This window comes from Theropithecus gelada, chromosome 3 (genome assembly GCF_003255815.1).
Source record: "Theropithecus gelada isolate Dixy chromosome 3, Tgel_1.0, whole genome shotgun sequence".
Taxonomy (NCBI): Eukaryota; Metazoa; Chordata; class Mammalia; order Primates; family Cercopithecidae; genus Theropithecus; species Theropithecus gelada.
Genome location: NC_037670.1, coordinates 163,731,468 through 163,875,646, shown reverse-complemented (window position 1 = coordinate 163,875,646; position 144,179 = coordinate 163,731,468). Strand labels below are relative to the sequence as shown.

General features: G+C 41.1%; 2 protein-coding genes and 2 non-coding genes across 5 annotated transcripts in view; 1 reads left to right on the top strand and 3 right to left on the bottom strand.

Annotated features, from left to right (window-relative positions):
- The window catches only part of LOC112620226 (putative RNA-binding protein Luc7-like 2), an 84,908-nt gene extending 70,743 nt beyond the window's left edge, over positions 1-14,165 (bottom strand). The window contains exons 1-2 of one of the 2 annotated variants that reach the window (XM_025378516.1): positions 13,013-14,067; positions 8,923-9,043 (exon numbers count right to left, since the gene is read on the bottom strand). In XM_025378516.1, the coding sequence (XP_025234301.1) occupies positions 8,923-9,043; positions 13,013-13,150 (259 nt within the window). In that variant the 5' untranslated portion in view covers positions 13,151-14,067. Of the gene's footprint in view, positions 1-8,922; positions 9,044-13,012 lie in introns of both variants that reach the window. The other variant, XM_025378519.1, reaches the window with a different exon arrangement.
- Positions 13,773-13,845, bottom strand: TRNAR-CCU. The gene has a single exon. It is a non-coding gene; the product is annotated as a tRNA-Arg (tRNA).
- A 25,677-nt stretch (positions 14,166-39,842) lies between the features above and the next one.
- On the top strand, positions 39,843-39,946 carry LOC112621864. Its single transcript, XR_003118801.1, has one exon. It is a non-coding gene; the product is annotated as a U6 spliceosomal RNA (small nuclear RNA).
- Positions 39,947-53,766: 13,820 nt separating this feature from the next.
- UBN2 (ubinuclein 2) lies at positions 53,767-125,388 on the bottom strand. Its single transcript, XM_025380791.1, has 18 exons — positions 124,719-125,388; positions 119,319-119,411; positions 102,690-102,791; positions 96,342-96,479; positions 95,581-95,684; positions 93,204-93,693; positions 89,659-89,729; positions 86,554-86,683; positions 84,128-84,246; positions 83,183-83,296; positions 82,510-82,653; positions 80,443-80,493; positions 76,948-76,990; positions 73,931-73,981; positions 71,403-72,953; positions 62,368-62,599; positions 61,852-61,944; positions 53,767-58,084 (listed from the first exon to the last, which is right to left on the bottom strand). The coding sequence occupies exons 1-18, from the start codon at positions 125,184-125,186 to the stop codon at positions 58,035-58,037; spliced, it is 4,044 nt and encodes a 1,347-aa protein (XP_025236576.1). The 5' UTR covers positions 125,187-125,388; the 3' UTR covers positions 53,767-58,034.
- Between the last annotated feature and the right edge of the window lie 18,791 nt (positions 125,389-144,179).

The following is a 144,179-nucleotide window of genomic DNA, read 5'->3' as shown; positions in this document are numbered from 1 at the left end:
CACACCTGTAATCCCCACACTTTGGGAGATCCAGGCAGGAGAATCACTTGAGGCCAGGAGTTTGAGACCAGCCTGGGCAACATGGAGAAACCCTGTCTCTACAAAAAGTAAAAAAATAAAATAAAAATTAGCAGAGCATGTTGTGCGCCAGTAATCCCAGCTACTCAGAAGCCTGAGGCAAGAGGCTCTCTTGAGCACCATGTGGTCAAGACTGCAATGAGTCATGACCTTACCACTGCACTCCAGCCTGGACAACAGAGCAAGACCCTGTCTCAAAATATAAAAAAAAAAAGTCCAGCAAGATTTTTGTTTTGTTTTATTTACTTCCAATTCACATTTGGTATTGAATTTCAGGGTCCGAGCTTAAAGTGGGTGTGATTTATTAGAGTCCCTACCTTTGTGAGCCTAAACTGCTTTTTTTCTCTCAGTCCTACAGCCCACTCAAAGTGTAGCTCGGTTTCAATACTGAAGCTGTTTCTACTAAATTGGCAAATGCTGGCAGGGTATGGTGGCTCATACCTGTAATCCCAGCACTTTGGGAGGCCAAGGCCAGTGGAGAACTTGAGGTCAAGAGTTCGAGACCAGCCTGGCCAACATGGTGAAACCCCATCTCTACTAAAAATAAAAAAAATTAGCCGGTTGTGGTGACGCGTGCCTGTAATCCCATCTACTCCGGAGGCTGAGACAGGGGAATCGCTTGAACCCAGGAGGCAGAGGTTGCAGTGAGCCAAGATCGCACCACTGCACTCCAGCGTGGGTGACAGAGCGAAACTCTGCTTCAAAAATAAATAAATAGACAAATGCCATCCAGCCAACAATGTGTCTTTGTGTGCTACACTACTTGTCTTGGTTGTCTTCTCCTATGTTCTGACCCAGCATTTCACTATTAGTTTTATTAGCTCTTTAATGATTTTAAGAATTTAAAAAAATTTTTGACTTTTTTTTCAGTTGTCTTCAACAGAAGGGTCACTCCAAATTACCTAGACTGCCATTAACAGAATTGGAAGTTTGTTCTCCTGTTTGTACATTTTTTCAATTTTTTATTTTATTTTACTTTTTTGAGACCGAGTCTCTATCGCCCAGGCTGGAGTGCAGTGGCGCGATCTCGGCTCACTGCAACCCCCGCCTCCCAGGTTCAAGTAATTCTCCTGCCTCAGCCTCCCGAGTAGCTGGGATTACAGGTGCCAGCCACCATGCCCAGCTCATTTTTTGTATTTTTAGTAGAGACGGGGTTTTACCATGTTGCCCAGGCTGGTTTCAAACTCCCGAGCTCAGGCAATCTGCCTGCCCGCCTCGACCTCTCAAAGTGCTGGGATTACAGGCGTGAGCCACTGTGCCTGGCCTTCAATTTTTTTTTTTTTTTTTTTTTGAGACAGAGTCTTGCTCTGTCACCAGGCCGGAGTGCAGTGGCGCAATCTAGGCTCACTGCAACCTTTGCCTCCTGGGTTCAAGCAATTCTCCTGCCTCAGCCTCCTGAGTAGCTGGGACTACAGGCGCCTGCCACCATGCCTGGCTAATTTTTGTATTTTTAGTAGAGATGGGGTTTCACCATGTTGGCCGGGATGGTCTCTGACCTCGTGATCCACCCACCTCGGCCTCCCAAAGCAAAATGTTTAAATGTTGTAACTATGTATTCATCTTAGTCTGGAAAAGAAAACAAAAATCTCTGTATGTCTATGTCTACATTTTAGCGATGATAACCATTCCTCTTCCAGGAACAAGGTCTCAGAGGGAAACATCATGTAAAGTAGGGTTGAACTATAGACTTAAAACTAGGTAATTAAAACAGAATAGGTACAAGTAACATGTTTTGCTAGCTGTCCACAACAGACAGCTCTTCAATTTATTGTAATTTATGAACTAAATATGGTAAATAAAGGCTATTTCATACAAAGTAATATTGCAGTTATATTTGGGGCATCAGTACATACAATCAAATTTTATAAACATGGCACCTATTAATTTTTGAGACAGAGTCTTGCTCTTTTGCCCAGACTGAAGTACAGCGGTGTGATCTCGGCTCACTGCAACCTCTGCCTCCCAGGTTCAAGCGATTCTCCTGCCTCAGCCTCCCGAGTAGGTGGGATTACAAGTGCCTGTCACCAAGCCCAGCTAATTTTTGTATTTTTAGTAGAGACAGGGTTTCATCATGTTGGCCAGGCCGATCTCGAACTCCTGACCTCAGGTGATCTGCCCGCCTCAGCCTCCCACAGTGCTGGGATTACAAGCGTGAGCCACCACGCCCGATTGGTGCCTATTAATGTAGATTTTAAAGTTCAAATTTTTTGAAAATTACTATCTTTTAGTCAGATTAAATTAAAACTTACTTTACAGACTGCCTTGGATTAACCTGTCTTTGGTTCAGAGCAACACATTACTTTTCCCACCACATAATCCTAGTATGTGAACATCTTGTTCTTATCACGTTCATATTTGTATCTCTAACACTTAACCAGACAAGGAACTCAATACTTTATAGCCAGAAACATCCTGAGTTCTGGTGAAAATGTATTAATATCTGAAGCTTGTGGAGAGGAGAAATGACAAGAGCCAAACCTAAACCAAAAGAACTAGGTAATTGGTTTATTCAAGACAGGGGAATTAAAATCAGTAAGCATACAAACTATACTGCTTGAAAGAAACTTTTTAAAATAATTTGTATCTTTGAGATGGGGTCTTGCTCTGTCACCCGGGTGAGTACAGTGGCACAATCGTGGCTCACTGCTGCAGTCTCAACCTCCCATCCTCAAGGGATCCTTCCACCTCAGCGTCCTGAGCAGCTAAGATTACAGGCATGCGGCACCATGCCCAGCTAATTTTTTTATTTTTATTTTTGTAGAGAAGGTGTCTACTTATGTTGCCCAGGCTGGTCACAAACTCCTGGCTCCAAGCCATCCTCCTGCCTCAGCCTCCCAAAGTGCTGGGATTAAAGGTGTGGGCGACCATGCCTGGCTTTTTTTCTTTTGTAGAGATGGTCTTTCTCTGTCACCCAGGCTGGAGAGCAGTGGCTATGATCATAGCTCCCTGCAGCCTCTAATTCCTGGGCTCAAGTGATCTTCCTACCTCAGCCTCCTGACTATGGGGGCATGCCACCACACCTGGCTAATTTTTACATTTTTTCTAGAGACAGGGTCTCATTATGTTGCTCAGGCTGGTCTCAAACTTCTGGCCTCAAGCAATCCTCCCATCCAGGCCTCCCACTGTGCTGGGATTACAAACAGGAGCCACCTCCCCACACTTTTGTTTTAAGAGTGAAAAGGTAAGGGTAGCTAAGGTAGTTTCACTCATATAGTAGGCATTCATAAATCTTTGTTGAAGGAAGAAAAGAGAGAAAGTGAGATTTAACCTGAAATCCTGAAGAATGAATAGGAAAGAGCTACTGAAGGGGAGTATGATTGGAAGAACTTTCCCTGTATAAGCAACAGCAAAATGTTGAAATCAAGACGATGGCTCCCAGTAACTGAATTTCTGTATTCAGTTCTGGCTGGACTGTCAAACACAGAGAATAGAGATGAAGCTGAAGAGGTCCGGCAAAGGCTAGGCCCTGGAGGTTCTTGTTAAAGTCTTACTTTGAAGGGTTCTGAGTAGAATGACAAGATCAGATCTGTGTTGCATAGGGGAAAATGGACTTGAAGAGAGCACAATTGGAGGTAAAAGGGACCAATTAGGGAGGGCAGTGGTTAAGGGAAGAGATGTAAGAGGTCTACACTAGGATAGTAGCGACAAAAATTGAAGGCCTTGTTGGGAGATAAAATCTGATTTAGTGAATGTTTAACTGAAGATATGAAGGAGAGAAAGCAGTAAAGAATAACTTAGATTTCTGGCTTCAGGGACTGAGTGAAAGTGTCATTGAACTGATAGGGAATAATACCAGGAGAGACTTGTAGGGGAAGATGAGGAGGTTCCATTTTGGACACACTGAATTTGAGATACCTGAGTTACCTAAGTGGTGTCATCTGCCAGGCCGTTGGACATCCAGGTCTTCACCATGCCAGAGGAGCCTGAATTGGAGTTATCAGCATTTTGAGAATAACTGAAGTCATGGAAGTGAAGGTGATCGCTCAGGGGAAACCATGTAGAGTGTGACATAAGGACCTTGGTCAGGACCCTGAGGAATACCCAACATGTAAGGGATACACAGAACATGACTGAAAAATGACTAGAGTAAGAAAAAAACAGAAGAATATGGGCCGGGCGCAGTGGCTCACACCTGTAATCTCAGCACTTTGGGAGGCCAAGGCGGGCGAATCACAAGGTCACATGGTGAAACCCAATCTCTATTAAAAATACAAAATTTATTAAAATTTATATAAATTTATATTAAAAAATATAAAATTTATTAAAAATACAAAAATTAGCCAGGTGTGGTGGCGGGCACCTGTAATCCCAGCTACTCAGGAGGCTGAGGCAGGAGAATCACTTGAACCCAGAAGGGGGAGGTTGCAGAGAGCCAAGATCGCACCACTGCACTCCAGCCTGGTGACAGGGCGAGACTCCATCTCAAAAAAAAAAATAATGTGGTGGTGTCATCAAAGCCAAGGGAAAAGCAGGGAATTGCCCATAGTGTCAAATGCTCCCTAGACAACAAAGATAAAAAATAAATAGGATCCACGGGGTTTGGTGTCCTGAAGGTCATCTGTACCGCTGGGTGACAGTTTTGATGGTAGTAGAGGGGTGGAAACCAGACTGCAGTGCATTGAGGATAAGTGGTGAAAAATGCAGAAAATGGATACAGAACAACAACATGGATTACTAACAAGATAAGGTGGCCAGGCGCGGTGGCTCACACCTGTAATCTCAGCACTTTAGGAGACCGAGGCAGGCGGATCACAAGGTCAGGAGATCGAGACCATCCTGGCTAACACCGTGAAACCCCATCTCTACTAAAAATACAAAAAATTAGCCAAGTGTCATGGCGGGCGCTTGTAGTCCCAGCTACTCAGAAGGTTGAGGCAGGAGAATGGTGTGAACCCGGGAGGCAGAGCTTGCAGTGAGCCGAGATCGCACCACTGCTCTCCAGCCTGGGCGACAGAGCAAGACTCCGTCTCAAAAAAAAAAAGGTTAAGGCTCAAAATCAGTATGCTCAACAAAAGAAGCTGCCTCAAAAGAGTACATACTGTATGGCTGCATTTGGATAAAATACTAGAACAGCCAAATCTATAGTGACAATAAGCAGGTCAGTGGTTGCTGAGACTAGGTGTGGGGAAGGGGAATTGACTGCAAAGGGGCACAAGATAACTTTTGGGGGTGATGAAAATGTTACATTTCGGCCGGGCGCGGTGGCTCAAGCCTGTAATCCCAGCACTTTGGGAGGCCGAGGCGGGTGGATCACGAGGTCAGGAGATCGTGACCATCCTGGCTAACATGGTGAAACCCCGTCTCTACTAAAAATACAAAAAAACTAGCCGGGCGTGGTGGCGGGCGCCTGTAGTCCCAGCTACTCGGAGGCTGAGGCAGGAGAATGGCGTGAACCCGGGAGGCGGAGCTTGCAGTGAGCCGAGATTGCGCCACTGCACTCCAGCCTGGGTGACACAGCGCGAGACTCCGTCTCAAAAAAAAAAAAAAAAAAGAAAATGTTACATTGCTTTACTGGGCTGTTTATGACACAGGTGTATGCATTTGTCAAAATTCATTGACCTGTACACCTAAAATGGGTATATTTATTATATGTAAATTTACCTTGATACAACTTATTTTAGAAGTTTCAAAAATATAGTAAGTGAATATAATTCATTCAAGTCTTTGAATAAATTCATCCATTTGTGAAGAGGAACAGCCGGTAGTAGCTGAAAAAGCATTTGAGGTAGAGGCAGAGTAGTTTTTAGAAGGAAAAGCATATTTAAGTTATTATTATGTACATTAAGTACTATTGAAGGAAAATCCAGAGAGGGGGAGCAGCTGACATTAAAGGAGGTGAGCAAGAGACAACAAAGTGAAGAAATGCAGTAAAGTACTTTCCACTAGTGCTTTATCACTTATCACTAGACTAGTAACCAAACCTCAGGATTCCCAGGCTGGGACCTTCCAGTATAGAAAGTTTACTGCCAATACAGTTTGTGTTCTAGAATCGATTCTAACACTGAGTTCAGCTGATTATTGATGGTGCAACTATGAATAGGAGATACAGGTTGGTTATAATGTGAACAGAAATGGCCTGAGAAAATTATTTAAACCATAACAACATAATACGTATATACTTCTGAAGACTGGTGGCAGTAGGGCTTAGAAAAGGGTTCATGATAAAAGGAATGAGAATAAAGTAAAAAGATGAAAACAGTAAGATTTTCTTTTTGTTGAATACTCATTATGCACCATGCAAGTGTTGGATTTTTTTGTTTGCTTGGTTTGTTTCCGAGACAGTCTTGCTTTGTCGCCCAGGCTGGAGTGCAGTGGCGCCACCTCAGCTCACTGCAACCTCTGCCTCCCGGGTTCAAACAATTCTTGTGCCTCAGCCTCCAAAGTAGCTGGGATTACTTGCGTATGCTACAACATCTGGCTAGTTTTTTTTTGGTTGTTGTTTTTTTTTTTCTGAGACGGAGTCTCGCTCTGTCGCCCAGGCTGGAGTGCAGTGGCGCGATCTCGGCTCGCTGCAAGCTCTGCCTCCTGGGTTCACGCCATTCTCCTGCCTCAGCCTTCCAAGTAGCTGGGACCACAGGGGCCTAGTACCACACCTGGCTAGTTTTTTTGTATTTTTAGTAGAGACGGGGTTTCACTATGTTGGCCAGGATGGTCTCAATCTCCTGACCTCAAGTGATCCACCTGCCTCAGCCTCCCAAAAGTGCTGGGATTACAAGCGTGAGCCACCAGGCCCAGCCCTAAGTGTTTTATATAAACATTATTCTCATTTATTACAACAACCTTTTTGGCCTTCCCATTTAATATAAGAGGGAAAAAGCACAGGTCAACTAAACTGCCCAAGAGCATACATCTGGTAAATTATAAAAGTAGAATCACAATGTAAATATTTCTTTTTTTCTTTTTTAGAGAGAGAGTCTCACTCTGTCACCAGGCTTGAGTGCAGTGGTGCGATCTTGGCTCACTGCAACTTCCGCCTCCCGGGTTCAAGTGATTCTCCTGCCTCAGCCTCCTGAGTAGCTGGGATTACAGGCATGCACCACCACGCCCAGCTAATTCTGTGTTTTTAGTAGAGATGAGGCTTCTCCATGTTGGTCAGGCTGGTCTCGAACTCCCAACCTCAGGTGATCCGCCCACTTCAGCTTCCCAAAGTCCTGGGATTACAGGCGTGAGCCACCACGCCTGGCTTGAATTGCTTTATGAATAGTTCTGTTGAGATTGTACCTCTCCGAGTGGAGCTAAGTTATATATTCAAAAACATTTAATACATGCAATGTGTAAGTCACTGTGGAAGGTGCTTTGGAAACTGCAAAGATCACGAATGAGACATAGTCCAGGAGAAAAGAGGTTATCTATCTACCGGAAGAAACTGACATATACCATAAAGGAGCCAAAAGTAAATAAGTGTTGGCAATTCACAGAAAGAATGATTTTTGAGGAAATAAGGATATAAGAAGCAAAGGGACCCTTTAGGAGACTATTTTATTGGTTCAGCCAAAAGATTCTCAGTGCTTGAATTAGGACAGAGGCAGTGGAGACAGAGGGGGAGAAGGTTATTAGAGCTATTGCAGAAGCCGAAATTGCTGAATAATTGTGAAAAATAAGGAGAGAGAGGAATAGCAAATAAAGCCCAAGTTTCTGTCTTGGTTAGCAAGTGCATGGTGGAGCTATTTGCCCAGATAGAGAGTTCAAAAGGAGGAACAATTTGACAAGATTAGGAGACAGAAAGAGATGTCAATGTACTCATCCATCCCCCTCTGTGGATTATAGCTGAGCTGTGGCCATGTTCCTCAACCCAAGGGCCTGCACTGGTCAGGCCTGGGGAGGTGAGAACTCCCCACTAGAGTCTCTCTTAACCTATTCTGGTTCGGGCCCTGCCCAATTAAAACTAAAAGATAAAAAGACCTCTACTACTGAGAACCCCTAAGAGCTTCACCATCTTGACCTTAATTCACCCACACCTTTATGTATCCCTTTAACTCTCCTCAATGACCCTATTTGAGTGTGCCACCTATTTCCTGCCAGGACTGTAACACATCATATTTATGTATTTTTAAATGAGGTATGTATGTATAACTGTATATGTATAGGAAATATCTGGAAAGATGCACATCAAACTGTTAGTAATAGTGACCACTTGGTAATGGGGACAAGGGAGGAGGAACAAAGGAAAAGAGGGCTTCTCTTATTTTATAACATTTGAATTCCTTAAACAAAAGGCCTGTACTACTTTGTTGTTGTTGTTGCCCAGGCTGGAGTGCCATGGTGTGATCTCGGCTCACCACAACCTCCGCTTCCCGGTTTCAAGCGATTCTCCTATCCCAGCCTCCCGAGTAGCTGGGATTACAGGCATGTGCCACCATGCCCAGCTAATTTTGTATTTTTAGTAGAGACGGGGTTTTTCCATGTTGGTCAGGCTGATCTCGAACTCCCGACCTCAGGTGATCCACATGCCTCGGCCTCCCAAAGTGCTGGGATTACAGGCTGGGATTACAGCCACCACGCCTGGCCAAGGCTTGTACTATTTTTTAAATTTAAAAAAAAAAAAAATTTTTTTAAGTAGAAAAACAACATCAGTCTAGTGCAAAAAGTTCAGTAAATTCACTGAGAGTAAACATGAAACCTCCACTTAATTCCCCTAAGAACTAGTAAACAAAATTACAGAGAAAAATCTTAAACTTAAAAAAAATTTAATGGTAAATACATATTGATAGAAATTATTCAGTTCTCCTATGAATGTAGCATCCGAGGATACTCTCCATGTTCACGGCTCCCAGCCCTTCCCTCCAGGCTGATGGGGCAACGTGAGACCCACCAAGCCAGCAGACTCCTCCACTGAGCGCTCACCCTTGCCATGAAATTCCTGATGTAGGGCCACATGTTCCCGGATGCTACGCAGGAGGCAGAGATAGGTGGCAGCTTGGAAATGAAGCTCATGTTGGGCTCTGCACAACTTTTCACTGGTGACCTAGAGAAGCAGCAAGTCAGAAACTCTTAACCCAGCTACAGATACAGGTCCACAGAGACAGATTTAATAAATAAGCATTCACTAGAGTGAAAGTAAATTGCACAGAGGAAATACAGACATGTATATATATACATGTATACTTAATACATCTGTAAAGGCACTCTATTAGTAAAGCTGACCTCTACTACATCTATAAAAGTACTCTGTAATTATTAGTAAAGCTGACCCTACTTCGGATTTTTAAAAGGAGTTGCATTGAATGTTCCTGTATTCAGTCAGTACTGCAAGAAGTCACTAGTTTCAATTCCTTCATTTTACAGATGAGGAAACTAAAGCTCAGAGATGCTCAGAGGTTGGTTAATGGTAGATATGGAAATTATAATTAGGTCACTGATCATTAATGTCACCTAAATAATATAATGTAGAACTTTCTCCCTTTCAAGCAAATAAAGGACTGCTTTATTTATATTTCTGTGACTTTGATTAATGTGGCATACACCTTTCATTACAATGAAAATTGAAAACTTGGCTGGGCGTGGTGGCTCACACCTGTAATCCCAGCACTTTGGGAGGCCGAGGCGGGCAGATCACGAGGTCAGGGGATAGAGACCATCCTGGCTAATACGGTGACACCCCGTCTCTAAAAAACAAAACAAAATTAGCTGGGCATGGTGGCAAGTGCCTGTAGTCCCAACTACTTTGGAGGCTGAGGTGGGAGAATGATGTGAACCCAGGAGGCAGAGCTTGCAGTGAGCCAAGATCAGGCCACTGCACTCCAGTCTGGGCGACAAAGTGAGACTCCATCTCAACAACAACAACAAAAAAAAGAAAACTGAAAACTTGCTTTGTCTGAAAAATGATAGCTTTGTGCTAAATAGTAAAAAATGAAGGTTTTATGTATAAAAGTAGTATGCTTATGTTCATATTACTTATTACAATTGGCCCTCCATATCCATGGATTCTGCATCTTTAGATTCAATCAACTTCTGATCAAAAATACTCAGAAAAAAATAAAAGGACGATCATGTCTTACCAAACATATGTTTTATCATTATTCCCTAAACAATGTAGTATAACAACTACTTACATAGCGTTTACATTGCACAAGGTATTATAATCTAGAGATAACAAAGTATACAGGAGGATGTGCATAGGTTATATTGCAAATACTACAGCATTTTATCTCAGGGACTTGAGCATCCGTGGATTTTGGTATCCCTGAGCAGGGCTGGGGGGTGTCCTGGAACCAATCCCCAGAGTTACTGAGAAATAGTTGTTCTTGCTCTCACCATTTGCTCATCCATCTGAAAAATCTGGACTCATGACTTTAAGAAGCTAGAAATTCCATATCCATTCCAAAGTCCCCAAATGACTCTAAACCTTTTTTCTTCATCATACTTTTGAGATTCACTGCACCCTCTTTGACTAGTTCTGTATTCAAGGCTGTGAGAAAGGGGCAGGAAAAGTGAAATGGGGATGTGTACATAACTCTGAGTGACTAAAGGAGCCATGTCCAAGTGTGGATTAATCTGGGTACCACTGCCTACATAATCCCCACCCCCACCTTTTTTTTTCTTGAGACAGGGTCTCACTTTGTTACCCAGGCTAGAGTGCAATGGCGTGAACATGGCTGTTGATCTCCCTAGCTCAAGTGATCCTCCTGCCTCAGCCCCGCAGGTAGCTGGGACTACAGATGCGTGCTACCATATCCGGCTATTTTTTATGAAAACAGGGTTTCACCATGTTGCCAGGCTGGTCTTGAACTCCTGGGCACAAGCGATCCACCCACCGCCTCTTCCCAGAGTGCCGGGATTACAGGCGTGAGCCACTGCTACTGGTCTAATCCCCTTTCTCTATTTGAATATCTAGCGTTAGAATCTGAAAACTAGAATGTGTGTGGCTTCTTGGTTTTTGAGACAGAGTCTCGCTCTGTGGCCTATGCTGGAGAGCAGTGGTATGAACATGGCTCACTGCAGCCTTGATTGACTTTCTGGGCTCAAGTGATCCTCCCACCTCAGCTTCCCAATTAACTGGAACTAGAGGATGGGACACCACACCTGGATAATTTTCAAATTTTTTGGAGAGGAGGTCTCACTACACTATATTGCCCATGCTGTTAGAATGTGGGTTTCAGGATCTGCAGATCATGTTGAAAGCAACATTCATTAGCTGCTTAAAAACATTATTAATCTGCTTTAATACAAATTTAACTTTTTAGTAATCAAAACTTTATGAGAAATCAACACCAATATCAAGCATTAACAAATCATAGCATCCATTTCTATTAATATATAAGCCTAAATGTGTGGAATTTGACATGGGAATTCTAGGTTAACGTAGGATAGAATACTGCCCTTGATTTGGTTGAGCCTGAATCATGAGGACAGAAGGGTCAGCAATAGACAGGAAACAGTAAATAGATCACAAGAACATAAAAGAGATCAAATGAAATAGAACACTGCATTTTCCCTGTGAAGGGAGGTTTCTCCCTAATAGAATCCCTTCTCCAGAGGGAAAGGATAGAGAAAATGGGATGGCTGAGTTAGCTCTGAGCCTGAAGGAAATAGAAACCATTTCCCCTATGCTCAAGTGCATTCCAGAGTGGTATTTCCAGAATGTACCATGAATTTCAGAACCATTACCAAGTCTCTCTCAAGGGTAATGGTATCCCCATAAGGTACAACTATAATCATGTCACCTCCTTAAAAATCTTAGAATGGGGCCGGGTTCGGTAGCTCGCCTGTAATCACACTTTGGGAGGCTGAGGCAGGCGGATCACCTGAGGTCGGGAGTTCAAGACCAGCCTGACCAACATGGAGAAACCCGTCTCCAAGAAAAATAAAATTATCTGGGCATGGTGTCGCAGGCCTGTACTACTTGGGAGGCTGAGGCAGGAGAATGGCTTGAACCTGGGAAGCGGAGGTTGCTGGAGGTTGCGCTGAGCCGAGATCGCAATCTTAGAATGGCTTCCCATTACATTTACAAAAAAGTTTAAATTCTTGTTCCGCCTACCACCTCATCTACCTCCACTTCATCCACCACACCCTAGGGCTAAACCACTCTCAATTGGCAATTTTTCTCCCCTTTGGCTTTCAATTGTTTAGCTGTTAAATCTGGACCCTAACCCCAATTTACTTGCTAACTCCAAATTAGCCCTCAGGTCCCTGATTAATTTCCTCCGGAAAACTTTCCCTAACTACCCCTTCTTTATACCCCAGCCCCTGTTGTCTACACCTTGAGCACTTATTTATCCTAAGTGCTTTACAGTATTGCTCCCTCAGGTGGGGAGCAAGCTTCTTAAAGGACAGGACCCATGTGCATCTGATTCTTTCTATTTAGACCAGGTTCCTAGCACAGCCCCTAAGTTATCACCTTTTAAAAACTAGGTGAATTTGAGTTCTAAGATTTTACATTCTGACGTCCATGGCTCAGAAATTCGACAGCTGATCGTTCTCCCTTTCCCAACATTGCTCAAGGGCAGCAAGTTTCCTTCCCTAAAGCCCAGTTTTTCTTTTCCGTCTCAAAAAGAAATGCTTCTTGGAATAACTTTTCTAGGGGACGGACGAGGAGATTGTTGGCCAAATGCTGTGGCTTTAAATCTAGTGACAGTACACCCTTCAAGTCCATCTTCATTCTTTAATCCCCAGCATTTCCTCTATTCCACTTTCCTGACTTTACCCTCCACAAAGGCAACAGACCAGCCAATGAAATCCTTCGGGACGGGTCCGCCCCTCTGCAGGACAGACTGACGTCCCCAGAGCGACTCTGCGCCCCCGCCGGTCCTTTGGTCCCCGAGTTTATGCCAGAGCATGGAGCCTAGGGCCTGGGTTGGTTTGGTCAGAACCAGGGCTCCGTGGGAGGGTTGGCCTCAGAAATGCCGGAATTAGACACCGTGCTCCCCATCCCAGCCCAGACCCGACTCTTCCTCCCTCCCCAGCACGTGGAGAACCTGGGACAGGGCTCCCGTACCCGATGTGCACGGAAAGCCTTCACAAGGTACCGATAGGCCGCGGTGTCGCGATAGGGTCGGCCGGTGGCCGCGCTCAGGTAGCGCAACTCCCGCAGAAGTCCTCGCAAAGTGCGCGCCGGGGACCCTAAGGCCGCCATTTTCCTGTCCTTCTCCGAGCCTGGTGCCCGACGACGTCCTACGACCCTGCAAAACCCCTCCTCCCGCCCAGGCGCCTAATGGTACCGTCGGACGACTACCGGCTCCTCCTATCGACTGACTTGCAGTGGAACCGCTCACTTGTCCGTTGTACCGAGCCTTATTAATCGAAGGCCGAGGGGCGCCCTAACAAGAAAAGCAAACAAAACCCAAGCCTTAACTGACGCTACCAGGTCCTCTAACCCACAACAAGGATTTGGGTAAATAGGGGCCTTTCTTCACGACGTCATTTAAGATGCCCGTTAGCCGACCAACCGCTGAGTCTCAGGAGGAGCGGGCCCAGCGCGGGGTGTGGGTGTGGATTTGATACGGAACACGCTGAGAAGACATTTTAAAATGATTTATAGAAGGGATATCAAAAGTCAACGTACTGACGTTTCCCCAAATACCAGGGCACCTGCGGCTCAGAGAAAGGACATGGGAGTGTGCAGATTCTCGAAAATTGCAGCTAGTAAAAACACAAACACACGCGCTTCCCATTTAAAAAAAAAAAAAAGTAAAGTCGGCATATTTCGCTTTGTTTAGAAAGGGAAAAAAGTACTTTAAAGGCCAAAAATTTCAGGCCACCCCAGATGGGACTCGAACCCACAATCCCTGGCTTAGGAGGCCAATGCCTTATCCATTAGGCCACTGGGGCTTCTGTGAGCGACGCGCTCAAACAACATATTCAATTATTTTCCTCTTTGGTACGTCATCGTCATTTCATTTTTGCCTTACCCTATCCCACGAAACCACACCTAGCGCCCACGTGAGGGGTGACGTATGCTGGGACTTGTAGTTAGAGAACAAAAGTCCACATTACTGCGCCAAACGCTTTACCCTCGAAACTGCACCGATGCTCCGGACGTTGAACGGGCACGCGCACGCGTTTGCGTACGCACTTGCCTGCGCAGTAGTCCCCGCGCCTGCGCAAAAGCAGGCATACGTCGTCGCGGAGCACGCGCGCTGGGCAAATTGGCCGGATATTCGAGACTCGCCTTCTGAACGTCAGCCCCGTTGGGTTTTTACCGGAAACAGTCTGACCTTTTCCGGTGTTGCGACTTTCCGGTTGGAGATTTGCTTCAGCGGCCGTTAGGTGGTGCCTGCCGCGGTCAGTTTCTGCTTCCGGTTGAAGCGTTGAGGCCATTTCCGCAGGCCGAGCGCGGTTGCTTACGCCTGTAATCCCAGAATTTTGGGCGGCCGAGGCGGGCGAATCAGCCTCAGATCATCTTAGGTCGGGAGTGTGAAACCAACCTGACCAACACGGAGAAACCCTGTCTCTGCCAAAAATACAAAATTAGCCGGGCGTGGTGGCGCATGCTTGTAATCCCAGCTACTCGGGAGGCCGAGGCAGGAGAATTGCTTGAACCCTGGAGGCGGAGGTTGCAGTGAGCCGAGATCGCGCCATTGCACTCCAGCCCGGGCAACAAGAGCGAAACTCCATCTCAAAAAAAAAAAAAACATGTGCTGTGTCCTTTGAATTGGTGGGTCAGCGATAAACATGGGAGAGCGGGGAAGTAATAGTACATTGATTAGGAATTAATTTTTAAAATTAGCAGTTCATTTTTTGGTTCCGTCCCTAATTGTATAACTTGAACAAAACACTTCAGAGTCCCAGTAAACTTACCCTTACTTATAGTATCACAGGGGCTTCCCATTGTCCCTAAGTTCAGACGACATAAATTGATCCTCGCTTATATCTTAATTTTCATCTCTCACTTCGCTTCTTGTTACCCTCTGCTCCAGGTATCTCCACTTTCATTGTCTCTTCCCCACCACACACCTTACCTGTTATTCCCTCTGCCTGAAACTTAACCATTTGTGTTAATATGCCTCTTTACCCTTTGAGCTTCAGCTTATTCCAGAAGTGTAGGTTAGACGCATCTCTAGGCCCTTGAGGTCAATACCGCAAGGTGAAAATTACTCATTTTATAGAATGAGACCACCACTTCTCCTGCTGTTTTTCCCAGCTTTTCCCCCTCTCCCCTTTTCCCTAGTTTATAAGACAGAAGAAGGGGGAGAAAGCAAAAAGTTGGAAAGAAACAGAAGTAAGATAAATAGCTAGACGACCTTGGCACCACCACCTGGCCCTGGTGGTTAAAATAATAATGATAATATTAACCCCTGACCAAAACTACTAGTGTTATCTGTAAATTCCAGACATTGTATGAGAAAGCACTGTAAAACTTTTTGTTCTGTTAGCTGATGCATGTAGCCCCTCGTCATGTTTTCCACGCATGCTTGATTTATCATGACCCTTTTACATGGATCTCTTAAAGTTGTAAGCCTTTAAAAAGGCCACGTATTTCTTCTTCAGGGAGCTCGGTTCTTAAGATGCGAGTCTGCCAACACTCCTGGCCGAATAAAAAAACCCTTCCTTCTTTAATCCGGTGTCAGGAGTTTTGTCTGCGGCTCGTCCTGCTACAATTTCACCTCCTCTGGTCCCCTGTTACTCCCTTTATTTACTCATCATAAATAACTCTTAATGTAGGTACGTGGCCACTACTCCATGCTGTAATTGTCAGGCTCCTCCATCAGACTGGGAAATTGTTCAGCTCCGAAAGCCCTGTTGCCTGACAGAAAAGCCTGTTTCTTCACCAGGCTTTACTCCTTGGTAGGCTAGTCATAACAGCTTAGTCTGAAGCTCCTAAAGGGATTGGCACTGTCTGGCCCCAATGGCTAGGAGACATAAGCTACTGAGCAGGAATGACAAACAAATGGAACATCAATTGTTCATTAATGAGGAAAGCTGACTTGGTTGGAAACCTGGTGAACTGGACAGCACCTAGCCCACCTGTCCAGGGGGCAGCCATTACTCACCTCCACTGATTGTTGCTATTTTAGGAAAGCAAATCCTTTAAACAAATTATTTTTCAGGAAACTCTGGAAATCTGTTTTAATACTATAGCTTTCCTTCTAAATATTGGCTACTAATGAATACTTTAAAAGTACTACATGCCGCTGGGCACGGTAGCTCACGCCTGTAATCCCAGCACTTTGGGAGGCCGAGGTGGGTGGATCACCTGAGGTCAGGAGTTCAAGACCAGCCTGGCCAACATGGAGAAACCCCATCTCTACCAAAAATAAAAAATTAGCTGGGTGTGATGGCGCATGCCTGTAATCCCAGCTGCTTGGGAGGATGAGGTAGGATAATTGCGTGAACCCAGCAGGCGGAGGTTGTGGTGAGCCAAGATCTCGCCACTGCACTCCAGCCTGGGCAACAAGAGCGAAACTCTGTCTCAAAAAAAAAAAAAAAAAAAAGTACTGCATGCCAAACAGAACAGCCCCACAGACTTCTAGTCTGTAAAGAAAGAAGGAAGAAAAAAAAAGGGCGGTAGGATTCAAAGTTAAGAAAAGGTAAAAACATGTGGTGTGCCTACTTCATGGGAAAAAAAAGCTGCTTTGATGATTCTGCCTTTTTTTTTTTTTTTTTTTTTTGGAAAAATTTTTAAAACTTTATTGTCTTGGCCGGGCGCGGTGGCTCAAGCCTGTAATCCCAGCACTTTGGGAGGCCGAGGCGGGTGGATCACGAGGTCAGGAGATCGAGACCATCCTGGCTAACATGGTGAAACCCCGTCTCTACTAAAAATACAAAAAACTAGCCGGGCGTGGTGGCGGGCGCCTGTAGTCCCAGCTACTCGGAGGCTGAGGCAGGAGAATGGCGTGAACCTGGGAGGCGGAGCTTGCAGTGAGCCGAGATCGCGCCACTGCACTCCAGCCTGGGCGACACGGCGAGACTCCGTCTCAAAAAAAAAAAAAAAAAAAAAAACTTTATTGTCTTTTTAAGTTTTTAGATGATTTTCTTCTTTCCTGTTATCTCCTTAGCCTGATACCCTGCCTTATCTTTAGGAAAAAAATGCTCCTGATAATAAATACAAAATGTAGTAAACTCATTTGTATTAACATGTAAGATTCTGTTCAAAACCCAGTCTCATTATAGGTCACTCTTCAGCACCCTCAGCTGATTACCACACTGGCTAAATTAAGGAACTTTAACATCTTAAACAGCTTTCTCAAGATTACCATTTTAAATGTTCCCCACTCTTGGCTGGGTGCTGTGGCTCATGCCTGTAATCCCAGCACTTTAGGAAGCCAAGGTAGGCAGATCACTTGAGGCCAGGAGTTCAAGAGCAGCCTGACCAACATGACAAAAACACATTCTCCACTAAAATTACAAGAATTAGCTGGGCGTGGTGGTGTGTGCTTGTAGTCCCAGCTGCTCTGGAAGCTGAGGCAGGAGAATTGCTTGAACCTGGGAGGCAGAGGTTGCAATCCAGCCTAGGTGACACAGCGAGCGCGAACCTGCCTAAAAAAAAAAAAGTTCCTCGCTCTTACATATTTTCAGACTCAGGGTTTTCGGATAGTACTTTTTGGCTAGACACACCAACTGATTATTTAACTGAGTGTACAGTGATAGCCAGCAGCCTGGGCAACAAAGCAAGACTCCATCTTAACAAAAAATAGATCGCCGTATAGATGGTGGTGCGTGACTGTAGTTCTAGCTACACAGTAGTTTGAGGATCACTTGAGCCCAGAAGTTCCAGGCTGCACTGAGCTATTATCTCTCCACTGCATGGCACACTAGATGACAGCGAAACCTTATCTCTAAAATAATAATAATTGTTATTATTATTATAACAATAATCCCAGCACTTTGGGAGGCTGTAATCCCAGCCTGTAATCCCAGCACTTTGGGAGGCTGTAATCCCAGCCTGTAATCCCAGCATTTTGGGAGGCTGAGGCAGACGGATTGCTTGAGCTCAGAAGTTTGAGACCAGCCTGGGCAACAGCGAAAACCCACTTCTACAAAAAAAAATTTAAACTTAGCCAGGTGTGGTGGTGTGTGCCTGTATTCCCAGCTACTTGGGAGGCTGAGGTGAGAGAATCGCTTGAGCCTGTGGTGAGCCTTGATCACACCACTACACTCCAGCATGGGTATCAGAGTGGGACCCTGTCTCAAAAGAAATTCTTTTTTCTTTTTGTGAAGGTTTTTCTGTTTTGTTTTGTTTTGTTTTGTTTTGTTTTGTTTGAGATACAGTCTCACTCTGTCACCCAAGCTGGAGTGCAGTGGCACGATCTCAGCTCACTGCAACCTCTACCTCCCGGGTTCAAGTGATTCTCCTGCCTTAGCCTCCCGAGTAGCTGGGACTATAGGCACATGCCATCATGCCCAGATAATTTTGTTTTGTTTTGTTTTTTGAGACGGAGTCTCGCTGTGTTGCCCAGGCTGGCGTGCAGTGGTACAATCTCGGCTCACTGCAAGCTCCGCCTCCCAGGTTCATGCTATTCTCCTGCCTCAGCCTCCCGAGTAGCTGGGACTACAGGCGCCCCGCCACCAAGCCCGGCTAATTTTTTGTGTTTTTAGTAGAGACGGGGTTTCACCTTGTTAGCCAGGATGGTAATTTTGTGTTTTTAATAGGGATGGGGTTTCACTATGTTGGTTTCACTCCTGACCTCAAGTGATACACCCGCCTTGGCCTCCCAAAGTGCTAGGATTACAGGCGTGAGCCATCACACCAGACATTTTGTTTTTTCTTTTTGAAGTGGTTTATTTTATTTATTTATTTATTTATTTATTTATTTATTTATTTATTTATTTTTGAGACAGAATCTCTCTCTGTCACCCAGGTTGGAGTGCAGTGGCGCAATCTTAGCTCACTGCAATATCCGTCTCCCAGGTTCAAGTGATTCTCCTGCCTCAGCCTCCGGAGTAGCTGGGATTACAGGCGTGCACCACCACACACGACAAATTTTTGTATTTTTAGTAAAGATGGGGTTTCACCATGTTGGCCAGGCTGGTCTCGAACTCTTGACCTTAAGTAATCTGCTCGCCTTGGCTTCCCAAAGTGCTGGGATCACAGGCATGAGCCACTGTGCCCAGCCAGGTTTTAAAAGAGTAAAAACATTAAAACATAATAAAATAATAATTAAAACGAATGAATTAAATTAAAGCTATCACCCAGAGAGTTTGGTACCTACCTGGGTCATGATGATAATGTAATATAGCTCCCATGTGGAGCTATGTTCTTTGGGGCTGGCCCTGGAATAGCTGATCTCCACGAGAGAACCTGCAAAGTGCTGTTAGCTTTGTTTGGAGATGGTCCACCATTATGGAATATGTCGTACCTGAGTGATGATATTTTGAGACAGCTCTCTCAGTTGCCATCATTTTTCCAGTAATTGTCAGATAGAGATGGCATAGAACCTCCAGGGGGACGGTTTTCCTGAGACTCTTAGAAATGCTGGGCGCAGTGGCTCACGCCTGTAATCCCAGCACTTTGGGAGGCCAAGGCGGGCGGATCACCTGAGGTCAGGAGTTCAGGACTAGCCTGACCGACTGACATGGAGAAACCCTGCCTCTACGAAAAAAATAAAAAATTAGCCGGGCGTGGTGGTGCATGACTGTAATCCAGCTACTCGGGAGGCTGAGGCAGGAGAATCGCTTGAACCCAGGGGCAGAGGTAGTGGTGAGCCGAGATCGCTCCATTGCACTCCGGCCTGGGCAACAAGAGCGAAACTCCGTCTCAAAAAAAAAAAAGAAAAGAAAAGAAAAAGAAACCTAAACAGTTTACTTCTTTGGTTCCTATTTGCTATGCTGTTTGTAATAAGAACACTTGAGGGAAAGTATATGATTTACTGAGGTGAAACCTGACTATCAGGTTGAATGCACCTAGCATGATGAATTTAATGACAATCATTTGGTACAGTCACAATTCTGAATTGATTCAAATGACGTAGAAGTGACCTTGGAATTCATTTAGGTGCTACTGTTATTTTATGTGAGAAATCTTAAGCTCAGTGAATTACACAAATTCATTCTGCTAGTCATTTTTTAGTGCATTTTTGTTGTCATGGCATGTGACTTAAGATATCATTATGGAAGCCAGGTGCAGTGGCTCACGCCTGTAATCCCTGCACTTTAGGAGGCTGAGGTGGGTGGATCACCTGAGGTCAAGAGTTCAAAACCAGTCTGGCCAACATGATGAAACCCCATCTCTGCTAAAAATACAAAAAAATTAGCTGGACGTGGTGGCGGGCACCTGTAATCCCAGCTACTCAGGAGGCTGAGGCAGGAGAATCACTTGAACCCGGGAGGTGGAGGTTGCAGTGAGCTGAGATAGTGCCACTGCACTCCGGTCTGGGCAATAAGAGCGAAACTCCATCTCAAAAAAAAAAAAAAATGTCATTATGGTATAAGATGAGTGTAGGAATGGTCTGCCACGGCATCTTGGCAACCATGCATGTCTCCATGTAGGCCACATATATTGCAGTTAGGCACCCCCAAAATCTACTTCCCCACTTTTCAGTAGAAAGCCCTGTGATTGCTCCTGATGCAAAAAGGGGATAGTTTCTCATCCCTATTTTTTGGGAGACTGCTACAGGGCCATTTCTCATCAACTTCTCTAATGTCAGTTGAGCACAGAACTTTCCACTTTATTCTAGCTTATGGTACAGCTGCAGACTTCTGCATAAGTTTATAAAACGCCTTGGCTGCAGTTGGATTTGGCTCCGTGGCAGAGCAATCCACCACTGAAGCTATCATTTGCTTTCTGTGATTCATCGTCATCCTGCTGGACTGGGGACATGGGAGCAGACACCATCTTGCTTTTGCTGTCTGTGTAAATAATAAACTATCTGAACCCATTGGACTCATTGTCTCCTTCTTGACTGGGTCTGTGGAAGTTTAGCAAGTCAGTCTAGAAACTGCTGCAGTGTTAGGCACTGAGCTGTTGCTTAGCGACTGCTTGACCACTTGAAAATGAGGTTGAATATAAAAGAAATGACATCACATTTGGAGTCATACTCGATATGTGAATAATAGACTCATTAAAATGTCCATCAACAGGGATGAATAAATAAAATGTAGCATATCTGCAGTGGAATACTACTCAGCAATAAAAAGGGACAAATTACTGATGCATAACACGGAGGAATCTAAAGTCATTATCCTGAGCAAAACCAGACACAAAGCCTACATACTATATGATCCATTTATATAAAATGCAAATCAATCTATAGTGACAGAAATCTCATTTGGGGTAGTGGTTTCAGTTATATCAAAAACCATTAAATTGTATACTTTAGCCGGACATGGTGGCTCACGCCTGTAATCCCAGCACTTTGGGAGGCCAAAGCAGGCGGATCACTTGAGGTCAGGAGTTTGAAACCAGCCTGGCCAACGTGACAAAACCCCGTCTCTACTAAAAATACAAAAACTAGCCGGGCTTGCTGGCGCATACCTGTGATCCCAGCTACTTGGGAGTCTGAGGCACAAAAATCGCTTGAACCCAGGAGGCGGAGGTTGCAATGAGCTGAGATTGCACCATTGCACTCCAGCCTGGGTGACAGAGCAAGACTCTGTCTCAAAAGAAAAGAAAAGAAAAAAGGCCAGGAGCGGTGGCTCACACCTATGATCCCAGCACTTTGGGAGGCGGAGGCGGGTGGATCTGGAGTTCGAGACCAGGCTGGCCAACATTGTGAAACCTCGTCTCTACTAAAAATACAAAACTTTGCCGGGCGTGGTGGTAGACACCTGTAATCCCAGCTACTCAGGAGGCTGAGGCAGGAGAATCGCTTGAACTGGGAGCCAGAGGTTGCAGTGAGCCAAGATCGCACCATTGCATTCTAGCCTGGGCGAGAAGAGCAAAACTCCATCTCAAAAATAAATAAATAAATAAAAATTGTCTACTTTAAGCAGATGAAGTCAGGTCAGAAAACTCTGTGTCTATCAGTTGTCTTCTCTTTCTGAACCGATTTCCTATATGTATTAATTAAAGGCTAAACTGCTGTAACAAAGAGACCTCAAACACAGTAGCTTAAATTAAAAATTAAATGAAAAATATTTATGTTGCATAATAGTCTAGAAGTGGTCGTTCCAGGTTAGTAGGGCAGCTCTGCTCTAAAAAGTCATCTAGGGACTGAGCTTCCTTTTGTAGCCGTGGGACAAGCTCAAGCTGTCCCACCGTGACAGGTGACACGGAGCCAAAATTGTCCAGGCATATGCAATAGAAAGGGCTGTAACCTCCTAATTGTTACCACCACTAGCCTGGCAGACCAGCTGCATTGGCATCCCCTCGGACTAGATGGCCAGGCCATAAAGGCTGGACCCACCCGCAGACTGGAGAGACAAGTTTGGCGGCTGCCTCCCTCCTATCTCCTTGCCAGTTGACTTGTGATAATAAAGCTTTTTTTCCCCTCAGAAACCAGTGCCATAATATTGGCTTCTATGCAGCATTCCCCAGCACTTTATGGGCTTCTTCAAACCATTGTAGTTTCACTCTGTGCCGATTCAGTAGTTCCCCCTTATCCGAGGGCTGTACGTTCCAAGACCCTCAGTGGATGCCTGAAACTGCAGATAGTACTGAATCCTATATAGACTGTTTTTTCCTATACACACATACCTATGACAAGATTTAATTTATAAATTAGGTACAGTAAGAGACTAATGACTAATAAAATATAACAATTATAACAGTATACTATAATAAAGTTTATGTGAATGTGGTCTCTCAAAACATCTAACTGTACTGTACTCACCCATTTTCAGACATCGGTTGATAGCAGTAACAAGCTGGAAGGTGAAACCTCAGTGAAGGAAAAACTATTCCATTAGATCCACTTTTCTTTTCTTTTCTTTTTTTTTTTTTTTTTGAGACGGGGTCTTGCTCTGTCACCCAGGCTGGAGTGCAGTGGCCGGATCTCAGTTCACTGCAAGCTCCGCCTCCCGGGTTCACGCCATTCTCCTGCCTCAGCCTCCCGAGTAGCTGGGACGACAGGCGCCCGCCACCTCGCCCGGCTAGTTTTTTGTATTTTTTAGTAGAGACGGGGTTTCACCGTGTTAGCCAGGATGGTCTCGATCTCCTGACCTCGTGATCCGCCCGTCTCGGCCTCCCAAAGTGCTGGGATTACAGGCTTGAGCCACCGCGCCCGGCCTTTTTTTTTTTTTTTTTTTGAGACAGAGTCTCACTCTGCTGCCTAGGCGGGAGTGCTGTGGCACCATCTCGGCTCACTGCAACCTCTGCCTCCCGGGTTCAAGAAGCAATTCTCCTGCCTCAGCCTCCCGAGTAGCTGGGATTACAGGCACATGCCACTGCACCCAGGTAAATTTTGTATTTTTTGGTAGAGACGGGATTTCGCCATGTTGGCCAGTGAGGTCTCGAACTCCTAACCTCAAGTGATCCACCCACCTTGGCCTCCCAAAGTGCTGTGTTTACAGTCACGAGCCACCATGTCCAGCAGATCCACTTTTATTTATTTGTTTATTTATTTGTTTGTTTATTTTTTAGATGGTTGCTCTGTCGCCCAGGCTGGAGTGCAGTGGCGCCATCTCCGCTCACTGCAAGCTCCGCTTCCCAGGTTCACGCCATTCTCCTGCCTCAGCCTCCCGAGTAGCTGGGACTACAGGGGCCCGCCATCATGCCCGGCTAATTTTTTTGTATTTTTAATAGAGACGGGGTTTCACCATGTTAACCAGGATGGGCTCCATCTCCTGACCTTGTGATCCGTCCGCCTAGGCCTCCCAAAGTGCTGGGATTACAGGCGTGAGCTACCACGCCCGGCCCAGATCCACTTTTCAACAGAGTAGCTCACTCACAAAAAACCCTCTCATCCTTTCTCCATAACCCTCCTAATTGCCTGCCCTGGTTTCAGTGGAGGGGAAATACTTTCTCTTCCTGAAAGCCATGCCTCTGTTGGGAGAGGAGAGAGGTTCTAGATTGAGTCCATGAGCAATGGCCAATGGTCTAATCAGTCAGGCCTACATATAACTGTGTATGAAACTGCCACTAAAATTTCTATACAACAGGGTTTTGGGAGCTTCGGGGTTGGTAATGCATTGAGGTGCTAGTAGGGTGGTATACCCAGAGAGGGCATGGAAGCTCCACTTATCCCGTCCCCATACTTTGCTCTATGCGTTTCTTCCATTTGGCTGTTCCTAAGTTGTATCCTTTATAATAACCTGACGATAGTAAGTAATGCACTTTCCTGGGTCCTGTGAGTCATTCTAGCAAATTATCAAATCTGGGAGGATTGTGGGAACCCCTGAGTTTATAGTTATGTCAGACAGAAGTGTGGGTAACTTGGGGACCCAATGCTAGAGACTGGCCCAAGTCGTATAAGTGAAGGCAGTCTTGTGGGACTGAATGCTTCAACCTGTGAGTCTTAGAGTAACTCTTACTGTCAAAATGGAATTGAATGGTAGGATTCTCGGTTGGTGTCTGGAGAGTTGGAGAATAGGTTGGTGTCAGGAAGGGAAAAAAACAACTACCCTCATTTGGTGTTGAAGAGGTGTGAGAAAAACCCAACAGTGGTATTGTAAAGTGGTGCAACCGCTATGGAAAACTGTATGGCAGTTCTTCGAAAAATTAAAAATAGAACTACCGTAAGATTCAACAGCCCCACTTCTGGGTATATATCCAAAAGAATTGAAAGTAGAAACTCACACAGATATTTGTACACCCACATTCATTCATGGCAGCATTATTCGCAATAGCCAAGAGGTGGAAACAGCCCACGTGTCCATCAATGGATGAATGGATAAATAAAATGTGATCTATCCACAGCATGTAATATTCAGCCTTACAGAGGAAGGAAATCCTGTCACATGACAAACAACATGACTAACCTTGAAGACATTACACTAAGTGACATAAGCCAGTCACAGAAGGACAAATACTACATGATTTCACTTATATGAGGTATCTACAGTTGTCAGAGTCATAGATAGAGAGAGTTGAATGGTGGTTACCAGGAGCTGGAGGTAAGAGGCAAAAAGGAGTTGTTTAATGAGTACACAGTTTCAGTTCTACAAGATCTGGAGATCTATTTTACAACAATGAAAATATACTTAACACTTAAAACATAGTTAAGAATGATAAATGTTCTGAATTTCTCATACACTTAAAAATTGAAAAATTTCTCTGTCACTTAAAAAACTGATTTTGTTTGATTTTGGGCCTCTATAGATACCCCAAACTTGCATTAATTGAGGTCATCTAAGGTGATGTACATTTGAAGCAAATAGTATTTTTCCAAGTAAAGTAATTGAGAGGGCACCTTATAATATGAGAGGTGTTGTAAGGGCTTGACTACAAAATAACTCTTTTCTGGGGATTTTTGGTGGTGGGGGAGTTGGGGACTTCAGACTCATATGGTACCTTGCCCAGAGTGCACAACTTGTGGGCCTTGTGGAGCCAGCATGAGAACCCAGGACTATCTGACCCCAAAGCTAGAGTTCTTAATCATTGCACCTTGGTACCTTTCCAGCCATGGCCACAGCTATTTGGTGAATTAATGGAACAGGATTTGGGAGAATGTTTTTCTGCTTTTCCTTTCCAGTTATGTTAGTGGCCCCAATCCTCTGATCACATTCTCAGTTTGTGGGTGCTAAATCCTGGTCTGGGGGCAGCCAACCAGCCTAGAGCAAAGTTGGATTCCAAAGAAGGGTTTGGCCCTCATTTTGAATAGCTGTACAAGTAGAAACATACTGGGACAAGATGTTCTGAGACTTCCTGAAGCTCTTACCTCCATCGCCCATGTAAGAATGCTCTCCTGCCAGTTCCTATGGGTTTGGAGCTATGATAACTAAAAACTCCTATGGCTTAGAATGGAACAACCTTCTCTTCTCTGTAGTGGATTACTTCTGTTTCAGTGGGAATGAAAGTGTCAGGCCAGTGGGGCTCAATGCTGAATATACATTAGAATTACCCAGGGAAACTTTCAAAAACACCAGTGACTGGGACCCACTCCCAGAAATTCTGATTCACAAGTTGGGCTAGGGTCCAGGCAACAGTAATATTCTTTTTTTCAAGCTTAATGTGTAGCTGGGGTCAAGAACTGCTGTCTCAGCAGATGAGCAACTGGAACAGTGGTTGACTGGGGGAATCACAAGAGTATTCCAATTTCTCCTTTACCCTTGTTGTCAGGGTCCAAATTGTTCAGAGACATCTCTAAGGCAAGGCCCCTGTAAGAAAAAAGAAACAAGTCTTATTTTTGAAAAAAAAAAAATATTTTGCCACAGCAACTGGCCATACTGACCTCTAAATCGTTCCCTGGCTTTATTTCACACTAATTTCTGCCTTTGGCCTTGAAGTTTATAATTACCAAAAAAAAAAAAAATAGAGATTGGATCTTGCTATATTTCCCAGGTTGGTCTCAAATGCCTGGGCTCAAGCAATCCTCCCATCTCAGCCTCCCAACATGCTGGGATTACAGTTGTGAGCCACCACGGCCTGCCTGAAGTTCATTATTTTTAAATTGCTGCTAAAAACCTCTGCATTTGAGTTTAATCTTTAGTTTCTACTGACAGGTTTCTAATTTCTTTTCCTTTTTTTTTTTTCTTGAGACAGGGTCTCAGTCTGTTGTGGAATGCAGTGGTATGATCATAGCTCACTGCAGCCTCGACCGCCCCAGCTCAAGCAATCCTCCTGTCTCAGCCTCCTGAATAGCAGGGACTACAGGCATGTGCCACCATACCTGACTATCTGATTTCTGATTTAACATATTTTTGTGAGTTTCATAATGCTGATGCTGGTTCATCTTTGGTGTGAGTCATGATTCATCCTAATTTTCCCTGGACTCTTTCCCAGTACAAGCTAGATGACCTATGTCTCATCTTCCACGTGAGCCAGAATGCAACTGCTCAGTCAGGACTTCTCACTCTAGCAGCTCTTCTGTCCTAGGTCCCTGTCAGGGTCCACTGGCTCTAGCTGTGGCCCCTGATATGGTTTGGCTCTGTGTCCCCACCAAAATCTCATGTCAAATGGTAATCCCCACATGTCAAGGGAAGGGCCTCGTGGAAGGTGATTGGATCATGAGGGTGGATTTCCCCCTTGCTATTCTCATGATAGTGATTTCTTACGAGAGCTGATGGTTTTAAAGTGTGGCACTTCCCCCTTCACTCTCTCCCCTGACACCATGTAAGACGTGCCTTGCTTCCTCTTCACCTTCCCTCATGATTGTAAGTTTCCCAAGGCCTCCCTAGCCATGTGGAACTGTGAATCAATTAAAGCTCTTTTCTTTATACATTACCCAGTCTCAGGTAGTTCTTTATAGCAGGGTGAAAATAGATGAATACAGCTCCTTTTGATATAATCTTTCAAACCCTAGCTGGAATCCTGACACTTCCAGAGTCAACAGAAGAGGAAACTATATAACTTAAGGATAATGAATTAATCTGTCCCACTCACACTCATGTTTATCAACCTCTAGTTCATAAGTATATGGTTTTAAAGGGCAAATATACAGGAGGGATTAGGGAGAATTCTATCAGTTATTCTCCTTGTGATAGAAATTTAAGCAGTTTTCTAAGATGCAGCAGATTTTAGCCAGCCCTGAAGAAGTGGGATAATTTTCTGGAAATAAGTCTTCAATAACTGTTGTGGTAACAAGTGATAAGAATTCTGGATTTACTGAACTGCCGGAAGACTCTTACCTTCCATTCTATGCTATTAGTTCATTCAGGCAGAGTGCTATGGTTTTAATGTATCCCCCAAAGTTCATATGTTGGAAACTAGGTTCCTAGTGCAAATGTTGGGAGGTGAGGCCCAGTAAGTGATTAGGTCATGAGGACAGAGTGCATTACTATTGTTATTGCAGAGTGTTCATTGTCACTAGAGTGGGCTTGTTATAAAAGTGAGTTTGGGCCCCTTTTGCTTTCTTGTCCTTCTGCCTTCTGACATAACACAAAGGCCCTCACCAGATGCCAGCACCTTGATATTGGACTTCCCAGCCCCCAGAATTATGATAAATACATTTTCTTTATAAATTACCTAGTCTGTGGTATTCTCTGATAGTAACACAAAATAGACTAATACACAGAGTAAATAATAAAATGTTGGCTCTGGGCTGGGTACAGTGGCTCACGCCTGTAATCCCAACACTTTGGGAGGCTGAGGTGGGCGGATCACCTGAGGTCGGGAGTTTGAGACCAGCCTGACCAACATGGAGAAACCTCGTCTCTACTAAAAATACAAATTAGCTGAGTGTGGTGGCGCATGCCTGTAATTCTAGCTACTCAGGAGGCTGAGGCAGGATAATCGCTTGAACCCGGGAGGCAGAGGTTGCGGTAAGCTGCGACTGCGCCATTGCACTCCAGCCTGGGCAACAAAAGTGAAACTCCGTCTCAAAAAAGATAAACAAATAAAATAAAATAAAAAGAAAAGAAGAAGAAGAAAATACGTTTATTAAAAGGATGCAGGGTGCCTCTCACAATTTTATGGTAAGGCTAGAGACCAGGCTTGGGAGTGACATAGCCAACAACCTCACCCAAAATCCTGCCACAGATCTGGTCCAGTGAAAACATCCCCAGGCACAGTCACCACAGTTTGCAATGCTGACACAGTGGCCCTGGGCCGGACCTGGACACCTGCACCAAAGCTACTGCTGCAGCACACTGGCAGTGGCTGGCTTCTCTGCTCCCACGTGTGCCAGGATGAGTCTAAGTCATCATCTGGGTCATGTTCTGAAGTGGGTGGTTCTAATTGGCATGGCCTGGGTGATGTGCCCATGTCTTGGCTTCAGGGAAGCCTGGGAAGGCAAATATTTTATCATTCAATGAATTTTACTGCACACCTGCTATGAGTTAGGCACTCTTTTAGGTGCTAAGGAAATCAGAGCAAGCAAAACAGGTAAAAGTTCCTATCCTCACAAAGCTTCTGTTCGAGAGACGGGCAGACAATGATAAATAACAAGTAAAACAAAGTTTGTCAAAGCGTGATGTGTGCTATGGGGAAAAATAAAGCCAGGGCTGGGGACTGGACCTGTTGCTTTGTAATGTGTTCTGGAGGTCCTTCCTGAGAAAGTGATATTTGAGCTGAGAGGCAAATGATAGGAGGGTTCTGCCATTTTCAACATGTGTGTGTACATATGCTGTATGGGGCAATGCCCATTTTTTGTTTGTTTGTTTGTTTTGAGACAGAGTCTTGCTCTGTTGCCCAGGCAGATCCTGGTTCACTGCAAACTCTGCCTCCTGGGTTGAAGCGATTCTCCTGCCTCAGCCTCCCGAGTAGCTGGGACTACAGGTACATGCCACCATGCCCGGCTAATTTTTGTGTTCCTAGTAGAGATGGGGTTTCTCCATGTTGACCAGGCTGGTCTCAAACCCCTGGCCTCAAGTGATCCACCCCACTTAGCCTCCCAAAGTGCTGGGATTACAGGCGTGAGCCACGGTGCCTGGTGCAATGCCCATGTTTTTAACTAGAGAAACCCTACCTTCACTCCCCAGCCATTGTCAGGTCTCCTCCATCCTGTCCTTCAAGCTTTGTGTAAAGGTAAAGGAGTTCTGGGACAACAGTTTACTATGCCCAGTGAAACTGTGGGGACAGACTCCGAGGGCCCCATCTTTACTCTTCAACTACAGCAAGGACTGGCAACCTGGATGTGCTACCATAAATGGGGGGAGATTTTGGTGGGCAAGTGTCAGGACTGATGAAAATGAGTATACATCAGGGTATATGTGTATGCATGCATTTCTGTCGAGTGTGATGCTATAGATGTTGTGTCTGAAAGCAGTGATTTCGGCCAGGCACAGTGGCTCATGCCTCAAATCCCAGCACTTTGGGAGGCCGAGACAGGTGGATCGCTTGAGGTCAAGAGTTCGAGACTAGCCTGGCCAACATGGTGAACCCCCATCTCTATTAAAAATACAAAACATTAGCCGGGCGTGGTGGCGGGCGCCTGTAATCCCAGCTACTCAGGAGGCTGAGGCAAGAGAATCACTTGAACCCAGGAGGCAGAGGTTGTAGTGAGCCAAGATCACGCCATTGCACTCCAGCCTGAGTGACAGAGCAAGACTGTCTCAAAAAAAAAAAAAGAGTGATTTCTAAACTTTTTAATTATGTACTCGTATCAGTAAAAGTCTTGTCACTCCCCTGTAAGCCTTTGTATTTATTTTTAAATTATATACATTTACTACTGAAGCATTATAAAATATGAAAAAATAGAAATATTTTAAAAACATTTTTGAAATGTTTTGAAAATGTTTTGAAAATATTTTTGAAAATATTTTTATCAACACTAAAAAAAGTCCTAATTTCTCTCAGTAAAGAAAGATTATTGTGTATTTTATTGACAACAACGTAATTCAGCATGTTTCATTGTTCTGAAAAATCTTATTTGTTTGTTTATTTTTTTGAGACATAGTCTCACTCTGTCGCCCAGGCTGGAGTGCAATGGTGCAATCTCGGCTCACTACAACTTCTGCCTCCCAGGTTCAAGTGATTCTCCTGCCTGTGCCCGGGTAATTTTTGTATGTTTAGTAGAGACAGGGTTTCGCCATATTGGCCAGGCTGGTTTCGAACTTCTGACCTGAGGAGATCTGCCTGCCTCAGCCTCCCAAAGTGCTGGGATTACAGGCGTGAGCCACCACAGCCAGCCACATTCTGAAAAATCTTTAGCACATTATTTCAGGCAACAAAATTGCACAGTGATAAACATTTCTAAACATTCATTTTTCAAATTTCTCTCTTCATAGTATAAGTTTCTTTTAAAATTGGCAGTTCATGTCTAATTAAACCTTAAAAAAATTTTTAACTTAAAGAGACCCATTAAGGATCTCCATTTTTTCCCAAATATCAGCTAGGCATCCATATTAGTCAGGGTTTAGCAAGAAAAAGAGAACCACTGTAGGCCTTTCAAGCAGACAGGAATTGAGTGCAGGGTATTTAAATGCTTATGACATCATAAGAACGGCAGCGGGAATTAGGGGCTAGGGGGAGCCTGCCACCACACAGTGCTTCAGAGTACGGGAGGTTGGTTGCTTCTATCACCCAGGTCAGGAAAATGCAGGAAACCCCTGTTGATGGCAGAGGTCCCAAAGCACTGAGATGGGGCTAATGGATCACTTGGAGGCTACTGTGGGATTTTAGGTCTACCATGGCCTCCAAAATAATAATACCACTTTTTCCTTGCACCTACGAGAACTTGCATGAGTACAAAAAAATCACATCTATTCGAGACCAGCCTGGCCAACATGGTGAAACTCTATCTCTACTAAAAATACCAAAATTAGCCAGGCGTGGTGGCGGGCGCCTGTAATCCCAGCTACTCAGGAGGCTGAGGCAGGAGAATGACTTGAATCTGGGAGGCGGAGGTTGCAATGAGCCGAGATCACGCCACTGAACTCCAGCCTAGGCGATAAGAGTGAGACTCTGTCTCAAAAAGAAAAAAAAAAAAAAAAAATTCAGTCCAGAAGCTTGCAGGCAAGAGATATTAAGAAATGCAGTTTCCGGCCGGGCGCGGTGGCTCAAGCCTGTAATCCCAGCACTTTGGGAGGCCGAGACGGGTGGATCACGAGGTCAGGAGATCAAGACCATCCTGGCGAACACGGTGAAACCCCGTCTCTACTAAAAAATACAAAAAACTAGCCGGGCGAGATGGCGGGCGCCTGTAGTCCCAGCTACTCGGGAGGCTGAGGCAGGAGAATGGCGTGAACCCGGGAGGCGGAGCTTGCAGTGAGCTGAGATCTGGCCACTGCACTCCAGCCTGGGCCGCAGAGCGAGACTCCGTCTCAAAAAAAAAAAAAAAAAAAGAAAAAGAAATGCAGTTTCCATAATTCTAGTCCTTGTAATACGGAGAGTAGCATATAAAAATTTGGGAATGAAGCCTGATTGCCAAAAATATGCTGTGAACCTCAGGGCAGCACACTCCTGACAGCCTCTTGTCATCAAAGGAGAGGTCAGTATATGAGAAATGTTTGACTCTTTTGTAAAAGAAAACTAGGTGATTAATTTTGAATTTGACACCCAGCTGATTTTTGTATTTTTTGGTAGAGACAAGGTTTCACCATGTTGGCCAGGCTGAGCTTGAACTCCTGACCTCAAGTGATCTGCCCACCTTGGCCTCCTAAAGTGCTGGGATTACAGGTATGAACCACTGCACCCGGCCAACAATTCTTGTATATGAGATTTTCATGGCTTCTTTCCATTACATGGTAGTTTCTGTTATTTGAAGGTCTTGCTTTTAATCAAGTGAACCCACTGATGACATCCTGCGGCATGGAAACTGCAGTACATGATAATACTCAGAATATTATGAAGCTCATAACAGGCAAGCTGGACCTGCTGGATGCAAGGAGAGAGTGAGCGATTCCTTCTCATCACTGCCACTTGTCAGCTTCCTGGGTGACTTCTTTTTGTCCTGTGTGAAACGGGGGGTGGTTTACACAGCCCTTCCAGGAAATAGCAGAACAATCTTCCTCTTTGGTTTTTTAAAAAAATCCAGCCGAGCGCGGTGGCTCACACCTGTAATCCCAGCACTTTGGGAGGCCAAGGTGGGCAGATCGTGAGGTCAGGAGATCAAGATTGAGACCATCCTGGCCAACATGGTGAAACCCTGTCTATACTAAAAATACAAAAATTTGCTGGGTGTGGTGGGACGCCACAGCACTCCAGCCTGGCGACAGAGTGAGACTCCGTCTCAAAAAAAAACAAAAGTCCAGATGGTATAACATGAAAACTCCAAAGTTCCAATGAAACATCTTCCCATTGCTGGCTTAGATTGCCCTGGCCTGGAAGTGGGCCAAGAGGGCCAGGGGACATGGCCCACCTGTTTCCCTGACCTGTCCTTCTACACTCCCATGCAGCCTTTTGCTGAAGGAGCTAAGGTATGAACAAAAAACAACTTTGCTTTCTCAGAAGTGCCCCTACAAATCAGTTGTAATGATATGTTCTTTCCTAGGCCTGGATGACATTTATAGTTTTTCCAGCCTCTTTTGGGTAACAAACAGGTTAAAGAGTTTCTTGTTTTGTTTTGTTTTTGTTTTCTTAAAAAATAGTCTTGGCTGGGCGCGGTGGCTCATGCCTGTAATCCCAGCACTTTGGGAAGCTGAGGTGGGTGGATCACCTGAGGTCAGGAGTTCAAGACCAGCCTGGCTAACATGATGAAACCCCATCTCTACTAAAAATACACAAATTAGCCAGGCGTAGTGGCACGTGTCTATAGTCCCAGCTACTCCAGAGGCTGAGGCAGGAGTATCACTTGAACCTGGGAGGGAGAGGTTGCAGTGAGCCGAGATTGCGCCACGGCACTCCAGCCTGGGTGACACAAGATTCTGTCTCAAAAACAAAAAAAGAAAAAAAAAAGAAAAAAAGAAAAGTCTCTTTTTCTAGGTATTAGTCAGTCTTATCCAGTGTCATCTCAAAACTTCAAATGTCATTGACTTGAAAGCCTCTCTCCTTCTCCAGCCTGGAGCGTGTGGGGTCACGGCCAGTGTCATTCCTCTTTCTCATACTGCCTCCTCCCGCCTCGCTGGCTGCTGTCCCTGGCCTGCTGCTGTCCTGGGGAAGCAGGCGAAGGAAGGTCAGGTTTCACTCCATGAGTTGAGTCGGGGAGTGACAGATTCCAAATGGTGCTTCTTTTCTCCTAGGTGTCTTCTCATGGGTTCTGCAGAGTCTCCACCCCCAGGCCACCTGCTGTCCCCCCGAGGCTACACCTTCTCCAGCTGGACACTAGGATATCTGCCCAGCCCCTTAGGCTCCAGAAGTCCTCCCCTCCTCTGAGGTTACCCCATCCCTCCGGTGTTCCCTTTGGGGGGAACCAGGCCGCCTCCCTTTCTAGAAAACCACGGCAGGCCTGCAGGAACTCTGAGAGTGCGAACCACGCCAAAGGCGGCCATCTCCAGGGGCTAGCCACCGACAGGGAGTCAAATCCCAGTCCGCGTGTCCCTCAAACTCCAGAAGACATGTCACACTTTCCAAAAGGTCCTCTTGAAGTGCTCCATTATTTAGCATGAGCTGAAGATGAGGCACCCACCCCCTCCTGCCTACCTAGGGAGAAGGGCCATGTCCAGCACACAGACAACTGCTCCAAAGCAAGCCTCTCACGTTCCGCCAAGGCCGGGATGTGGATGCCAAGCTAATCCTTCCCAATGTGGAGCGAATGGTTTTACAACCTCAGCATGAGCTGCCAAGGTGATCCAGCTCCTCCTGCCTTTAGAATGTGGAAGTACTTGGCACCTACTATTTTGTTCTCAGCCTTTGGGGTCTCTGGTGAAACTGACACAGAAAGAGTTCCATTTTAGTAAAAGAAATTGTCATTATAAAAAGTAACCCCTTCCTCACGCCAGGATACCTGATGTGCCGCAGGTGCCTCATGACAGCCTGACTTAGGAAGCGGGCTGTGTGAAGGCATAGCTAATACAGAATTATTACATATTTATATATTACATCCTTACATTAATATGGCTTTTTATATAAAATATATAGAGGATGTTTTTCTTTTCTTTTTCTTTTTTTTTTTTTGAGATGGAGTCTCACCCTGTCGCCCAAGCTGGAGTGCAGTGGCATGATCTTGGCTCACTGCAACCTCCGCCTCCCGGCTTCAAGTGATCCTCCTGCCTCAGCCTCCTGAGTAGCTCGGATTACAGGTGCCCACTAACACACCTGGCTAATTTTTGTATTTTTAGTAGAGATGGGGTTTCACCATGTTGGCCAGGCTGGTCTCTAACATCTGACCTCAAGTGATCCGCCCACTTCGGCCTCCCTAGGTGTTGGGATTATAGGCATGAGCCACTGTGACTAAAATCCCAGCACTTTGCCAGAATTTTTGTTTTTGACATTATGGATAATTAGACGTGCAGACAAATCTCTGTCAATATAGGCTACCTTAAAGTGTTGGGTGAAATTTTGTTTTGTTTTTGAGACAGAGTCTCTGTCGCCCAGGCTGGAGTGCAGTATTGTCATCTTGCCTCACTGCAACCTCCGCCTCCCAGGTCAAACGATTCTCCTGCCTCAGCCTCCTGAGTAGCTGGGATTACAGGCACTCGCTACCACGCCCGGCTAATGTTTGTATTTTTAGTAGAGACGGGGTTTCACCATGTTGGCTAGGTTGGTCTCAAACTCCTGACCTCAGGTGATCTGCCCGCCTCGGCCTCCCAAACTGCTGGGATTATAGGCATGAGCCATCGCGCCTGGTCAGAATTTTTGTTTTTGAAATTATGGATAATTAGATGTGCAGAGAAATCTCTGTCAATAGAGACTACTTTGAGTGTTGGGTGAAATTTTAATAAATACATAAAAAAATACTTTAAAGCATGACTGAGCTACCAGGGAAGTAAAGAAGGCCAGAATAACTGGAGGTCAGAGGAGGAGGGCCTGGAAGGAGAAAGGAACAGCGGCGTTTGCCTTGAGGGCCTATGGTAATCCCTGGTGGCCTAGAGGCTGGAATTTCTTATCATTTTTTATTTTTTAGAGATGGAGTGTCTGCTATGTTGCCCAGGCTGGACTTGAACTCCTGGACTCAAGCAATCCTCTTGCCTCAGCCTCCAAGGTAGCTGGGACTACAGGTGGGCATCTGCGCAACTGGCTTTAGAATCTGGATTTTTAATTTGCCTCAGGCAACCAAAAGGAAAGAAGGCCCCAGACAGGCATGGTGGGACAGCAGATCAAGGCTCATGCCTGTAATCCCAGCTGATGTCTGTAATCCCAGCACTTCGGGAAGCCAAGGATGGCAGATTGCTGGAGGTCAGGAGTTCGAGATCAGCCTGGCCAACATGGCGAAACCCCGTCTCTACTAAAAATACAAAAATAGCCAGGCATGGTGGTGCCCACCTGTCATCCCAGCTACTCGGGAGACTGAGGCAGGAGAATTGCTTGAGCCCGGGAGGCAAGAGGTTTCAGTGAGCTGAGATTGCACCTCTGAACTCCAGCCTGGGCAACAGAGCAACATTCCATCTCAAAAAAAAAAAAAAAGATTCTTGCACTCTTGCCTAATGCTGGGGCCTCAAAGACAGGAAATTGCTGAGAATGAAAAAAGCATCCCTGACCTTGCTGAGAAGAAGCTTTTCTGTCTTGACTGCAGTGTTGGGTGGGTGGCAGGGTGGAAAACCCCCACAGGAGTCCTTAACCACCAGCCGGAGAACCGCCCACAGGAGTCCTTAACCACCAGCTCTTACCACTTGCATGAGTTTGTGGCTGAAATCCATCCTAACTTCGCAGCCCAGAGATCCTAAGCTGAAAATTAATTTGGAAGGGTCAGTCTTGGGTCAGTAATGTCCCTAGGAACCTGGAAGAAGCAAAGCAAGAGAGGGCTCTAAAGCAAGTCCTTTCTAAAGAAGAAATCCTTCTTCTTTAAATCCAGGCCTCAAATTTTTAAAAAATTAGTTGGGTGTGGTGGCACGCACCTGCAGGCCCAACTATTTGGGAGGCTGAGGTGGGAGGATCACTTGAGCCAAGGAGGTCAGGGCTGCAGTAAGAAATGATCATGTCACTGCATTCTGGCCTGGGCATACAGTGAAACACTGTCTTAAAAACACAAACAAACAAAATATCCAGGCCTCAAGGAATGTCCATAAAGTTCTGAAGTGCAGGGATATATCATACAAAAATCACTAAACACACAGAGAAATAAGCCACCATGAGCAAGTTGGTAGAAAACAGTAAACTGCACAATCAGACCCACAGTCTAAGTTCAGGTCTGACTCAGGTGCCTGGAAGTTTGCTCTAGGAAAGGCTGCTGGTGCTCCCAGCCCACTTGCTAAAGCACAGGCTGGGGGCTGGACTTTGCCCATGCCCCTGACTGTATGTCACCAGCTAAGGAAGCTGATAAGCTCAGGGAAAAACAAGCTTGGAGGTTAAAATCACCAGATATTTTAAGAGTACAATCACATCAAAGAAGACAAACTGTCCTACACTAATCAGGACTCTAAAATAAGCACAACAAAGATCCTCAGAGAGATAAGAGGATGGTAACGAGGAACAAGCAGTGGCACAGAATCCAGTGGAAACACTGATATGAAGTTGGTAACAAACTCAGTAGAGTGGATAAAAACAATAATAGTTGGGCTGCCTGCAGTGGCTCATGCCTGTAATCCCAGCACTTTGGGAGGCCGAGGTGGGTGGCTCATCCGAGGTCAGGAGTTTGAGACTAGCCTGGCCAACATGGTGAGACCCCATCTCTACTAAAAATGCAAAAATTAACTGGGTATGGTGGCAGGCACTTGTGATCCTGGCTACTTGGGAGGCTGAGGCAGGAGAATCACTTGAACGCAGGAGGTGGAGATTGCAGTGAGCCAAGATTGTGCCACTGCACTCCAGCCTGGACAACAGAGCGAGACTGTGTCTCAAAAAAAAAAAAAAAAAAAACAAGAATAGCTGAAAAATGAATAATAAATCAGCTGAAGAAATTTTTCTAGAAAGTACCGAAAAGTAATAAGGAGATGGAAAATACCAAAGAACGTTTAAGAGATACGGAAAATATTAGTGTCAATATCTGCCTAATACAAGTTCCAGAAAAAGAGAAAATGGATGTAAGAAAGAGAATGTATTAAAAAATTTTAAGTGTGTGTATTTCCTGTTGGGAGTCAAAAAAAAAAAAGAAGAAGAAGAAGAAAAAAATGCTTAAGTGTGAAGTTTTAAAGATTAATTTGGAGACCAGACTGGGCAATGTAGTGAGACCCTGTCTCTAAAAAAAATTAAAAATTAGCTGGGTGTGATGGTGTGCACCATATAGTTCCAACTACTTGGGAGGCTGAGGTGGGAGGATCAGTTGAGCCTGGGAGGTGGAGGCTGCAGTGAGCTGTGCACTCCAGCTTGGATGGCAGAGCAAGACCCTATCTCAAATAATAATAATAAAGATTAATGATAAAAAGATCGCAATGCAAAGGTCTTATGGAACATCAAACAGAATAGAGAAGGAAAAATCTAAACTTTGACATACTGTAATGAAATTTAGGAACACTGGCTTGTAGTCCTAGCTACTCAGGAGGTTGAGGTGGGAGAATTGCTTGAACCCAGGAGGCAGAGGTTGCAGTGAGCCAAGACCACACCATTGCACTCCAGCCTGGGTGACAGAGTAAGACTCCATCTCAAAAAAAAAAGAAATTTAGGAACATCGAAGACCAAAAAAAAAAAAAAAGAAAGCAAAATTGAAAGAAGGAATATAGTTCACAAAAGAATAAAAATTGGATTGGCATTAGTCTTCCTAACAGAAAAATTAGAGACAAAAAAGCAATGAAACTATGTATATATACACACACATTTTTTTAATTTATATTTTCATATATATATATAATTTTATTTTTTTGAGACAGAGTTTCACTCTTGCCATTCAGGCTGGAGTGCAGTGGCGTGATCTCTGCTCATTGCAGCCTTTGCTTCCTGGGTTCAAGTGATTCTCTAGACTCCGCCTCCCGAGCAACTGGGATTACAGGCCCCTGCCACCATGCCCAGCTAAGTTTTGTATTTGTAGTAGAGATGGGTTTTCACCATGTTGGCCAGGCTGATCTGCTTGCCTCGGCCTCCCAAAGTGCTGGGATTATAGGCATGAGCCACCGTATATGGCCATAAAATTATATTTCTTTTTTTTTTTTTTGAGACGGAGTCTTGCTCTGTCGCCCAGGCTGGAGTGCAGTGGCCGGATCTCAGCTCACTGCAAGCTCCGCCTCCCGGGTTCACGCCATTCTCCTGCCTCAGCCTCCAGAGTAGCTGGGACTACAGGCGCCCGCCACCTCGCCCGGCTAGTTTTTTTTTGTATTTTTTAGTAGAGACGGGGTTTCACCGGGTTAGCCAGGATGGTCTCGATCTCCTGACCTCGTGATCCGCCCGTCTCGGCCTCCCAAAGTGCTGGGATTACAGGCTTGAGCCACCGCGCCCGGCCCATAAAATTATATTTCTAAGTGATGAAGGAAAAGAACCTAGAAAATTACATCCCATTAAACTATTATTTAAATGTGAAGAAGCAAAGATGATACTTTCAGACATACAAGGTTTTAACAAGTTTAAAACCAGCACAGAAGCCTCTCTGAAAACTCTCCTGGAATAAGTACTTTTATACTTCATATAAGTATATTATACTTCATATACTAAGAACTTACTAAGCACATGAAAAGATGTTCAACACCATTAGTCATTATGAACATTCAAATCAAAAGAATAACAAGATACCACTTATACCCACTGGGAGATGACAGCCATAATTTAAAAAATGAAAAATGACAAATGCTGATGAGAATGTAGAGGAACTGGAACTCTTTTTTTTTTTTTAGATTAAGTCTCGCTCTTGTCCCCCAGGCTGGAGTGCAATGGCGCGATAGCTCACTGCAACCTCTGCTTCCCAGGTTCAACCAATTCTCCTGCCTCAGCCTCCCCAGTAGCTGGGATTACAGGAACCTGCCACCACGCCTGGCTAATTTTTGTGTTTTTAGTAGAGACAGGGTTTCACCATGTTGGCCAAGCTGGTCTCAAACTCCTGACCTCAGGTGATCTGCCTGCCTCTGTCCCACAAAGTGCTGGGATTACAGGTGTGAGCCACCGTGCCTGGCCTGAGCCACTGTGCCCGGCCAGAACTGGAACTCTTATACATTGCTGGTGGGAATGTAAAATGGTTTGGTTACTGTGGAAAAGAGCTTGGTAATTCCTCAAATGAAACATAGTTACCATGAAACCCAGCAATTCCACTCCCAGGTCTATACCTAAGAGGACTGAAAACATATATCCACATAAAAACTTGTGCACAAGTGTTAATAGGAGCATTATTCATAATAGCTAAAAAATGGAAACAGTCCAAGTGTCTGTCAACTGATGAATGGGCAAACTGTGACATATTCATACAACGAGATATTATTTGGAGTATAGATATCTGGATATTAAATTTAATACCAGACAGGGAAACAGTCACAAAGAAAAATGAGGGACATCATATTGGTAAAAGAACATTGTATCAGTGCTCGCTTCAGCAGCACATCTACTAAAACTGGAATGATCCAAAGATTAGCACCGCCCCTGCACAAAGATGATACACAAATTCGTGAAGCAGTCCATATTTTTAAAAAGATATTATATCAAAAAGATACAACCATAATGAACATATATGCATCCAAAAACATTCATGGTTCTTTGAAAAGTTATTGAGAAAAGGCCGGGCGCGGTGGCTCAAGCCTGTAATCCCAGCACTTTGGGAGGCCGAGACGGGCGGATCACGAGGTCAGGAGTTCGAGACCATCCTGGCTAACACGGTGAAACCCCGTCTCTACTAAAAAATACGAAAAACTAGCCAGGCGAGGTGGCGGGCGCCTGTAGTCCCGGCTACTCGGGAGGCTGAGGCAGGAGAATGGCGTAAAAACCCGGGAGGCGGAGCTTGCAGTGAGCTGAGATCCGGCCACTGCACTCCAGCCTGGGCGACACAGCGAGACTCCGTCTCAAAAAAAAAAAAAAAAAGTTATTGAGAAGGAAGAATGGCAAGACTGATTAAGAGTAAGATGATGCATCTAAACAAAGCACAGCATGAAAACAGAAACAAACACACAGGAGATTACAAACAATTAAAAACTGGCCGGGCATGGTGGCTCACGTCTGTAATCCCAGCACTTTGGGAGATCAAGATGGGCAGATCCCTTGAAGTCAGGAGTTTGAGACCATCCTGGCCAACATGGTGAAACCCTGTCTCTACTAAAAATACAAAAAGTAGCTGGGTGCGATGGCACATGCCTATAATTCCAGCTACTTGGGAGGCTGAGGCAGGACACTAGCTTGAACACGGGAGACAGAGGTTACAGTGAGTTGAGATCATACCATAGCACTCCAGCCTCGGTGACAGAGACTATGTCTAAATAAATAAATAAATAATTCCACAAATACACTTTTTATTTTATTTTATTTTATTTTATTTTATTTTATTTATTTTTTTGAGACAGAGTCTCGCTCTGTTGTCCAGGCTGGAGTGCAGTGGCGTGATCTCGGCTCACTTCAACCTCTGCCTCCTGGGTTCAAGTGATTCTCCTGCCTCAGACTCCCCAGTAACTGGGACTACAGGCACCCACCACCACGCCCAGCCAATTTTTGTATTTTTAGTAGAAATAGGCTTTCACCATATTGGCCAGGCTAGTCTCGAACTCCTGACCTTGTGATCCACCCGCCTTACCCTCCCAAAGTGCTGGGATTACAGGCGTGAGCCACTGCACCCAGCCACAAATACACTTCTAAAATAATTTCTGGGCCAGGTGCGGTGACTCACGCCTATAATCCCAGAACTTTGGGAGGCTGAGGCAGGTGGATCACCTGAGGTCAGGAGTTCAAGGCCAGCCTGACCAACATGGTGAAACCCCATCTCTACTAAAAATACAAAATTAGCTGGGCGTGGTGGCACACGCCTGTAATCCCAGCTACTTGGGAGGCTGAGGCAGGAGAATCGCTTGAACCCGGGAGGCGGAGGTTGCAATGAGCCGAGATCGCGCCACTGCACTCCAGCCTGGGCAACAAGAGCATAACTCTCTGTCTCAAAAGAAAAAAAAATTCTGTCAGTGTTGATCATATATAGGTATTATGGGAAAAGCACTTGATCTAATTCAACTCATGCATATAATCAACCTTCCTAGAAAATTAGGAATAGAACTTTAAGTTCATGAAAACTATATATCAAAAATCTAGAATAACACCATACTTAATGGAGAAGACTTAGATCAATAAGGAACAAGATTTTAATGTTCCCATTAAAATACGGAACACAGATGCCACTTTCCCCATTACTGTTTAGCATAGTATTAAAGGATCAGTCTAATGCTCTAAGACAAGATGTAAAATGTGAAATTGAAAGAGATAAAACCATTGTTATTTGTACATTATATGATCACTTCCATTGAAAAGCTAATAAAATAATCAGATGAGTTATTAGAATAACAGTTTAGCAAAATTGCTGGATATAAAATCAACTTTAAAGGATCAACAGCATTCCTTAGTACTGACAACAAATCAGAAAACAAAGAATAAGATACAATTCACGGAAGCAACAGCTATAAAATACCTAGAAATTAATGTATAAACAAGACCTTCATAGAGAAGTGTTACAAGCTTTATTGGAAGACACACAAAACAATCTGTAACTTAAAGATTCTATTGTTCTCCTTAAACCACTCTACAGGCCTCAAAGAAGGTGAATTCAATGCAAATTCAATCCTAATCAATATTTCAACTGGATTTTAAATGGAAGTGGACAGTTTATTCTAAAATTTATATGGAAGAATAAAAATCCATAATTAGCTGGGCCAACATAGAATAACAAAGATGGGACTCTCTTTACTAGATATTAAGGCATATTGTTAAGTCTATGGTAATAGAAAACAGTAAGATACTGGTGTGGAAATAAAAAAAGCAATGGAACAGAACAAAGCTCAAAAATAGATCTTTCCATATATGAGAACTGGGTATATGATAAAAATGGTACCACAAATTAATGGGAGAAGTATTAATCTGTTAGGTGGCATTGGGAAAACTGCTTCACTAAACATAGAATAATAAAGTTGGATCCCTACATTACACAATATACAAAGGTAGATGCCAGATGGATTGTAAATGAAAATGTGAAGGCAAAACTATAACGCTCATAGGAGAAAATTCTGGAGGATATCTTTGTGGCATAGGACTAGGGAAATATTTCATAAGTAAACTGTCCCAAACACAAACATAAGACAAAAAGTAGATTAATCAAAAAGTAAGGATTTCTGTTCAATAAAGTATGTCACAGACAAAGTTAAAAGACAGGTAACAGACAAAAGTAACTGACACATCTAAAACTGGTAAGAGATTAATATCCACAACAAGACACCAAAATGCAATTGCACAATGAGCAAAGATCAGCACCCAACTGACAGAAGGGAAGACTAACTAGCACCTTGTTTTTGGTAATAAGGAATTGAACATAACCTAGTTATCCACTGTGAGGGGAACAGGTGTGTATAACGTGGTGCGTGCACACTAGGGAATCTGTGCAGCAGTAAGAAGCAACACCCCGAATGGACGCACAGCAACATGGATGCATCTAAGTAGAAAACAGGAAACATGGCTATCACAGTACCATTGGTATGAATTAGAATTGTATACATAAACACAATACTACTTACTTTGAAGAATGCCTGCAAAACAAGGGGCGCATATAAAAAAAGTAAGGGTGGAGACTATGGGACACAGCAGAGTGGGGACTAAGGAAGAGGAGAAACTTAATAGATAATGAAGTGAGGGAATGAGTTCTCGAGCTGACTGATGATGACAATGTGCTATGAATCAAGGCATATGATTGACGCATTACTTTGCATTTGAGTACAAAGTAGAAATTATCCACAGCACATACTCACATATAGTTTGAAACTACAGCACGCATTTGATTACAGAGAGAGAGACTGAGGCTATCATGGACTCCCTGCGGAGCCAGGTCCTCGGAATGGCAGAGCAGACAGAGGTGGATCTTGGTGACACGGAGTCACTCCATGACGCTTCAACTAAACCATGTATCTGTAAGACTACTCAGATGAACCAGAAGATTCCCTTGACTTTTTCAGCCAGGAGTTTCTGATACCTGTGATGAAACAATTTTAACTGCTATCTATCTATGCCTGTACTTTAAGCAATAAATACACCAGATTTTTAAACAACACTATAACTTCACTTCTATACTTTTGGGAAATTAGGGGACCAAGAGGAAGCATACATTTAAGAAGTAAAAAGACAAGAGACAGAATAATAGTAGCCACCATTTATAAGCTCTTATTATGTGCTAGGCACTGCGCTAGGTGCTTTCCATACCTTGTCTCTAATCCAAACAACACACCCGTCTGGGGTCCCATCCCTGTGCACATGAGGAAATGGGCTTGAAAGGGAAAGCATCTTGTCTAGAGTGACACAGCTTCACAATGGGGTCCTGTGAACCCGTCTGTCTGCCGTCAACCTGTTCTTCACACCACGCCACCCACTAGAAAAGATGATAGGGAAATGAAGAAGGGACAAACACAGAGACACAGAAGAGGCAAATATACAGAAGGAGAAAAACCAAACTATGCCTAGGCACGTATGGAGGACCGATGTTTTCTGAAGTAAGGACACTCATGACATGTCAGAGTATGCCTGCCTGAGAAGAGATTGTCATTGTCCTTTGAAAAGTGTATGATCTCACGATTAACCCAACCCTCACTAAATTCAAAGGCATCTCTTCTGCCTGTTTCCAATTATCAAAAGTCTTAAACAAAAGACTGATTTTCTCAAGTATTTCTCAAAGCTTTGTATGTATAGGAAGCAGTGGTAGAGATTTCAGACAGACTCAAATCTAGTTAGATCATTTATTGTCCATGGCAAAGCAAACTTTTGACTGTCCATTTGCATTATATACAGATGGCAAATATATAAAGGATATTGTGGTTTACCTCTGATAGTAACCTAATCACCCATCAATAAGTGGTATCACAACTATAGAATACTATGAAGCTGTTCAAAGAACCAGACAGACCTCTAGGTACTGTGAAATAACCTCCAAGATTAACTTAAAAATGCTAAATACAGTGTATATGTATGCTAAGTTTATGTATTTATTTACTTTTGAGACGGAAAACAAATCTCTTATGTATTTATTTACTTTTGAGACGGAATCTCAAAACAAAGACTTAAATGACTTACAATCTGGCCAGGCACGGTGGTTCATGCCTTGTAATCCCAGCACTTTGGGAAGCCAAGGCAGGAGGATCACTTGAGCCCAGGAGTTTCTTTTCTTTTTTTCTTTTTTTTTTTTTTTTTTGAGACGGAGTCTCACTCTGTCCCCCAGGCTGGAGTGCAGTAGCACGATCTTGGCTCACCGCAACCTCCGCCTCCCAAGCACAAGCGATTCTCCTGCCTCAGCCTCCTGAGTATCTGGGATTGCAGACATGCGTCACCATGCCCGGCTGATTTTTTTGTATTTTTGGTAGAGATGGGGTTTCACCATGTTGGCCAGGTTAGTTTCAAACTCCTGACCTCAAGTGATCTGCCTCCCTTGGCCTCCCAAAATGCTGGGATTAAAGGCGTAACCACTGTGCCCAGCTATGTATGCTAAGTTTATATTACAAACTCAGATACATATCATTGCTTTTAACTGGAGAAATTGATAGGTGGTTGCTCTGGGGAAGGAAAATGGGACCGTGGGTAGGAAGATTTGCTTTGCACGCATTATATCCCCATGTACTTTGTACTTTTTTTCCCTACCAAATATAAACTTTTTTTTTAGACACACGGTCTTGCTCTGTTGCCCAGGATAGATCACTGCAACCTTAACCTCCTGGGCTCGAGTGATCCTCTCACCTCAGTCTCCAAAAGCAAAACACATCTTTATTTTCTTTTTTTTTTTTTTTGAGACGGAGTCTCGCTCTGTCGCCCAGGCTGGAGTGCAGTGGCGCGATCTCGGCTCACTGCAAGCTCTGCTTCCTGGGTTCAAGCGATTCTCTTGCCTCAGCCTCCTGAGTAGCTGGGACTACAGGTGCCTACCACCACGCCCAGCTAATTTTTGTATTTTTAGTAGAGATGGGGTTTCACCATGTTGGCCAGGCTGGTCTCGATCTCCTGACCTCAAGTGATCCGCTCGCCTCTGCCTCCCAAAGTGCTGGGATTACAGGCGTGAGCCACTGCACCCGGCCAACATATCTTTATTTTCAATCAAGCAGTTTATTGCATTTTCCCTCCAAGCCAAATCCAGTGTTAGGATCTACTAAGGTCTGAGTGGAAGAAATATATTCCTTCCTTTCCCCTTCTTCCAGTGATAAGACAGGGAGAGGCCCCTTCCCATTTCTTTCTCCCTGTTTTCAACCAAAAAGTCACCTATTTGTTACATAAAACAATACTCATGTTATCCATTCATAGAAAATATATTTAAGTAAAAGGAAAAATAAGAAAAAGTACTAATACCACCACTCTACATTTTGGGGTGTATGTTCTTTTGTGTATCTTCTAATGCATGTATGTACACACACATGTATTTACACTTACAATCACCCAGGACGGAGGGCAGTGGCGCGATCTTGGCTTACTGCAACCTCCGCCTCCTGGGTTCAAGCGATTCTTGTGTCTTAGCCTCCTGAATAGCTGGGATTACAAGCGTGCGCCACCATGCCTGGCTAATTTTGTATTTTTAGTAGAAGACGGGGTTTCTCCATGTTGGTCAGGCTGATCTCGAACTCCCGACCTCAGGTGATCCACCCGCCTTGGCCACCTTTTAAAATTTAATGTTAATTGGAATTACATTAAAAAAGTGTCCCATGCCAAATACTCTTGGTAAAAATGTAAGTTTTTAAAAAAAATTTGTTTAACAATGACACCTTTTTATGTTTACATTTACAAGATGGTGAAAACATGGTTAAGTACAGTTCAATTACATAACCACAGGGTTTCTGGTTTTGTCAAAAATCATCTTGAGGAGTGCTGCTGACAAGAACACACTTTTGCAAAACTGTCCTTAAATGATAAAGGCACTTACAGTCCCCCTCATCCCCTAATGTATGAGGTCTATGCCTTTTGAATTTCTTAGTTCTTTTCATCTTCATGACAACACACTGAAAATACACTTGAAAGGAAAAAATAAAAAGCACTCATACCATCACTCTATATTTTGGGGTGTATGTCCTTTTTGATATTTTTTCCTACAACCCCATTTCAGCAATAACCTTTTTGATATTTTCTATGCAGATCACACATACACTTAAAAATAATGAATTAACCACTTTCTCTGGCAAGTTGCTTTCTCTCTCTTCACCCTTCTCCCACCCCTTACCTGAATTTCTTCTTTTTTTTTTGTTGAGATGGAGTCTCACTCTGTCACCAGGCTGGAGTGCGGTGGCGCGATCTCGGCTCACTGCAACCTCTGACTCCCTGGTTCAAGCGATTCTCCTGTCTCAGCCTCCCAAGTAGCTGGGATTACAGGCACATGCCACCACGCCCAGCTAATTTTTGTATTTTCAGTAGAGACGGGGTTGCATCATGTTGGCCAGGATGGTCTCAATCTCCTGACCTCATGATCTGCGCGCCTCTACCTCCCAAAGTGCTGAGATTACAGGCGTGAGCCACTGCACCCAGCCTCTTACCTGAATTTCTAAGGTTGAATTATTTTTGTATGATTCCCACATCTACATTTCAAGTCCTGATCATAGTAGCATCATCAAATACACACATACCCTATTACCCAAAAAACCTAGAGTGAGTCACAATCAAGGACTCCCACACTCTGCCTTCCTGCACTTGTCCAAACATGCCCCTCACAGCAGATGATCTACCTTCCTGATTTGGCCAAATTCCACCAGTTCTTGGAGGCCTACCTCAAATGCCATCCATCGCACTGAGTCTCCCCAGATTACTCCAGTCTCATTTCTTCCCCACTGTGAACTCAAATGTCAGGTGGCAACAGACCGCAGCTTTGTGACAAATTTTGAACCATTATCTTTTAACTTATCATGTGACTGCAAATTTTGAGTACACTGGGAGGCAGGAGACTGTGTCCTTTGCTTCTTGTACCCTGTAAGCCTACCACAGTGTGATATGGGCAGGAGATACTCCCCCAGAGCTGACAGTGTGATGTTAGAACCCAAGGTAACTCAATAACACAACAGACACGAGGGTAGTATGTACATTCCTCTTTATTGAATACAACAACAAACACGTAACATATACAAAAAGAAAAAACACTCATTAAAAGGCCCTGTCACAAAGGATAGACAGGAAACACCTACACTGAATCAAATAAGGCTCTTGCTTCAAAAACAGGGGTTTGCTAGCTACACCTGGAATATGAGCAAGGCTGTTGCAAAAAAATTAAAAACAAAAAAACAAACCAAAAAACCCCACAAAAATCCCTGCACTGAAGGAGTATATTCATGGGAATAATTTACTAAATTCACAGGTCCATATTTAGGAATGTTTATGCCCTCTCACATATCCAAAATTCATCAGGGTTTTATGAAATATGTGATTTTGGTTAAAAAAATTTACCTGTCCTTCTTTTTTCTTAGGAAGGAGTAATAAGAGCTTTCTAAAAACTAGAGACAAGCAAACCACCCAAAGTTTGAAATGTTTTACCATTAAAGTTCAAAGGGCACGTAGAACTGAGAATGCAAAGGCAAGATGGCAGTGGGAAGAAGAACGTGACTTCTGCGTCATTTCCTGGTAGCTAGCGTTTAATTAACCAAATGGAAATACCTCGGCTCAGTGCAGGGTTCAGTAGCAGCAGTTTGTCCATATTCCTGCTCCGATTTGAGCTGGAAATTAAACAAGCACCAGTTCATCTCAAAAGAGCCTTATACAAACACACACACACACATACCCACACCCATTCACATGTCATCACCACCCCCTTTTATTTAGATTTATTATTTTTTTTTTACTAAAATACAAAAAAGGGAGACAGGTATATTTACAAAAATCCATGGCTGGTACAGTACATAATTTTTAAGACACACTAAATGCTACAATCTTTCAGGTCCTGAGATTATTACAAATATCAACTCAAAGCTTGTGTTCAGGTCCAGTTTTTAAAGGAGGAAAAAAAAATCCCAAAATATTAAGTCACACACTTATTTGAAATACAGTATATCCCTTCAAGTTAGCAAAAACACACCTCCATATAAGTAAATGCGATACAGTAATTCGTGCCTTTCACCTAGAGGACCATCAACTCTTTAGGCTCCTTCAAGATTGGTTTTGAAACATGTTGGCACCTATGTCAGGTGTGGAGGTGGCTAATGTATGAGGAAGATGTAACTGGAGGGAAGTTCCTCTGCAGAGTGAACATTCACTGTATAAACACATCCTGTTTTTCCTTGGGCTACCAAACAAGTCTTTCCCTTATCAAAATTCATACCATAAGGGTTAGAAGTATGTGCTCACCCAGACTAAAAATCAGAATCATTATTTCCAATCAGTTACAGCAAATAGGCCTGGAGTTCTGTAATCGTTTTTACAACTGCAAATACACTTTCTTGCTTGTAAGAAAAGAGAGAAAACACCCATCACTTAGTTACCTTGGTAGATTTGGATTAATATATTATGGGGGGCACAAAACTGTCACCAGCTGGAGATTTATTTTCTTAAGTTTGAGGGTGTTTAACAAATGAAATGTAAGGGCAAGCCCCAGATTTACATACTCTCTGAAAGACCAATTTGGTATTTTTGATACTTTCTAAAATAAAGTAAGTGACAACCAACAAAAGGGCAGTGCAAAGCTTGAATCTTTTCTCTGGAGGCTTGCCATGGATCACAGGAAATTATTTGTAGGTTGGGAACCTACCTCTAATGGGGAAGGGCCCATTGATTATCTGAAGGTCTCAGAAGGTATATGTAATTAATTACAAACGCATAGCCAAGACTCAAAAATAGCTGACCAAAGTTGGCCAACTTTCCAATTAACTATGTAAAACAGTAATACTTCTGTCAACTGAGAATAAGTTCTTTTTAATTCCTTTAGACACTATTGGGGTAACCCTTGGTAATTTTGCAGGTACAGTAAAGAAAACCCAATTTGCTGACAGAGGGCACACTAACCCTACAAACAGCAGGGATAAGCAAAAAAGGAGGAAAGCTTATGGCTGCAAGCACAGCAAACACAAGATAGCTAAGAGCTGACAATTGATGGGCAGGCTGTCACACAGAAAAACATGTCAACTGGCTGGTCTTGGTTGATACACCTAAATGTGCTTTGAGGGCAGATGGTCTTATTAACTTCAAAAACAGAAGTATTTCCATGTTATCTTGGGTAATAGTCATCTTGCTTGTATTTATTAGGTTTCCATTAGTGTTCTATTATAAAATATTTAAAACACAGATTTACAATAAAATCATTATATTATTATTAGCAAAGTGGGAACAAATAATGTATAGAAAATTTTGTGAGGAACAAACATAAAATTCGATTCATATGGCCTGTTTGCAAAAGTAGGCTTATTTCAGGGGGAGTATGAAAATAAGCAAGGCAGACTGTTATGAGAAATAGCTCCTAATAAAGATCTCCATCTCTTTAGAATAACCTTGAAAAAGTAACAAGAGGAAGTCATGAAATGCCGCATTATACAGTAGCAAAATCTATTTTTTAATACAAAGGAGAAGACGAAAAAAAACCCCCCTCTAGTCCCAGTGATGACCACCGATGACTGTAAGTCCTAGATACAGAGACCCTAATAATACTACTGCGATTCTGAAAAGCATTCCTGACTTAACAGTTTGGAAAAGTGTCGGAAGTTTAAGTACTAACCTACTATGAAATGGAGATACACAGGAAAGACTGAGAAGTAGAACTATTACAATATGAGGAAATTAAAGATCACAAGTAGCTACTTTCAAGCAAGTGGTACTTTGAGAGTCTATGAGAAAAATAAAATTTAGTATCACATTATTCAAAGGCAGTCTGATTAAAATCCTAAGAGAGTCCCTGCCCGAGTCCTCTGCTGGGATGTAGACAGTCTTCTAAAGCAGGCCTGCACAGGGCTTTACTTTTCAGTTCTATGGGCACACAGGACAGGTTGCCAGAGTGAGTGAGAAGAGGATGTAAAAGACAATTTAACCTTTCCTCCCCAGACTCCTAATACACAACTCATATTCTAGAGTAGCAATATGATTAAGAGCTCTGAATAAAGAATGAAGACTAAAGGAAACCAAGAAAGAAGAATTCGACATTAATATTCAAAGCTATTTTTAATTAGAGTTTGACCACCCATTCAGCTCTATAAACCTGAACATCGCGTCATATAATCTAAAACTCTCAGAATTGAACACTGGGATGATTTTATCATTAACAACCCAAAGACATTCCATGATACTAACTACAGCTTTGCACCAGTGAAAGGATCTGTAGATAGTCTTTGAATGCAGAGTTCACATTTTAGGATAGATGAACACACAAAGTATCTCTATTTTATGCTTCTGTTAATTTTCCCTAGAGGAACAAACACACATTCAACAAAAACCCTTATGCCTTATTTCTTTGGGTCTTAACATTTGTTATCTGAGAATGGGAAAGACAGGGAAATGTGAAAAAAAAAAGAAGTATGTTTGTCTGCATAGTTGATATTTAGAGGCTACTAACTAAGGCCTTATCTGGAAAAAGCAACAAAAACCCAAAAAGACAGACAGACACACACACACACACACAGACACACACACACACACACACACACACAGAGGAAAAAGCAACAAAAACCCAAAAAGACAGACAGACACACACACACACACACACACACACACACACCCCACCCCACATCATTAGAGAGTCAATGGACCTCACCCAATTCTGGAAATTAACCAGATGCTTTGCCTGCTTGGACCTGGTGCTTTCTACTGACTCACTTGAACCTGATAAAATTGGTTCCTCATCCCCCACATTCTCCTTTCCTGACCCTGAATATGTGCTACAATTTAAATTTACACATACACTCCAACAATCATTGCTCAGCATTTACCCCAACTAAAACTGCAGCATCCATTTTTTTCCTGTTGTTACTATTTTCAATGATAATGGGAAAATTCTATGTAGTAGTACTACTTAATATGCAGGGATGGAAGGTGAGATAAAATGATCTTCGTCTCTTCCTGGGAGCTGGGAGAAACATGTTTCCTTCTACCCTGACCTTCCCCACCCCGACGCAGTTAGAAAGTGAATCCTGCCTTCCGTCTCCCATTTTCTTACAACCTGAGCAGCTGATGGCTCCACCTCTTTCACGGGTTGAAGAAGCATGAATTACAAAGGTGCAATGGCTATAAGAGTACCCAGCTGGCTGTGTGTAGTGTTCACCTCTTCAGTGCAGAGCTGGATACACCTACAGTTAATGGAATTAGTACACAATCTCTGATTTGCAAGAATGAGGAGACACCCTACTCATTCTTAGAAAGTTAAAAAGCTTAGCTCTCCGTCCCCAAACAAGCAATAAAAGGAAATTAGACCGAGAAGATGGGAAAGTGAGGCAGCTAAATCTTCCAGGATCATTTATCAACTCCAAAAACCAAGCATCATAACTTTATCTAACTTTAGCTCCATAACCTTGACAAAAATCACAATAACACCGTAAAAGGCTAAAAACAAAACAAAACAAAACAAAAACTACTTAAACTTAGTGTTATCTCTCTCCCTTGTTAACCTGAAACTAAACATTTTATCCCACTTCAAAGATGTTTAAATAACAAATACGTATCTAAATTAAAATTCCAGTGATTTTTAAATTTAAAAATCATAGGGTGCTTTTTATACTTATTATAAGGAAAACATTTTCTAGCCTCTGCAGGAAGATGATAATACTATTTTTAATTATATAGGACATTTTACAAAAACTCAAAATATTTTTGAAATAGTAAAGTCTCTGATATCCCTGGGAGGTAGGTGAATATGATTATACCCAATTGTCTAATGGGTAATCTGAGGCACGAAGGTTAAACGATATTCCCCCTAGTCATTCAAGAATAACACTTGTGAATTCCAACTGCCTGGCAAGTTTTGCTATCAGGTAACACTACCAGGAGCTTCTGCTTTTTCCTTTTAAGCCACTAGTCTCTTCTTTCCAATTAGAATGTACTGAAAAGGGGGCACTTACTAGGTATATTAGTACTGGGTTTGAGGGATGGTTCAACTTGGTCTCCCTTAACATGTCTATTTGTTTTCAACAAGAAATCAATGAATCTCAGATACTGAAAATTATGTTATTTTGCTCAAGGGAGAAATCTAAATAACAATAAAATCAGATTAAGCCAAATGTAATTATCTAGCAAATAAAAAGCAAATGGAAAATCTCCCAAGAATGCTATAGATTATATGAATGTTTTCCTCAGCATCTGAAGTCTTTCTACTTCTGAGTTTATTAACCTTTTAACAGATAGATATGCAGCTATATGATTTCTTCAAAAATCATTTTCCAGAAGAAAATATGATACATTTTTAACATTGCAAGTTGCTAACTTCCTTCTAAACTTATTTAGATACCATATCATGGTTCTAACACTAGCCTTCTCACATGTTTAATCTAGCGCACCTTACCAATGTGACTTGTAAGGTACTCTTGTTATTCCAATGCTTTCTCCTGTATTACTTATGCCAAGATTAAAGAGCAAAGAAAAGTGGGTTACATCCAAGAATAGTCAATGATTCACTAAGTTTATTTTACTTGTAGTAACTGACGTGTGTGTGTGTGTTGCTACTGTCAACTTCTACAAGCAGATATTCAAAGGGCAAAGATGGCCTCTTGTGAAAAGATACTTCTCTTTTTTTTTTTTTTTAATTTGAGACGGAGTCTTGCTCTGTCACCCAGGCTGGAGTGCAGTGGCACGATCTCAGTTCACTGCAACTTCTGCCTCCCGGGTTCACGTCATTCTCCTGCCTCAGCCTCCCGAGTAGCTGGGACCACAGGCGCCTGCCACCACGCCCGGCTAATTTTTTGTATTTTTAGTAAAGATGGGGTTTCACCGTATTAGCCAGGATGGTCTCGATCTCCTGACATCGTGATCCGCCCGCCTCGGCCCCCTAAAGAGCCGGGATTACAGGTGTGAGCCACCGCGCCAGGCCGAAAAGATACTTTTCTAATCCACCCACTTTAATCAACTAAAAGCAATGGAATAAACAAGGCAGAAGTTTTGCAAACATTGAAAGGGGAGTGTTTGGAAAGGATGCAATGGTACAGCAGCTCCTAGTTTTATATATATGTAATGTACGTATCTTACATATATATCCATATACATAGAAAGAAAAGGAAGAGGGTTACAGCATGACATGACGTTGGCAAGTGTGAGATTCTTCCTCCTCAATCCCCTGACTTATCAGTCTGTACTTTAAGATAATCTGACAACAGTTTCAAAAGAGGGGAAAAAAGAAAGAAAAAAGGCACTTAACAAAGACAAAGGCCTGAATTGAGCATGTTTTAGAGGAGTAATATAAGCATTTTACCAGAGCTAAGAAATGATTTACAAAGAGTTAAACTTTTCCCCTTAAAATTTTATAAAATAAAATTGCATAACATGTTTGTGATCAGTCATTTATCTACTACTGCACTTTTCTTCTGCTTCATTATTACAAACACAAAAGCCCCCCCAAAAGCAAAAAACAACAATCATACATGCACAACAGAAAGTAAAAGTGCCCTTTTGAGAACATTAGGTCAGCAGAATTACAGTGCTGAAGCACAGGACAGTTCTCAAGTTTGGCCTGATTATAGATTTTTCTCATTCTTCTATTTCCAACTTTAAAAAAACAAAACAAAAAACAAAAAAGCAAACAAATTCCAAACCTAAATAATAAAAACAACATAGGGACCAGTGTGCTTTTATGGTACACTCCTAAAATAAAGTATCCTAATTCTATACATGAGTCAAATTAGAGGACAGAACATCCTAGAAATAAAGAACTGTAAATTAGATTAAAGTCAACCAATACAGGCAAAGTTCATTTTACAAATGTAGCAGCAAATATGATAGATCACTGGAGTTCTAAGAGATGATCCCAAAGGACACAGAGTTCTCATAACCAATGGCAGTTTGAATAACAGTAGAATTTTTGTTTCAGAAAATGTCTTGAACCAAGTATAGGTGGAAAGGGGTGTGGGAGAGGGCAACCAGAGGAGAAAGACTAGATTAGAGGTGCCTGCCCTTTCCAACCCTGGGTAGTAAACAATTTAGATCTGCTTTGGGAAAAAAAATATCCTGGGTTAAAAATCATGTCCAATAAATTGTTTTCAACCAGGTGTCAAACCCACAGTATTCCAACACATATGTGCCCGGTTCTTCCCCTTACCTTCGTGATTCAATAAACCCTATTCAATGTCCATGATATGAACAATGTAATTTGGGCTAACAACATCCATCAGAGGGGTGGTGGGCACGAAAGAATGCACTATCACCATCTTCCAATTCCCGCAAAGTATTAGAATTTTATGACTACGAATTAGCCTCATTTCCTTTCCCAAAACCTTTTCCTTCAGGCTGTTTTGAAATCATGATTTCATTTACCCTCCGACCTCAAAAGCATACAAGAATTATAATTGACTTATAGTGGAAATTATTGCTTGCATTTATTCTGGATGCTCTGAATGAGCTTGACACTTTGCTCCCAGTCTCCAACTGAGGCTCAGCACAGCTATCTCCAAGGACAACTCTGCTGACTGTTATTGCTTGTGAATACTGAGGATTAACTTGTATGTACAGTAACAGCTTATATATCAGTGAAGGCAATTTAAAATATAAAACAGTTGAAAACAAACAGCTTAATCTTCCTGAATCAAGAATCCCGAGGAGTGGGATATAATCATGTGTGCTGATTATTTTTGCATTTGGATGTTGCTAATGCTCTTCAGAAATACACGTTGCTCTATAGATATCCTTTCCAATGACTCACCATTTTAAAAAATAACATAATTTGATTTTTAAGTGCAAAAATACAGTATGAGTCACAAGTCTCTGTGCTAAAAAATAACCAATTTATATGTTTGTTTTTAGTAATAAAAACGGTAAAGACAGGTGACCATAAAGTATGGGCACCTTTTTCAATGTTATGATCTAGAAAAGAAATAGATTAGTATTTACATGTAGAAACTCTCTGATCATACTTTATCTATACAGAAATACAAGGATGTTTGACTGATTCATACAACATAAAAGAGGGGTCCTGACTGAAATGAATGGAAGTTGTCAGTGCAGATGGGGGTTTAAAGTAGGGATCTGACAGCAGTCCTCAAGGAATCAAGACTAAAGAGAACACAGAAGAATCTCCATATTACATTCTTGGAGCCAAGGGCCTTCAGATATTTTTACTGGTTAGTATAAAATGTTACAGGGAAAAGAACTGATTATCCTGTTCTTTTCTAATGATGAGAGTCACCAGGGATCTTCACATGGCATGATTCAGAATTGATGGTTTTAAGAAATTCAAATGATTTTTTGACTCAAACTAGTCATTTATATGAATATATGTGTGTATGTGTGTGTATATATATATATATACACACACATACACACATACATACAAGTATTCCAGAAGAGAGATTAATATGCACTTTGACTTCTCTTGTGGTATGAGAAGTAAAACAAGTTACCTTCCCAAAGGAAAATCTCATCACTTCCCCTAGTATTAAGCAAAGACCTTTTTATTCCATTTTCATAAAAGCAAGAGGTCCACTACATCTGAAAAAGTAAAAAAATTGGGCAAGCTTCCCTAACTGAAACCAAGCAAATCTTCATCAGACATACTGAATTCAAGTCAAACCTCTCTGCGACATCCTTCCAGTATCCTTCCAAAATATCTACTGGGGTTCATACTATATCCATATTGTTTTATTGATAAACTAAATTCTTAGAGTCAAGAAATTGTATCAGTGATTCCTTTGAAATAATCCTTTCCCTTTACTGTAACAAGTTCTTGGAACTAAAGTTTTCAGTTATTTATTAACTTTTTTGCTAGGAAGCAAGCCAATGTGACTTTGAAGTCAAAATATAGGCATACAGATCTAAACAGATCTGTGGTTATTTATTCACAGTCCTGTAGGATATCTGGGACTTTTGCGTATAAAAGAAAAAAGGGCCTGGTTAATACTCTTAATTGAGTAATCTAATGGTATAGGGTAATGTGTAATAAACACATATGCAAGAAATGTTGCCACTACCAGTCTATTGATTTTTTTAGGTTAGTGTGTCATTATAAATGGATCAAGCTTATACCATTTAGAGTTTACACCATTCTCTGATATAGTTTGAAAATACAGAGCTTAAAAAACTAGAATACAGCAAAAAAAAAAAAAAAAAAAAAAAAAAAAAAAAAATCAAATCAAATGCATCCAAGGAGAACCATAAATTTTTCCCTTAACATCCTTTGTTGAATATGCTATTTGCATAAGGAAGCTATAATAACTAAGGAGTCTTATCTTCTGCAGATTTACTCACATATCAATACACTGAGTAAATTTTAGTAAAGCTTTAGGATCTCAAATGCTCCAAACAATTTCACTACACTGGATACAAGGAGTAAAAATACACTGTGACTGTGATCCTAATGTGATTCCTCCCTTTAAAATACCATCTTAAAACTTCGAAAACTATATTCATGCCATTTGAATGACCAATGAAGAAACATAGTGTACACTTCTGCCTGTTTATACCAATAGCTAATAATCACCTGAAGGACCACTAGCTAAAAGAACAGAAGGAGAAGTTGTGAAGTTAGATGAATTGGGGAAACTTAAGAGTTTATGTTGCTGCAAGGGCTAATAGCAGCAAAGCAATAACCCTGTAAAGATCCCCATTTCTCAAGAGAAAAATGTGAACACAGTCACATTTTAACATCAAGAATGGAAATAAGAATTAACCAGTCAATACTAGATGCACAAATCACCTGAAGAAAAGAGTTAAGTACCTGCTTCTGAATGGAAGATGAAATTGACCCTTTTACAAAAAGGGGACATCTAGGTTTCATCTCTTAAGAGCAACAGGCTCAACTTCCTGATTTTTAAAAATCTAGATGATTTAATAATATATATCACTGTGCTAAAATAACTTTCCTGAAGGATCTTTAGTCCACTGATTTAGGGGAGTTGCTACACACTGGAGAAGATTCAAGTTTGTTCAGGATTTTTGAGGGTATGGTATTTCTTCAGCTACTGTATATCGGAGATAGAATCACTATTGTTATTATTTTTTGTGGCAAATTTGCTACACAGTCCACTCAAATAGACATGATCATTATTCCTGACAAACTGGCCTAATTCCAGTTTTTAATGCCTTTTATTAGCAATTATGTCTATTAAGTGTTCAGATCCAACCCCCAGGATGGATGGAGTTTACCCAAATTCTCTTGACTTCCTTCTTCCTCCCCCGGGAACAATCAAATTTGTATTTCTGTGGGTTTGACAACTGAGTCTCTTTCAAGTCTATTAATACGGTAACTTTGTCATTCTTTAGAAGAGACCAAAGGTCACTAACTTTGCACAAAAGCATTTCTTCCTCCTGCACCTGGCTTTGCTCAAGTAATGTTTTCTTTTCTTTTTCCTCCTCACCACAGTGCTTGGGACGAGAGAATGTAAACATCGACAGAAACAGCAGCCCTATGACCACATAAGTACTTTCCCATCAGGTAGATTCCATCAGTCAACTAAACATTTCGTCTCCTTTGCTTGCTGGGCAGTCACTGAGATTTCCGTGGTAATTTAGTGTCCCCTTTACTTTGGCCTCCATCTGAGAAAAAGAGATATTAAATTGGTATGGGTCCATATGTTAAAAAAACCAGGTAAGAAAAACAAAGCAAAAAGAACAATTAACTTTTATCTTTTGTGGATGACATCTCTGAAAAGATATAACTTTTAATATCTTGCATGCCATATAGCATTATAGAGGTTGATAAAACATCATGGAGATAAAAACTCAAGAAAAATGATCCTCTTCTTTCAAATGACTGTGGTTTTCAGTGTTCTATAAATACCATTTCAATAAGTTTTTATTATTTACGTCCCAGCCAATTGTGTCAAATGCTGTAAGAGGGTTATAAAGGAACCAGAAGACACAATTCCTACCTCAGAGGGACCCACTACATCTTTCAATTCCTTTAGAAGACAGGTCAACTTCATTTTTTTTTGGTAAGTGAAATAAAATTTCAACCTGGGACACAGCATTTCATAATTCCTGATTGTGTAAACAAATGTAGCAAACTTTTAATCTGTAGTGAAAAACATTCAGCTGAGTCTGTGTGCTCATTCTAACCTAGCTTTAAGTGACAGGAAAGTCTGCTAATGGGACAATGCTCTTTCTTTTCTTTTTTTTGAGACGGCGTCTTAGTCTGTTGCTCAGGCTGGAGTACAATGGCGCGATCTCGGCTCACTGCAACCTCTGCCTCCCAGGTTCAAGCAATTCTCCTATCTCAGCCTCCCGAGTAGCTGGGATTACAGGTGCGCACCACCATGCCCGGCTAATTTTTGTACTTTTAGTAGAGACGGGGTTTCACCATGTTAGTCAGGCTGGTTTCAAACTCCTGACCTCATGATCCGCCCACCTCGGCCTCCCAAAGTGCTGGGATTACAGGCGTGAGCCACCACGCCCGGCTGTTTCTTTTTTAAAGAGAGAGTCTTGCTATGTTTTCCAGGCTGGAGTGCAGTGGCTATGCACAGATACGATCATAGCGCACCACAGCCTCAAATTCCTGGGCTCAAGCGACCCTCTTGCCTTAGCCTTCTAAGTAGTGGGACTACTGGTGTGTGCCACCAGACCAGCTCAAAATAATTTCTATTTTTACACACTGCTGTTTAAATGCTTGCAGAAAAACTGTTGATTACTGCATTTAATCCTCAACTAAATTACCTACAAAAACTGGCCAGGAGGAGAGGAAAGGGGGATACCAGGGCAAGGGTAGGGCCCCATGACCTGGAGAGCCAACAGAATATGGAGAAAGTCTCCAACAGGTCATGGCCTTAGCAAGAAAAATAAGGCCTCATAGACAACCCAGGTCTGACAGCAAAGGACAGGGAAAGGAAACCTTTTATTCTGAGGGAAGAGGCATGAATGGCAGAAATACACAGGTGAAAAGGAACAAATTTGACCAGGGTTTGGCAAACTACAGCCCATAGGCCAAATCTGGTTCCCTGCTTGCTTTTGTATGTAAAGTTTTATTTACAGTCATACTCATTTGTTCAAATACTTCTTATGGCTGTTTTTCACTACAATGGTCAGTTGAGTAGTGGCGACAGAGACCATATGGACTGCAAAGCCTAAGATATTTGCTATTTGGCCCTTTACAGAAAAATTTTACTGAGCTTTTACACTACATAAAATTAATTAACATTAATTGAGCTCTTACTATGCACCAGGTGCCATGCTAGAAGCTTTAAATCAATTATTTTTTATTAAATTCTCATATGAAGTCCTTAAAAACATTTGTTGTCTCCAGTTTACAAGCAAGAGAAAGTGATGTTCAAACAAGTTAAACCTATTCAAACTGGCAGTTCTGTAATTAAAAAATCCAAGTCTGATCCTCAAGTTCAGTGACTTATACTTTAAAATGGGTCTTAAGGGAAAAATTTTAAACTCTTTTTTTTTTTGGAGACAGACTCTCACTCTGTCACCCAGACTGGAGTGTAGTGGCATAATCAGAGCTCACTGCAGCCTCGACCTCCCAGCTACAGGTGATCCTCCCACCTCAGCCTGCCGGGTAGCTGGGACTACAGGGGCACACTACAATGCCCAGAAAATTTTTTGTAGAGACAGCATTTCACCATGTTGACCAGGCTGGTCTCGAACTCCTGGACTCAAGCCACCTGCCTGCTTGGCTTCCCAAAATGCTGGGATTACAGGCATGAGCTACCAAGGCTGGTTGAAAAATTTTAAACTTTTTAACTTTAGTTATTTGGAAAATACTGACAGTCATATTTCCTTTCTCCCTCTGGAATAGCAGTGCTGCATTGATAAACGAGATAGTTCGTGTAAGAGCGAACACTGGGGTCTTTTTGAGCCATGAGAATCCTGCTTGTTTAATTCCTTGCAGGTGGCCACATTCATGCGAATCTGCTCATGAGTACACTACCCTCAGCTGGATTCATTATACCGAACAGTTGTCTACACCCAGGGAGGAACTGCTTTAGTCACAGGGCAATTCTCTTTAGATATTTAAACTAGTCAGAGTTCAGGAAGATTGGGATTGTTGACATTTGTGCCACGACTCTCTGTTACCCATTTTACATAACTGTGGTTTTATGCTCATTCTCAAGGGTAAGACTGGGACAGCTCACCACTTAGTTCTTTCGGAGGATTAATGGCAATCTGTTGCCTCAAGATTGCTCCTCAGTTCCCATCTCTGCACTGTGGTTAATGTAAACTGGTTCAAAGATCATTTTGATTCAGTGGCCAAAAAAAAAAAAAAAAAAAAAAAAGTGAGGCCTAGTCAACTTTCAAAGTTAAGCGGGCAGCTGAGCAGTTACTTCTGCTCAAAAGATCCTGAAAATGGGCTTCAGAATGATATCAGCGTCTATGGAGGTCAACTGCTAGGGAAAACGAGAAGCTGGAGCCCAGTGTGTTTGGCACACTGCCTAATCTGACTGCCTAATATCAGATTTCAGAGCGATCTGGCTGCCTACAAGGACATAATGCATACAGCTTGGATCATATTAATGTTTATTTTCTGAGACAGTCTTACTCTGTTGCCCAGGCTGGAGTGCAGTGGCGTGATCTCGGCTCACCGCAACCTCCACCTCCAGGGTTCAAGCAATTCTCCTGCCTCAGCCTCCCGAGTAGCTGGGACTACAGGCACGTGCCACCAGGCCCAGGTAACTTTTGTATTTTTAGTAGAGATGGGGTTTCACCATATTGGCTAGGCTGGTCTTGAAACTCCCAACCTCAAGTGACCTGCCCACCTTGGCCTCCCAAAGTGCTGGGATTACAAGAGCGAGCCACTGTGCCTGGCAGGATCACATTAATTTCATCTCTGCTAAAATGCCAAGACATTTAATGACTAAGAATATAGGTCATGGAGTCAGACTTCCTGGGTGTGAATCTCAGATCAAGCATTTGTTATCTGGGCAAGTTGTGTATTATCTTGGGCAAGTTGCTTAGCTCTCTGATTCAGTTTCGTGATCTGTAAAATGGAGACCGTCATCTAAGGACTAAGCTATCCATGTAAGCTGCCACAAGACTATATGGCATTTAGTATGCTTTCAATAAATGTAAACAACTATCATTACTGTACATAAGTTTTAACCATCTTATGAATCCTCTCATTAGTCATCATTTCCACATAATAAACACCTTCAAAAAGGCTTTTAGGTTACAGAAGATCTCGTTTACCTATTTCCTTCCTCTTAAAAGGAATTTGTTGCTAATGAGGAATGAGGATTCAGTCTATGAAAATTTCCATTTTCCAGCCTTTGTGATTCAGTTCACAATGTTTTCAGAAAAGTATAATCCATATCTACAAGCCTATACAAATAAGAACGAGAGGAAGAAGGAGACGGCATTCTCACCGTGAAATGCTTGCTGTGAGTGTGCAGGCAGAGGTGAGTGGGAAAGCGCTGCTGCATGCTGGGCTCCTCCTGGCTGTAAACCCTTGAGTAAATCTGAGAGGAAAACAGACTTGTCAGTCATCTTTAAATCCAGATTGGAGCCCTTTTAGTTCAAAAATGAAAACTGATTTATGTAATGCCGGCACAGCACCTGACTTCGAAGGCCTTCTAAAACTAGAGCATGTTTTTAAAAATTTACTTATTTTAATGTATGTGTATGCACATAACCCAACACAATTGACTTCCTCTTAAAAATTTCATTAAGATGGAAATGTGGTATAGATAGCTTAAAAACTGTATATAAAACCCCAGTGTCCAATAATTTTACTTACTATATATACATATAAACTGCATTTCTTAAGAAAAAACTATAATCTTCATTAACTCCAACTGGACTACTCTTAATTAGAATAAATTTATAAGGTTTCCTGTTCTGTCAAGCTAGACAGCCCAAGCAAATAGAAGAGCCCCACTTACTCTGAGTTAGGCTATGGTGGAAAGCGGCTGAGGTAGATCCCGAGGTGGTTGTCACTCCAGCTGTGTCCGTTCCAAAGCCAAATATCTCCAAGGGAAACGGGAAGGGCATGGTCACTGGAACAAGGCCACCCAGCATCCCAAAAGGAGTCACATTTTGATTTGTTACAGACAAAGGTGATGTCATGAGAGTCAGAGGTGAGGCATTAGCCAATAATGATGCTCCTGCTGTGGACTGTGCAGAAACCAGGGGTCAAAATACGTAAGAAATAAAGTAATCCAAATTGATTTATTTTCTATAATATCCTCACAGATGCAAGACTATGCCTTACATCTGCTCTGACAGAAACGTTGTGAGACAGGCTCTTCATTACCACTGTAGTTTCCTCAGACGCTGTTATTTTAGTGGCACTTATATGAACACTCACGCACTCTCTCAATCTACTAATTCCCAACCTTACACTTGCACTCCTCCACTTTTGCCTCCTAGCCCAAATACCTGAACCATGAGTAAACAATCCCGTGCAATTTTGGCTGGGTCTCTGAAAATGCTCACTTTACTATTTGTCTCATCATCTTTCCTGCAGCGGCTGCTCTAGACTGCTGCTTTCAGGGCCCTACCCAGTATCCTTTACTGTCATCACATCAGCTTAGAGACCAGGCCGAGGCATTCTTCCTCGCCATGAGCCTCACCTGCCCTTCTCCAAAGCTAACCACCTGACTTACACCATGAATTCTCACCGTATAGAACTTTCTTGTACAAATATCTAGTACTGCCCCTTTTCCATGTTTCCTCTGCCTTCTCAGATACAGAAACTTACTATTTCTTTTTATAACCACGCCGTTATTCTAGCTCTTCCTCGACTCCTAGCCACTATCTAATTTGTCTTCCTTTTATTATCAAACAGAATGACAGACTTCAGTTTCCTTAGTTCTAGTCACTTAAGTCCTGAAAGCGATTTTCACTTTATTACTTTTCTGAAATTATACTCCTTAAGGTAAAAGATAAACTGGACAGTGTTTTCACACTCCCCTACCTGGGCTTTGATGCCATGTTTACGAATAAAAACACTGAAATCAGAAATATGCTAACATATTTGGACTGCAGGGAGGACTTTAAAAAAATAAAATAAATAAGAAATATGCTGACCTGGATGGGCTTTCACAGAGAACTTACTTAAATATATTCCCCCTGCCCAAACTCCGCCCCCTTTTTGAGACAGGGTCTCCTGTTGCCCACGCTGGAGTATAGCAGTGCAATCACAGCTAACTGCCATCTCAAACCTCCTGGAGGCTCAAGTGATCCCCTCACCTCAGCCTCCCGAGTAGCTAAGACTACAGGCACATGCCACCATACCTGGCTAACATTTTTTGTATTTATTATACATGGGGTTTCACCATGTTGCCCAGGCTGGGCTTGAACTCCTACGCTCAAGCGATCTCCTCACTGCCTGTGCCTCCCAAAGTGCTAGAATTATAGCGTGAGCCAGAACGCCTGGCAAATATCTTCCTATACCTAGTTTAATTCTTTGAACAGTTTTCTACACAACAATTACATTTTTTCCATTTTGATTTTTTTTTAAAAAGATTATTATTTTTTGAGAGACGGGGTTTCACTCTGTTCCCCAGGCTAGAGAGCAGTGGCACAACTGTAGCTCACGGCAGACTCAAACTCCTGGGTGCAAGTGATCCTCCCACCTCAGCCTCCCAAGTAGCTGGGACTACAGGCGTGTGCCACCAGACCCAGCTAACTTTTTAAAATGTTTTTGTAGAGACGGTGTCTACGTTGCTCAGGCTAGCCTCGAACTCCTGGGCTCCAGCAATCCTCACACCTAGGCCTTCCAAAGCACTGAGATTACAGGCATGAGACACCATGCCTGGCCAACATTGTTCTTTTCTATGTGCACTTACTTACCAACAGGGAGTTGATACAATCAAATTTTCTTATTATCATATGTTATCTATTATAGTTTCTGTCATTCTGAGATTTCTTTTGTAGTCTTATTTTACCAAATCCAAATTTTCCTGGTCAAAACTTTAACTTTTTTTTTTTGTTTTCCTTGTTTTTTTTTTTTTTTTTTTTTGAGACGGGAGTCTCACTCTGTTGCCCAGGCTGCAGTGTAGTGCTGCAATCTTGGCTCACTGCAACCTCCACCTCCTGGGTTCAAGCAATTCTCCTGCCTCGGCCTCCTGAGTAGCTGGGACTACAGGCATGTGCCACCATGCCCAGCTAATTTTTGTATTTTTAGTAGAGATGGGGTTTCACCATGTTGGCCAGGATGGTCTCGAACTCCTGTGCTCAAGTGATCTACCTGCCTTGGCCTCCCAAAGTGCTGGGATTATAGGCATGAGCCACCGCGTCCCACTAAATCTAAATTTGATCAGGAAAATGGAATTTGTTGACTATTTTAAAAATAATAAATGTTAGCTCTTTCCAGTTTTATGTGTATCAATAAGCATTATTAATTAAGGACTTATTATTTTAAAAATCTTGGTCCTTTTGCTGCTAGTGGGGTATTTCTTAATGTATAAGAAAAATGCAGACAATCTTTCCACACACACACATACCACATAACATTACATATATTTGTACACTTAAGAGGTTATGCCACTGCTGAACAAACAAATGAAGAATATCCACAAACGGCCTTCTTTCTGGTTCTTTAACTGCCTCCCTCCCCAGTTCTCCTTTATTTGTTAATAAAAATAACAAATTTTACAACTGAAATTTATATCCGTAGTTCTGGCCTCTCATCTGTTTCCATCCTGTATATCTGAGAGTTAACTGAATAATTCCGCTTGAATATCTAGCACCAACTTGACATATCCAAAGCTGAAATCATCTTCTCCAATGGGTTCCCCCATCTTCTGTCAACTGCTTTCACCAAGGAATTCCATTCTTTCCAGTCACTTAGGCTTGAAATCTTAGTTTTCAAGTATCATAAAATGATGACATTATAGTCAACAAACCCATTCTTTCTTTTTTGCCAAAATTTTCTCTTACACGTAAGTACAAACCTTCACCACTCCATGTTTGAACCTGACAGTTTTTATTTGCCAGTCTTTTCCTGTACTGTGCCAACCACGATATACAAAGTGAGTGCATTTAGGAAAAAAATTACCAAGTTAGAGATAATAGTATCTTAATGCAACCAGGATAGAAAAGATCCCGCATCAACTTAAAAATGAACCAGTGTTGGCCAGTGCAGTGGCTCACGCCTGTAATCCTAGCACTTTGGGAGGCCAAGGTGGGCGGATCATGAGATCAGGAATTCGAGACCAGCCTGACTAACATGGTGGTCTCTACTAACTCTGTCTCTACTAAAAATACGAAATTACAATAATTAATTCAATACAAAAATTAGCCAGGTGTGGTGGCACATGTCTGTAGTCCCAGCTACTCGGGAGGCTGAGGCAGGAGAACCGCTTGAACCTGGGAGGCGGAGGTTGCCGTGAGCCGAGATTGCGCCACTGTACTCTAGCCTGGACGACACAGCAAGACCCTATCTCGGGGAAAAAAAAAAAATTAACCAGAGTTGCTTCTTCTTTTAATCATAATTCTACTGCAGTCTTGGAATGATAAAGAGTCTCCAAGGCTGTGTGCCCCAACTGGAGTTCCCTAGTGAGGAACATTAAATACTGTTAATAAAAGGAATCTTTTAAAGCTTTTCTGGAGGAGTGCAATTGAAGCATTAAAATAGATGCAAAATGAGGGCCAGTCACTATGGCTCACTCCTATTATCTCAGCACTTTGGGAGGCTGAGGTGGGTGAATCACCTGAGGCCAGGAATTCAAGACCAGCCTGGCCAACATGGTGAAACACCGTCTCTACTAAAAATACAAAAATAAGCCGGGCATGGTGGCGCTTGCCTGTAATCCCAGGTACTCAGGAGGCTGAGGCAGGAGAAGTGCTTGAACCCTGGAGGTGGAGGCTGCAGTGAGCCAAGACCACGCCACTGCACTCCAGCCTGGGCAACAGAGCGAGACCCTGTCTCAAAAAAAAAAAAAAAAAAAAAAAGCAAGATGTAAATTAGGCAGGGCAATTTCCAAAATTAAATAACTCAAGTATAGCAATAAAAAAGTGATACTATGCCATAACTGCCTAACATTTTACACTTTCAAGTAACTTCTATATCCACTTTGTTTATAAATATAAATGGAAGCATCAGATAATCTAAATGTGACATGGGTATTTGCAAATCTCTCTAACCTAAAAGATGGAGACCTTTCAGCAGTGGGGTATTCCAATGTTGACATAATCTGGGATCATGCACAAGAAGTCAGCATGAAGCAGCTAAATAGTTCAGGATTATGCCCCACAGTCAAAAATAGTTTCCGTGACCTCTACATTTTATTCCCAGGGGAAAAAAACATTGAAGGGAAACCTTGCTCTTCCCATAGTGGGCATTAATTTTTTTTTTTTTTGAGATGGTGTCTCCCTCTGTTGCCAGGCTGGAGTGCAGTGGCGCGATCTCAGCTCACTGCAACCTCCGACTCCCAGATTCCAGTGATTCTCCTGCCTCAGCCTCCCAAGTAGCTGGGATTACAGGCACATGCCACCACACCCAGCTAATTTTTGCATTTTTAGTAGAGACAGGGTTTCCCCATGGTGGCCAGGATGACCTTGCTCTCCTGACCTTGTGATCCACCCACCTCGGCCTCCCAAAGTGTTGGGATTACAGGTGTGACCACTGCGACCGGCTGCAATTAAATTTTTTTTAAACCACATACTTTACTTTGGTGAGTGCACTGATCCCCTATTTCCCACAACACTCAGAGTAACCTTTTGAAATGCAAATCAGACCATACCAGTCCCCTGCTTAAGAAACTCCAATAGCTTCCCACTGCACAGAGAATAAAATCCAAAGTCCTTACTGTGGCTCACAAGGTCCTCCATGACATGGTTCTGGTCTCTCTCTGATCTCATCACCTACCACTCTCTCTCCATGGTCCAGACATGCAGGCCTTCACTTCAGGCTCTTTTCCATCTCAGTGTCTTCATACAAGTGTTCCCTCTGGCCTGAATTATTTTTCCCCTCTTTTCTCCACATGGCTGGCTTCTGCTCATTCAATTCTCAGATCAAATGTTACCTCCTCAAACCTTCTTCACCTTCTTTATGGTGGCAGCAATAACTCTTTATCATATTATCCTACAAATTTTATTTTTTCATAAAACTTGTATTTTTGCTTGTCTTCCTATATAGACTATATGCTCCATGAGAGCAGGAATGCTGAGTATGCTGTTCATCCCTATTTCCCCAGCACCTAGAAGAGTGCCTGGCACATAGTAAACATTCAATAAACATTTGCTTAATGAATGAATGATGTTTGGAATTATAAAGTGGCAAAGACAAGATTCAAAGAAAATCAGTAAATTGAAGGGTAAGAAACAGGAGGAAACCCCTGTGCGGAAAGTTATTAAATAGAAAGCAAGCAGAGCTAACAACCTGAACCCAGAAGGAGTTTACCTTTTGCCATTTGTTAAAGGACCTGTCATTTTCACTCTGCAAATGAGTAGACACCCACAGATGCCTTTCAGACAGAAGGTGAATGCTTTACACGCATAGATAGGAAATCTGTTTTCAGTACTGGAGAGCTATAGACAGGTTCTAGAGGCTACAAGATAGCTGGTAAGACTTCACTGAGATGCTACGTTAAAACAAAAAGAACTTTAGTTTCGTCAAGGGGTAGAAATGCCCTTAATGAATTATTAAACTTTTCTTCAGTCAAACCAGTAAGACAGAAAAAAGAAAAAAAGATCAGATATGAAGACTTCAGTCTCCAAATCATAAAGCCATTTGGGAGAGGAAGAAAACCGGGAGGGAGTAGCTAGTCTTCAGAAATGCATATTTTACCAAGTAGCCTCCATGCTGACAAACCAATTATTTGTTAGACGATACAGGGGTTCTTTTGCGATAAATGATCAAATACAGGAAGATCTTTGGGAACAAAATAGAACTGACAGATTGTAGAGATGACAAAGGATGAAGAAAGATTTAATCTTAAGTTCAAAGAAAATGAAGCAAATGAAAATAAAAAGGAGTTTTTAATTCCAGAAATAACTCCTCAAATTTTTATAAAATTGATAAAATTAAGAGTTTTCCATTTATTATTCTTATTTAAAAACACTAAAGAAAATGCTGAAAGGGTTAAAAGTAGTTAACCCTAGGAGGAGGATATGGGGCAGGGAACTACCATTTATGCTATCTTTTCACTTATTCCTTTTATCAAATTAAGAATCTTAACAAGAGTAAATTTTTTAATAAAGATAATATAGACAGTAATGCAGACTAACTCCAATCTTCCACATACTTTTTTTTCATAAGGGAAGGTCTTTATTCATTCATCTCCATATACATTTTAACATATAATCCCTAATATCAATTTGTTTTTATTTTATTTCTGATGAAAGTAAATGTACATAACTAAAACATCAGTTAATCCTAGATTTCAATTAATGAATTACCAGTTAGCTGAATTTGTTCTACATTAGAATTCTGACATCTAGTCATTCCTATGCCTACATCAGTGGCAGAATGATGATGTGAATATACGTATACTGAATGTACGCAATGTATATTGAGTATCAACCCTTAGACTGTATTGAACAGCAGTAAACCTTGACATACAGCAAGGGGAAACTCTTCTCATTAGATGTTGCTGTTCCACATAAATAGGAGGCAGTACAAAGAGTACTTCCTTAGACAACGCAATTCCATAAATCAATAAAAGTTATGTTTTCAAAGAATATTTAAGAACCTAAGAACTTGCATATCATAAAATGGTATTTTTTTTTTTGGCCAGTTATAAAATGAAATATATAAAACACATTTTATCGAAAAAAGTCTTAAAAAGTACCTACAAAGCGTAAACAGTGTTGGATTAATAGGTGATTTTTATTTTCTTTTTTCTAAATTTGACTTCAATGAACACATATTAATTACTTTCAGGGGAAAAAAGTTAAAGAATCTAAACCATTAACATAAAGGACAAATCTGAGAAAGTGTCAGAATACAAAGAAGTGGCAGAGAGAGTAAAACAATAACAGAAGATGATATGGAAGACAGAGAGACGAAACATAGGCTGGGTGTGGTGGCTCATGCCTATCATCCCAGCACTTTGGGAGGCCAAGGCAGGCGGATCACTTGAGGTTAGGAGTTTGAGACCAGCCCAGTCAACATGGTGAAACTCCAACTCTACTAAAAATGTAAAAGTTAGGCCGAGCGTGGTGGCTCACGCCTGTAATCCCAGCAGTTTGGGAGGCCGAGGTGGGTGGATCACCTGAGGTCAGGATTTCAAGACCAGCCTGGCCAACATGGCAAAATACTGTCTCTATGCACGGTGGTGGGTGCCTATAATCCCAGCTACTCAGGAGGCTGAGGTAGGGAGAATTGCTTGAACCCCAGAGGTGGAGGTTGCAGTGCGCCGGGATCACACCATTGCACTCCAGCTTGGGCGACAGAGGAGACTTGGTCTCAAAAAATAACAATAAATAAATAAACATACAAAAATTAGCCAGGCATGGTGGCAGGTGCCTGTAATTCCAGCTACTTGGGAGCATGAGGCAGGAGAATCTCTTGAAACCAAGAAGCGGAGGTTGCAGTGAGCCAAGATTGCGTCACTGCCCTCTAGCCTGTACAACAGAGTGAGACTCCATCTCAGGGAAAAATTAAAAAATAAATAAATAGATAAATATAATAAAGGGTTCTCAAAAAACTTAGGATAAATGCATCAGAAACAGTAATCAGACACATAATACAATAAAATATTCTTGATCTAAAATAAACAACCAGGTCTGAGATGGAATGCTATTATTATGTTCTAGGTATACAACTAATGAAAACTAGGCAGAGAAAACACATTAATGATGAGGTAACAAAAGGAGAATGAGAAAAGTCTGAGAATGGTCTCAGACTTCTCCATAATCCTAAATACTAAGCAAGAGTCAGTGGAAGAGTATTTACAAAATTTGAAGTGGAACAGTTAGTGCCCCAAGAAGGTTATGCCCACTCCAGTGTGATAGCACAGAAAGAAATTACCAGGTGCACATGAGCTAAGGTAAAATAGCATTCATGCTACCCTTTTTAAAATTTGTTACTATTTTTTTTTTTTGAGATGGAGTTTCGCTCTGTCACCCAGGCCGGAGTGCAATGGCGTGATATCATTCACTGCAACCTCTGCCTCCTGGGTTCAAGCGACTCTCCTGCCTCGGCCTCCCAAACAGCTGCGACTACAGGCATGCGTCACCATGCCTGGCTAATTTTTTTGTATTTTTAGTAGCCAGGGTTTCACCATGTTGGCCAGGTTGGTCTTGAACTCCTGACCTCAAGTGCTCCTCCTGCCTTGGCCTCCCAAAGTGCTGGGATTAGAGGCATGAGCCACCACGCCAGGCTACCTTTCTTAAAAAGATTGCTTGAGTGAGGCACTCAGCTAATCGAGAGATAAGTTTAAACTAAAAATTCATGAACAGGAAAACTGTGGAATAAAAGGACAAATGACACTAATTTGACACAGAAAATTATATAGCACTATAAAATTAATGCAAAATAAAAATTTTGAGAAGGTAAATGATTAAAAAATAACAGGAATGTAAAAATTTGATTTAAAAATAAGAAAGCTGGCAGGAGAAAAAGGGAAGGGAAGAGTTAAGTGAATGTTAAATTCCTAAGTTACTACTTTGTTCTGAATTTTGATAAGAAAGTTTGAAATATGCATTTTAGTTGTGCTTTTTCAAATAATTTTAAAGTTGATTTAGTGATGGTTGCTTGTAATGAAGACATCGTTCTGTCGGACAGCTGAATGCTGGTGCACCTTTGTTACTTTGTTTAAAAAAAAAAATCCACATCCCAACAAATACCTCATCTACAAGTGTGCCTACCACTATGATGTCAGCATCAGGAATATTCCATGGCCACAGGCTGTAATAAGCCTATTGAGAACAATCCACATATCATAAAAAGCTTATTAAAGTTACCTACAAGAAAGATGACACTATGCAATCTTACAGTTTATCACATGGATGTACAGAACATACATACCTGCACACTGGCTGTTACCACTGAAGACCCTGAGGCAGTGGATGGTCTATGTGGAGTAGACAATGGTTTGGTAGCACCCTGTGTTCCACTTCCTGTTCCCCCAGATAGACTAGTCCTATTAGCTCCGCTTGAGTTAAGGTTGCTACCTCTGCTGGCAGGTACATTCATTGCAATTCCACTCAAGCTATTCTTCCCAACAGTTCCAGTGGATGATGAGTTTGTTAGCTTTGAGGGGGCCTGAAGATTTTTTGTAGATGGAAGGCCTGAAGTGCGATTAGAGGGCAATAAATTCAAGGTGGGAGACTGTCTGCTGATGTTCATTCCACTGGGCTGTTTATGGACCGGGTTGTTAGTGCTGGAGTGGCTACTCTGGGCTACTAGTGCATTTGGACTGGAACTACTTGGGGATACAGTAGGCTTGGGAGTCGGGTTGGATTTAGAAATAAGTTTAGTTGATACTGAAGGCTTAGCTGACAGAGAGGGCTTGGGTGAGGCAGAAGGCTTAGGCGAGGGCAGGGGTTTAGGAGATGTGGCAGGCTTGGGAGATGCGGCAAGTTTTGGGGAGGCAGCCATCGAGAAGGGAGATTTGAAACCCTGCGTGGAGATCTGTGACACCATAGCCTTGGCTAAATAGTTACTGGAGGTAGTGGTGCTAGGTACTGTCCTAGAAACCAGGGGGTGGGACCCTTGAGAACCATTTCCAGGTGAGGGGGTAGATAAAGGAAGGCGGTACATAAGTGGCTTATCTGAAGTCTTAATAAGCGAGGAGGGACAGGAGAGTTGGGGATTATTACTTAACTTCACCACAGGGTTGGTCTGGGATTTACTGATGGTGGCCTGTAATGGAGACACATAGTTCTGCTGGACAGCTGAATGCTGGTGCACCTTTGTTACTTGTGTTAATGAAGAAGCATCTTGGGCCTCGGATGTTCCCAGAGCATGAGAAGAGGCAGCAATTTGGGCTTGGGAAGAAGAGGAGACGTGGGTCTGTGAAGAGGAAGAAGTGTGAATCTGGCTTGACCTCTGAAGTCCTTGTTGAAGTAGCCTGGCTGGCAAAGGTTCTAAAGAAACTTTAGGGTTCTGAATGGAAGAACCAGCAATAAGGCCTGAAGAGATGCCAGTATGAGCTAAATCCTGGGGTTTCTTTGGTACTGGCCCTGTGTGACCAGCAATAAGACTTGAAGAATGTGTAGGCTGAGTAGAATCTAGTTTTTTGGGAGTAGCCAGTGGCAGCTTACTCATGATACTAGCTAATTTTTCTTCTCTCAGTCCTGGACGAGGCTTTGTGGTTGGCATGCTTATCCTTGAGCCAACAGGAGGGCCCTTGTTCCCGCTGTTGATAACCGCTAAAGCTTCAGAAACAAGATCCAGTGAAGGTGAATGGAAAGAAAGGTCTTCATCTAGTGAGTCGTCGAGGCAGATGGTTTCTTGGGCTGGTGCAGAGCTAGAGCTGGCTGCAGCAACGGCAGTTGTGCTGGAGCTCGTTGGAGGACCGCTAACCGAAGCCACCAGGGATGCCGGAGTTTTCTGGTCCTTTTTTGGACTATACTCCTAATGTAAAGCATCATATGAAAAAAATAGAAATGGTGAATAAAAAATTACAAAGTTAATTTTAAATAACTAAGAGATTTTCATGACAATTAAAATTGTTTTTCTACTGGAAATGTTTAGAGACTATCAAAACAAAAATAATTTTTGAGATGACAGAGCTCCTGACTGAGCTGTCCTCACAAGACAAAGTATCTGATATATTGCACATAGCTGTCATACCTTGGTAAGCTTAACACCAAGTGGAAGGAACATTCATATACTAGTAACATTACTGATGAGCCTCCCTCACCTGCATCAGATCTTCACATCCTGCTCCAAATCCATCTGTTCAGATTATTCTCTTTTTATTCCCCTGCACTCAGGAGAAATTCTGCCTTTATATTAAGACTCTCCCCTTCTCGTCTGGGATGGTTTGCTAGGAGGCTGACCTTCACTTTCTGCTTCCATGCATTTCTGCCTCTTTGTATGCCCTGTCCTGCAGCTACCCTACAGCCAGTACATAGAAAAACTGGTACGTCAAAGTGGCAGATGATTCAATCCAAGCATATATAAATTATGCTATTTGTTATGGTGAATCTGTAATTTATTTGTAAATTATTCATTTGTCGTTTATTCAATATATATCCATTAAGTGTCCGCTGTGAGCAGGGCTCTATGCTAAGAAAACAAGGGTATTAAGAATTACAACTCTGAATACCTAACAGTTGTTAGAGTCTGTTTCTCAAAGAATCAACCTTCTTAATATTTAAGGAAAATAACTAGAGCACAGTTTACAATATTCAAAGAGCAAAATAATTAAAAAGCATCTATTTATTTTTAAAGATAAATAAAGTATTTGACTCATTTTATTAAGATTGAGAAGCAAAAACCTATTACATAAAAGTCATATCAAAGTCTCCTCAATTAGTTTCTTAAACAAACCCAAACAAACCTAGAGTGTTATATTATATACTGATTTATACAACCATAGCACTTACCTTAAGCATAGTGGGGAAAGAATGGAGAGGAAGGGTCTTTACCATCACCTCCTAAGGTATTACATAAGCAAGCTGTTAAGAATACTGTTACACTCTAACTTCCTTAGTATTTTTTCTAAGCTTTTATTCTAAAACCCCTGATTAAAAACCTCACTGCCTATTGGAAGTACAAGTGTACTACATTAAGGTCACAAATGTCTGCTAAGAAGAATAGGTAATACAAATGAGACACGTTTGTTTTGATATGCCATCCACTTACGTAATTAGTGAAAATACCATTATAAAAAGTACAAAATAAAGGGTGGGAAATGTATCCAAATGTTGGAAGTATTACTAGTATAAAACTGCTGTTTTAAAGTGACTTTTTGATTATTAATTTTTATTTATAAAAACATCAAATGCACTCTAATAGAATACTGTGTACATTTATACTGGCAGAGAATTGTTCAGGATATATAACTGAGTCAAAAAAGCAGGTTCTCCCATTTATATAAAAGACTAAATAAATGGATAGCTAATTGGATAGATGCATGGATGGATGAATGGAAGGGAGGGAGGGAAGAACAGAGTTTCAGAAGAAGGGAAGGAAGATGTGTCCTAGAAAGCCAAGAGCTTTTATTCTCTCACTGAGGAGAAATTTATAGATACTTTTACTTTTCTCCTTACTTTTCTGTGTTATTTGCATTTTTTATTATAGGCATTTCCTTATCCTAACCTTTGTAACTAGAAACAGTATGGGGAGTTACAGTAGGAAAAAAACCACATCAACAATATAGCTTTTCCATTTTGGGAAAAGGAAAAAGTAATTTAACCATAGAGAAGGAAACAAACAAAAAAACTGATGACTCCCCCATATCATTCTAACACATCCAGTGTTAGAATTTAATAAATTTCCTATCCAATTATTCTATTAATCATATGTTTGGACAGATGTATCAAAATGTAACCAATCCTTTATGGAGGCTATTAAAACTTTAGTATTCTAATAAAAATAAAGTGAAGTGTCAAAACAAAGTCCAAACTCAAGAGATTTAATGAAAGATTGGCTCAATATTATTTGGATCAGAAGACAAAGTAGTAGGTTATTAAGAAAAAGAGGACTATTGGCTGGGCACGGTGGCTCACACCTGAAATCCCAACACTTTGGGAAGCCAAGGCAGGTGGACCACGTGGTCAGGAGTTCGAGACCAGCATGACCAACATGGTGAAACCCTGTCTCTACTAAAAATACAAAAATTAGCCAGGCTTGGTGGTACGCGCCTGTAATCCCAGCTACTCAGGAGGCTGAGGCAGGAGAATTGCTTGAACCTGGGAGGTGGAGGTTGCAGTAAGCCGAGATCGCACCGCACCACTGCACTCCAGCCTGGGTGACATGGCAAGACTGTCTCAAAAAAAAAAAAAAAAAAAGAAAGAAAAAAGAAAAAGACTATGTACCCTGCATTTAAAGAGGCTCTAACACCAAAAAAGTCAGGAAGGCCACAGAATAATAAATATTGACCATCTGGACACAATCTTACAAGCAAAGAAACTCATCTGTTAAAAACAACAACAACAACAACAACAAAAAACCAAAGAGACAAAGGCTACAGAGCAAAGTGTAAAACCTAAAAGGTATGGGCTTTCATTAAAATTTTAATTTCAAATGACTATAGTTTTTACTTTCAGAGGTTATATTTTGATTCTCTTTCAAATCTACTTTGTCTATTTTGGTAGGATATCTTTTATTCCCTTTTCTATTTCTCTAAATATTAAAAAATTTTAAGTAAAATTATTTTATGTACTAAATTCCATAAATGCACTACTTGTCTGTCTTAGGGATCTAACTGTTGTTTATTGCTCCTACTGACTCTCACTCATAGTAACTTATCCTCTCATGTATTCTGTATTTCAGACTGTAAGTTCAGGTCTGACGTGGTTTATAGGAGGAAGGCCTTTGAGGCCTCTGAAGAGGGCACATTATGCCACATAGAATTTACTTTTGCCAGAGGCCCTGGGTTACTACTAATCCAATAACTAAGTTACTTTTTCCGCTTGGGGTTTTCTCAGATTGTAGAGGTAGTGTAACTTAAACTCCTAAGCCAAGAAAAATTTTCAGCAAGGACATTCTTCCTCCAAACCAGAACCCAGTCCAAGACAGTCACTTTTCTTTTTTTTTTTTTGAGGCGGAGTCTGGCTCTGTCTCCCAGGCTGGAGTGCAGTGGCCCGATCTCAGCTCACTGCAAGCTCCGCCTCCCGGGTTCACGCCATTCTCCTGCCTCAGCCTCCCAAGGAGCTGGGACTACAGGCGCCCACCATCACGCCCGGCTAGTTTTTTGTATTTTTAGTAGAGACAGGGTTTCACCATGTTAGCTTGGATGGTCTCGATCTCTTGACCTCGTGATCCGCCCGCCTCGGCCTCCCAAATTGCTGGGATTACAGGCGTGAGCCACTGCGCCCGGCCAAGAGCCACTTTTCTTAATGTCTTCTGCTGGTGGCTGGATTTTTTTCTAGTCCTTTCTTTTACTAAATACGTTATAGTTTGAAGGTCCAGCTTTACACAGATTTCATCCCAAGTTTTAACCTGTACAAGCCCAAGAAAACCCTAACTGCTATGCTCTGAGAAGAAACATAAAAAGAAACCATAAAGTGATGGGTAGAAAGTGCCAAATGCCTCCAAGGGCAACCAAAGTTTAAGCGACAGATTAACACTGTCAGCTCCTTTTTTGTTTTTGGTCTTAGGAATTTTTCTTACATATTTTCAATCTCAGCTGTGCTATGAAAGAATATTTGTTATAGTTTACCTAGCATTTCCAAGTATTAATAAAGTTAAGCTTTATAATTGGCATATGCATATTTCCCACTGCTACACAGGAATCTATTCTCCCAAATACAAAAGTTCTAAGATTATTATGAAGTTGAAAACACCTATCTTATAGTGCCTACTGACCTCTGCTAAATACCATAAATCTTCTTCATCTTACGAATGTATTTCACATTCACCAACTATAACTAATTAAAGATTTTGTTTTAATACTTACCTTTACTTTGGGTTTAGGTGCAGGAATCACCTTTTTCTTTGCCCTAAGATAAAATGATTTTAAAAGGCTATTTCAGTAGCAGTTATATTGCTCATTAGAAAATTATAATAAATAGCTTTGTAATTATGTGGTAAATAATTCCTTCTGCTATTTGGAAAGCTCTTTGAAGGAACCATATTTAAGTGCTCAGTTTATACTAAGTGTGTAGCAACATTTTCCCCAATTCAGATTAACTGAAAGGCCAAACAACCAGTAAAACATGAAATGTAGATAATACAATTTTCTAAAAATTAAATGTAAATACATAAACTGTAAAACAACCCCCCTCCTAAAAGAGCTTCAAGGAACTTCAGGCTCAAATTTTTTTTTTTTTTTGAGACGGAGTCTCGCGCTGTGTCACCCAGGCTGGAGTGCAGTGGCATGATCTCGGCTCACTGCAAGCTCCGCCTCCCAGGTTCACGCCATTCTCCTGCCTCAGCCTCCGAGTAGCTGGGACTACAGGCGCCCGCCACCACGCCCGGCTAGTTTTTTGTATTTTTAGTAGAGACGGGGTTTCACCATGTTAGCCAGGATGGTCTCGATCTCCTGACCTTGTGATCCACCCGCCTCGGCCTCCCAAAGTGCTGGGATTACAGGCTTGAGCCACCGCGCCCGGCCTCAGGCTCAAATTAAACCATGCAAAGAAAGTGTGAATGAGATTTAACTTAACCAAAACAAAAAAAACCCTGAGCTTTTAAAGAAAAATTTTTGTAATGTAAAAATTCAAATAAAAAATGTCAAAATGACAGGGAGAAAAAGGGCAAGAAAAATTACTATGGAATCTTGGAAGTTTTGGAAAACTATGAAAAAGTTCAAAGATTAAAAAAAACTAACGAGTTCCATAGTAAGTCAAAGTATTCAAATGTTTGTTGAATAAGTGTTGACAAGCTAAAATACTTCACCTTGTCTACCTCACTTGGCTAAAATGCCACTAACTAGATTAACAAGAATCTTGATTAAAACTGTCAACTTACAACTTCATTTAGGCAACAGTAATTTTCTAAGTTTTTTTTGATGAAGGCCATTTAGGGAAACGACCTCTAGGCCCACTTATCCCATAGATTCCTACTTTACAGTACAAAACAAAACAGAAAGTTAATGATCATAATGAAGATATTTTAAAAAAGGGAGAAGGAGGCTGGGTGCAGTGGCTCAAGCCTGTAATCCTAGCACTTTGGGCTGAGGCAGGCAGATCATGTGAGGTCAGGAGTTTGAGACCAGCCTGGCCAACATGGTGAAACCCCGTCTCTACTAAAAATACAAAAATTAGCCAGGTGTGGTGGCTCACGCCCGTAGTCCCAGCTACTCGGGAGGCTGAGGCAGAAGAAGTGCTTGAACCTGGGAGATGGAGGTTGCAGTGAGTCGAGATTGTTCTCCAGCTTGGGTGACAGAGCAAGACTCCATCTCAAAAAAAAAAAAAAGACAGAGAGGGAGACATCTTTTGTAAACACCTTTAGAATTAAAGGAATGCATTATTTGTACCTGAATTGTAATGCATATATGGCTTTGGAACTACAGTAGCCCCCCCTTATCCACAGTTTTCAATTTCTGCGGTTTCAGTTGCCTGTGGTCAACTGAGGTCTGAAAATATTAAATGGAAAATTCCAGAAATAGAGAGAAACCACATTCACATAACTTTTATTATAGTATATTGTTAAACTGTTCTCTTTTATTATTGTTGTTGTCAATCTCTTACTGCGCCCAATTTGTAAACTCAAATCTATCATAGGAATGTCTGTATAGGAAAAAATAGTCTATGTAGGGTTCGGTACTGTCTGCAGTTTTGGCATCCACTGCAGGCATCTTGGAGTATATTGTCTGAGGATAAGGCGGACTACTGTACAGGGAAATTAAAGCCAAAAATACTACTGACACAAACATATACATATGTATATAAAATTTATTTCAAAGACAACAAAAACACTTGCAACAAGTAAGCCTATAATATATGAAACCAAACTACTTAGAACTTACACTAAAAAAACACTAAGAACCAAAAACCACAACCAACTCAATACATCCCTGATGATATACAGTTGACTCCTGAGGATGAAGACCTTTATGATGATTCGCTTCCACTTAATGAACAGTAAATATAATTTCTCTTCCTTATGATTTTCTTATTAACATTTTCTTTTCTCTAGCTTACTTTATTGTTAAGAATACAGTATATGGTACATAAAATATACAAAATGTGTTCATGAACTATTTATGTTATCAGTAAGGCTTCGGGTCAACAGTAGGCTATCAGCAGTGAAGTTCTGGGAGAGCTGAAAGTTACACGTGGATTTTTGTCTGTGTGGGGTGAGGGGGTGAAATCCCTAACTCCTGTGTTGTTCCAAGGGTCAACTGTAATAATGAAATGTCCTTCCTAAAAACTAAAAAATTCCTATATAATTGCATACAAGGAGAGTAGGAATTTTATAATGTTGCCCAAAAGATGTTAAACAGACCTCTCAGCATAATATTGAATTAGAGTGTTCAGTAAATTCTCAGTAACTTGCTAATTTTATATTTTAATAACCCCCTTTTTTTCCCCTAGAAACAAGGTCTGCTTTGTCCCCCAGGCTGGAGGGCAGTGGCATGATCTCCACTATTACAACCTCCACCTCCCTGGCTGGTGTAAGCCATCCTCCCACCTCAGCCTCCCGGGTAGCTGGGACTACAGGCACACACCACCATGCCTGGCTAAGTTTTGTATTTTTTGTAGAGAAGGAGTTTCGCCATGTTGCCCAAGCCAGTCTCTAACTCCTAGGCAAGCAATCCACCCACCTCGGCCTCCCAAAGTGCTGGGATTACAGGCGTGAGCCACTCTGCCAGGTTTTAACCCTTAATGCCACCCTTGCAGGCTACAGAGAAGGTGCTCCAAGTTGTAGGGAAAAATAAAACTGTTCTGGAATTGACCAATAGTCAACCAAAAAGGTGACCACAGAAAAAACTTGCCTTTTTGTTTTATGTGGGTAAGATAAAAGATCTTTCTCTAGTAATCACATCACTAAGGAAATACCCCGTTTTGAACAGAAGGAAAGACCTCAAGAGTCGGTGAATTTTATGGAAAACACTCTGCAGCACAGCAAGGGTGGGTGTGCATATGGATCTGTCCTGGTAACTCAAGACAGCAGAGGGCTGTGGATTACAAATGCAGATGGACATTAAGAGGTGGAGAAAAAGACTGGCAGGTAGAAGGCCCAGGAACAAAGGAAAACCCCTGAGCCTTCACGCTTCCCTACTACCAGAATCCCAGGCCATTATGTGTCACACTATGCATTTAGTAGGTGTTTAGAGAGTAGCCTGACAATTATTTCAATAGATAAATGTGTTCTGAAATCTAAATAGTCAATGGTCAAAATGATCTTTTTAAGTCCTATTCCAACTAGCATTTAATAAATGATACTTTTGATCACTAAAGCACATAATGTGAATAAATGAAGCAATCTGGAGTCTGCATTTACTCACGGAGCAGAAGTAAGATGATTATGAACACTCCGGCTTTCCTTAAAAAGCATTCTGGAAAAATTTAAAGAACACAATTATTATTTTTTTATAGCAGATAATAACATAATTGTTTTATTTTTAAAGTAATTTAATTTTCAACAGACTATTACTTGCTTATTTACCAAGTAAAAGTTATAATGGTACAGTATACTCAATAATCTATTTTATGGAGAGTTTTATTCATAGCTCACTGTAACCTAGGCCTTCTGGGCTCAAATGGTCCTCCTAACTCAGCCTTCAAAGAAGCTGGAATTACAGGTGTGTGCCACCATGCCCAGCTAATTTTTAAAACTTTTTGCAGAGTCAGAGATCTCACTATGTTGCCCGGGCTGGTCTTGAACCCCTGGCCTCAAGCAATCCTCACACCGTGGCCCTTGCCTCCTAAAGTGCTGAGAATACAGGGGTGAGCTACCACACCTGGTCAACAGATCTTTTCTGTTGATGTAAGATGGAGTAATTTAAGATCATGGGTAGAACTAGCCAAATTTAATTTTTACATTCTTTACTTAACTCTTTTTTTTGAGACAGAGTTTTGCTCTTGTTGCCCAGGTGGAGTGCAATGGCGCAATCTCGGCTCACTGTAACATCTGCCTCCCAGGTTCAAGTGATTCTCCTGCTTCAGCCTCCTGAGTAGCTGGGACTACAGGTGCCCACCACCACGCCCAGCTAATTTTTGTATTTTTAGTAGATACAGGGTTTCACCATGTTGGCCAGACTGGTCTCGAACTCCTGACCTCAGGTGATCCACCTGCCTCGGCCTCCCAAAGTGCTGCAATTACAGGTGTGAGCCACCGCAACGGGCGACATTCTTTACTTAATCCTTGAGATTTTTTTTTTTTTTTTTTGAGACGGAGTCTCGCTCTGTTGCCCAGGCTGGAGTGCAGTGGCCAGATCTCAACTCACTGCAAGCTCTGCCTCCCGGGTTTATGCCATTCTCCTGCCTCAGCCTCCCAAGTAGCTGGGATTACAGGCACCCACCACCTCGCCCAGCTAATTTTTTGTATATTTTAGTAGAGACGGGGTTTCACCGTGTTAGCCAGGATGCTCTCAATCTCCTGACTTTGTGATCCGCCCGTCTTGGCCTCCCAAAGTGCTGGGATTATAGACTTGAGCCACCACGCCCGGCCAACCCTTGAGATTTTAAACAGAGTGACTCTTAGTTTCTTGAGATACTTCTCTACACTGAATATTTTATTTATTTACTTATTTTTTGAAACTGTTCTCAAACTCCTGGGGCTCAAAGTAATCCTCTCACCTTGGCCTTCCAAACTGCTGAGATTACTTACAGGTGTGAGCCACTGGGAACCTGGCCTACAATGACTATTTTCTTTTTTCTTTTTTTTTTTGAGATGGAGTTTCATTCTTGTTGCCCAGGTTGGAGTGCAATGGTGCGATCTCGGCTCACTGCAACCTCCACCTCCTGGGTTCAAGCGATTCTCCTGCCTCAGCTTCCAAGTAGCTAGGATTACAAGCATGCGCCACCACCCTGGCTAATTTTGTATTTTTAGTAGAGACGAGGTTCTCCATGTTGGTCAGGCTGGTCTTGAACTCCTGACCTTAGGCGATCCACCTGCCTTGGCCCCCCAAAGTGCTGGGATTACAGGCATAAGCCACCGCGCCCGGCCTCTACAATGACTATTTTCAATAGAACCTAAGGCTATGTCTCTTTGCTTATGCTCTAATCCCGTATTTGGTTCCTTATCTTCATGTTACCCATATGAAGTTCCTCTTCCAAACTTCATAACCATTTGGGAGTCTTCTCTCTTTTTCTCTACTAGCAAATTTGGGTGTTAAAAAAAATGTTAAGTAAAATATCACCTTTACATCTATCTCTGTGTATGCATGACTGTTTTGTCATTTAAGTGCTTAAGGTCTTCAAAGCAAGGATCATCTGAGATGACTATACAGCATGCTGAATACATTAGGTTCTTAGCAAAATCAATGTCATGTATGTGTATGTGTATGTATATCTTTAATAACAGCAATAATAATAAAATTAAATAAAATCCAGTAAGTTGCATTTCTTACCTTGCCTGCATCCAGCCCTTAGGCCACAGGGGCTTCACCTCTGTCTCCATAAAAGACTTAAGATAATCTTCAGCAGACTGGCTTTTATTTGGTTCTAACTCATAGCATCCCAATTTGATCTCAACAAGGTTACATAACAAAGTTCTAAACAGATTGAAAATTAAATTTGAAACTTTTTTTAGAAGAACATAAATTTGGCAGCAATAATACAGATTATGTGAAAAATTTAGAAAATAACAATTTCTAACATATATCATTCATTGCACCACAGTCAAACCCCCAATATGAAACAATTTCCTTTGGTATCTTTAATCAAAGCACCAAAGATTGAAAGGGATGGTTCTCTACTTGGGGTACAGAAATACTATTGAGAAAGATGGCTCAAGAAGAAATATGTTGAAAGTACTTCACCTTCTGAAACCAGTATGACTCACTCCATTATTAGATCAGTTTATAAAAAGTATTACAGTGTATATGAAAATAAAATCAATAATACTCTGAGGATAGTACAGCCCAGTTAATCTTCTCTTGAATAATTTTTTCCTACACACTAATCTTTGGTTGCTTCCAATCTAGTTTTATATTTATTACAGAGTTTTTTGTTTTTTTTTTTTTAAATGAGGAATCTTACTTCTGCATTATACATTAAAAGTGAAAACTAATTAAATCTTACCTGATGGTATCATCCCAGTGGAATTTCTTTCTTGGTCCTATGATACGTTTTCCTGGTTTCTCATCATCATCTTCTTCGGATCCATTTTTTTCACGTTCTTCATCTGTATGCAATCTAAAAATGAAAACCACTTTACAAAACAAACTTTCAACCCATCACTGCCTATATAATATGCTCCATAAACACTTGTTGAATTGCTTAGTTGAATGTTAAAAGAGAGGGTAAAGAGGGAATCTACCTTTCCACAAAATACTTCGAATTTGAAAGGAGTTATAAAGTAGTTTGGTAAACAAGGACTTCAAATTACAGTGTAAAGGCACCAACATTCATCTTTTAGTTCAGAAAATGCTTGCATTCAACCACAGCAAGTCAAGGTGGGGTTGTGAAATGTCTCAACAGTGTCAGCTCTTGCTTGATCACCTCCGTACAATCCATTAACAAACACCTTTTGTCTCTGACTCCAAAGCAACTGAGTGCCATTTACAAAATACTCAATTATATCATGTCAGTGGTATACGTGGATTTCTACTTGAGAATGAGGTCCACTTAACATCAGAACAGCTAAAAGCACTTCTCAAATGCACGTCCAGACACGGTGGCTTACGCCTGTAATCCCAGCACTTTGGGAGGCTGAGGCGGGTGGATCACCTGAGGTAAGGAGTTTGAGATCAGCCTGGCCAACATGGTAAAACCCTCTCTCTACTAAAAATACAAAAATTAGCCGGGTGTGGTGGCAGGTGCCTGTAATCCCAGCTACTTGTGAGGCTGAGGCAGGAGAATCACTTGAACCCGGGAGGCAGAAGTTGCAGTGAGCTAAAATCGTACCACTCCACTCCAGCCTGGGCAACAGAGTGAGACTCCGTCTCAAAATACACACATACATACATACATACATACATACACTTCTCAAATACAAAAGCCAGTCCAAATAGAAGAGATACATACTTGGCACACTTAGCTTGACTACGAGCCTGGCAGTCCTCCTGGTATTTAAATAGCTGTTCAGGCATGACATTGCTAACAGCCAGTTTCAGTTTTTGCAGAGGTTCTCTTAAACGATCATCCTAAAAAGAAAAACATACTAAAAGTTTTTATCAGACATATTCACAAAATTTTGTAAGCAGGTCCTCAAAAGATAAAAATTATGTTTTAGATACCAATTATAGATTTGAAATATTAGCATATCTAAATATGGACATTTCTCCTACAACACTGACTTTGTAATACACACTAGATACACAATTAGACTGACATTTCCAAGTTACCCAAGAAGAGTCCCAGTTTTTCCCTGTTGCCCAGCATAGTTATTAATGGTGTTCCATTACACTCTTAAAAATGCCCCATGGACACTTTCATATAGATAACATAAAACAAAATCATTGTCTTCTACTTGTATAGACTACTACTGGTTAATCTCCATTATGATGGGAAACCAGTGCCCTAAGAAGAGACACTGCTCTGGAACACAAACACACGTGTTTGGTTTGGATGACTACCAACCGGATGTTGGTATCCTATTCTCTTACGGTTAGTAATTCTGACTTAGGCTGCAAGTAAAAATGCAAGGTCAAGGACAAAGTGAAAGGAACCCGAAAACTCTTATTCATGTGGGTTTTCCGGACAAAAAAGAAAGTAGGCTTGCATCTGATAGTTTTAATCAATCAATTTACTACTTTCATCTTGCAAGCAACTATATATATGTAACTACTTAAAACATACTTTTATCACCATTATAGGTGCAGAAATATTATAAGACTTTACTTTTCTTCACCGAAACAATTTTTTTTTTGGAGACAGAGTCTCGCTCTGTCACACAGGCTGGAGTGCAGTGGCACCATCTTGGCTCACTGCAACCTCTGCCCTCTGGGTTCAAGTGATTATCGTGCCTTAGCCCTGCATAGCTGGGACTACAGGTGTGTATCACCACACCCAACTAATTTTTCTATTTTTAGTAGGACAGGGTTTTGCCATGTTGGCCAGGCTGTTCTCAAACTCCTGGCCTCAAGTGATGTGCCTGCCTCAGCCTCCCAAAGTGCTGGGATTATAGGTGTGAGCTACCAAGCCAAAACAACTGTTTTTAAAATGTGATTTTTGGTAAAGAAAATATTTTAAAAACACGAATATTACAAATAAGCGTATTAACCTATTCCATGAACACCAGTAAATATTACAGCACATATAACGTAAAATCCTATGTTTAAAAATGTACATATTAACCTATTCCATGAACACCAGTAAATAAATATGATAACACATATGACATAAAATCTTATTTTTAAAAATGTGAACATCTGGCCAAGCGCAGTGGCCAGAAAAAAAAAAAGTGAACATCCAGTATCATCGTTCCTAGATGATTACTTTTGAAGAATTATGTAGCTTAGACTTCTTCCCGGAAACCACCCAAATATCCATAAATAGTCAAATGGACAAATTAATTGGGATATATTCACACAATGGAACGCTGTGTACCCAGCAGTAAAAATGAATGTATTTCCGGCTGGGCATGTTGGCTCACGCCTGTAATCCTAGCACTTTGGGAGGCTGAGCTGGGAGGATCACCTGAGGTCAGGAGTTCAAGACCCCAGCCTGGCCAACACGGAGAAATCCCGTCTCTACTAAAATACGAAACTAGCTGGGCATGATGGCGGGTGCCTATAATCCCAGCTACTCGGGAGGCTGAGACAGGAGAATCGCTTGAACCTGGGAGATGGTGGTTGCAGTGAGCTGAGATCACGCCACTGCACTCCAGCCTGGGCTGAGCGAGACTGTGTCTCCAAAAAAAAAATTCTGCTATATGTAGACATAAGATGAATCTCAGGTGCATAATGTTGGACATTACAAGCTACAGAAGAAAGCAGACAGTATTTCTTTATATGAAGCTCAAAACCATGCAAAACTAAATAAAATGTTTAGGGATACAAATATATGTGATAAAACCATATAAAGAAAAGCAAGGGTAAGATATCTTTCTTCCACAGCCAAAGGGATATTAAATAACTTCAAATTTGCCAGGGGTTCAAGACCAGCCTGGGCAACATAGTGAGACCCTGTCCCTACAAAAAAAATTAAAAAATGGCCAGGTGTGATGATGCCAGCCTGTAGTCCCAGCTACTTGGGAGGCTGAGGTGGGAGGACTGCTTGAGCCCAGGAGGTTAAGGCTGCAGTGAGAGCCATGTTCACGCCACAGCACTCCGGTCTGGGAAACAGGGAAAGACCCTGTATTAAAAGCAAAAAAAAAAAAAAAAAAAAAAAAAAAAAAAAAGGTGAGTACTTATATTAAATCAATTAATGTGCAAAGGCCCCAAATAAAAACAAGTTGTCTTTACAGGTTATGAAACCCAAGATGTAGATATTATTGTTCTTCCTCTTACCTGGACATTGAGATGTAACTTCTTTAGACGTTTTACTAGTGTTTCTTTATTGCATGGCACAAAAGCTTCAAGGTGGGAGTAGACACCACTGCGAATGACAGGGCCTAGTTCTTGTAGCTGTAACTCAATGCTGGCCAAAAAAGTTAACAACAATGAACAATATAGAATTTGTTTTAGGTGGCATTGTACAGACAAGAAAGCAAAGCCAGTTCTTGTTCTCATTTTATCTTTTCATGATTTCCTAAAGAGTATTTTTCATGGGTGGGGAAAAAAACCCATAGCAATAAATTGTTTATTTATTTAGAGGCAGAGTTTCATTCTTGTAGCCCAGGCTGGAATGCAATGTCATGGTCTCGGCTCACTGCAACCTCTGCCTCCTGGGTTCAAGCGATTCTCCTGCCTCAGCCTCCCAGGTAGCCAGGATTACAGGCACCCGCCACCATGACCAGCTAAGTTTTTTGTATTTTCAGTAGAGACGGGGTTTTACCATGTTGGCCAGGCTGGTCTTGAACTACTGGCCTTAGGTGATCCACACGCCTTGGCCTTTGATCCCAAAGTGTGGGATTACAGGTGTGAGCCACTGCACCCAGCCCCATACCAATAAATAGTAATGCTATAAAAGTATTCTATTAGTCTAAGAGTAGAACTTCTATAACCATGAACAAGCTGGAAATATTTTTTGGGTTACAAGGGCAAACTCTATGTTTTCAGGTAAAGCACAATAAATTTGTAATTAACCAAAAGCTCTTTTCCTCAAAGAGATATTATACTACCCCTCAGCCCAGTGGCAACTGCCTGCAGGTCAAGGCAGCAATGCGCCATGAGCACATCACTACTCCAGCCTGGGCAACAGAGCGACACCCTGTCTCAAAAAAAAAAAAAAAAATTATAAGCAATGTCTGTTCTAGGTAGTAGGCAAGGAAATCAAGTCAGCATGTTGTGTATCTCTTGATCTAGTGTTCTGAGTAGGCAAAATTCAATCAGGCAAAAAAGGGGGAAGAGGGTTCCCTATTCCAACAAACTGATCTTTTTTTCCCCTAGTATAAGGAAGCAAAGGCGAGGCATCACCAATACAACTGGATAGCTTCACAGGAGTTCCTACTCTAAATAATTATGTTCCATATTCTCTTAGGAGGGCAACTCAATACAGAAAATAAGACATGTTTGTTTAGGAAAGTGGAAAAAGAGGCTGAGGGAATAAGAAAGTGACTAAAAGGGAAAAACTTCAACTCAGAACACTAGTACTTGTGAAATTGGAGGCATACCCTCTGTGAAATAAAAAGCAGATGGGCTCCAAAAAATGAAAAGATTCGTTTTAAGATAGACATGAGAGGAATAAATAGGAAAGCCTGTATATGGAATGCTGATATTCTGCTTATCTGAGAAGCTATGTCCCAAGGATGGTCTTTTGACTCTCCCAGGACAGAAACAGTTGCTCCCTTTTACAGAAGAGTAAAATAAAAAAGAACAGCCTCAGTCACAAGAGAAGGACCTGATCACATTTTGGGTTCACAGGTGGAAAGAAAAAGAAGAGTTGGTCAGATCCCTGACTATGGAATCTGGAACAGCCCTGACAAGTCATGGCTGCACTGTTCACTGAGTCTGGAGTTTTAAACGGAACTAGGGAAAAGGAGCTGGTGTAGATAGAAAGCATTTGTCTGGCTGCCAGGCAGAAAGACTCCATCTGAAAATTCCTGGTTAAAATAACTAGGAACAGAAATGAGAAACTCCTCTGCCACTATACTAGCAGCAGACTATATGTTTTCTGAGTCTATTTTTAAGTACTCCAAAATAATAGACTGTAATAAATTACAAGCATTATCAGAAGCAATGATTCAACCAGCCCTTCTTCACATCTCATGAGAAACTATCTCCATTATGTATTTAAAAGATGGCAATTATAGTATTATAAATACTACTTTCCTTTTCCCCTTTTCCCGTTATTTCCCTTTTCCCTCTCTTTTTTTTTTTTTTTTTTTTTGGAGACAGGGTCTCACTCTATCATCCAGGTTGGAGTGCAGTGGCACGAACACAGCTCACTGAAGGTTCAATCTCCCAGGCTTAATGAATCCTCCCACCTTAGCCTCCCAAGTAGCTGACATGATAGGTGTGCACCACCACACCTGGCTAATTTTTCTGTATATTTTATAGAAATGGAGTTTCACTATATTCCCCAAGTTGTTCTCAAATTCCTCAGCTCAAGTGATCCTCCCACCCTGGCCTTCCAAAGTGTTGGGATTACAGGCATGAGCCACCATGCCTGGCCTTTCCTGTGTCTTTCTATAATATATGATGCTACTAAATCACTAAGAATAAGCAAATATTATTTTCACCAGAGAGGTGAAAATTTGCTATTTTCCCCATGATTACTTTTTGACCAGTTCTGCATCCAATTATATAGCTGATTCCTGGAAACAATGGTTAAAATCTAAGTCGAGAACAAGGTTTACAAGTTCGGTTTATTTGACCACAACCTTAGAACCTACTGCTTCATTAGTATCAAACTCTGAGTGCAAAATTATTGCTAAGTTAAATATAAAATTTGCTAATTTAAATACAATCTATATTATATATCCTCCTTCACCTTATTCTCAATCTAACTGCTATCTCCTCTACATTATCTCTATCCTACCTCACAACCACAATTTCTTTACAAAACTGTACTTTCCATTTGACTATAAAAGTTTGTACAAATTATAATTAACCTCACTAGGTATCAATGGAATTACTATTCCCCAATGTAAGTAATAAAAGTAGATGGAAAATCATGCTAAATCCATATATAAATGCTCTAACATTTCCCAGAAAGACACTTTCACATAAGGTGACATGAAGTACATTTAAGTCTAGCTAAATATCCAACCTGTACAGTGGTCACTTGCTCTGGCAGTTGTAACTATTGGAAGCTTTGATTATCCTAAGTGGTCCAGGAAAACCAATACATGCAGAAACATAATTTTGCTGAGAAACAAATGTGAATCACACATGCTGTAAGGCTTAAAGGGAAGAACTCATGCCCAAGACTTGCCAATCACCCAGTAGCTCAAAGGCCTATTACATTTTTTAATGAATCATTCTTAATTTTTTTTAAAGAAAATTACTTACTCCAGAAGAATATTATTCATATCCTGTGTAAAGAATTTTTTCCTTCCTTCTTCATCAAAAAGTTTGGCAGCCTAGAGAAACAAGAAAGATGGTCATAATTCAAAATAAGCCATTACTCTATTTTGTATTCTTAGGACACATGTTCAAAGGTTTTTTGGTTTTTGTTTTGTTTTGTTTTTTGAGATAGGGCCTCACTATGTTGCCCAGGTTGGTATCAAACTCCTGGGCTCAAGCAATCCTCCCACCTTACAGTTTCCCAAGTAGCTGGGATTATAGGTATGTACCACTGTGCCCTGCTGCAATAAACAATTACTTTGAGATTAATATCTAATGAAAAAAAAAAAAGAAGCTCCTATCAGAACACCAAATGAGTTGTGATGAACAGACAGGCAAAGCCATTTGAGAGATTCAAGTTCAGCTGGGTACTGTGTAAGTTTCCTTCAGCTACTGTAACAAACTACAAACTTTTTGGCTTAAAACAAGAGAAATTTATCCTTCCTCAGTCCAAAGTACAAAGTCAGTATCACTGGGCTGAAATCAAGGTGTCAGCAGGCCCATGGTCCCTCCAGAGGCTCTTAACCTTGATGGGAATTGATCTGTTTGTTTTTCATATTCTTAGGATCACAACTTTTACAGATTTTTAAAATATCGGCCGGGTGCAGTGGCCCACATCTGTAACCCCAGCACTTTGGGAGGCTGAAGCAGGAGATCAAGACCATCCTGGCTAACACAATGAAACCCCATCTCTACTAAAAATACAAAAAATTAGTCAGGTGTGATGGCACGCGCCTGTAGTCCCAGCTACTTGGGAGGCTGAGGCAGGAATCACCTGAACCCGGGAGGCGGAGGTTGCAGGGAGGTGGAGGGTGCAGAGAGCTGAGATCGCACCACTGCACTCCGTCTCAAAACAAACAAACAAAAATAGTGTAGGATAAAAAAAAAAAAGGTCCAAATCGTGTGATCGACCCACACTGAAGCTGCAGACTTCTACGAGCAGACAAAAGAATCTGGTGCCATATCTAACTTGAATCCAAGAAGACAGATTCTATGACTCTGTCCTTAAGGAGTCACTGACATAATTATTAATAGAGTTAGCTACATTCCATGAGGATTGCTGACCAGGATACAGTCAATCATCCAGCTGAAATGTGTGGCTGGAGGCAGTGTGCTATATTTTGGGGAAAAAAATAATCTTAGATATACTCAACAACAACAAAAAAATCAGTAGAGTTGGTAATGTCTAAGAGGAAGTTAAAAAGTCAAACATGTAGTGAAAAAGTAATATGGAATCAATAGTACAACTGTTGAAATAAAGGATTTTTTAAAAGGTCATTTAACTGATGATTTGGTGAAGGCAAAAACAATATTTTTTAAAAAGTAATGTGAATAATAAATTAGTACTGCCTATTTTTAAATTCAATCACCATCACAGGTCATAAAAGGTATCAAACTGCAAATTAAGTTATAATGTCTCCATGATGTATCTATAGTACTTACCAAAGCCTAATGTGAATAAAAAATAGATTTCCTTTGAGTAAAAACATCTAGAAGAATTTCTGATAGAATTTTAAACTTTATAACCGCAAGACTTTTTATATGACCTAGCTATAGAAAATTAGATTTAGTCATCCAGTAGTTACACACGTATATAAACAAAAATGTCATACAACAATACTTTTGGAACCTACTTTTGATGTATTAGCACGTATTCCTATCCTTTTTTTTTTTTTTTTTGAGATGGAGTCTTGCTCTGTCGCCCAGGCTGGAGTGCAGTGGCAGGCTCAGCTCACCGCAACCTCCGCATCCCGGGTTCAAGCGATTCTCCTGCCTCAGTCTCCCAACTAGTTGGGATTACAGGCGCCTGCCACCATGCGGGGCTAATTTTTGTATTTTTAGTAGAGATGGGGTTTCACCATGTTGCCTAGGCTGGTCTCAAACTCCCGACCTCAGGTGATCTGCCCACCTCAGCCTCCCAAAGCACTGGGATTACAGGTGTGAGCCACCGCACCTGGCCATTTTTATTTCATTTTTTAAATATGCTGGCCTCTACCTTCTATTGTGATTTCCAACCCATTGATAAGTCTCAATCCACAGTTCAAAAAACAAGATACTGTTTCCATATCTATTTACTAAAGAATAAGCTCCTTGAGGGTAGGGCTATAATTCACTTAACTTTGTATCCTTGGTATGCAGTTTGAGTGTTGAAATTCAGCATACATATCCTTCTCTTTCATATTTGATATATATACACATACAATACATATAATTTATCTTCCTAAATTCACAAAATGAGGCAAATACTTTGGCTATCTTGTGTATTTTGATTATCCATAGGTTTATCAATTCTTGCTGTGATTTCCAAGGTAACAGAAAGATGTCTCACTTTCTATACACGTTACTGCCTACCATGTGTCTGACTTCATGCTCATCACCATGTTTAACCTTCGTAACAGCCAAAAAAGATGGTATTGCAGTCCCTATCTTATAAATAAGGAACTAACACACAGGACTGGTTCTTACTAAATAAATGATAAGCCATTATTAATAATTACACCTTGAAAAACCTGAATTGCATCATTAGCACTTTTTAAAACCTAAAAGAAACTAAGATTATAGAGATGGGGCCACATGGGATAACAAAATACCTATGCCATCTCCTCTAGAGTCAGGTGAATCCTATTTAATAATAAAAGAATCAACTCTATTGATGTTATCACTAAGATATTTCTATTTATTTATTTGGGTTTTTTTTCTTTTTTTGAGACGGAGTCTTGCTCTGTCACCCAGGCTGGAGTGTAGTGGCATAATCTCGGCTCACTGAAACCTCGACCTCCCAGGTTCAAGCAATTCTCTGCCTCAGCCTCCCAAGTAGCTGGCATTACAGGCACGCATCACCACGCCCACCTAATTTTTTTTTGTATTTTTAGTAGAGACAGGGTTTCACCATATTGACCAGGCTAGTCTCAAACTCCTGACCTCAAGTGGTTCACCCGCCTTGGCCTCCCAAAGTGCTAGGATTACATGCATGTGCCATCACGCCCAGCCAGTTATTTCTATTTAAAAGAAAAGGTCTAGGCCGGGTGCGGTGGGTCATGCCTGTAATCCCAGCACTTTGGGAGGTCGAAGCAGGCAGTTCACCTGAAGTCAGGAATTCAAGACCAGCCTGGCCAACATGGTGAAACCCCATTTCTACTAAACATACAAAAATTAGCTGGGGGAGGTGGTGGGCGCCTGTAATACCAGATACTCAGGAGGCTGAGGCAAGAGAATCACTTGAACCCAGGAGGTGGAATTTGCAGTGAGCAGAGCACGCCACTGCACTCCAGCCTGGGCGATGGACCAAGGCTTCGTCTCAAAAAAAAGAAAGGTCTAAAAGGAAACATGGAAAATAAAAAGTTATAAAAATGTTGGGATTGTAGGTTATTATCTTTTAAAAAACAAAAGCAATTATATCAGTGTTATGTGGAAAATAAAAACAAACAAACAAAAGCATTAATTCTCATGTTTGTGCAGCAAATAAAAAGCAAGAGAATTATTACACTTACTACACGAAGGTCTTCAATACGTTTTTCAAGAAGTACAGGTAGACCCTCTGGGAGTGTAGGTACCACTTTGGGCATAACCTGAGAAGTGTAGGTTGGCTGGGTGGTGGTTCCATTTTCACCCCCCGATTCAGATAGGGGGCTACCGTCAGAAGCAGCATCCAGTAATCTGTCGAAGTCGAAATCATCTAGCATCTCTAGGGCATTTTCAGCTTCCTGAAACAGCTCATGTTCATTTGTGCTAACAAAAATGGGAAGGTCTGGATCAGTGCTGCTCAGATTTAAGTCCGGGACATCGTTCCCCAGTGCTGCAGCAGCACATGGGGGTTTATTTAGAGAGGGGGTTGACAAGGTCACTGGGACTTTGGGGTTAGACTCCTTCTTTAATGCATCCTTCTCTTTCTGGAATTTTCTGATCATGGCAGCCAGAGAAAGAGAATCTTTATAACGTTTCTTCTTTTTTTCAGACTTGTGTGAATTTAGAGCCACAACTCTGTGAAGAAAAAAATGATCAGTTAGGCTATGTGTGATTTTAAAGTGTCATATAAATAAGCAGGCACAGAATTAAAATAATCATTTGACAGGTGACAGAGCAGTTTTCTTAATTTCTTATTAACTTATACCATTACAATAGCATCTTCTTCAGAATAATCTGGAATGTCACCCATGAAAGGCAAATAGGTAAATGGCCATTATAGTGAAGAAAATGTGGAAATAGCTCAGTTTAGCTATTACTTCCTCCTAGAAATCTTTTCTAAATCCTATAGCTTAAATGCTTCTATGTGCACTACAGAACCTAAAAGGTTATTAGCATCTTGAAGGCAGCCCCATGTTTCAGTCACTGTTATACAACCCAAACCCTACATCAGTGCCTCATATACAGCAGGGTACTTAATAAATATTAGCTGAATACATTAATAAGTTATAAAGTTGAAAAACAACACATTCAATAAAAGGGATTACTTGTAGCCTACGTTTCCAAAGAAGTCTACTTGTAAATAATGAACATTTAAGACAACCATTAGTAATACATACATTTTTTCTCCTAATTTTTTAATGACTGTAATCCCAAGTTTTAGAGGGAGAGAAATACCCCCTACATCAACCTTATGGATATTGATAACCCAAAATTCAGATGTGCCTCCACTGCTAAGTAGAGTAAGAAAATTCAGCCTCTCGCAAGTGTCTTTCCCTTAGCTCTGTGAAAAAAGCCACAGAGACGTCAAGGCAATTGGTAATTTTTGACTACATTATACAAATATTTTGTTCTTCTGATGTAAGGCTTCTGAGAAATTCTATTTCGTTTTTAGCAGCAATATCATTAATACTAGCTATATACTGGCTGTGTGCAGTGGCTCATGCCTGTAATCCCAGCACTTTGGGAGGCTGAGGCTAGTGAATCACTTGAGCCCAGGAGTTCAAGACCAGCCTAGGTAACACAGCGAAACACCATCTGTACAAAAATATAAAAATTAGCCGGGCATAGTGGTACATGCCTATAGTCCCAGCTACTCAGGTAGTTGAGGCAGGAGGATCCCTTGATCCCAGGAGGTTGAGGCTGCAGTGAGCCATGATTGTGCCAGAAGACCCTGTCTCGAGGAGGGGAAAAAAAAAAAGAACAGCTATATACAATCAATGAAAATTTTGGCTGCGTGCAGTGGGTGGCTCACGTCTGTAATCCCAGCACTTTGGGAGGCTGAGGGAGGCGGAATACCTGAAGTCAGGAGTTTGAGACCAGCCTGGCCAACATAGTGAAACCCTCATGTTTCACTACTAAAATATTCTCTACTAAAAATAGAAAAATTAGCTGGGTGTGATGGCATACACCTGTAATCCCAGCTACTTGGGAGACTGAGGCACAAGAATCGCTTAAACCCAGGAGACAGAAATTGCGGTGAGCCTAGATTGGGCCACTGTATTCCAGCCTGGGTGATAGAATGAGAATCTGTCTCTAATCAATCAATCAATCAATCAAATCAAAATTTTAAATATTAGAACAACCATAAATTGTTCCCATATAGGCTACTGCTAATCCTCATTCCCCAGGCATCTTAGTTTTAGTACCAAAAGATTAGAACAGTTTTTTCAATGTTTATAATATCTTTTCAAACTGGTTCTTGTTGGTAAAAGTTATAATGAGCAAAATACTTAATGAACCAATCTATAAATTTCATCTAAAACACTCAGTCTCTAAGATTACAAGGCCTTCTACTTATGAACAAATACTACAGTAGTATTAAATATAAGTCACTAATATTTGTCAATAACGTACTAAATTAGACTCAGCTAAGTTGAATTAGTTAATGGCAAGATATCTTTCTAAAGGGAGAGACAATCATACTGTGACACCAGTTCCCTTCTTAGGTTTAACTGAACGTACCCCAGTTGTTTGGGTACTTTTTTCCTTGGCTTCTTCTCTTTTTCCCCTTCCTCTTTCCGCTTCCGCTTCTTCATCTCAATATCATCTTCTTTTATTTTGGGGACCTGCAAAATGGTAAAAGAATGATCATTTATGAAAGTATCAATGCTTTACTCTTTGACGTTAGCAATCCAGCATTAGCAGTGGTTTTTCTCAAATGTCAGTGTGCATTACAACCGCTTGTTATAAATGCAGATCCTTGGGGTTCAAGAGCACTCTCACCTCCGGTTTCGATTCAGTTATCTGGGGTAGGACCTCATAATTTGCATTTTAAACAAGCATTCTGGTGATTCCGGTATAAGTAAGTCTTTGGACCACACTTCAAGAAACATTTATCTAAGGACACTCTATCTTTCCCAAAGACAATGTATACAAATTCTATAGAGTTTGTTACAAATGACATCTCAGGAAAGGTAACAGCTATTAGTCATTTCTATAGGAAGTCTTAACCTATCCGAGAAATATAACCTTCTCCCAGTAACAGTAAATTATTAGCCCACATTTGTAAAGAGAAGTTTTTCAAAGAAAATATAATTCTATGATGTAAATACCAATTTTCCCGTATCTACATAATTTAATTTTAAAGCATGTAACTATATATCCATGACACAATGGTTTGTATTTTACTTTTCCTTACATTCACACTTGTGACACAAGTAACATTAAAAAAAATTCTAATAACTGAACATTCTCATTACTGTTGCAATGTTTGATAAACTCACTTTGGGTGGCTTGTGCTTTTGGTTGTCTGTAATATCATCTTCTTCAGTATCCGAAGCTTGGCGAAACTGTAGAGTGCCAGTGTTGATATAAAAGCCTCCATATTTTGTTGTTAGAGAAGCGGGAACTAATTCGTCATACTAGATTAAAAAAAAAAGTTTCAGCTATATCCTATTGTCTTTAACTCTATAAATGTCAAAGAAATTCATCCACCATGGCAGCATCTCCCTTAAATCCTAACTGCAACACAGACTGCAATGAGGATGTTTATAAAATAAATTTAGAAAAAATTACTATCTGGAATAAAAATTAGCTCTGATAATTTGGTATAAGAAAAAAACTTCTGAAATAATAAATTCTAAATATATCACCTGCTGAGAAAAATTTAAGGATCACTGCTACTATTCCTTTTTTTTTCCTTCCCACTGCTACTATTCTTAATGACAAATGGTTCTGATGAGAAATCAAGTTTAAAAAGATGACTAAGTGTCCAGATAAGGAGTAAATTTCATTTCCTACCATAAGGAGATTTTATAAAGAATAACAAAACTGGCTGGGCACGGTAGCTGGAGCCTATAATCCCAGCACTTTGGGAGGTGGAGGGAGGCGGATCACCTGGGGTCAGGAGTTCAAGACCAGCCTGGCCAACATGGTGAAACCCCGTCTCTACTAAAAATACCAAAAAGTAGCCGGGCGTACACCTGTAATCCCAGTGACTTAGAAGGCTGAGACAGGAGAATCCCTTGAACCTGGGAGGTGGAGGTTGCAGTGTGCCAAGATTGCACCATTGCACAACAAGAGCAAAACTCAGTCTAAAAAAACAAAAAACAACACAACATTTTATTTAACAGAAACTTTTTTGTTCCTGTCTTAGCCATATGCTTTTAAGTGGAGAAAATTTTAAAAACATTTAATTTAGGCCGGGCATGTTGGCTCACGCCTGCAATCCCAGAACTTTGGGAGGCCAAGGCGGGCGGATCATGAGGTCAGGAGTTCAAGACCAGCCTGGCCAACATAGTGAAATCCCATCTCTACTAAAAATACAAAAAGAAAATTAGCCGGTGGGGTGGGGGTGCCTGTAGTCCCAGCTACTTGGGAGGCTGAGACAGGAGAATCGCTTGAACCCGGGAGGTGGAGGTTGCAGTGAGCCGAGATCATACCACTGCACTCCAGACTGGGTGACACAGTGAAACTGTGTCTCAGAAATAAAAAGAGAAAGAAAGAAAAACAGCAAATACATTTTAGAAAAAGAATAGCACATATTTTAAAAGAAGAACAGCATAGAAAAACAACTGCCCTGTTCAGAAAGCACATACTTGAGGACCTAGAATGAGGAGGCACTTTGCTTGGAGAAAGGAACTCAATTTGTTTAAATCACACTTATGTCCCCAAAGGCTGCATCTTAAGGTTTACCATTACCTCACCTGATGAACAACTTAACCAATGAAGGTGTTCAAAGTAGGAAATAAAAAAGGAACTTATCTGATTGCAGAAAGATATCTGTTACCTGGGATCTCCAGACCTCTACTTTCGAGGTTCTTCACATTATCTAACTAGTCTTTAAGAAAGTCAGATTTTTAGGGAAACTTCTTTGCCATGGGCAAGGAATATACATACCCTATTAGTTACTGTAAGAATATTAAGGCTAACTACAAAAGCTGTAACTTTAACCTGTATCCTTTTCAATTATATGGAGAATGGAAAAAGGAAGAGGGTCCAGTTCAATTACACTGAATTAAAAAGAAATAAAATGATTGAAGAAAGGTAAAAGAAAAAAATGAACTACCTTCTTATTGCTCTACCTGATACACTACTAGAAAAATCTACTACAAAGAGCTACACTACTATAAAGATCTTGAAGAAAAGGGGCAGGACCATCTGCATATAAAGAAGTGATGTGAGGAGTGAAGGATTAAAAGTGAAAAGACTGTAATAATTCTGAAAACTAACTGTGACAAGATAAAAACACCTGTACTCTTTGCCTACATTGTTCTGTACCATGTTTTATAATTTTCAATACTTCTTCATATAAATTATTTCATTTGGTCCTCATGATACCCTCGTGAGGTAAAAAAGGCAAATATTACTCCCACTTTAAAAGTGAAAGCCGGGTAAGTACCTTACCAAAGCAATTCTATACACGTTTATGGCAAAGTCAGTGGCTGCCTCCAACCCATCTACTATATCAAGCAGCTTCACGTGGGAGTGAAACATGTTCATCCCCAAGTATCCAGGGCAATTCTGATGTGCTCAAAGTCTGTTTTCTTATGCAGTACTCTGCTGAGCTTTTCCTATCCGAACACTCTTCAGGGGAATACACTCTTTATGAATACTTAGTTTAGCCATTTCAGTAGAATGTATTAAGAGGTAATACACTGAACTTAAGAATTCAAAGTCCTGGATTTCGATTCCTTGCCTATGACTAGCTACTATGACCCAGGGAAAATCACTTAACATCAATTTTGGACGGTTATAAAACAGGGACAATATTACTTCACAAAGTTCTAGTGAAATTTAAAAGAGATTATCTAAATAAATAAAGTGTGATTCATGCCTCGTATCATTAATAATAAATAAAACATTTTCTTTCAGCTCTTTTACAATTTGGTAGCATAAATATGAGACTAAAAATAATCTTCAAAAGCATTTATTTTCAGGTATTTATTTTTAGTAATTAGTGCATGATTCAGAATATATCAAAAATATGCCAACGCAGAAAGCTTATTGGCAATACGATAAATAAAAAGAACAAGAATCATTTGGTTCGACCATAGTTGTTTTATGTCTGAATTATCTCATGAAAAAAAAAACAATATGTCAAGGGCAAAGATACTAGGTTATTTTGTAAGTCAAGCAACCTGCATTTCAGTTCAATTTCTTCTTCTAAAACAGGAACCTATCTTGTTCAGAAACTAGTTGTATGACTAAACAATTTGTATCTACAAAATTTATCCTAACTTATTAATTAACAGTAGCTTTCAACTTTTCTTTACCACAATCCAAGTGGAAAATACATTACCCATCAAAATCTAGCACACACATACACACACAATAAAAGCCGCATAGTCTACCAATGATGTACTAATTCTGATTCTATTTGAGTTCATTTTCTTTAAAAATACCAGTCATGTCCTTTAAGTTGATGTATAATCCAATTATGGGTTACAAAAGTCAGCATGAAAATATCCTAAATGCTACAAAAGGAGATATTGAAAATGCTATTTATAAAAGTTACATACTATATGATTTTCTCTATAAGACATTCTGGAAAAGGTAAAACTATGAAGACAGTTAAGACCAGTAGTTGCCAGTGATTAGGAGGGAAGGAGGAATAAATAGGCAGAGCACAGAAGATTTTGAGGGAAGTGATACTATACTTCTGTGTGATACTACCATCGTAGATACATGTCATTATTCATTTGTCCAAACCCACAAAATATACAACCCCAAGAATGAACCCTAATGTGAACTATGGACTTTGGTGACAATGATGTATCACAATTCGGGCTCATCAACTATAACAAATGTACTACTGTGGTACAGGATGCTGAGAGCGGGGAAGGTAGTGTGTGCATGGGGGCAAGGTGTTCATGGAAGCTCTGTACTTTCTGCTCAGTTTTGCTGTGACTCTAAAACTGCTCTAAGAAAATAAAGTTTATTAATTAAAAAAAGCTATTTAAGTGTGAGTACATGTGATGCCCATTTATATATGGCTAAGTTCCTTCTTGGGTTATTTAGAATTCAAAATGTACACATAATATTAACACTTCTACTGATGCTTTGCACTTGCTTCACGTTCTTCAGCTAGTTGACATTCATTACCTTATTTAAGGCTCAATAATTCTGTGAGGTAAGCAAGTCACAGCAGAGAAAACTGGGCAGTGCTGAAAGACTTGCTCCTGGCTACACAGCAAATTACAAACTGAATTAAGATTTTTTTTTTTTTTTTTTTTTTTTGAGACGGAGTCTCGCCCTGTCGCCCAGGTTAGCAGGTTAGAGTGTAGTGGCCGGATCTCAGCTCACTGCAAGCTCCGCCTCCCGGGTTTACGCCATTCTCCTGCCTCAGCCTCCCGAGTAGCTGGGACTACAGGCGCCCGCCACCTCGCCCGGCTAGTTTTTTGTATTTTTTAGTAGAGACGGGGTTTCACCGCGTTAGCCAGGATGGTCTCGATCTCCTGACCTCGTGATCCGCCCGTCTCAGCCTCCCAAAGTGCTGGGATTACAGGCGTGAGCCACCGCGCCCGGCCGAATTAAGATTATAATCTAGACTTCTTCACTGAGTTACAAATCAAGGTCAAGACTCTGGAAAAACATTCCATGCCCTGATTTATTGGTTGACAATCTTTTTTGTAATACGAAGCCCACTTTACTCCAAAGGGCGCTGGCAATATATTACTTCTACAGACCAGGCTGCCTAGTATGGTAAATAAGATCATGTCAGGACACCAGAAGCAACTTAGGAGTTTGACAGAGTATCCAATGTGCCTCAGGTTGGAGTCCTTACTGTCATTCTACTAACTTTATAAGTTCTGTCATCAACTTTATAAGCAAGCAGTGTAGCAACAGGAAAAAAGACATACTATATAATTTGTGGGGAGTGTAATAGTCACCTAGCATCACTTTCTGTATATCCTTAATTACTGCACATCGCAGAGGATATCATAATCCCAGGGATTAGATTACTCTAGTATACAAACAAGAATGGAAGAACATACACGTTCTCTACTGCAAAACATGACTTGCTGTCTTTCATTTGCTATGTGATCAAGGGGCTGCTACAGTCCTTAAATGCTCTCCTAAATTCCTCTTCCTTTTATAAGAGAAAGGGGATTCCAGGGGAAAAGCTGTAGGGCTCAATCAAAACAGACTGGTGATAAAGACTGGCATTCAATATACCATCCTGGTAATAAGGCATGGCAGCAATAAAGAATTAAATAGGTATTTGAGATGTCTGCCAGATTAATTTCAACCTAGTAGCACCAATATTTAAGACTGCATGGCTCTTATGTTGGAAGTCATTTTGAAACACACCTGCCCAAGTTTGGGAATATCAGTAAAAATCAAGATGCAAATATATGCCCTTTGACCAATAAATTCCACTGTTAGAAATTTACCCTACCCATATAAATGCACTCTCCAAATACCCTTCATACACATTTCCTTAAGTAGATAAAAGCATCCAGATGCTCAATTATTTGTATGTACATAAAACCAGAAACAATTTAGATGTACATCAAATAGGACTAGACAAATACACTATGTACTTTAGGTATATTTGCTAACAGCCATTAGGATTATATCCATGTACTAATATGTATCACTGAAATTCTGAAATTTCTGGACAACTACACAAGAAGATTTTTAGTATTTACCTCTCAGGAGTGGGGCCTTTGTGTACTTTACCTTCTACTTCATAATCACCTTGTACTTTATTGTTGTTTTACCATAAGCATGTTAATCTTATATTAACAAACAAAACAAAACAAAACAAAAAACACTAAAATCTCTGTAGGTCTCACCTCCAGAAATCCTAATTCCTTAAGTCTGAGTTAAGATAAGTGTACTAATATTCTCATCCTTGATTGAGAATTATTAGCTTAACATAATGTTTTTCAGCATTTGATTTTCCTTTTTCCTTTTTAAAAACTTATTTTTGTTCTCAGTTTGAGCAAGGGGTGATGATGGAGTCAACGCTATAATTAGACATCTGAAAATGAGCAACTATTAGAGAATCCCAAGAGGTTCTTTCAGTAACTGGAAAGGAGCAGAGCATATGAAAATAAAGACATTGTACAGAGTCAGCAACCATGAGATTCACTGACCAAATCTAGCCCACCAGCTTGCAAGCTAGAAATGGATTTTACATTTTAAAAATTATTGGAAAAAAAAAACAAAAGAAATTAATATTTCATGACACATGAAAATGATATGAAATTTAAATTTCCCAGACCATAAGTCAAGTTTCACTGTAATGCAGCCACACTATTCTTTAGGTATTATCTATGGCTGCTCTCATGCTACAATGGTAAACTTGTGTAATTGTAACGGAAACCATAGGGTTCACAAAGTCTAAAATACTTATGTAGCCTTTTACAAAAAAGGTTTCATAAAACTTGGTCTATTTTAACAGTGTAATAACAACTCACCACAGACAAACCCGAAATTACAAAATTCTCAATCTGCAGTATTCTTTAAAAAAAAAAAAGGTAAAAAAACCTTTAAGTAGTGAACATGGCTTTTAAAAGCACAAATAAAAACATTCACTGCACTATTTAAGTTACTTTACCCTTGACTTCTACTATCCCATACAAACAATGAATCAGCTGCTATATTAAAGATACATTACTCACAGCCTCTGAGTTATCAATAAATGGATCTGTCTCATCATAGCCAAAGCCTATATCAATTAAATCTTGTAGCCGATCCTTCCGGTGTTTACGGGGTTTCCCACCCTGCAAAGAACAGACATATTAGACTGATTCGGTACTCATGCTGTTTTCATCAAGTTTAAAAAGACCTGTTAGAAGAATTCAATTAATCTTGGTAGACAATCCCCCTCTCCAGGAGGTTTAAGACCTCCCACACCTTGAGTGCAAGTTGCACTTAGTGACTTGTTCCAACGAGAATGAAAAGGGGCAGGACAGAGGAACTTCACAGTAGAAACCCTGGCCAACACTCCCTCACCAGGTGGTCACAGTCAGCATCAACAGGGACACATCATACTGACCGCACACATCCACGATCTGTGACAAAAACTGCACTTCATCACCTCTGTGACCTTCTCAATAACCTATAACTCCAGTCTAACCCTGAGAAAACCATCAGACAAAACCAAATTCATGGACATTCTATGAAATGAGTTACCAGTGTTCTTCAAAGTTATCAAAATCATCAAAAACAAGGAAAATGTGAAAAACTGCCACAGTATAGATGAACCTAAGGGGAAATAATGACTAAGTGTAATATGGTAACCTGGCTGATTCAGGAACTGAAAAAAGACACTAGGGGAAAACTAGTAAAATCCAAATAAAATGTGGAGTTGAATGGTAGTGTGCCAACGTTGGCTCCTTAGCTGTAACAAATGTATAAATTGCAAGATGTCAACAACACTGCAAGATGTCAACACTGCAAGATGTCAACACTGCAAGATGTCAACACAGCAAGATGTCAACAACAGGGGAAAGTGGGTGAATGCTGTGTGGGAACTCTCTGTATTGTCTTTGCAACTTTCCTGTAAACCTAAAATTATGCTTAAAATTATTATTATTATTATTATTTTTAAAGACAGGGTCTTGATCTATTGCCCATGCTGCAGTGCAGTGGCATGATCATGGCTCACTGCATGTGTTTTTTGAGATAGGGTCTCACTCTGTCACCCAGGCTGGAGTGCAGTGGCATGATCATGGCTCACTGCAGCCTCAACCTCCTCGGTTCAAGTGAACCTCCTGCCTCAGCCTCCTGAGTAAGTGGGACTACAGGTGCATGCCATAAAGCCCTGCTAATTTTTAATTTTTTTTTGAAGTGCTGGGATTATAGGTGTGAGACACTAGGTCCAGCCTAAAAGTATTTGTTTTAATAATTAGAATTATACACACAGACATACAAGAAAATGAAAAATGAGTGCATGTAAAAACTGAAATGAGTATGTGAAATCTGAGTTAAGATCTATTATCTAGTTAACTGCATTACGCCAATGTCAATTTCCTAGTTTGGATAACTGTGGATATGTAAGATATTACTACTGGGAGAAGCTGGGTTCAAGGGGCACATGGGATTTCTCTGTAGTATATTTGCAACTTTTTGAGTCTATAATTCTTTTTTTTTTTTTTTTGATACAGGGTCTGGGCCAGACACAGTGCCTCATGCCTGTAATCCCAGCACTTTGGGAGGTCAAGGCAGGGGGATCACTTGAGGCCAGGACTTTGAGACCAGCCTGGCCAAAATGGCTGAACCCCATCTATACTAAATATACAAAAATTAGTCAGGTGTGGTGGCATGCCCCTGTAATCACAGCTACTTGGGTGGTTGAGGCTCAAGAATCGCTTGAACTGGGGAGGCGGACGTTGCAGTGAACTGAGATGGCACCACTGCACTTCACCCTGGACAACAAAGCGAGATTCTGTCTCCAAAAGAAAAAAAATGACACAGGGTCTGGCTCTGTAGCCCAGACTACAGTGCCATGGTATGGTTATAGCTCACCTTGATCCCCTGGGCTCAAGCGATCCTCCTGCCTCATACTCCCAAGTAGCCAGGACTGCAGTCACAAGCTATGGTACCCATCTTAAATTTTCTAAGCATCTTCTAAGACTTCCCTGTCCCATGATTTTTTTGGTAGGGGAGCAGGGAAGAGGATGCTTGGAAAGTGAAGAGAAGGCCAGGTGCAGTGGCTCACACCTGTGATTTCAGCACTTTGGGAAGCCAAGGCAGGAGGATTCCAAGAGCCCAGGAGTTTGAGACTAGCCTAGGCAACATAATGAGACCTGTTTCTACAGAAAAAAATTTTTTTTAATTAGCCAGGCATGGTGGCATGTGCCTGTGGTCCCTGCTACTTGAGAGGCTGAGGCAGGAGGAACCCAGAAGTTGAGGCTACAGTGAGCCAAGTTCATGCCACTGCACTCCATCCTGGGTGACAGAGCGAGACCCTATCTCAAAAAACAAAAGCAAAAACAAAATCAAGAAAACAATGAGTGCAAAGGATTCTGCCAACCAACATGCCACCACTAAGCCACAGTGAGCCTCATAGAGAGCATGAGATGCAAGATGTAAATCTCTAGTCACCTCATTTGGTTTCAGCTCTCAAACCGCACACCTCTCAATGAAAAGTGTGATTCTAATGGTTAAAGATGAGTAAGTTGTATGTAACATGGCCCTTAAATAAAAGCAAATTGCTTCGCCTTGTTTCAACGCAAAGAAACAGTGATCTGTTCCAGTGCTTGAGGGAAAAAAGTTATGCCAGACTTATGAAAGACATCTCCAACATGGTGTCATCACTTTACAAGTAACTTGCAAAGGCAATTCTGACTAGCTACTATTACATAGTGATGCTAAAAAAAACCTAACTCCCATATAAGCTGTGACTCCACTGTACGCTTTTCGGCGGACAAAACAACGCGATTACTACACCATCATCACCAAGAAAGACATTGTGGTGTGAAATATAAGTAATGGCTCCCATATTTTTAGATTTTACAAGTTAGGTAAAAGTTTCAAGTACAATTCTAGGAACCAACATAGGGTGGCAACATCTTGCTAAATAAGGCCACTGAGGGTATAATCCCAGAACAATGACAATCCTCAAGAAATACCAGCTGGCAACCTTAAACAACATGCATACATATATATGTGTGTGTGTGTGTGTGTGTGTATATACACACACAGGTGTAATATATACATATACACATATATACATACAACATACCCGTGTGCTCAGATGCAAAATACATATTAGATTGCCCTTATTTTTCCCATTTGGGCAGGTCTGCAGACTGAGACCTTTACATTATGTTATAGAATTATGGTGAGAATCAGCATTCAGGAAAGGGAAAGAGAGAGGTTGGTAGGAGACAGTCTATTGAGAAAAAGTTACACACAAGCAGTTAAGGACATGAGGGATGATTTCGCCCTAAAATGAGAGAGAGAGGAAGAGATCTAAGAAATATATAAAAATCCACAGACAAAACTAATGAAGAGGCCTAGTCCTGCCACATACGAAATATTTTTAACGTTATGGGAGTTAAAATAGATGAGGCAGGAATATAAGAATAAAAAGATGGCCAGGTGCGGTGGCTCACGCCTGTAATCCCAGCACTTTGGGAGGCCCAGGCAGGTGGATCACAAGGTCAGGAGATCGAGACCATCCTGGCTAACACAGTGAAACCCTGTCTCTACTAAAAATACAAAAAATTAGCCGGGTGTGGTGGCGGGTGTCTGTAGTCCCAGTTACTTGGGAGGCTGAGGCAGGAGAATGGCCTGAACCCAGGAGGCAGAGCTTGCAGTGAGCCGAGATCGCGTCACTGCACTCCAGCCTGGGCGACAGAACGAGACTCCATCTCAAAAAAAAAAAAAAAAAAAAAGAATAAAAAGATTAATGAACAGCATTTTTCAGAAACCTACCCTAGCATATAACAATTAAAGATGAAAAAGGCAGCATTACAACTCAATGGAAAATGATCAATAAATGAGATTACAGTAAGTTATCGATTTCTTCTATCAAATTATAAATCTTTAAATTCTGAAAAGATGGAGAATAGAACTGCTCAAACACTGCTGATAAAGAGTGTACCAATAAAACCCTTTTCGAAAGCAATCTGAAAGCATCTGCCAAGAGACTTTGCAATACTCTTACATTTTCTTCTTCTGCTTTTTCTATGATTTCCAAATTTCCTATGAAGTATTACTGTTATAATAGAAATACGCTAAAATAATTTTAAAAACTCTTCATCTTATTTCACCCAGTGATTCTATATAGCTTATTTCAAACCATTACTTAGAGTTAAAAATATCTGTTAAGAACTTACGCCGGCCGGGCGCGGTGGCTCAAGCCTGTAATCCCAGCACTTTGGGAGGCCAAGACGGGTGGATCACGAGGTCAGGAGATCAAGACCATCCTGGCGAACACGGTGAAACCCTGTCTCTACTAAAAAATACAAAAAACTAGCCGGGCGAGATGGCGGGCGCCTGTAGTCCCAGCTACTCGGGAGGCTGAGGCCGGAGAATGGCGTGAACCCGGGAGGCGGAGCTTGCAGTGAGCTGAGATCCGGCCACTGCACTCCAGCCTGGGCGACAGAGCGAGACTCCGTCTCAAAAAAAAAAAAAAAAAAAGAACTTACGCCATAGAAAGCAATATGTTAAAATACCAGAAAGAATTTAAGTATGAAATGTCCTTGTCTTCTGGTAACTTAAAACAAGATAATCTATTAAACAAACTTACTGAGCACTTATACCATGTGCCAGCCTTCATGGATTTTATAGTTATACACAAGCAGTTAAGTACAGAGAGGGGAAGAGAAAGATTAAACAAACAACTACAGTAGTTATAAATGGTAGAAAGGAAAAAGGTTGAAAGGAGATCTTTTCAACAGAGGACCTAATCAAGGCTTCTTCCTAAGATAATCATACCCAGACAAGGACAAGTGGAGTTAAGCACTTGCGGAAGCCACTGAAGGCATCGGCACAAGGAAGCAACTGACAAGACCAGTGTTTAATAAAATCACTCTGACTACTGGTATGGGGAACTAACACAATTGGGGAATAAAACAGCTAGAAAGAAAAAAAATGCTCAGATTTGCAAGAAATTCACAAGTTACTGGGGGCATAAAATATATATTTAAATACCAAGCTACCATTCACTGAATGCTAACCTTGCATCAGATCCTATACTAAGTACAACTATCTATTACTTTACATTTGACAAATGAGAAAAACGAAGGCTCGGAAAGGACAAGTAACTTATCTAAGGTCACACAGAAAGTAGGCAAGCCAATCTTCAAACTCATGACTGCCTAACTCCAACAGGCCATTCTTTTAAAAATTCTATATGAGAAGTTATAGAACCTATAGGGTCATTTTTTAAGTTGAAAACACCTTAAACTCTAATAAAGCAAAACTGAAATTAGTGTTCCCACTGTCATCTGTCTCCAAATTAGCTTCTTCCACTTGACATTCCTATTTTGTTCATCCTATTTTTTCTGCCTTAAAACCATCATTGGCTAAAATTAGGAGTGATGACATCAAATGCTAACATGGACATGGAGCAATTGGTTCTCTCATACATCACTAGCAAGAATGCAAAATATGTGGCTACTTTGGAAAATGCTTTGGTAGTTTCTTTTTTTTCTTTTAATGCCCTCTCTCAGCGAATCAGGTAGTTTCTTATTAAGCATACAGTTACCATTGGACCTAACAACCCCACTCTTACATGCGCCCAAGAGAAATGAAAATGTGTATTCACACACAGAGACTTGTACTCTCATGTTTACAGCAGCTTGATTCATGGCAGCCAAAAACTGGAAACAACCCGACGGTCATCATCTGATGGATGGATAAACAACTGTGGTACATAATCCACAGTAGGAATACAGTGGATTACTGCTCGGCAATAAAAAGGGGCACAGGCAAAACATGGAGGAATTTCAAAAGTACTATGCTAAGTGAAAGTGCCCAGATGCAGAAGACATGAGATTCCATTTACAGGAAACCCTAGAAAAGGCAAACAAACAAACACCAAAAAAGTCTAGAGTCACAGGAACCAGATCAGAGGATGCCAGGGGCTAAGTCTGGAGGGACAGATCTGTTTATAAAGGGAATTTTCTGGGGTGACGCAATTGTTCTGTATCATTATTGTAGTAATGGTTACAGGATTGTATGCATCTGTTAAAATCCATCAAACTGTACACTTAAAATGGAGGAATTAAATTTATTTAAATTATACCTCAATAATGCTATTTCAAAACTCTCATAATTTCTGCTTCCAAGTATCTCTCCCCACAAATCTTTGTTGCCATGATTAACCACATCTACAGTTTCCTTTCCATTCTGTCAATGCTAGAATGCTGGCCTTTGTTTTTCACTTAAACATAATGAATGTCTTAATTAGCCTCTCTTCCCTCAAATTGTTTTTTTTTTTTTTGAGACGGAGTCTCGCTCTGTCCCCCAGGCTGGAGTGCAGTGGCCGGATCTCAGCTCACTGCGAGCTCCGCCTCCCGGGTTTATGCCATTCTCCTGCCTCAGCCTCCCAAGTAGCTGGGACTACAGGCGCCCACCACCTCACCCAGCTAGTTTTTTGTATTTTTTAGTAGAGACGGTGTTTCACCGTGTTCGCCAGGATGGTCTCGATCTCCTGACCTCATGATCCGCCCGTCTCGGCCTCCCAAAGTGCTGGGATTACAGGCTTGAGCCACCGCGCCCGGCCCTCAAATTGTTTTTGAGACGGACTCTTACTCTGTTGCCGCCCCGGCTGGAGTGCAGGGCATGATCTCAGCTCACTGCAACCTCTGCCTCCCAGGTTCAAGTGATTCTCCTGCCTCAGCCTCCCGAGTAGCTGGAACTGCAGGTGCACATTACCACACCCGGCTAATTTTTGTATTTTTAGTAGAGGCAGGGTTTCACCATGTTGGCCAGGCTGGTCTTGAACCCCTGACCTCAGGTGATCCGTCTGCCCTGGCCTCCTAAAGTGCTGGGATTACAGACGTGAGCCACCGCGCCTGGCCTCTTCCCTCAAATTTATCCTGCATAATTACCACCTAATTAATATTTTGAAAACACCCTATCATTTCCCCTGCTCAAAATGCTTCAGAAGCATTCCACCTATAAGAATTGAAAACCCTTAACATGGCACCAGTTAAATGCCTTCTACATGTTGACTCAAACCAGCTTTCCAACTTTTTACTTACAATTTTCCAACATGAACACTTCATCCATTCAAACTGTCTACCAACTCTCCCCCAAACACACCTTCTTACCATTCCTTGTGCTTTATCCCCATCTGGCATAGTCTCCTGCTATTCTCTTAATCCTCCCAGCTTTCACGTATCAGCCTACATTTTCAATCTTTTCTCCAAGATGCTTTCTAATTAAAATCACAATGACAATGATCTTTTTCTGCTCTCCTATCATATTTTTTGTCTAGGCATAAACAGCTGCCTATAAGATTTACCTGGGAAAGCTAAACAAACAGGTTCTGTTGTAATGGGCACAATCAGATATATGCAGACGTGTAAACAACTTATGGGTAATTAGAGATTTAGGAACATCTATGTCTAGCCAAAGTGACTAGTTTGTTGCCACCAGAAACCATAATAGTTCTCAGTCCATAATCTAATCTAAGCAGCAAAGTGATTAGTATTGTTAAATAAGTATATATCTTATCAAGGGGAGCAAATAAAAGACTTAAAGCTTTATTTGATCATAATAGTATTAATCTAACCAAAATGCTTCCCCTCAAAATGATCTTACAAGTATAAGATCTTCACCAAGCATATCAATTATAAAAGTATAAATTATACAAACTACCACATATCTATTCAATGTTAATAGCCATTGAAGAATAATGTGGTAGGCTGGGTGAGATGGCTCATGCCTGTAATCCCAGCACTTTGGGAGGCTGAAGCAGGTTGACTGCTTGAGCCCAGGAGTTCAACACCAGCCTGGGCAACATGGTGAAACCCTGTCTCTACCAAAAAAAAAAAAAAAAAGCTGGGCATGGTGGTGCATGCCTGTAGTCCCAGCTACTTGGAAGGCTGAGGTGGGAGGATCACTTGAGCCCAGAAGGTCAAGGCTGCAGGGAGCTGTAACCACACCACTGTACTCCAGTCTGAGCGATGAAGACCTTGTCCCCAAAATAAATAAGCAAATACATTTTTAAAAATTGTGATAGAGAGTATTTATTAATATACAGGGTAGCAAGAACAGTTTCCTAAATGTTATGTACAGCTCAGGCTATTCACGAAAAGGTGCTATTAGTGTTCACTAAGCATCTGAAAAGGTCTCAACTTAAATGGTAATTATGGAGACAACATCTAAATAACAAGATATTGTTTCTTCCACTATCATACGAACAGGATGATCTCATCTATGAAAAACAAAACATAGCAATATATATCTATAGATATGTATAAAATGCTCAAAGAATACACAACAAACAGATAACCATGGTCATTACGATGGAGAAGGGATAGAACTGGAAACAGTGGTACAGGAAGACTTTGATGTAATATGTATTATTTGAATTTGTTTTTAATAAATGGAACATATTCATGTATTGCTCAGGTGATCTAACTTTTTTTTTTTAAGAGACGGGGTTTTGCTATGTTGCCCAGGCTGGTCTTGAACTCCTAGGCTCAAGACATCTTCTCTGCCTCAGCCTCCCAAGTAGCTGGGATCACAGGTGTGAGCCACCACAGCTGGCTCTAAAAATTTTTTTATAGTGCAAGAAAGTACGTATGTAATTGCACATGCATTTTTAAAATTCCTGAAAGGATATACTTTAAACCATCAAACTATTCACAGTGGTTCTGCCTGGCGGTGGACTTACAGGTGATTTGCTGATTTTTATTTTGATCTTTTCATTTATCTGTATTTATATATCCTCTTTCAGTGAACAAAAAAAAAAAAAAAAAAAAAATCTTTGAAATATGTGACTGCCCACATACACATAGCTCTCTGGGGCAAGAAACTCACAGTGTCTCTAAGGAGTGACCTGGTTAGCTGGGAGTAAGGAGTAGGAAGGAGATTTTCTTTTTATCACATGACCTTTTGTATCTCCTGAGTTTTATTAAGGACATGTACTACCCACTCAATAAATGTTATTTTATTAGGTTTGGCCCACCAAATGTTCACTACCAGAGTTTGGAACTCCTCCTCATTTGGCTCTACTTCCCAGTTCCACTGTGGGGAAAGAGTTTTGGATAACTTGTATTTGACACACCCATACCTGAGTACCTCTTTCTTGACTCACTTTCCAACAACCAGGGTTCCACAAGCATTGCTCCACTTGTAAACAGATTTCTGCCAACTATAAGGGACAATCCAGTTCCCTCCTTTATCACAGAGGCCGTTAGAGTAGTTTTCTAGGTACAGTCTGCTTTTCCTCATTTGCGGTCTTCCTGGAAAACTTCTAACCCTGACCGGCCTCCTGCCTTACCACCCCATTTCTATTCTCCACCCTCCAGTTCCCTAATCATGCTAAAATTCAATAATGCGTAAATTGTATAAGCTGGAACCAAACTTTTGACAGCTGCCAGAAAGGTACATATAAATTAATTCACAAACATTAAAATTTAACCTAAAGAAATTCAAGTTACATTGGCAAAGAATTATAGTGTCTTCCCTACTAGAAAGACCTCTGTTGAATTACTCTCTTTTTCAGTATCCTTACTGCAGCAGAATCAAAATCTTACTTGATAAATTCTCTTAACCTCTGCAGTTGATATTACATAGTTTATAAATTAAGTAGATCTTTAAAAATCAAAACTTATTTTCCAAACAACAACAACAACAAAAAACCCTTGAATTTTGCTACACCTAAAGTGAAGAACCTCCTTCTTATCTACTCTTCTAGGCACTAGCCCGCTGTGACTCAGAAGAATATTCCTCAGTGAGTCATTAGTACTTGCTTAACCTGACAATCGGTGTTTTAGGCCAATGCAGCCTCATTACACCGTAACACTAAACTGGAAAACAAACAAACAAGATGTTCTTAGTACTGGACCCCCTGACCCCGAATTGCCTCCAGCTAATAGTAAACCAAACTAAAAACCAACATTCATTGATCACCTCTAGTAGACAGAGCAAGAATGACCCTGATTGCTAAAAAACACTCCAGTCCTACAAGTGAGAAGAAAACATCCTGTTGACACAAGACTCCCTATTTGTCCCAGCCCTGCCACAACCTTATCTCTTTACATCTATGCCCATTTCTTCAACCTACCAATAGAAAGGAGCTGAGTTTCAAGGCAGTGGAAATATAGCCAAGAGCTGACTACACAGCACAAAAATACTATACACAATTTCTATAATCACCACATATGGATACCAGTCCTTCCTCCTAAATATCCTAAAACTGTGGATTCTCAATTGTTCCTAAGGGATTAAAGAAGGCTGAAGAGAATTTATTCAATTCAAAGAGGCCAAGGAATTAAAAGGGCATGTCACAGCAAGTGATTAGAATTGGTAACTTCAATAAAGAAACTATTATTTGAGCTAGGAATTCCTCCTTGACCTTTATTTAAGGCTCTCTCCCCTACCCCAGTTTGCTTTAAAACATTATTTTATGTCTTTATTGTACATGTAATATCATACTATTATTGGTCTACGAAACCCTAAATCCACTGGTATTTGTGTTTTGCAAGTAGGATTTACTTTGTGGTGGTGTCAACAAGTTTTCCCAAAGCTCTATATTGAGGTGATCCTTAGGGACCAGACCTAACATAAGGCCAAAACAAACAGGAAAACTAGCCTATGAAGTTCCCAAGGAAGCTCTAACCCCTCAGCAAGTATGGATGATCAACCAATAATATGAGTAATTGACTTCTTACAACTCCCAGAAACAGTACACAAATGCTTTCAAAACAACTACTTGGTATCAGTTTGACATTTGAAGACAGTTTAATCCATAATTATTTTAAGATAAAATTATATTTCTTTCCACTCAGCCAAGTAGTATTTACTGTGAAGAAGTTACTCATCAGAAATTAGTTATTCCAAGATACTGCCATTCTTTAAAACATTATCTGGAAAAAATCACTTTTACAACTCATACAAAAGCAAATCAAGACTTTTCATTTAAATATATATATTTCTTTTTTGTTTGTTTTTGTTTTTTGTTTTTTTTGTTGGGAGATGGAGTCTCGCTCTTGTCACCCAGGCTGGAGTACAATGGCGCGATCTCGGCTCACTGCAACCTCTGCCTCCTGGGTTCAAGGGATTCTCCTGCCTCAGTCTCCTGAATGTCTGGAATTATTGGTGCCCACCACCATGCCCGGCTAATTTTTGTATTTTTAGTAGAGATGGAAAGGTTTCACCATGTTGGCCTGGCTGGCTGCACTCCTGACCTCAGGTGATCTGCCCACCTCGGCCTCTCAAAGTGCTGGGATTACAGGCATGGGCTACTTCACCTGGCCGATTTTATTATTCTTATTCTTATTAGAGACAGGGTCTCAAGAAAATCAAGAGTATTTAGAAGAATAATTTGTCTTTGAGTAAAAACAGTGTTATTCCCTTTGGTCAACTGTTTCCTTTATAAGACTGCTCAGAATAACTTTTCTATTATCAAATCTACCCTTACCCTTCCTTTTAAAACAAATATGAAACTACTAGGGCTCTGAGAGTCCAAAACCACATAGAACTAAGCGTGAAAGATGGTATTCAATGTCTATATAGCACAGTAAGCAGATTTTAAAGTTATAATGTGATTTCATGAATATTAATAAATGTCTGGCAGAATATATGCCTTCCTATTCAGAGTCATTCAGACTCAAATAGTCTTAACTGAGCCCCTGCTAGGCACAAGGTATTGTGCTAGGTGCTTTCATTTAGATTACTGAATTTATATCCAATTCTAAGACAGCATGATCTTTCAGAATGGCTGGGGTAATGGGGTGAGAAAAAAATCACTAAGAGAAATCTTTCAACAATTATAGGTTATCCTATGTCCTAGAAGGCCAAGAGAACAAGTCTATACCCATCAAATCGAAGCATCTTACTCCAGAGTATAGAGTAGAGAGTACAAGTGGCCTCATAAAAGGTATATATTACCTAGAGACCATCTAAAAACTGAATTGAAAACCAAGATGTTTCGCCTAAACATTCTGGAGCCTTAACTGGGAATAAAGAGAGGTATGGGAGCCTCTTTTACCTGTATCCTGCCTCCTTTCTAACCATCAAGACGAATCTGGAGCCTACACAGTTGTAGAAATGTCAAAACTTGGACTTAGCTATTTAAAAAGATTTACATACAACAACCAATTTAGTATAATCTAGGTAAAACTAAGTACTTAACAGTCATATTGATCTTTTCCCAAAAAACCATTTAGTAATTGATGCTGAATATGAACTGTCACATTACCTGAACATAAGAACAACATAACAGGAAACAGAACATGGCCATAAAAATAGGACACAATGGAGGGGGGAACCCCATAAATTCAATGCAGGGTGCTCTTTTTACAATTTTATACTCCCTATAATCTTTTTTTTTTTTTTTTGAGACGGAGTTTCGCTCTCCTTGCCCAGGCTGGAGTGCAGTGGCGTGATCTCAGCTCACCACAACCTCCGCCTCCCGGGTTCAAGCAATTCTCCTGCCTCAGCCTCCCAAGTAGCTGGGATTACAGGCATGTGCCACCACGCCTGGCTAATTTTGTATTTTCAGTAGAGACAGCGTTTCTCCATGTTGGTCAGGCTGGTCTCGAACTCCTGACCTCAGGTGATCCGCCCGCCTCGCCTTCCAAAGTGCTGGGATTACAGGCGTGAGCCACCCCGCCTGGCCTATACTCCCTATAATTTCTGATATCACTGATTTTCAACTGCTGCAACACCTGCCCCAAACACCAATCAAGATTATTGTAGTTGAAGAGAGATTTTGTGATAGCCTAGAGTTCTAGGCCTATAGCACCTAGCAGGACACTCTATCTTCTCTCAGGTCACTTTTGGCCTGATGATTTTCTTAAAAGGTTCCAAATAATTACCATATATATATATATTTATATATATTTAGGCTGGGTACAGTGGCTCACACCTGCAAACCCAGCACTTTGGGAGGCTGAGGCAGGTGGATCGCTTGAGCTCAGGAGTTTAATACCAGCCTAGGCAACACAACAAGACCTTGTCTCTACCAAACAAATAAATAAATACACACACACACACACACACACACACACACACACACACTCTCTTAATACTCATAGATATAACACTTGGGCATGCTTTTTGCTTAATGTACACAAAATCTCTAATTAGAATGGAAATAAGAAAGTAAGTCACCAAAATAAAAATCCAGAGAAGAAATACAGCCCATTAATTTAGATTATAACAAGAGTAATATTTTATCACTGTAAATAAAATAACAAGGCTTGAATATATCTAAGTCAACTGAAACTCAGTTTCACGCATCAAGTAACTTCTTCAGAATGTTGGTCTTTCTTTTTTTTTTTTTTTTTTTGAGGCGGAGTCTCGCTCTGTCGCCCGGGCTGGAGTGCAGTGGCCGGATCTCAGCTCACTGCAAGCTCCGCCTCCCGGGTTCACGCCATTCTCCTGCCTCAGCCTCCCGAGTAGCTGAGACTACAGGCGCCCGCCACCTCGCCCGGCTAGTTTTTTGTATTTTTAAAGTAGAGACGGGGTTTCACCGTGTTAGCCAGGATGGTCTCGATCTCCTGAACTCGTGATCCGCCCGTCTCGGCCTCCCAAAGTGCTGGGATTACAGGCTTGAGCCACCGCGCCCGGCGAATGTTGGTCTTTCTATGCCAGATACTATCCTAGGGTTAACTAAGAAGACTTAATGCTAACTTTAAGGCAGTGCATCATACACTGAATCACTTTACTTATAGGATTATAAAGAGGAATTTTTCCATTTGCAAAGGGCAATTCTAATCCTTGATTTTGTAACCCACGGCAAAACAGACACTCTAGGCTGGGTGCAGTGGCTCACAACTGTAATCCCAACACTTTGGGTGGACAAGGTGGTGGATCACCTAAGGTGAGGAGTTTGAGACCAGCCTGACCAACATGGTGAAACCCTGTCTCTACTAAATACAAAAAATTAACTGGGCGTGGTGGTGCGTGCCTGTAATCCCAGCTACTTGGGAGGCTGAGGCAGGAGAACCGCTTGAACCTTGGAGGTGGAGGTTGCAGTGAGCCAATACTGTGCCACTGTACTCCAGCCTGGCCAACAAGAGTGAAACTCTGTCTCAAAAAAAAAAAAAAAAAAAAAAACCCAAAAAAGAGACACACTCTGATATAGTGCTGGAGGGAGTAGAACTGGTGATTTAGTAATATATACTAAATATATATATGTATAATATATATTTTAAATATATATTTATTTTAAATATATATATTATATATAATATACATATACATTTAGCAATATATACTAAAATTATAAATGCATAAATCCTCCAACCTGAATCGTCTACTTCTAGGAATCTGTCCTAGAGATAAATTTGAAATTGTGTAAAATGCCATTTTACAGACTAATTTACTGCAGCACTATTAATAAGGGCAAAGTTTTGAAAACAACCTAAATCATTTGGGGACTGGTTACAGTGTGAGAGTTCCATGCAGTGAAACGGCAATGGAGAGAAAGCACTTTGTCCTGATATGACCTCCCACCCAAACATACTAAGATGCAGTAAATAAAAAGCAAAGAGCTTAAGTGTGTACAGTATTCTATAATATGTATCAAAAGGGGGTGGGAAAGGAATAGATGTATATGTACAGAGATATATCTCTAGTACCACAGGAATGTTACTTGCCTAGGAAGTGGGATTCAATGGGTGGGCAATACAATAAAAGGAAGATTTTTAATTTTTGAATTTTCAGCCACATAAGTGTACTAGTTGGTTAAAACATTAAGTGTAACCAATGTATAACTTGTATAAAAAACACAGTATTTTAGGATTTATATATGCTAGGATTTTAGGATTTATATATTCTATAGGATTTTACAATTTATAGATCATGATACAATATAGTCTCAAAGTATTACATTGTAATTAAATACCACAAATTAGTGTAACAACTTTTGCTATTCCTTCTATTTAAATACCCATCAGTCCATCCTTAAATTTGTTATTATATAGTCACAGAATAGAGAACCAGAGGGTCTCTGAAACACCTGAACCTCTCAATTTATAGGTAAGAAAACTGTGTCCTTGGCCAGGCCCAGTGGCTCACACCTGTAATCCCAGCTCTTTGGGAGGCCAAGGCGGACAGATCATTTGAGGTCAGGAATTCGAGATCAGCCTGGCCAACATGGTGAAACCATCTTTACTAAAAATACAAAAATTAGCCAGGCATGGTGGTGCATGCCTGTAATCCCAGCTACTCAGGTGGCTGAGGCAGGAGAATTGCTTGAACCCGGGAGGTGGAGGTTACAGTAAGCTCACACCACTGCACTCCAGCCTGGGTGACAGAGACTCTGTCTTAAAAAAAAAAAAAGAGAGAGAGAGAAAAAAAAAACTGTAGCCCAGAGCTAAAAACCTCACCAAAAGGACACAATTAGAAGATGGCAAAGTATGGCCTAGGACTTGATTTCAATTCCAATCTATTCTCATCTATTTCTTCTACCCTTAAATGGTTTCTTAATTACAAGGAGCCAGCATGATTGGGTCAAGATCCCAGTGGTATCTTGAGGGTAGTATGAATGACTAGGCCAGTGTGAGCTGATATCCTTCCTCTCGTGGGATAATTTTCAATGCTCACAGAGGAATCAGAGGGGTAAAGTGTTGCTTCTCAACTGGGTTATGTTTTAGCAAAGTGCCAAGAGTACTTAAAGCCATAGTGTAAATGTGGGGTGAGGAGTGGGGCTTTCTACAAAGTCAGTAATACTAGAAAATTTGAGAAAAATGTTAAGCAAGTTAATCAGGTAATTAAATATTATTTTTGTATTCAAACAAACACCAATATATTGTGGCACTGAATATAAAATGTACATGAATATTTAGCATAAACCGGACACTTTCAAAGAGGTATCATGCTGGTTCTGAGTCTGATGCTACAGGCTTAGAAGTACACATATTCACTGTCAAACTCTTAAGAGGCAGAAAGGTTTGAGTACTACTATATCAAGGGAATTAAAATAGCATTCTCGATGGTGGCAGAAAGCGAATAGAGTTAGAGCTACACAGACCTGGACCTGTAGCTTACTCTTGCCACTGTGTGACCTTATATCAGTTACTTAATCTTGAACTCAGAGCCTCAGTTTCCTCATCTGTAAAATATGGTCAATATTACTTAGCTTGTGGTTTTGTTACAAAGATTGGAGATAATATATGAAAAGCAAACTGCCTGGACTCTAGAAAGACTATAATAAATGATGGCTACTTGGCAGGATGGATCACTTGAGGTCAGGAGTTCACGACCAGCCTGGCCAACATGGTGAAATCCCATCTCTACCAAAAATACAAAAAATTAGCTGGGTGTGGTGTTGCCCCTGTAGTCACAGCTACTTGGGAGGCCAAGGCATGAGAATCGCTTGAACCTGGAAGGCAGAGGTTGCAGTGAGCCAACACTGCACCACTGCACTCCAGCCTGGGTGCCAGAGCAAGACCCTGTTTCCAAAATAAATAAATAAACATAAAAATGAATGATGACTACTTTATCACAAGCCTATTGGAATCTTTATTTGACTATCTAACCATTCACTTGGTTTCAATTTGTGAGAACAAGGTAAGGCAGGCAATGAATATTTATAGGCCCTCCCGACCAGTCACAGAAAGGAAACAGGTCAATAGGACTAAAAAAAGTGATCAGTTTATTATACTCACATATTTCATTTCAAATTTCTTAGCCAACATTTCCACCTCTTGCCTCTCCTGATGTTCATCATTAAATGGGTCTTCTGTGTGAATGAGCTTCTTCTGATTCAAGGTGAATGGGAAAAGAAACAGAAGTATCCATTAGTATTACAAATAGTATTATTGTTTATTTATTTATCATTATATAACAAACACTTCAATTCTATTTCAATAAATGTGATCCGAAAGGAAATAAACTAGTGAGAATATATAACATATGTTATACAATTATATTATTCAGAAACTATATTTTAAATTTAATCAATAAGAGACTTTTCCTAATACTAACAAGTAAGTCAGAAGTATTAAAACTAAAAAAAGTTGGTTCATAGTAAAAAATATTTACAGTTGTAATGGACTCATATACACTTCATAGTGTTTTGATGAGTAAGAACTCAACAATCCAAATTGTCTTCACCTGCAAAATGATCATATGGTCACCTTATCCAAAATAACAAGGAAAAAAAATCCCCAGGAACACTAGCTAAACATGAAAATCTCACTTATGACTCTAGAGTGATATCTTCACTAGCAAAGATTAACTGCTTTGATCAGGAAATGCTTCTAAAAGGAGCTCTAGATTATTAATTAAAATCAACACTTAATCATCTGCCTGTGAGTTAACACTGAGTGTGTATAGCAGCTAAGGTTTTCTGTTGAGGTCCAGTATCAACAACCATTATATCACCAATATCCTGTCAATGGATATCCATTCAGGGAATACACACTACTTTTAAACAAAGCTAGAAAAGAGAAATAGCTGCAAAAAGGTTACATTACCATGCCTTTCTTCTAGTAGGGGAGAGTGAAAGTTTATTATAATACATGGTTTAAAACACACAAACACAGAGCTAGAAGCCCACATTAACCATCTATTTAACAAAACAAACAAAAATAGCCATCACATCCTTAAGTCTTCTACTTTAGTATACAAACATATATATGGTTTTCAATGCACAAAAAAACCAAAACAAGGATAAAAATACTACTTTTATCCAATTTCAGACAACTGACTGAGGTAATTAAAAATTAAGGTATACTACAACTGAAATACTGACACAGATTCAACGGACTCTGAAGGGCAAGAAAAAATGCAGAAGGAAGGAAGATTTGCACTCTTAGAAACTGAGATACTTCATCCTGGATATAAAAGTTGATAAGTGATCGGTCTAAAAAACATGATAGAAAAATGTGGACAGAATGAATACGAGACAATTCATCACACTTGGGACATTAGAATAAAGGGATACTTCTTTAAAGGAGTTAACTTTAGAATTAATTTTTAAAATCATTGTAATAAGTAATAAATTTATAGAATACTTCACCCCAATAGAAGTTACCAATGAAAGGCCGGGAGCAGTGGCTCACACCTGTAATCCCAGCACTTTGGGAGGTCAGGAGTTCAAGACCAGCCTGGCCAACATGGTGAAACCCTGTCTCTACTAAAAACACAAAAACTAGCCGGGTGTGGTGGCACCTGCCTGTAGTCCCAGCTACTCGGGAGGCTGAGACAAGAGAATTGCTGGAACCCGGGAGGTGGAGGATGCAGTGAGCTGAGATCCTGAGATCGCACCACCGCACTCCAGCCTGGTGGAGACAGAGAGAGACTTCGTCACCCCTCAAAAAAAATTTTACCAATGAAAAACATAAACATGATCCAAAAAGGAATCAACTAGTGAGAATAATAAGGAATCCTAGGCATGTCCAGGGTATAGCCTTTTTTGTTTGTTCTTGAGACAGAGTCTTGCTCTGTTGCCCAGGCTGGAGAGCAGTGGTGCGATCTTGGCTCACTGCAAGCTCTGCCTCCTGGGTTCACGCCATTCTCCTGCCTCAGTCTCCAGAGTAGCTGGGACTACAAGCGCCCGCCAACTTGCCTGGCTAATTTTTTGTATTTTCAGTAGAGACAGGGTTTCACCATGTTAGCCAGGATGGTCTCGATCTCCTGACCTCATGATCCGCCCACCTCAGCCTCCCAAAGTGCTGGGATTACAGGCGTGAGTCACCACGCCCAGCAGGTATAACCTTAACTAGAGGCTCAGGTTAAGGACAGTGAGCAATCGCCATGTCTATTACAAACTGCTCCCTCATGCACTGTGAAGCCCAAATACTTCCTCTGTGGTATGACTCATTTTATATGTATAAATATAAACCTATGGATCTATATTTTTAATAAGAATCACCTTATGTGCCATTCTAAAATATTTTATGTACTTTATGTAGGTATCAAAAGTACAGCTCTTATTTTCTCTTGACAGCCTACAAAAACAAATTTAAGAAAATGGACTCACTTTTCTTTTACAGTTAAGAATAAACACCCTTCCCCAATCAAGACTAAGCTTTTTTGGTTTTTTCAGGTGAAAAAATATCTGAAAATTATCAACTACCCACATGCAAAACTGATGCAGTAATTTTGTCCTTTGATCTTAACTCATCAACACCACTTTCAGGAGATTCTTTCACAAATTTTATCCAAAATATGCAAACAATGAAATGCCATGGAATTCTCAAATAGTACAGTTATATTAACATACTATAAACACTTATTTTTCTTTTTACAGTAAATGTTCAATTAAGCATGTTCACAAATGGGTGTTCTGGTTAACTGATTTTTCTGGTTTACTAAGAGTTAAACCTTTTTTTTGTATATCAATCATTGCCAAAATTTATTTCTAAAATGCACTATTACCCTTCAGCCAGAAATGGTGACCAAATTAATCATTCAGGATAGAGATGATTCCAATGCCGGTCATCATCCTAAACCACCTCAATCACAGCACTGTACTGCATATAGACAACAAGGTTAAAGGTTTAGCTAACCTGTGGTTTTGTTTTTCGTATTTTCCCAGCACAAATTATTTAATTGTGCTTTTCGCATTAAAAATAGAGGACAGAAAAATTTCTGATTGTGTTTCAGTAAATCAGGGTTTTACTGTTCATTTAGTATTTACGAAGGGAACTGATTTAAATGCACCCATATGAATGGTATCCATATGTAATACACCTTTTGTTTTGTTTTTTTTTTAATAGCCCCACATCTACCAATTTCAGCATCTGGCACTAAAATCTTATTTACTGATAGATGGCTATTTCAAAAATGTAGTCCTTCCTCCTCTAATTCTTCTAATTTTGGGAACCACCAACTTTCCAGACGAATTCTAATGTTCGCATTTTGCTTTCTGATGGTCTCTCTTCTAGGATTTCCCTTCATGAAACCATGACAATTTTACTTAAACATATGTTTTCTATGCTTTCTTGCATAATAAGGGTATTCACTGGCAGCAATCACAGGAAAATGTGGCAAATCTTTGTTGCAAAGATTTATGTATCCATATACAATGGATTTTGTTTTGTTCAGAGGTATATGAAAAAAGATAGAAGGTTGATATACAACGAGAAAATTGGGCCAATAGACACCTACATTGTTAATAAGTAAACAGAAAAATTAAATGGAATTATTCCTCTTTCTCCCATTACACGAAAGTAGTAGTTCTGGTGTTACCAAGTTAACAAAGCTAGGGTGTCAAACTTTTTTATAATTAAATGATACACATCTATTATTAATTTGCCATCGTGTGACTATTACAGCATAAATAGGGACATAATAAAGGTCTTTGTAGTTCTACCGTGACTTACATTTTACGTCATTTTGGCAGAATCCTCTAAACTATATGAATTAATATTAAGAAATTTTGTTTTACTAAGAAATTATATCACTATGGAAGGAAGTATTAATAAAATTACATACGTTTGTAAAGTGAGGATAATAGTTTTTACCTCATGGAGTTCTGTAGGACTACTAGAAAAACCACGTGCAGTGCTTAGAACCGTGTCCAGCACACAGTAAGAACTCAGTAAAGGTAGTTATTGCTATGTATTTTTTACACAAAGAGAATGCTTCTCTCCTGCAATTTATGAAAATTACAAAAACTGCAAACCAACTTAGATTAGCAGCTCAAATACAGTGTTTGGAAAATGCTCCAATCCAATATTTTTAATATTCTTTTGGGAAAAAAGTGACATCACATTTATAAAGAGGGGGCACTCAAGTGAGTCTAAAGAGCAAAATGTTATGTGGAAGTGACTAAAGTGATCTCTACCTTTAAGCAATTCATTTTGGTTTAAAACATTTTGTAATGATTGGACCACACAACATTTCTAAATAATGATCAAAACATTAGCTGGCCATAAAGTAAACAAAATCTAGTGAAACTGTTCAACATGATACTTTGTGACTAAGCAGTCAGTCATTTTGACCATAAAGGTAGTTGAAGATGAAAAAACAAGTGACTTCTGGAGTCCATTAGACCCAAGCTAAAGCAAAGCCTAATAACGGGCATAATTGCTAAGCAACAGAGAAAAACTGTTCTCTTTCTTTACTGTTAATCTATCATTTCCTTTTCTAACTTACTTCTGAAGATCCACCAACCCACAACAATAAAAATTACAATTACCAACATAAGCCCTATCCTTTCTCCATTGTTCACCTCTTACATCAAAAGCATACCTATATATTTTCAATTGTTTTAAAAAATTCAAAGCTGAGATTTTTCTCATCATCCTCCGAAAATTACAAAGGCCGAGTACAATGTTCTTCTATAAACTAATGATAATACATTTAAATAATATGATGGGTAGGTGTCAAATAAAACAGGAGACACCTTCCCATTCAATTACAATATGAACAAACTCCACAAAAAAGGAAAGCTAAAAAGGTTTTCCAATACCAACACGAGAGAAAAATTAGTAACCAGATTAACTAACCCACTTCTCCATTCCTAAAGTGGGATCCTTAGTCTCTGAAAACCTTTAATTATTCTTAAATTCCCTTCGATTAAGAAAAATATCACAGGCACGCAAGCACACCTCAGCAGCCACGGCGCCCAGCAAAACAAACAGTGATGAGGATGAGGATGATACGAGAGGGGTTACACAATCTCTCTGCTTCAGACTGGGGGGCGTGTCCCCCAAGGTTTTCTCTTCCTTTCTACTGGAACGACAGCTGTAGCGCCACAGGGAGAACCCAGCCACACGGCCTGCAGGGCCCCAGGATTTTGTGTGGGGTGCAGAAAGGAAAGAAGGAAAATCTGAGGTTCCGAAAAGTGCACAAGAAAACAGGCTCGGCGCGGCGTTGGGAGCGAGTGCCGGGGGTTTGGGGATTCGGTGCGGCCGGGTGAGAGCCTCGGCCACCCCAGGGAGTGGAGGAAGCAGCGCTCACCGCCCCGTCCACCCGCTCGGCCCCGGCCCCCCGCACCCCACCCTCGGGGCGACCCGGACGCGCTCGGTGGGCGTCCCAAGGTGCAAACCAGCTGGGGAAGACGGCGGGTCCTGAGGCTCTCGGGGTCTGGGGCAGGAGGGAGGAATCTTCTGTACCCGTTGTTCTCCGCACAGCAGCAGCTCCGGGTAACTGAACTCCACGCAGCTCTCGTCGGTGGGGTCTTTGAGCACCAGCTCCAGGCGCACCGTCTCCCTCGGCGGCCGCGGCGGCTGCTCAGCCCGGGAAGCCGACTCCCGCGGCGGGGGCGGCTGCAAGGGCAGCTGCGGGAGCGGCGGCGGCGGCTCGGGCCGCGGGGGCTCGCGCTGCAGCGACATGGGCGGCTCGGCGCGGCTGACCTCGCGCTGGGGGAGCGGCTTCTCCCGCGGCGGGGGCTGCGCGTCCGAGCGGGGGGCAGGCTCCCGCGGGGCCGGCGGCTCCGCCCGGGCCGGCTCGCGGTACGGCTGCGGCTCCAGCCGGGGGGGTTCGCGGGGGTACTCGGGCTCGCGCTCGGGCCCCGGGTACTCGGCCTCGCGCCGCCGCACCGGTGACAAGCTAATGAACGCTACTCTGCGCGGCTCCGCCATCCCCACTGTTCTGGCCCTCTGCTTTAGCTCGAGCCGGCGCTCGCTTCTACGCCGCGCTGCGTGCCTGCCCGCCCTTCCTCTTGCTCTCCGTCGCTTTTCTTCCCTCCACCACCCTCAGCCGTCTCCGCCGACGCCACGGTGAGTGCGGACCGCGTCCCCTTCCCCGCTACTACGTTCTGATGGGCTTCACCGCCATCGCCAGGGTCGCCGCGGCCGCCATGTTGGATCCCCCACATAAATAGAAGCAGGCCGCTGAGCGGGCGCATGCGCACAGAGGAGACGCTCGCGTCCACTGTCGTGGCTGTTGCTCAGTTTTCCTCTTTTCCTCCCAACAGTCTGGCGTCCAGACAGGTCGGCGGAAGTGACGACATGGCTCGGCCTGTTTCCGTGGAAACGGAGACGCCGTCTGCACCCTTTCTCAAAGGGAGGGTTCTGGGGTTTCCCGAGCAGCTTCCTATTCGTACCCGGAAACCAGAGGCGCTCCAGTAGCTTCCCGGGGCGAGCATCGGGATGTGCCTGAGACCGACCTAGCCATGGCGCCGGGTCTCCCGCGCTGGGTTCAAGGGAACTGGGGTTGTTAGCTGATTATTCAAGGTGGACTCTGGGCAAAGGTAGACAGACGCGCCGGCCGTCGTGCCTGCCAGGCCTGTGTCCCCGTAGCCTTAAGTATTGAGGGAAAAAAGGAAGTGCCCACCTTCAGCCCGACTAGCGCCAGCGGCTTCCCTCCCGAAAGCGCAGGCCTCCCCTTCCTCGACCTACTCTGGTTTCCCTCGCTCGGCCGCAGTGGGCGTTGCGTGGGGCAGGGTCATTAAATGTTCAATAACGCTTTGCAGTTGGAAAATTAACAAGCAGGTGAAGAGTTCTGGGCTCATTCAGAAGGCCTAAACTGTTGAAATCACAGAAAACTTCTTAAGAGGGTTTGGTGGTATTTCAGGAAACGTACTGTTTAAAAGAATGCTAAAGGACCCATTTCAGGTTGGGGAAGGAATTGATTGGGCACGCCCCATAGGCTCACTTGTAATTAATTAATTGGAAGTCAGGTCTGAAAGGATGAGAATTACTGGCCATTTTAATCCATTGAATAAAAAGTAAATTTGAGGGGTCGCCCTTCACATCCAAGCCTTCTGTTAATTGCATTAACTGGATTAACTGTTGAAAGCTCTTTTATTAAGTCTGTGACGTCATAGACAAATTCTGAGAGGGTACTATTTTTTCCTCTCCTATTACTTTCCCTACTTGGACGAAGATGGTGATGAAATCTATGATTCCAAAGATCTCTCCCAACTCTAAAACCCTATCTTTTCTCCTCAGCACCATGTTTTACCTCCGTTATCTCCTTCCCCATTGCTCCTTTTCTGATTACGAATTCGGGTCTCATTTTTAGATTGTCTTTGTGATACTTAAATGACCTGCCTTCAGTCTCTATCCCCGCCAGTCTTGAGACGGGGTCATATTAATATCTCTAAAAGAGTTTTTATTATATCATTCTCTGCTCTGGCTGCAACTTACCTACAAACTAAGTTCTATGAATGTATACTCATATTCAATATCCTCCACAGTTTAGCTCAGAGACTGCAAACTGATGGTCTGTGGGCCAAATCCTAGTACAGGTGTGTTACTTGTCCAACATTATCTTCTAACTTCTAACCCACTGAGTTTTCCAACTTTTTGATCCACAACCCACAGTAAGAAATTTTACACTGTAACCCAGAATGTACACCCATATATACATAACACATATGTGCATATCTGAAATACAAGTTTCACAATACTTACCTACTGCTTAGGATAAAGTAAAAGCAACAGACGCAACAGAGTTAATATAAAATATTTTGTTATACAGTGTAGAAAAAAATGTTAATATCATATAGAAGCACATTAGGAAAGATTTTCTTTAATGCCATGGAAGTTCTTGCCTGTTCATAGGTTTATTGCACTCCAGTATTCATGAGGACAGTGGTACATGAACATCTGATCCACTGTGGCGCCTGATCTTTTTCTTTTCTTTTTTCTTTTTTTTTTTTTTGAGACGGAGTCTCGCTCTGTCGCCCAGGCTGGAGTGCAGTGGCTGGATCTCAGCTCCGCCTCTCGGGTTTATGCCATTCTCCTGCCTCAGCCTCCCAAGTAGCTGGGACTACAGGCGCCCGCCACCTCGCCCGGCTAGTTTTTTGGGTTTTTTTGGGTTTTTTTTGTATTTTTTAGTAGAAACGGGGTTTCATCGTGTTAGCCAGGATGGTCTCCATCTCCTGACCTCGTGATCTGCCCGTCTCGGCCTCCCAAAGTGCTGGGATTACAGACTTGAGCCGCCGCGCCCAGCTGATCTTTTTCTTTTCTAAACTGATCAAAATTGAAAACCCTAGTTCAGATATATAGGCTGTCGTGAATAGTAATAATGCATATGCATGTTCTTCATAGCAATAAATTCTTCTTTAATCTTAGTCCAACATCATGATAAATTTCATACCTCACAATCATTTTTCTGTGTAAATGAAGTACTAAGCTGTAATAATTTATTCTCTTCATAAAATACCAAGTTTAATCAAATTAATTTTTTAAATCAATAAAAATGATCTGGTTCACCCTATTAACTGCCCAACAAACTGAAAACTCTATGTTCTTTGTTAAAGGGCAGATTACAAGAAGTGTTTTCCATGTTCTTAATTTAAAACACAAGATTCTGATATAATGAACCTAAATCAAAATTCACAAATGGTGGCTGAAATCCTGTTAGAGTACAACATAAATCCATAGTTATTGTGCATAAACAATTCAAAATTAGTTTATAAAGGAAACGTCAAGTCATATAACCACCACACCGTATTACTAATGGGTTCCACCATACTTCAACCAGGCACAGCAGATATAAACATGTAATAAACTGCTCAGAAAATTAAAGCTATTAGAGCTATAAATAAGGAATGCTAAATATAAACATAGCAATGCCAATACATTGGTGCCATTTTAAAAAGTAAGATGCAATGTGAACACACCTGATAGTTCGCTTTATAAGCCACTTTCCCACTGATTTATAAAGCTATGATTCTATAATTCTTTTAAAAAGGACAATTTTTCTACACTGCTGCATGCAGTAGTTTCACTGTACGTTCTTGATTACAATGCAGTCTTCAAATCCTCTTGAAGAGCTCGACATATCAGGATTTCTCCAGAAAGTTAGCTTGTCATGTTTTCAGCAGCCTTTAGTGCTTTGGTAGTCTTTCGAAGCTCCTTAATAACCAGTGATATTTCCTTGATTATTAATTAATTCTGGGTTAAGTTCTTGCTCACAAAGCTGTACACAAATAGCCAGAGTTTCCAGTAAGCCAATATTCAGAATTCTTGAAATCTCTCTCTCTTTTTTTTCTTTTTTCTTTTTCTTTTTTTTTTTTTTTTTGAGATGGAGTCTTGCTCTGTCGCCCAGGCTGGAGTGCAGTGGCACGATCTCGGCTCACTGCAAGCTCCGCCTTCCGGGTTCAGGCCATTCTCCTGCCTCAGCCTCCAGAGTAGCTGGGACTACAAGCAGAATGTCCACGATCTCCCTCACCGCATTCTGATCACTGCTGCCGCCCTGATGCTGCTACTACTTGCCGTGATGGAGGCCAAGGGAACTATTTTAAAATTCTGAATATATTTTTCTCTATACAGTCAATAATTCCTCTATAAAATTATCTTGCTACACATATCTGGCATAAAAATATTATGCAACTTTCAGTATTAGTACTCTTAGCAAGTTGGACTGTTACTACATCATAGTTATTCTTGCTGTAAATATTCTGTGGTAGGTAATACACTGATACTGTGTTTTTGCCAAGAAGTATAGTTTTTCATTTATCAACTGATTTGTCACTGAAAGCATGTGCACCATACCCATAAATACTGGATGAAGTTTTTCAGCACTTACTATGACCCATATTTCTTTTGCACACTGATTGTCTTTCTCCTTAAGATTTGTGGAATAGCTCTCTGAGCTGGGTCATAGTTCACGGTAACATGGCTGAACCAAGAAGTTGGAATCGTTGGTAAATATAGGACCCACTGTGGGGCCTCCCTCCGGAAAATGGTGAAGAAAATTGAAATCAGCCAGCACTCCAAGTACATTTGCTCTTTTCTGTGGCAAAACCAAGATGCAGAGATGAGCTGTGGGGATCTGGCACTGTGGTTCCTGTATGAAGACAGTAGTGGTGTCTTCATGCAGGAACCACATTGTCTGGACCTACAATACCACTTCCGCTATCAAGGTAAAGAACTGAAGCAATTGAAAGACCAGTAGACGCTCCTCTACTCTTTGAGACATCACTAGCCTATAATAAATGGGTTAATTTATGTAACCAAAAAAATTAAAAAGATTTGTGGAAAAACTGAGAAATTGTGTCAATAACTCTACCCCCCTCCTTTTTTAGGAACATATAGGAGGGGTTTATCGACAAGTTCATCATGCTAAATTTTCAGATATCCTTTTATTTTTTTCCCCAGATGGATTCTTGCTCTGTTGCCCAGGCTAGAGTGCAGTGGTGCTATCTTGGCTCACTGCAACCTCCGCCTCCTAAGTTCAAGCAATTCTCCTGCCTCCACCTCCCGAGTAGCTGGGATTACAGGCACGCACCGCCACGCCCAGCTAATTTTTGTATTTTTAGAAATTTTTAGAAAATTCTGTATTTTTGTATTTTTAGAGACAGGGTTTCACTGTGTTGGCCAGACTGGTCTCGAACTCCTGACCTCATGATCCGCCCACCTCGACCTCCCAAAGTGCTGGGATTACAGGTGTGAGCCACCACGCCCAGCCTCAGATGTCCTTTTAATTTTGAAGGTATTAAGCTTTTATTTGCAGGAAAAGTGCTTTTTCTTTTTAGAATGAGATGTAAAGTCAATGTTTGATGATAGAGTTAACATTTTCTCAATATTTCCACTATAATTCCAGACCCAGCAGCTAAATTGGAATATGTTTCTGTATTTTTCACTTTCTTATTCCTTTTTCTTCTAATAATAAAGCAATCTATTTGAGAGCAATTTATACTAGTTTGATTAATATATCATAGTTCACACACACACGTCACACACACAACACACATGATGGTGTTTTCCCAAAAACATACCTAAAGCTCTTCAGTGTATCCCAGTTGAAAATTATGAGTTTTTTTTAATCACCGAATGAAATTCTCCTTTACTTCATTTCATAAGTCACGGATAGTTGTGATAACCTAAAATTAGGCTGTACAATGTTACCTGTCCAACAAAGGAACCTAGGAGTTCCAGTGACTGCAGTCACCCTTCCCTCCCTGTCCTCTTCATCAGCAGTTAAAGTGTCTGTATTCCTGGATAAGGATCAGTGTGGTACACTGATATTTTCCATGAGATTCTACGGTAATATATTGCATGTTTTAAAAATGCTGCTTGTGACTCTCAAAACTGTTTCACAAACTTCTAATTGGCTGCAATTACCAATTTGAAAGTTAGTTCGGTCTCTTCCAGTAGAGACTGAGCAGGTGATGAGAAAGTAATTTTGTTACTGGGGACTAGGAATAGAGCACACCTACTTATGCATTTCCATGTAAATTTGGAAAATCCAAAATGCTTTTGTTGGGTAGTGGGGGCCCTTCAAGGAAGCTGAGAAGAGGTCAAAGTCAATTCCTGTAGAATACAAAGTCAAAATACCTTTAATATTATTTAACTGTAATGCTGTAAGGTCAGATCAGGCACTCTTGTTTTGTTTAGCAAATAAATAAATACATAATAAAATACCCTGTGAGATCAAGTTACTCATCCCTTCTTGACAACATTTAAGTTTAAAGACCAAAATGCCCTGTGAAGATCCAAAGGAAGAGTATCAGAGAGAAAGAAAAGCAAGCACGAAGCCTATGGAGGGAGTGATTTGGTGAGTTGGAAGAAAGGTGAGGGTGACCAAAGTGCAGTGAGCAGGGTGGGCAAAGATGGAATCTGAGAGGGAGCGAAGGGCCAGGTCATGGAATGGCACAGATTGGATCTGGCCAGGTATGGTGGCTCACACCTATAATCCTAGCACTTTGGAAGGCCGAGGCAGGAGGATCACTTGAGCCCTGAAGTTCGAAACCAGACTGAGCAACATAATGAGACCTGTCTCTAAAAATAAAAAAATTAACCAGGCTTGGTGGCACACACCTGTAGTCCCAGCTACTCAGGAGGCTGAGGTGGGAGGATTGCTTGAGCCCAGGAGGTTGAGGCTACAATGAGCTGTGATCGTAACATTGCAATCCAGTCTGGGCAACAGAGCAAGACCCTGTCTCAAAAACAAAAACAAAAACAAAAAGTTTGGATCTTACTGTAAATGAAACCAGAAGCCATTGGGAAAATTTTCAGTAGAAAAGTGACATGATCTTACAACAAACACATTTCAAGAAAGTAGGAGTAGCCAACTAACTGTTGAATGCTACCAAGAATTCTAGTAAGATGAGAGCAGAGAGATTGGTAACCTTAATGAACTTTTTATTTTTAATTTTCACTTCAGGCAAAGAAGGTTGAATTAATCATATTTCACAGTTTGTGGCACATTATCATCATCAGTCTTTTTCTCTCTCTTTGAAATTCCTCTTTATTTCCATTCATTGCCTCCAATGGCAAAAATTCTACAATTTCAACTTTTTTTTTTTTTTTTTTTTTTTGAGACAGTCTCACTCTGTCGCCCAGGCTGCAGTGCAGTGGCGCAATCTTGGCCCACTGCAACCTCTGCCTCCTTGGTTCAAGCGATTCTCCTGCCTCAGACTCCCGAGTAGCTGGGATTATAGGCATTTGCCACCATGCCTGGCTAATTTTTGTATTTTTAGTAGAGATGAGTTTTTGCCATGTTGACCAGGCTGGTCTTGAACTCCTAACCTCAGGTGATCCCCCCACCTCGGCCTCTCAAAGTGCTGGAATTACAGATGTGAGCCTCCGTGCCCGGCCAATTTTAACTTTTTGTATGTGACCTTGTATATATTATTATTTTACATGTATATATTTTAAATTTGTAAGTTTGTTATTGTGTTATATATCTCATTCTGTTTCCTTTTTTGCTCAACACCGTATTTTGAATATCCACTCATGCTGCTGTGTATAATATATTCAGTTTACAACTTTTTTTTTTTTTTTTACAACTTTTGAGTAGTAATCTGCAATTGCATATTTTGCCTTTACTTCCTCAGTGATGGATGCTTGGATTGCCTCCAACTACCCCCTGGCCCCACCACCACCACAGTGCAACTATGAACATCCTCAGTCATGTGCTCTTTGAGTCTATATGAGAATTTACTTCGGACACAAACCCAGGAAAGAACCATTGGATCTTCAGGCATGTGTACACATTAAGAGACTATTCTCCAAAATGGTCACGCCAGTGGTGTTAGGGTTCCTGTATCACCTCCTCTTCTCCCACCATATTGCTACAAATAAATACAGTTTAATTTCTGCCATTCATTATTATTTTAATTTGCACTGCTCTGATGACTAAGGAATTTGAGCATCTCTTCATATATCTGCTAGTCTTTTAAGTTTCTTCCTGTGTAAATTGCCTGTTTATAATCATTATTCATATTTCCATTATGGTTCCTGTCTTTTTCTGGTTGAATATGCAAGGATCTCAAATCAGTGAGGAAAGTTTAGATTATTCAATAAATGGTTTAAGACAAACAGATAATTATCTAGACTAGAATAAAATTGTATCTCACACCTTACAAAAGGATAAATTTCTAGTGAATAAATGTTTTAAATATAAAAAAGAAGTCATCATATTTCTAGAAGAAATTGGCTGAGATTAAAAAAACATAGACTAAGAAAGGCCTTTCCAAGTATGATTGATAATTTCAACAGCTTAAACAGCATTAATCAAAAGACTAATGATGAAACTGGAAAAAAAATTTACAATACATTTCACAAAGAGTAAATTTCCCTAATCTATAAAGAACTCCTGCAGATCATAGAAACAACAATAACCTCTTAGAAAAAATGGCAAAAGATACGAACAAATAGTTCACAGGAAGGGAAATATAAGGCTCTTAAACCAATGAAATATGTTCAACCTAACTCAATTGCCGAACCAAATAATATGTGTATTTCTAACTTTGATAAATTGCCTTCCATAGAAAGTACTGATTTATATTCCACTGGCAATACATGAGGGTCTCTATTTCTCAATATCCTTGGCAACTTATGTTATCAAATGTTTTAATCTTTGCCAAAAACTAATAAATTTCTTTCTTTCTTTTTTTTTTTTTTTTGTTGAGACGGAGTCTCGCTCGGTCGCCCAGGCTGGAGTGCAGTGGCCGGATCTCAGCTCACTGCAAGCTCTGCCTCCCGGGTTTACGCCATTCTCCTGCCTCAGCTTCCCAAGTAGCTGGGACTACAGGCGCCCGCCACCTTGCCCGGCTAGTTTTTTGTATTTTTTTTTAGTAGAGACGGGGTTTCATTGTGTTAGCCAGGATGGTCTCGATCTCCTGACCTTGTGATCCGCCCGTCTCAGCCTCCCAAAGTGCTGGGATTACAGGCTTGAGCCACCGCACCCGGCCGGCATAAATTTCAAAAAATGATTTTGTTGTACATTTCTCTTATTTTGAGTAAATCCATGCAATCAAATTCTATGCAATCTTTTAAAAAGTTGATTACCAAAATCTATTCTTAAGTGAAAAAAGGAATATGCAGACTATTATTTAATATACTACCATTAGGATAGAAAGAGGAACATTTTGTTAAAAGGGAGAACTACTGTATTATTTGTATATGCATGTATGTATGTGTATGTATATAAGAATTTATTTTTAAAAATCTCTTCATGTATATTCACAACACTGAGAACTGATCTCAAAAGGGATATTACGTGGCCCAGTTTTAGAAACAGAAGACAGACCCACAGATTTAACTATGGAGACAGCCCAGCTGTGCTTGTTTAGCCTTGGGGCACTCTCATAGCAGCACATTTGCATCTTTTAAAATTTTTAGGCAGGCGCAGTGGCTCATGCCTGTAATCCCCATACTTTGGGAGGCCAAGACGGGAGGATCATCTGTGGTCAGGAGTTCAAGACCAGCCTGGCCAATATGGTGAAACCCCATAACTAGTTAATACACAAAAAAAATAAAAATAAAAATAAAAAAACTTCGTGCTGTGGCTCACGTCTGTAATCCCAGCACTTTGGGAGGCTGAGGCAGGTGGATCACGAGGTCAGGAGATTGAGACCATCCTGGCTAACACGGTGAAACCCCATCTCTACTAAAAATACAAAAAATTCGCTGAGCATGGTGGTGGGCACCTGTAGTTCCAGCTACTCAGGAGGCTGAGGCAGGAGAATGGCATGAACCTGGGAGGTGGAGCTGGCAGTGAGCCGAGATTGCATCACTGCACTACAGCCTGGGTGACAGAGTGAGACTTCATCTCAAAAAAAAAAAAAAAAAAAAAGCCAGGCTTGCACCTGTAGTCCCAGCTACTTGGGAGACTGAGGCAGGAGAATTGGTTGGGTGGAGATTGTGCCCTCCAGGCCTGGGTGACACAGTGAGACTCTGTCTGAAAAAAAAAAAAAAAAATTAATTAAGGGATTCTAGACATACAGAAAGATGCACACCACTTGGTGAATTTTACCCTTTGCACACATTCCTTTAACCACTATCCATTCAAGATGTATAAGATTTCCATCACTTCTAAAGGTCCATCTTTCCCCTTTCTGTTCCATATGCTCCCAGAGGTAACCTCCAGTCTGACATCCATCACCACAGATAAGTTTTGCCTGTTCTTGAACCTTATGTGCATGGAATCATTGCAGTATGTATTTATATATTATGTCTGGCTTCTTTCTCTCAACACAATGGTTTTGAATTCATCCATGTTACTGCATATCATCAGTTGTTTATCCTTTTTCCTGCTGTATAGTATTCCATTTATGAATATACCACCATTTGTTTATACTGTGAACTTATAATGGACATTTTATGTACTATTCGGGTTTTATGCTTATAAAGTATAATAATTTTGTTTTTTAATTAATGTTGAACAGTTCCCTCGAGCAAAACTTGTTTTGTTGCAAATTGTGCTGGAATTAGTGAAATAATAAATTAATAGTAGATTTAGTCCTTTTTGTTTGTTTGTTTGTTTTGTTTTGTTTTGAGATGGAGTTTCACTCTTGTCACCCAGGCTGGAGTGCAATGGCGCGATCTTGGCTCACTGCAAACTCCACCTCCCAGGTTCAAGTGATTCTCCTGCCTCAGCCTCCCCAGTAGCTGAGATTACAGGTGGCTGTCACCACGCCCACCTATCTTTTTTTTTTTTGGTATATTTAGTGGAGACAGAGTTTCGCCATGTTGGCCAGGCTGGTCTTGAACTCTTGACCTCAGGTGATCCACCTGCTTCAGCCTCCCAAAGTGCTGGGATTACAGGCATGGGCCACCGCACCCAGCCGATTTAGTCTGGAATAGGTTCATGAGGTTGTAACCATGGGTCAAAGCTGTGGGAATTTCACTGCAGAAGCAGGAGGACTAAAAGATTCCACGTGAAATTCACTGAGGCTTGAGATTTAAAAAAGCTTTGAGAGTGATTTGGCATAGCGGGGGTAACATTTTTCAGCTCTTCCAATATATAAATGCAACATGGAAATTCAGAGGAGGGAGAAATCAATGAAATTTAGAATAGTCAGGGAAAATTTGGTGGAGGAAACAGGGACTTGATGAGAATATGGATAAATAGAAAAGGTCAGGCATGGCCAGGCACAGTGGCTCACACCTGTAATCCCAGCACTTTGGGAGGGCGAGGCTGGTGGATTACCTGAGGTCAGGAGTTTGAGACCAGCCTGGCCAACATGGTGAAACCCCATCTCTACTAAAAATACAAAAATTAGCTGGGCATAGTGGCACATGCCTGTAGTCCCAGCTACTCAGGAGGCTGAGGCAGGAGAATTGCTTGAACCCAGGAGGTGGAGTTGCAGTGAGCTGAGACCATGCCACTGCACTCCAGCCTGGGTGACAGAGCGAGACTCTCTCAAAAAAAAAAAAAAAAAAAAAAAAAAAAAGAAGAAGAAGAGAAAGAAAGAAAAAGGCAGGCATGACTATAGTGTTAGAGATGAACTCTAACAGCCTGGGAAGGTGGAGTGAGCTGCCCCGACAGCACAGAGCCAGAAGAGGGGCAGTGGGAATTCGAACTGAAGAATATGTTAGAATTTTTGGTTACATGCACTATAAATCAACTTAAGCTAGTTTAAACAGAAGAGTTTGTACAGCAGAGGTCGGGATAACTCCCAGAATCCAAGGGAAGGATCGCAGTCAGGTCCCAAGAAGATGGAACCAGAATCAGGAACTAAAAAGTCACATGGATTCCAGGCAATTTTGTCTCTGTCTCATGTATGCATCTAAGATCTACTTCATTCTGTTCCCCTTTCTGTGGATTAGTTTTCTCCACTCCCCAAGTTACATGGTTAAAAATATGGCCTTGTTATAATTAGCAATTTTTTAAAATACCTTCTTTACTGAAGAGACCAGTCCAGACTAAGACTGGAAACCCTTACACCTACCTCCAAAATTCTAGGGAAGGATCTGTGATTGACCTATTTTGGGACAGGTGCTCATCCCTAGGTCAAACAACTGTGAGGAAAGGTATGGCTACCAGGAGCTTCTGATTAGGTGGAAGGGGCATAGGGGGCAGGATGCCACTCCAAGAAAGGGTAAGGGGCCTGTCAGGCAATCCACCTGATGTTTACAACATGAGATAGCAGAACAAAACAATGCAGGATGGGCAGGGCGCAGTGGCTCACGCCTGTAATCCCAGCACTTTGGGAGGCCAAGGAGGGCAGATCACTAGAGGTCAGGAGTTCTGGACCAGACTGGCCAACTAAAACTACAAAAGAAAATTAGCCGGGCCTGGTGGCAGGCACCTGTAATCCCAGCAACTCGGGAGACTGAGGCAGGAGAATTGTTTGAATCCTGGGGGTGGAGGTTGCAGTGAGCCAAGATTCCATTGCACTCCAGCCTGGGGGACAGAGCGAACCTCTGTTTCAAAAAGAAAAAAAAAAGGGCCAGGTGCAGTGGCTCATGCTTGTAATCCCAACACTTTGGGAGGCCAAGGCAGGCGGATCACGAGGTCAGGAGTGTGAGACCAGCCTGGCCAACATGGTGAAATCCTGTCTCTACTAAAAATACAAAAATTAGCCGGGCGCGGTGGCTCAAGCCTGTAATCCCAGCACTTTGGGAGGCCGAGACGGGCGGATCACGAGGTCGGGAGATCGAGACCATCCTGGCTAACATGGTGAAACCCCGTCTCTACTAAAAATTACAAAAAACTAGCCGGGCGAGGTGGCGGGCGCCTGTGGTCCCAGCTACTCGGGAGGCTGAGGCAGGAGAATGGCGTAAGCCCGGGAGGCGGAGCTTGCAGTGAGCCGAGATCGCGCCACTGCACTCCAGCCTGGGCGACAGAGCGAGACTCCGCCTCAAAAAAAAAAAAAAAAAAAAAAAAAAATACAAAAATTAGCCAGGCATGGTGGCAAACACCTATAATCCCAGCTACTCGGGAGGCTGAGGCAGGAGAATGGCTTGAACCTGGGAGGCAGAGGTTGCAGTGAGCCAAGATTGCGCCACTGCACTCCAGCCTGGGCGACAGAGCGCGACTCCATCTCAAAAAAAAAAAAAAGAAAAAAAAAGATGCAGGATGCTTTGTTGTAAAAAATGTGAATTACAGTGATGGTTTATCCATAAAAAAAGGATAACAAAACTGGTTTCAGAAAGGACAGAAAATCCAGACCAGTTACTACAGAAGAAATCAAGAATGTTGCCCTGTATTCCCAGCACTTTGGGAGGCCAAGGCAGGAGGATTGTTTGAGGCCAGGAGTTCAAGAGCAATCTGGGCAATATAGCAAGACCCTGTCTCTACAAAAAAAATTTTTTTAACTATCCAGGCATGGTGGTGCATGCCTGTAGTCCTAACTACCTGGGAGTCTGAGGTGGGAGGATCACTTGAGCCCAGGAGTTCAAGGCTGCCGTGAGCCGCGATCATGCCTCAGCACTCCAGCCTGGGCGACAGAGTGAGATCCTGTCTCAAAGACAAAACAAAACAAAACAAGACAAAAAAACTAGGACCAGACAGTTTCATAGAGGAATCCAACGAAGCACTTATAGAAAAATAGGTTTAATATTATTTAAAGTAATACAGCATACATAATAGGAGAAAAATTTCCAACTTCTTCTCATGACTCAAGCAAAACAGATTCCAATTCTGGCAAAGACTATAACCACAAAACAAAACAAAAAAATAGACATGTATCTATAATACTATACAGAGGCACTACTTTTCATCTTTTAGGTTGGCACATTTTAAAAATGGCTAATACTCTGTTGCTGAACATGTGAGGAAACAATCGGTTCCATTCATTGCTGGTGGAGATGGAAATTGGCAAAATCTTTTGTATATGGCATATCAGCAATATCTGTCAAAATTATAAATGTTCATACTCTTTAACCAGGATTTTCCACTTCTGTGAATTTATCTAAGATCTATAATATTTTGTATGTTTTCGTTTCTTTTGCTTGTTTTAAAGGCTCTTCTGTTTTATTGGTTTACCTTTTTTTCAAAGAACCAGCTCTTTCACTTATTTATTGGTAGTACAGTTTTTTCTATTCATAAATTCATTAATTTCATTTTTCTTTGTGGATTCCTTATTTTTATTTCAATTATGTTTTTATAACTTCTTGATAAGATCCTTAAGTCACTCATTTTTTTGTTTGTTTATTAATATAAAAATTAAAGACCTTGTTTTCTGAGCTTTAACTCTAGTCCAGTTTGGATTGTCTTTTACCCAGAACTTAAAAAGGTAGTTTTTGTTTGCTAACTGTTTGTTTCTTTGGTTGATTGGTTGGTTCGTTCATTTATTTTTTTCTTTTTAAATTTTAGGTGGCAGAGTTCTTAAGTTTTTTTGTTTTTACTATTAACTTCTGCTTTTAGGGCATTGTGATTAGAAACTATCTGCAGTGGTTCTACTTTTGAGACCTTATTGAAAAAAGTCTCTGGCCTAGTGGTTAAGAGCACAGATTGGGAGTCAGGCTGCCTGGGTTAAACTCCAGCTCTGCTGCTCACTAGCATGCTCTCTGCAATCTTGGCAAAAGTGATGTAACCATTCTGTGCCTTAGTCTCCTCATCTGCAAAATGGGAATCATAATATATGTACTTTTCAAAGTTGTTGGAATTAAGTGAGTTAACATACATGAATTGCTTAGAAGGGTGGCTGGGGCATAGTAAGCACCCGTGTAAGTGTTTAGTGTTGTTTTCTTTGTGACCTAAGGTACAGTCAGTTTTATTGAACATGCTATGGATCCTATTCTTTGTTTTCAAGGCGTAAGCTATATTTACAATCTATTCTTTATTATTTGTGATATTTAGATTGCCTATAAGCTTTACTCCTTTTTCATGTCAACTCTCATGACCTGTAATCTTCCGTTTCTACTGTCCTTGTGACTCTTACCATTTTTGTTTTTGAATATTGATGCCAGTTTCTTTGCTGCATATTCATAACTGTTATATCTTCATTGAGAAATGGATCCTTTATCATTCAAAGTGTGTTCCTTTGACTTGCTTAATGATTTTGACCTGGATTCAACCTTGTTTGATTGTGACACCTGCTCTCTTTTTATTTGCATTTGCCTAATTGTACTAGTGCCCATCTTTTTATTATCAACATTTATGCATCACTTTGTTCTGAGTAGAAGTAACAGCACAGAGTTAGATTTTGCTTTGTGGTCCAATCTGCCAATCTTTTTCTTTTAATAGGTGAGTTAAGCCTATTTGCATTTTTGACACCAGAGGTATGTTTGAGCATACATCTATCACATTATTTTATGTCATTCTCTCTCCTTTAAACCTTAAAAAAAATCCTCCATGAGTTTATCCATTTGCTTTATTTTGTGTATGTTACTTCCAACAATTTGGAAGGTTTATATTTTTGTTCTAGCATTTATCCTTCATGTTACAAACAATCCAATTATACTCTTTTTGTTATTTTAAAATGTACAATTACATTATTATTAATTTTTTTGAGACAGGGTCTTACTCTATGCCCTTAACCTTTAATTTTTGGAAACACATCTATCATTTCACACTATAATTCAATTATGAAATTAGTGGTTTTTTCCTACATTTTGTGTTTAACTTGGTATTGCAAAATACACTCAGTCCTACTATTTGATTTATCTTAAATGTATTAAGTTGGTGCAAAAGTCATTGCATTTTTTGTCAGTGAAAGTAATGGCAAAAACCGCAATTACTTTTGCACCGACCTAGTATCAGTGTACTAATACTACTTTCTACCTTTCTATCCAATATGGTTTGGATCTGCGTCCTCACCCAAATCTCATGTTGAAATGTCATCCCTACTGCTGGAGGTAGGGCATGAAGGGAGGTGACTGGCTCATGGGGACTGAGTTCTCATGAATGGTTAACATCATCCCCTGCTTGGCACTGTGTGGTGACTGAGTTCTCACAAGATCTGGTTGTTTAAATGTGTATGCCACCTCCCCTGCTTCTCTCCCTCCTGCTGTGGCCATATCAGATGAGCCTGCTTCCCCCTTCCCCCTTCGCCTTCCACCATAATTGTAAGTTTTCTGAGGGTTCCCCGGAAGTCCAGCAGATGCTGCCTTCCTCTACAGCCTGCAGAATCGCGAGCCAATTAAACCTCTTTTCTTTATAAATTACCCAGTCTCAGGTATTTCTTTATAGCAATGTGAGAACAGACTAATACACTGTCAGAGTAAAATGTCTGGTGATAGCTTTCCTATACATGAATATCCTAGTTATCTATTTTCTATTAATATTCTGTCCACCATTTGATTTTTTTGTTCCTTTCCCTTCTGTTTTTTTTTTCCTCTTCTGTTAATTTTCTATAGACTCTCAGCTGTGTTGTTTGTGTGGTTGCTCTTCTTTAAGGAAGAGTTTTCCTGGACCAGCTATTTTCATGAATATACATGTAGGGGGACCCCACAGCCATGTGCCCACCTATTTAGCAGGCATTTACCTGACTCCAAATTTTGCATTTACTCTTCTCCATCTTATTTGAAAAGCAGCTGTGGAACTGTTCACAATGATGTCTTCTCTTCTGCAGGGCAAAGTGCTTCCTACAAATATGGCTTGTCTCTTTGATTCTTTGCTTTGCTCAGCTTCCTCTGCTTCTCAGAACTAAATATGAGAGTTTCAGTCTAAATGCATTGCATTTATCATATTGCAATGAAATATGGGGATTTGGTGTCCACACACTCTCTCTCACACACACATACCCCCCACACATGGATAGTTCCTATCTCCCCATCCTCCTAATACAGTTGGGTCAATTTTTGGTTGAATGAGTGTTCAGTTTTAGGACCAAATAAATAGTTTTTATGACTGATCCATGAAGTATCTTATTAATACTTTTCCTTTCTTGTACACCTTCTAATTGTCTTCTCATTTGCTTAGTTTTCTATGTAACTCATCTCCGAATTCTCACAGTGTTAATAAACATGTTATTGATGTGTTGATAAATGAGGTATTTGTGTATTTAATCTTGCTTGAGCCTATCTTGGAGCCTTCTGACCTGCTTCTGACCTGTCTTGAAATATGTCCCCACCATTAGTCAGAGTATTCCCTTCATCTCTCTTTTTTTTTTTTTTTTTTTTTTTGAGACACAGTCTCGTTCTGTCACCCAGGCTGGAGTGCAGTGGCACGATCTCAGCTCACTGCGACCTCCACCTCCCTGGTTCAAGTGATTCTTCTGTCTCAGCCTCCTGAGTAGCTGGGACTACAGGCACGTGCCACCACGCTCGGCTAATTTTTGTATTTTTTTTTAGTAGAGATGGGGTTTCACCATATTGGCCAGGCTGGTCTCAAACTCCTGACTTCATGATCTGCCCGCCTTGGCCTCCCAAAGTGCTGGGATTACAGGTGTGAGCCACTGCGCCCGGCCCCTTCATCTCTCTTGTACTCAAGTTGGAGCCCTTGTTTCTTATACCACCATGTCTTTTTCCCTGAATTTGTTCCCGTATTTTTGAGGGAGTACATTATTCAGCAAATGATTTTATGCTATGTACATGTCTGAAAAGATATTTGTTCTACTACATATTTGAATGACAGTTTTTAGTTGGAAATATATTTTCCTCAGAATTCTTAAGGCATCACATCATTATTTTAGTGTCCAGAGTTGCTACTAAGAAGTCTGATGTCGGCCAGGCACGGTGGCTCATGCCTGTAATCCCAGAACTTTGGGAGGCTAAGGCAGGTAGATCACCTGAGGTCAGGAGTTCAAGACCAGGCTGTCCAACATGGTGAAACCCTGTCTCTACTAAAAATACAAAAAACTAGCCAGGCCTGGTGGTGGGTGTCTGTAATCCCTGCTACTCAGGAGGTTGAGGCAGGAGAATCACTTGAATCTGGGAGACGGAGGTTGCAGTGAGCCGAGCTCATGCCATTGCACTCCAGCCTGGGCAACAAGAACAAAACGTCTCAGAAAAAAAAAAAAAAAAAAAAAAAAAAAAGTCCGACGTTGTTTGTCGATGTGATTTTTGATTGTTTGCAGCTTGTGCCCACCTCCCCCAATGATTGAGTTCTCTTTGTCTCTGGTGTTCCCATAGTTTTCTTTTTCAATTTCATTGACACTCTGGAATGATACCCAGGTCTAATTCTAGTCTCTGGTTAGTAGTTGTGACCATGGAGAGTGAGCACTACTGAGATTGGAAAAAATAAATTAAACCAGAGATTTAAAAAATAGCTTTACTGTTTTTTTTTAAATTTTTTATATATTTAGGGAGTATAAGTACAGGTTTCTTTTTTATAATGTTTAATTTTTGTGGGTACCTAGTAGGTATATATATTTATGGGGCACATGATATCTCATACACAGGGATACAATGTGTAATAATCACATCAGGGTAAATGGGGGTAGTCATCACCTTGAGCATTTATCCTTCGTGTTAAAAACAATCCAGTTATATTTTTTGTTATTTTAAAATGTACAACTAAATTATCATTATTCTTTTTTTATTTTTTGAGACAGGGTCTTGTCTATTGCCCAGGCTGGAGTGCAGTAATATGATCACAGCTCACTGTAGTCTTGAACTCCAGGGCTCAAGGGATCTTCCTGTCTGTCTTCTGAGTAGCTGGAACTACAGCCCTGCAACGCTGTGCCTGGCTATTTTTATTTTTAGCATCTGTTGTGCTATCAAACACTAGACCTTATTCATTCTTTCTATTTTTTTGTACCCATTAACCACCCCCACAGCATGCCCCACCCATATCCTTTCTAGCCTCTAGTAACCCATCATTCTACTCTCTATCTCCATGAGTTCAAGTGTTTTAACTTCTAGCTCCCACAAATAAGTAAGAACATGTGAGGTTTGTCTTCCTGTGCCTGGCTTATTTCACTTAACATAATGACCTCCAGTTCTATCCATGTTGTTGTAAATAACAGGATCTCATTCTTTTTAAGGCTAAATTGTCCTCTATTGTGCGTATGTACCACATTTTCTTTATCCATTTGTCTACTGATGGACACTTAGGCTGCTTTCAAATTTCGGCTATTGTAAATAGTGCTTCAATGAACAGAAGTGTGCAGATGTCTCTTTGATAAACTGATTTCCTTTCTTTTGGGCATATACCTAGCAGTGAGATTGCTGGATCACATGGTCATCCTGTTTTTAGTATTTTGAGGAACTTCCAAACTGTTCTCCATAGTGGTTGTGATAATTTACATTCCCACCAACAGTGTACGAGGGTCCTTTTTCTCCATATCCTCTCCAGCATTCGTTGTTGCCTGTCTTTTGCATAAAAGCCACTTTAAGGGGGTGAGATGATCTCTCACTCTAATTTTAATTTGCATTTCTCTGATGATCAATGATGTTGAGCACCTTTTCTTATACCCATTGGTCATTTGTATGTCTTCTTTTAAGAAATATCTATTCAGATCTTTTGCCCATTTTCAAATTGGATTATTACTTTTTTTCCCTATTGAGTTGTTTGAGCTCCTTCTTTTATTTTTTTATTTTTATTTTTTTTGAGATGGAGTC

Coding starts and splice junctions, on each gene's coding strand:
- UBN2 (XM_025380791.1), bottom strand. CDS start 125,186: ATGGCGGAGCCGCGCAGAGTAGCGTTCATTAGCTTGTCACCGGTGCGG. Junction 102,792..119,318: donor AGAAATTTGAAATGAAATAT/GTGAGTATAATA, acceptor TGTTCTTTGCAG/GGTGGGAAACCCCGTAAACA. Junction 83,297..84,127: donor AGTCAAGCTAAGTGTGCCAA/GTATGTATCTCT, acceptor TTTCATTTTTAG/ATTGCATACAGATGAAGAAC.